A 127,672-nucleotide genomic window follows, 5' to 3' on the forward strand; every position below is an offset into this window, starting at 1 on the left:
GGGTGACTCCCTGCACCCCTCATCCCCACCCTCCCCAGGCTGGTACCCCAGGGGAGACTCTTGAGTCCCAGAGCTGCCACTAAAGGGCAAACCCTTGCAGGAACTGATGCCAGCACCCTAGATCCCACCTCTTCTGACCCAGCAGCAGCCGGTTAAGGACGAGGAGCTCCCAGGAGGACCGGCGTTTTGAGTCTGTAACCGCCATGTCCCTCCTCCCAAGCTGGGGAGCAAATTCAGTCACCAGTCTTTAAATGTTCCAGCCTTTATACTGGAACCTGTCCCACTTCCACCCTGAGAGGGTGGAAGCCTAACCTTTCTCTTAGGGTTCCTGTCCCCCTATAATTAGGGTGGGGTCACCAGAGTTACCAGCTGCCTGCTGGTAACTGCAGCCACTCTGGTTCAAGCTGGGAGAGTTGTTACAAGCACAGGCTCTGAGGCCAGAGAGCCTGGGTTCGAAACCTGGCTTGGCCTCCTTAGCAGCTGCATGTCCTTGAGGAGGTTACTTCTACCTCTCCCTGCCTCGATTTCCTCATCTGTAAAATGGGGATATTAATAGCATCCACTAGGTGGATTCTTTTGTGAGGATTAAATGAGTAAATATATGTAAAATGCTTGGGGCATTGCTTGGAGGAAGCTCAGTCCCGGGGTCACTTGTCACTTCTCCAGCTGGAGGGGCTCCCAGTCTCTCCCCCACCTGGTGATCTCATCACCCCCATCCTTGCTGCCCCACCTTACACCAGACGCCCAAACTGGGGCCCTGCCAGTCCCCGGAGTCCCTCCTCTCAGCGGCAGGGGCCTCTTCTAGCCACCTTCTTGGGGTCACGGAGCCGCACAATCAAAAACACTCAGCCCAGTCACCCCAAAGAACGTGGAAGCAGTTGGTTGCAGGAAGGTTTTTTTCTTTCTTTTTTTTTTAAATTTATTTTTGGGCCGCACTGCACGGCATGTGGGACTTTAGTTCCCTGACCAAAGAGCGAACCCATGCCCCCTGCAGTGGAAGCGTGGAGTCCTAACCACTGGACCACCAAGGAAGCCCCAGGAAGTTTTCAAAAGAGTAACTTTCCTCCCACTGTCCCGAGACCTGCAGGACGCCTGCGTGTCCCCCAAGCCTGCTCTGTGGACTCGCTTGGCCACTGTCCCCTCTACCTGTGCCGTGAACCCCCGTGGCCCAATCTCTGCCTCCAGAGGGGCTCAGGTTCTACGCTGTCCTCTTGGAGACCAGTGGGCCTTCCTGGGGGTTTCCCACCCAAAGAAACCAAAACTGCCCACCAGCCCCCAAAATCTAATGCACAAAAGACCCTCTTCCCCAGGCTTCTGCTGGAGTGTCTCAGGCAGAGGCTCCTTTAAGGGGCAGCCAGGCACCCAGACCAGGAGCATCAGGCCCAGGACATCCCCACAGCCCACCCACTCACTTGCCCATGAACCCGGGAAGTCATTCCGCTCTCCAGGCCTCTGTTTCCCTGTCTGTAAGGTGAGTGTGTAGACTTAGGTGATGCCTGAGGCTCCCTGAGCGCTGACAGGCTCAGATTTCTAAGAGTCCTCCTTTCTGCTCAAAAGCCTGCGGTGACCCCTGTGCCCCGGGGTCAACTCCAAGTCCTTGGCCTGGCAGGCAAGGCCTCCACAGTGGCCACCAGTGCCGCTGCCCACCCGCCGGAGCCTCTGGCACCTGCCTGGGCCCAAGTCACTCTTGCTCCTGAAAATGGCCGCCTGCCCACTCCTTCGGCCCCAGCCCCCTCCCTTCCTCCCTTTCCGAGGACCACCTAGGAGTTCCTCAGCCCTGGGTTTGAATTCCAGCTCTCCCGTTGATAAGCTGTGTGGCCTTGGACAAGCTGCCTTCCCTCTCTGAGTCTGGGTTTCCTCCCTTGAGGGGGTTAAGTGCGAGAAGTCCCCAGTATGGGGCCAGAATGGAGCGGGGCCACCAGGTCTGTGAACTGGGACAGGCCTGTGATAGGAGACCCTTATGAAACAGGCTCAGTTGATGGGGGTGAGGGGGGCACTACTGAGGCCCTGCGGCCTCCCCCATGGAGGTAGAGTGTCCCAGACACAAAGAGGCAGCTCTTGCTGGTGTTTGCACACCCATTTCCTGACGGGTAAAGGTGAGTCAGCACCTCACCTGGGGGCGGGGGAGACAGAAATTAACCTGATCGGCTCTCTGACCTCAAAGGAGGAGGGTTGGAGCCAAGACCACTGGGCAGGCCAGACTCCACAGAGTGGAGCTACAGGAGAAGGGGAAGTGCCCAGGGCACCTGGCCACAGCAGAGGTGCAACGAGCTGAGGGCTGAAGGGCCGTGGCCATGGGGGTGGCGGGAGAGTGGGGGGCTGGAGGAGACCACAGGGACAAAGGCTGGCAGGCGCGGGAGGGCTGGGCTGTCCGGAGAGCTGAGAGCAGCTCTAAGGGTGAACCGGGCAAGGGGATGGGGAATGTTCTGGAGACTGAAGAGTTCATTTCTAGGAGGGCCTGGCGGGCTCCTCAGGCTGCGGACTTTGCAGCAAGAAGCCATGAGAGCTCTGCACTGGGAGTGCCAGGCATTCTGGAATTATCTGACTCCACGTTGTCCAAAGAGTCAGCGGGAGGGGCCGGACAGGCTGAGGGTGCCACAGGAGGCAGGAGGCAGTCACAGTCTTTCGGGAGGGGAGAGATGGGCTGGGATCGGGCAGGTGGCAGGGTGCTCCCGCCAAGGGCTGACAGAGGCTCTGGGAGCTGGAGGAGACCCTTGACCGCGCCCCCCACCCCCACTCCCGGCTTCCCAAGCAGCATGGTGCGCCCAGAGCTCCCAGGTCTGCCTTCAGCCCTACACCTGGGCCCTGCCTGCAGGTGACTGTGGGGGACACAAGAGAATGGACAAGATCAACACTCACTCGGGTGAAACACCCGAGCGTGCATGTCACTCCCAAGCGGCACGTGTGCACAGCACCTGAGTGTGCAGAGACCAAGCGCCCTGCCTGTGGCGGACGACCAGAACTCATCCCACAGACGTCAGGGACTGTCTGTTCCCTACACGGCGGCCCTCCTCCCAGATGGAGATGGTTCCCAGGTTGCCATAGCCATGAGTACCCCTGGGGGGGGGGGGTCAACCCCCTCCTGCAAGAAGTTGTCCAGGGTAGATCTTTGAGGTTTGGGATCTCATCTTCCTCTCTGGACTTGGAACTCCTCTTTGTCTCCCGGCAGCTCTGGGGACCTGCGGCTTTTCCAGGACCCAGCCCAGCCCTCACCTTCCGAGACGCAGCCTGGGAAGGGGCAGAGGGCCCCCTGTGGCCACCCGGTCCCTCAGTGAGCACAGCACAGCTTTCCTCTCACCGTGTTTATTGGTCCCAAGGGCAGCCCGTCTGCCAGGGGAGGCCAAGCGGGTTCATATCTTGCGGCTTCCAAAGACGGGGCGGTTCACGTGCTCCGGGGAGGCCAGGAAGGCCTGCAGCTTGGGCCGGGCGCTGAGGCGGGCCACGTAGGCTGAGAGCAGGGGGAAGGAGTCCAGGCAGCCGGGGACCAGGACCTGGTGACTCAGCAGCAGGTCCAGCAGGTTGTAGTCTGCGAAGGAGATCTGCAGGACAGGGGGCGGGAGGGGGTTTGAATGGGGTCAAGAGAGAGGGGGGCTACTGGGGGTCAGAACTCTGACTACTCCAGTGAACCAGTCAGGTCCCTGCTCTGGTCTCAGTTTGCCCTTCTGAGAAATGGACCTACAACGGGCTGGACCCAGCACTCACCTGGTCGCCCACGATGAAGGCCTGGCCCCCTCGGTTCTGGGACAGCAGGCTCTCAAAAGGCTTCAGGTGCCCCGGCAGCTCCAGAACATACTGGGCCTTGTCCTCCTCCTGTGAAAGGGAGCGCTGCCCGTGGCGGCCCGGGCGGCCCCCCAGCGCCGGCCCTGAGTGCAAGCCCGGCCTGCTCACGTGGCCGCGATGAATGATGCGGCTGCAGTGCCTGCGGAGGTCCTCCACACCGTCATTCACCATGTCCACCAGCGCCGCCTCTCGCTGGTCTTTGCCGTAGAGCCCTGGGTCAGCGGCCAGGCAGAGGGTCAGGTTCTGTCCAGGCTGGGGCCCCGCTGCTCCCCTCTCCCCCAGAAGCCTGCAGGCCTCAGGGCTGGGAAACCAGGTCCCCTGCATTGGAGGGTCATCTTTGCCCAACTCTGCTGCTCCCATCTCCACGAGCCCAAGGAACACACCCAGCAGAAGCCCACGCTTGTCTTTGAGACCACACCCTGGGTCCCTGGGAGTCAGAAATTCCCTGCCCACATCGCCCCAAGCCCTTCCTCCAGGTTGTCCCCCTGCAAGTGTGGGCCAAGCCTCTGATCATGCTTCCCTAGGCCAGAGGAGTGGCCGCTTGCGGGGCCTGGACAGCACTTGGCTCTGCAGACTGGTGTGTCCCTTGGAGTGCAGGAGAGCGTGAGGCGAGAGACGGGGAAGCAGGCCGCGGCTGGAGGCCTCTGTCCTCTCACCCTGGGGCTGCAGAAGTTAGGGTGGGCCTGGGCCTGGCTCATCCCACTGGTCTTCTGTCCTCCTGGGACACCCCCCTCCCCACCAAGATAGCCAATGAAGAGGCAGCCACCTCCCTAAGTCACATTCCCGCCACCCTTGAAACAGGCCACAGGCCTGCTCACTGTGTGCATGGGTTTTCCAGATTCAGGTGAGGCCAGAGCAGGAAGAAACGGGCAGGAGGTCTACTCTGAAGCTCCTGGGCACACCCACAGTGGCTCTAGCCTATAGCAGCACACACGGGGCGGCTGGTGGCTGCCTCTGAGCTGTCATCCGGGAAACAGGCACAGTGAACCCATGTGGTGCTGACTGGCTAGAGGGTAGCCAGACCTGTATGGTCCCTGCCCGGGGGGACCGGCAGCCCCAGCCCTATAACCCAGAGCCCTCCTAACCCAGGCCCTGCCCCTTCCTCTTGGGCCATGTGGCCTGCCCTCCAGCCACAGGACCGGTGGCAGCAACTCGGGCCCCAGGACATCTTGGCGGGACCCTTCAGGTGCTTTTCTGGACTGGGCTGCCTTCGACCTCAGGACTCACCAAAGGAGCGGCCCAGGTGTCGCAGGATGGCATTGGACTGGTACAGAATGAGGTCTCCATCCTGGAACTTGGGGAGCTGCCCGTACAGCTGGGAGGGAGAAGGGCTCGGTGAGGGACGCTGAGCTCAGCTGCCCCGCACCCTTGTGCTGCCCCGTAAAGGCCCAAATGCTGCCTCAGCACAGTCACTCACACAGGAGGCCTTGAGTGGGCCCTGCAACCAGGACTCCTTGGTCACCACCTCCTCCTTCCAGCTCTGGCCCTGGTCGGCCAGCAGCATGCGCAGGGCCTCGCAGCGCCCTGGGGGAGGGGAGGACGGGGTGTGGGGATGGGCAGAGACCCCAGCCTCGCAGCGCCCTGGGGAAGTCAGGAGTATGGGAACTGGACTCAGGGACAGGACAAACTCTAGGCTCCGAGCCTGCTGCGGAGCAGATGGACCGTGGAGAAAGGGTGGAGCCCCCGGGGTGTCTTGCTGGGGGCGGGGGGAGGACAGGGAGGCTGACCCAGCCCACAGCGCCCCAGGAAGGGACCAGAGACGATGGATAGAGCGCCCCGCCCTTGGCCCCAGAGAGGATGAGGCCCGAGCCCGAGATCCCGGCCCCGCCCCCCGGGGGGGTCCCGCCTCCGTCTCAGCGTCCGCCTCCGCCTCCGCCGCGGGCTGTCCAGACTGGAGGTCCTGCTGGGGCCCCTGTCTGTGCCCTTCGCCCTCCTAAAGGAGCAGCGACCGCACCTCGGGTCGGGAAGTAGACGATGGTGTAGGGCGGCACTAGGAGAGACAGACAGACAGGACGATGAAGGAGGACCCCCGCAGGCAGGCAGTCTGGGGGTCGGACTGCTAGGAGAGGGGGTGTCTCAGCCGGCCCCTCCCCCCACCCGGTCCAGCCCGTACTCACTGACGGCGCGGAGTGCAAGTGCGGCAGGAAGTGGGGAGGACCCGCAGGCCTCGTATTTAAGGTCCTGCTCCACCCCGAGCCCCACCCCAGGAATCCGCCAAGTCACCACCGAGCGGATCTCGATCTTGGCGAGGTGTGGGTGTGGTGAAGCAGGGCTGGAGGGGCGCACCAGCCCTCTGCAGGGGTGCACCCTGCCTGACGCGTAGTGGCTTTACGAGAGGCACCCACACTTAGCAGCACAGTCGCTACACCTGCTCACCGCCCCCGAACACACAGCATCCTCAGGGCCCCCAGAGGGCCAGGACTGAGCACCCCAGCACCAGCGCACAGTAGGTGCTTCATAAATGGTTTTTGCTTGAATGGTGTTTATTTCAATAAACACCCATTTCCGCATCCTCTCTCCTTGATAATAATAGCAAACCCTTAGGGACTGAGGGCTGCCTCGAGAACTTTACACATATTACAACCCTAAGACTTGGTCCTGTTCAGATCCCATCTTACAGAGGAGGGAACTGAAGCACAGATCGACTTTCCCAAGGTCACACAGCTAGGAAACAGGTCTGGTTGGCTTCAGGGGCCTCACTTTTAACCCTCATTCTTTCTTCTGCAAGGCCTTGTAGTCTCCAAACCGTTTTTTGACTGAGTCGAAGTGCTCCGTACTCTTCAAATACAGCCTGAGCCTGGGGATACGGCAGCTGGAAAGAGACAGACGAATGAGCAGGACCTCCTGGACCTGGGACGGCTGCGTCCTTCCAGGCAGAGCCCGTTCCTGTCTCCCTGCGGTCCCCTCTGCACCCACAGCCCTCTTCTGGCTGCCCCTTCCTGGTACCAGAGGGGCGGGGGGGGGGGGGCAGGGTGCGGTCCTCCTTGGGAACTGGGACCTGACTGAGCCTGGCCCGTCTCAGCCTGGCTTTCCTGTCAGAGCCACGAGGAAAGAGGAAGGTGTCCAGGCATAGAAGTATCCACCGCAATCATGGGAAAACACCAAACGCAGTTCATCAGGAACACTTCTTAGCCTCATTGGAGCCCACAGCTGCCTGGGGCTGGGAGGGCATGGGGGAGGTGGCCCAGGAGCCAGGATCTATCCCTGACTCACAGCTGGAGTAACATCTACCCAGCACTTAGCAGCTTACAAAGAGCTTTTGTATAAATGGTTTCACGTCATCTCCATCACACCCTGGGAGGGAGGGAGGGAGGGAGGGATTCCTGTTCCCATTATGCAGAAGAGGACACCAAGGTTCAGAAAGTTTCCACCACCTGCTCTGGCCTGGAGCACGCATGCGCTCCTTTTGTGCACCAGCATCCCAGACCTGGGAGCGTGGGAGACACCCTGCCATCCAGCGGGCCGGCCTCCTGCCAGCTCACACACCCTCCAGCTATGATACTCCTCGGGTCCCCTGGAGAAGCTGTCCGCCAGGCTGGCTTGACGCTGTGCTGTGGTGTTTCAGTGACTGCTTTTACCCACAGCCCTCTGGCTCCACCGGCCCAGCCTGTGGTCTAGCTCTGTGGCCACCCTATGGCCTCCTGCTCTGGGGCCCAGAAGCACAGCTTGAGAAGCCAAATGGAGCAGACACCTCGCTGTGTCCATCCCCCACCTCCAGTCCACATATATATCAGCACCTGTCTTTGGTGGGTTTTAAAATATCTATAAGTGCTTTATTGCTACATAAAATTCACCCTTATAAAGGGTACATTCTGTGGGTTTTAGTATATTCAGTGTTGTGCAGTCATCACCACTAATTTCAGAACGTTTTCATCACCCCGAAAAGAAACCCGGTGCCCATTAGCCATCACTCCTCAACCCCACTCCCCCATCCCTTGACAACCACTAACCTGTTTTGTCCCTGTGGATTTGCCCCTTCTGGATTTTTCATGTAAATGGAATCGTACACTCTGTGGCCTTTCGCGTCTGGCTGCTTTCACTTAGCAGAGTGTCTGCAAGCTTCATCTGTGTTATAGCACGTGTCAGTACCTCATTCGTTTTTATGGCCAAATAATATTCCATTGGTTGGATAGACACATTTTTCATACCCATTTATACACTGATGAACATTTGGATTGTTTCGTTGTTTGACTATGAGTAACACTGCTGTATACATTTGCGTACAAATTTTTGTGTGCACTGACGTTTTCAATTCCCTTGGGTATGTACCGAGGACTGAAGTTGCTGAGTCATACCGTAACGCATTCTGAGGAGCTGCCAGACTCTTTCCCAAAGTGGCGGCACCATTTTATAAACCCAACAGCAGCATGTGAAGGTTCCAGCTTCCACATCCTCACCTGTTGTGATTGTCTGTCTGTTTTCACTCTAGCTGTCCTGGTGAGTGTGAAGTGGTGTCTCAATGTGGATCTGTGTATGGTGTTTACCAGGTGCCAAACCTGGGTTTGGCTTGTAGGGAACGGAGTAGAGAAGGAGACGTCGTTTGCCATCAGAGCAATCACAGCTCAGCTCAGAGTAGGAGGAGATAAATAGACACATCTTTTTTTTTTAGAAATTCTTATTGGGTTTTGTTTTTATTTTTATTTATTTATTTTTTTGGCTGTGCTGTGCAGCGTGTGGGATCTTAGTTTCCCGACCAGGGATCGAACCCGAGCCCCCTGCATTGGAAGCGCAGAGTCTTAACCACTGGACCGCCAGGGAAGCCCCCACTTCCTGGGTGGATAGGTGAATAAAGAAAAAGTCTTTATTCACACATTAATTAGTGTGTCTCAGCAATGAGTGGGCTGGACATCATGGGAGACACTGAAATAGATAAGATATGGTCTCCAGCCTAATGGACTCTTTGAATGAAGACTGTAAAGACCTACACCAGCAGTCCATCCACCCAGCCATCTACCCACCTCCACCTATCTATCTGTCCATCCATACACCCATCTACCCAATCGTTCAGCCATCCAACAACCAAACATTAGACCAGCAGTCCATCAAAACAGCCACCTCTCGGGACTTCCCTGGTGGCGCAATGGTTAAGAATCCGCCTGCCAGTGCAGGGTACACAGGTTTGAGCCCTGGTCTGGGAAGATCCCCTTCAGGGCAGACGGGGTCTGTCATGTGGCCCCAGCAGCCGGCCCGGGGCTGGATCCCGGCAGACCTCGGATGTTTGCAAAAGAAATACGTGAATGGATGGCCGTGAGTGGCCGAAAGAGGCCAGAGCCACCAGCTCAGATGGCAGGTGCCTGGTGGGATCTGGTTCCCTTGGACAAAGGTTGATGCGGGGGGCAGGTGAATAAATCATGAGGGGCCTGGAGCGGGGCCGGGGCAGGACGACTGACCTCATTCGGAGAGGTGAGGGGCAGGCAGCTGCGCGGTAAGTGGGCCGGGGCATAACAAGGGGGCACAAGAGGCCACGGCGGGCTGCCTGGCCTACGAGGTTGGCAGAAGCTAAGTGGGAGGTGCAGAGGTACCCCGGGGCTCTGGGTGGGGAGAAGGGGGGAGGTCTGGGGCAGGACTTGGGGGGGATGGTCTTTCCAGAATCCAGGAGCCTTCTTGGGAAGGGAGATGGTGGGGAGAATAGGAAGGGCAAGGATGGACAGACAGAAAGACAGACCAATGTGAGAAATAGTCTCACACAACAGAGGGAGGGAAGTGACAAAGAAATGGGGCATGAGTGGGCAGAGAGACCCACAGAGACACAGCTGGACAGATTGTCAACAGAGGGCAGGGGGTGGAGAGGGGAGGGCAGGTGAGACGGACAAAGAGAGACACCCATGGAGCAGAGAGGACAGAGGGGGGCAGAGAACAACACAGAATCAGAGGTGGAAGAGGATGTGGGGAGACGCAGAGCCCAGGAACCAGAGAGGCCGGTGTGATGCGGAGGGGCCCCGGGGCGCAGCCTGTGGCCAGCATGAGGGCGGCGGCTCAGGGGAAGGCTAGGATTTCAGGGAGGGGCTGTGTGAGGGGCCTGGGGAGCTAGGAAAGACAGGAGCCTTGGAGGACCTGGGGGCCATCAGCCCGCGGAGCGAGGAACAGGGAGAAGAGTAGCAGGGACCCTGTGGGGACCACACCCACAGCTGCCCACTAAGCTGTCCTTCCGCAGCCAGCAGGAGGTGCCAAGCCCTTGTCTCCATGGCCCTTCCCCAGGGCCCGGCAGATGGCAGCCTCCCCACGGGGGACCCCAGCCCCTCCGAGGGCACTCCAGGGCCTAGCCAGGCCCCTGCCAACCCAGCAGCCACCAGACGGCGGGTGCTCCTCCAGGAGCTGGAGACCCAGGTGCAGGCCGCCTACGGGCAGGTAAAGGGGGCCGGGGTGCGGAGCCATCCTCAGCTGGGGGGTCGTGAGGGAACAGTGGGGATGCCACACCCCAACCGTGGCCCACTGGGCCAACCCAGGGCTGAGCCCAGGGAGGGGACCTCGGACGTGCACAGTGACAGAGGGGGCAGCAGTCACTCAGCTGCCCAGGAGGGAGGCTGGCATCCCTCCCCACCTCTGCCCTCACTGAGGCCTGCTTCCAGCCCACAGAGCCCAAAGTCAGCTGCCCTCGGCTCCTTGCCCAAGTACAAGGGGCAGGGGGCAGGTCCAGGCAGGTGTGCCGAGCAGGCTGGCTGGGTGGATGCTCTGGGGTGAGAGCAAGGGTCCGACAGGGAGGGCCAGGGCCTTCCTGGGTCTGCTGTTCTGGGGAGAGATGACCCAGCCTGCTCTAGCACAGAAGCCACCTGGTTTCCTCCTCCCAGGTCCGGGCCCTGCTTCTGAAGACATTAAATCTCTCCTGACTAGAAGAGATTAGGGGTAGTGGTGGGGGGAGAGGGTCCTGGAGAGGGAGTGTCTGGAAGACCCTCAGGAGTGAGCATGGGGAGGTTGTGCCTTCCAGGGGGGCCTTATGCCCCGAGTGGCCCCCCTCACCAGCAGAGATGCTCAGAGATAATCCCAGATTAGGACCCAAGCCCCTGTGCCCAAGGCTCCCCGCCTGCCCACCCATGCCCAATCTCCCCACAAAACCCTAGGAAAATCCCCTGCAGTGCTCCCAGACTCTCACTGGGAGTGGCTGGGGGCTGGGGGGAGCCCACAGCATCCTCTGAGGCCCAGCCCTGGGCCACCTCCGGGACTCCAGGCCTGGCATGGTTCAAGGACCCATGGGAAACTCTGCCAAGCGGCCCCAACACCGGGGGCCTAAGGTAGGAGTGTCAAGGGGGAAAGCCAAGGCCAGGAGGCTGGCTGGACCCTGAAAGGTTCTGGTGGGGGGTGGTGGTGCAGAGCCCTGTGAGAGGCTGAGCTGGGGTTACAGTGCAGCTGGGGGATGGAGGGGTGGGTTCCCACCACCCTAGACAGAGATTTTCCCTGGCAGCCCCCAGACTCTGGCCCATCCTGGTCTTGGCTCCTGTAGGCCACTGGGCTTCCCCTGCCAAAGCTCGTCAGGGCCCCCAGCTGCCCACTCGACTGCCCCATCCCTGCTGCCACCCTTGCCCTCTGCTAGTCAGTCCTGGCCTGGGAGACTCAGCACATGAGCTCAGGGTCTCACTCTGCCATTGGCTTTCTGAGTGACCGTGGCCAAGTCTCTTGCCTTTTCTGGGCCTCGGTTTGCCCAACTGAACAGTGAGGGGGTGGACCCTTCCAGCATAGAGTGTTGCTGATGGTGAGGGTCCACTGTTCTGTGCTGGGTTCTAACGACGGGAGAGGCTGGTGAGGGAGGGGGGAGAGGGGTCACTGTCCCAGCTCATGGCCGGCTCTGCTGCAGGACTGCTGGCAGTGGCCTGGCTCCCCACCAAGGGGGTCCCGCCATGGCCTGGGCCCCAGCCCCAAGGAGCAGAGGAGCCCTGGGCCGGGTGTTCAGGGCTGCTACTCCGTACTCAGTAGCCTGCTGGGGCCTGCCTGCGTCTTCCTGCAGCCCAGCATCGCCGCCACCCAGCTCGTATGTACGGTCACCACCTGCCTGCCGCCCGTGCCTACCTTCTCCTTGAGTGGAGGGAGAGGATTGAGTGGGGATCTCAGAGCAAAGCACACAGACCCAGGGGTGTAAGGGGCAGAGAGGAGTGGAGAAACAGACATGGGATCAAACACGGGGGAGACCCAGGGAAACACGCCAGGAAAGAAAGAAGAGGGGGCCGAGAGCAATCCAGAGAAATGGCAGAGACAGCCACCAAGAGGATGGTCAGGGAGGGGACAGGGCTTCCAGGAGAGGGACAGAGAGAACAAGAGGGACATATGCTGACACTGAGGCCCCCATGGCCAAGCCCAAGGTTCTGCCCAACCCCAGATCCATCTCTGGCTAATGGAGCTCCGGCCCTAGAGGAGGGTGGGCACGGGGAACAGGGAAGAGGGGCCAGGTGCCCAGGTCCATCAACAGGAATGGTGGGAGGAATGGGTCGGAGCAGTGTCGCTGCTGGTCCTGTGCCTGCATGTTGTAGGGGGCCCCAAAGGACAAGAAGGAAGGGATGCAGGTGCCTGGGGGGTCCAGGGAATTCTTAACCCCTCTGTGTCCCCTCAGGATCGGGAGCTGCGGCCAGAGGAGATTGAAGGTAAAGGGTTGGGGAAAGAACTAGAATTTCTGGAGTGCGGGGCATTGGGTGGGGGCCTGAGCAGGCTCCAGGAGGACCAGGAAGGCCGCAGGGGATCCGTGCGAGAATATGGGGACAAGACTGAGCAGGGAGGGGTTGAGAGAACCCCCAGCTGTCAGTTCCCTGGTCCCACTTGCCAGGTGGGTCACGGTCCCCTTTTTTTATTTGTTCATTCAGCGAACACTTCCTGGGTGCCCACTGTGTGCCTGGCCCAGTGCTGAGCACTGGGAAACGTGACAAACTGGACAGATATGGCCTGTGTCCTCTGGAGTCAGACGTCAATAAGTCAACTACAAGTACAAATGGTGCTAAGTGCTCTCAAGGAAGTGAACAAATGGGCCAGAGGGGACTGAACTGAGAGGGAAGACCTCCTTGATTAGGTGACTTAAGGACCAAAGAGGAGGGGAGAGTGTCCAGAATGTGAGCTCCATGAGGTCAAGGATTTGTTTCTCCCTCTCCCTTCCTTCCTTCCTCCCTCCCTCCCTCCCTCCCTCCCTCCCTCCCTCCCTCTCTTTCTTTCTTTCTTTCTTTCTTTCTTTCTTTCTTTCTTTCTTTCTTTCTTTCTTTCTTTCTTTCCTTTTTTTTCTTTCTTCATTGCCATATTCCCAGTACCTAGAGCAGAGCTTGGCACATAGCAGATGTTCCTTAAATATTTGCAGAATGAATTAAAGGAATAGCATGTACAAAGGCCCTGAGGCAGCAAAGAGAAATGGGTGTTTAGAAAGAGGAAATGATTGGACCAAGGGGAGAAGGTCCAATCCAGGATGGGGTCCAGGGTGACGTGGGGGAAGGACTGACTCTGCCCTGCCTGGCAGAGCTGCAGGCCGCCTTCCAGGAGTTTGACCGAGACCGGGACGGCTATATCGGCTACGGAGAGCTGGGAGCCTGCATGCGGACAATGGGCTACATGCCCACGGAGATGGAGCTCATCGAGATTTCACAGCAAATCAGTATGTGCCTGAGACCTGCCCCACCCCCAGTTCTCCAGAGGCCACGCCCATGGCCAGGGCAGCTGGGCAGCCCAGGGAACAGAGGTGTCTACACAGGTTGGCCCCCAGAGCTCGGGACCTTGGTCATTCTCAAGGCAAGCTCTCTGCCTCCAGAGAATCTCACCATCCCCTAGGATGTGGGTGAGTCAAGGACCATCATGCCCACTTTTTAGATGAGGGCAGAACTCTTATTATCCCCATAAGGAGAAGAAAGTCGGTTCTTAGGGAAGCGTGGGTGCTCAGCAAAGGAAGTGATTGGAGCCAAGATCTGAATGCGGGCAGCCTACCCAGAACCCAGCTCTTTCTCTATGCTTCATTCCCAAAAGAGGGAAAACAGGATTAAATAAGAATAGGAAGCCAAGGAAAATCAGTGTGTAGAAATTCTCCACACTGAGTCTCTGAAAGGTTAAGTGACTTGCTTAAGGTCACAAAGTCAGATCATTGGAGCCAGGACTTGAACCCAACTGAACTCTTCAGAAAAATTAAGAAAAGCCCTCAGGAGACACAGATAACCCAGCCTGTGAGACCCAGAGGGAGGGAAAGGCCCATTTAGTGGGGCAGGGGAGAGGGACACAGGCCAGAAGGGAAGGACAAAAGGCAGAGGGCGCCAGGGCTGGGCAGGGGTCTCTGATGGTCCCAGGTCTCTGATGGGCGTGGCCCCCAGGTGGCGGGAAGGTGGACTTTGACGACTTTCTGGAGCTGATGGGCCCCAAGCTGCTGGCGGAGACTGCGGACATGATTGGCGTCAGGGAGCTGCGGGACGCCTTCCGGGAGGTGGGGTCACCGGGGCTGGAGGGGGCGGGGCTGCTTGTCTGTTGTGAGTGAGGGGCTGCCCGAATGAACGGTTGGGTCTGTGACCTGATGCCGCAACCAACGCCGCCACAGTTCGACACCAACAGGGACGGCTGCATCAGCTTGGGTGAACTCCGGGCGGCCCTGAAGGCCCTGCTGGGAGAGCGGCTCAGCCAGCGGGAGGTGGACGAGATCTTCCATGACATTGACCTCAACGGGGACGGCCTGGTCGACTTTGAAGGTACCGTCCACCGCTCACCAAGCTCAGGACCGCTCGCCCTGGGAGGGTTTTAACGGAGGAAGAGCCTTAATCCGTGTGTGCCAGGCGCTGTGCTAAGCACGCCTGTGTCCTCTCCTAGGTAATCATCACGAAAACCCGGGAGGAAGGAACTCTTATCCCCATAAGCAGGAGAAGAAAGTCGGTTCTTAGGGAAGCGTGAGTGCTTAGCAAAAGAAGTGGATGGAGTCAAGATCTGAATGCGGGCAGCCTACCCAGAACCCAGCTCTTTCTCTATGCTTCATTCCCAAAAGAGGGAAAAAAGGATTAAATAAGAATAGGAAGCCAAGGAAAATCAGTGTGTAGAAATTCTCCAAGGTAGGCCCCAGAGTGTTCCTGGCTTCCTAGCAGCCAAAGCAAAGAGGAAAATAGGTTCAGTTACAAGATTTGGTTTTTTTTCCCTGTAAGATGAAGCCCCTCTTCCTGGCCTATTCCCTACCAGATTCAGGGGACTCCCTTGCATGCCCTGTCTTGACCACACTCCCTCCCACCTCAAGGCCAGTATATTAGCCTCACTCCTGGGGAGTCCAGAGAGCAGACCAGAAAACGTTGGCTTTGTCCTGGCAGAGTTTGTGCGAATGATGTCTCGCTGAGCCTATACAGAAGCTGGAGGCAGCAGACAGGACTTGGCACCAGAGCCACTGCCTGCCAGTGTGTTCCCGGAGCCCCTCGCCTCCAGCTGGGACCCTCATCCTCTCCTCCCTGCCCCGGCCTGTGTGCAATGCCCTTGCCTGCCCTCCCCTCCACCCCCACTCGTCCACCAAGCCCCCTCGCCCGTCTCTATTTCTCTGACAATAAAGCATCTTTGAGCAGCTTTCACCACTCACTTGTTCACCCTGCAGGTATTTGGCCCCCAAAAGTGAAGTCCCCTCGACTGTGAACTTTGGGTGGGTAGGGGCCCTCCCCGGATCCTGCACCCAGCCCGGAGCAAGTGTTGGGAAACGTCCCCGGATGAGTAAACCCAAGCTGCTTCTCCCAGAGCTGGATGCGCGGTGCCCCCTCATCCTGTGAAGGGCTCCTACCGGACCCAGGATGACATGAGAGGAGCACGTGCCTGAGGGCTTTTCCCAAGCTCCATCCCATTTCCTCTTAGAAGGGTGCTGCGCGGTGCTCCCTCCAAAAAAAGAACTTGCTGGTCGGCTGGGAGGAGTGAGTGAGCTGACAGGCCTCTTCAGGACATACCTCAGCTTGGGGGCTGATACCTCACTCTTCCCGGGAGCCCCCAGCCACGGACCGAGCACATAGGTGGTCTCCGCTCCGAGCTCCCCTCCAGGTTAGCCGAGGTGTGGTCAGGTCAGCCTCGAATCGGAAGCTGTCTGCCCAATCCTGCTTCACCGTGCGTCCTCGTTTTTGCGTCCCTAACTTCAGCTTAGTGTCTGCCTCCCGGGGAGACCACATGACACATCTCCTCACTCCAGCCCTGCCATGGTCTTTGTAACCCCATGTGCCATATTGAGGAACCCCAGAGGCCGGGTGTCAGTGACTTGCTAGAGGTCACGCAGCTCCACTGCCATCTCTCCCCTCCAGGCCATGCAGCGCGCGCTGCCAGAGTTTTCTTCCTGAAATGCCATTTGCGTGTTGTCACACTCTAGAAACTGGCCACGATCCCTCATCGCCCCCAGGCTGAGCTGGCCCCTTTGCCTGGCACCAGAAGGCTCCGGGGAGGAACTGGCATACAGTCACACAGGTTAGGATGAAGCAGAGCTGGGACTTCACCCAGGCCTGGGGACTCTAAAATCACAGTGCCAACAAGAAAGGGTGCCTCCAGGTCAGAGCAGACCCAGGACAGGCCTCAGCCTCCTCAAGCACTGCCTGACCCGACGCCGTTCCCACCTGCCGGGAGGCGTGATGGGCTTGATGTCCAGGTCAGGAAGGGGGAGGAGCTTGCAGTGCCCGTGGCTGGTCCTCAGCATGGCTACTGCCAACAAGGTGGCCTTAAGACAGAGCAGGCGGGCAGCCACCGGCACTCTGCTCAGCCTGGAGCCTGGACCCCGAGGTGCCAGGGCTGGCTGCCGTAGCCTCAGCACCACTTGCCTGGCAGATCACAATCAATGCTTAATCCTCAATTGGGTGATCTCTCCTGCCAGTCTGGCAGGCTTGGGGCTGAGGAGGAGTTGCCCCAGCCCTGCAGCTTGTCCGGGAGCCATGGCCCACACTCCCTCCCACCACCCTCCACTGGCCGGCACAGATGGCATTGCTGCCTGAAAGGTCTGTCCCCTCTGCAGGGGCTGGGGAGAGTGACGGACAGGTGCCAGGGGAAGACCAGAGCAGGCTCAAGGTCACCTTCCCACGGGCCCCAGCTTGTCAGGCCCTGTGCCTGGAGCAAGGGAGGGGGGATGGTTGGGGGGATGACCTTAATTGGCTGCCGTGTGTCTGCTGGCATCAGAAGTGCCCACAGTTCCCCCAAATCTCACACGTGCCCTCCCACCCTAGAAAGGCTGTTAGCTCAGAAGTTCCAAACAGACACAGCTGGAGCAGGCAGCAGGCCTGGGAGGAACAGGAAGCAAGCAGCGACTGTGCAAGCCAAGAGCCCCTTCCCCGCCTAAAGGGGGCACCTGCCACCCAACTCCACTGACTGTTGCCAGCTGGAGCAGGCTGGAGCTACGGCATCTTCTGGTTTTCCAAGAGAAGCTGTCAGCTGAGATTTTTACCTTAAGTCCACTTTAAATAGTTGGAGTATAATATACATTCAGTAATGTATACGAATGTAAAGCTCAGTGGATTTTTCCATGTGTGTGCACCGGGTAACCATCACCCAGATAAAGATATTACATCCACTTATTGTACTCTAGAGTAGTTCTAGGTTTACAGAATTATTTTGAATATTGGACAGGGAGCTCCTAAATACACCACACCGAGCTTCTCCTATGTGTTAGTCAAGGTTCTCCAGAGAAACAGAACCAATAGGAGGGGTGTGTGTGTGTGTGTGTGTGTGTGTGTGTGTGTGTGTGTGTGTGAAGATATTTATTGTAAGGAATTGGCTTGGGTAATTATGGGCACAGAGCAGTCCCCAGATCTTCATTCAGCAAGCTGGTGACACAGGAGACCTAGTGATACAGTTCCAGCCCAAGCCCGAAGGCCCAAGAACCAGAAAAGTCAATGTTGTAAGTTCCAGTCTGAGAGCAGAAGACTGATGACCCTGCTCAAAGGTCAGGCAGGCAAAATTCCCTCTCGCTCAGCCTTTTTTTTTCCCATTCAGATCTTCAACCCACATTGGGAAGAGCCATCTGCTTTACTTAGTCCACAGATTCAATGGATGTTAATCTCATCCAGATACACCCTCACAGACACACCCAGAATCATGTTTGACCGAAGGTCTGGGCACCCCATGACTCAGTCAGGTTGACACACAAAATTAACCGCGACACTCTATTAACATCTTAGGTCAGAATGGTACCTTTGTCACTGCTGATGAAACAATACTGGCGCATGAACTGAAGTCCACATTTTATGCAGATTTTATCACTTTTTCCCTTGTTCTGCTCCAGAGTGCCATCCAGGACACCATGTTACGTTAGGCATCACGTCTCCTTAGGCTTCTCTTGGTCATGATGGTTTTACAGAATTTCCTTGTTTTTTTAAATTATCTTGACAGTTTTTTAAAAATTTTTATTCATTTGTTTGTCTATTTATTTATGGCTGCATTAGGTCTTCGTTACTGCGCACGGGCTTTTTCTAGTTGCGGCGAGCGGGGGCTACTCTTCGATGCGGTGCGCGGGCTTCTCATTGCCGTGGCTTCTCTTGTTGCAGAGCATGGGCTCTAGGTGCGCGGGCTTCAGTAGTTGTGGTACGCGGTCTCAGTAGTTGTGGCTCGCAGGCTCTAGAGCGCAGGCTCAGTAGTTGTGGCGCACTGGCTTAGTTGCTCTGCGGCACGTGGGATCTTCCCGGACCAGGGCTCAAACTTGTGTCCCCTGCACTGGCAGGCGGATTCTTAACCACTGCGCCACCGGGGATGTCCCTCTTGACAGTTTTGAGGAGGACCAGTCAGGTATTTTATAGAATGTCCCTAAATTGGGATTTTTCTGATGTTTTTCTCACGATTAGAATGGGGTTCTCATCCCAACATATGAAGGGTGCATACTATCAACATGATATCACTGATGCTGTTGACCTTGATCACCTGGCTTAAGGTAGTGTTTGTCAGGTTTCTGTACTGTAAAATTACTCTTTTTCTTTCTCCTGTTACATACTATACTCTGGAAGGAAGTCACTATACACAGCCCGCGCTTAAGGGGGGTGGAGCATTATAATTCACCTCATTAAGGGCTGAGTTTCTACATAAATTACTTGAAATTCTTCTGTCCGGGAAGTTTGTCTCTTCTCCATTTATTTATTTGTGCAATCATTTTTACATCAATATGGACTCATAGATATTTATTTTATACAAGTTATAATCTAGTACTATTATTTTATTTTCTTGCTCAAATTGCTCTACCTTTGGCCATTGGGAGCTCTTTCAGTTGGCTCCTGTGTCCCTCTGACATACCGCCATTATTGTGGGTGTTTGGGTTTGGGGGTTTTTATTTCATTTTAGCATTTTCTTACTTTCTGGCACAACTAGATGCTTCGGAATCATCTTGTCTATTCCTGCCCCAGTCCTAGAATCTGCCATTTCTCCAAGGAACCCTGCTTCATTTTATTGGAGAATGGTATTCGAAACCAAGATCTGGGTGCAAGCTTGCTTCTAGGCCCTCTCAGCTGATAGAGTGATGAGATATATATGTATACTAACCTGTGAACATAGAAATTTTAAAATATTTCTGTATGTAACCAACTGTATTTATATCAAGCTAAACATGAGTTCCTATTGATACCTCCAACTCTAATCGGTTACCACATGGATCATTCTAGCCTCCTCCTCCTCACTTACCTGTAACTTCTCATTCCAACAGTGAGAAATCATCCACTCTACACTGACATAATTTTTGATTCCAGTGTACATGTGTAGTGGTTTCCGAATTGTTAACCCGTACCCCCATGGGAAACCATGTCATCAACTAGGGTCCAGTGCTTATGTGCAGTGCTTTTAGTCTTTTTCTTACAGACACCACTCATTTTCAGACTAGCACCTTATTCCCCCACTCCCTTCACTGAAGCTGTTTCATACATTTGTGATACAGTTTGATTCTTTTGTCATATTCTGCATTCCATCCTGGGATCCCCTGACCTCCTAAATGATTTTTTAAATCATTAAAAAAATGTTCGTGATTGAAGCTCACTCTTTGACAAATGCTTAAGAGGAGAATGAAACAGTAAGCACTTTATGAATATTCACTTAATCCACACAACAACCCTAAGAGATAGTTATTATTAGCGTCCCCATTTTACAGACGGGGAAGCTGAGGCCTATTGAGGTAACTTGCCCAAGGGCAAATCGCTAGCTGAGGTGGTGTGACATTCGAACAGTCAGTCTGACTCCAGATGGTGCTGTAGTCCATGATCCAGGACGGCGCATGGTACAGGGCCCGGCATGCAGTTTAGTATTCAAGGAAGGGCCTTAGGGCGGTGGGGGGTGGGGTGCAGGTTGAGGAGCCTTTGAGGTCGCCCTTGGACCTTACACCAGCCTAGACCCGAGGTCCAGGCAATTGGGAGGAAGAGGCGCATCAACAGCGTTGGTAACGGACCCGTTGCCATGGGAACAGACGGAGGCCTCAGGAGGGCGCATGCGCCGATCGAGGACAGGTTGCTGAACCGGTGAAAGGTGACGTAAAAGCGCACGGGGTGGGGCGCGGGGTTGGGAACGTCAAAGCTCTGCGTCCTCCGGCACTCAGAGCTGAGGAAAGGCGCGCGCGCGCGCGCGCGGCGGCGGCGGCGGCGGCGGCGACGGCGCCGGCGACAGCAGCCCAGCTGGACCGGGACCGGGCAGCGGGAAGCTGACGTACGAAGCAACGTGAGTGAGGCGCGAGGGCGGCACCCAAGCCCGGGAAGCCCGGCTCGGCGCGAACCGCGGCGGACCAGACCCAGGTCCAGGCTTCCGAGGCCCCGCCTCTCGGGTTTTGGGACTAATCGGATTGAGAGCGCGCCGGCCCGGGCCGCGAACTCGCCAATTGCGGAGGGCGTCGGCCACCGCCCAATCCGAAGCAGACAGGTGCGAGGTCCGGAAGGCGGAGACCAATCAGCAGCGGTTGCGGCCTGTTGGGGCCGGTCTCGGCCAATGAGAAGGCCCGAGTGACATCTTCGCGCGCCAATCGGGAGTGAAGGAGCGTTCGTGCCCGCCCGCCCTTCCGGCCTGAGCTCTATTTACCAGGGGCGTGCTGCCGGCTTGCCAATCAGAGCGCGGCTGAGCGGCCAGGCAGCCAACCCGGGAGGAGCGGCCGGCCGGCGTCTGCCGCACCCAGGAGTTGGGGATGTCCTACAAACCCATCGCCCCCGCCCCCAGCAGCACCCCCGGCTCCAGCACCCCTGGGCCCGGCACCCCGGTCCCTACAGGTGAGGATCCAGCTCCACCCCTGCTTGCCTGCCCGGGCGGTCGAGGTCTCGAAGAGAAGACGGCCTGAGTTCTGCAATACTGGGCCTGCCGCCTACCCTCGCTGAGCCTCAGTTCGCTGGCCTGTGAAGTGGGCGTGGTCACGTAAGGGCTTGTTGGTGAAGTGCAGGGGGAGGGGTTTGTCCTGAAGTTTAGCAGCCTGGAATGAAGCCCTTTGGAGGGAATCGGGCGAATCTGGTCCGGGGCTTGGAACGTCGGGGCGAGGCGTCCCTGCCCCACGCTGACCTCTTACTGGCGCATGTTGCAGCCGGAAGTGTCCCATCGCCGTCGGGCTCGGTGCCAGGAGCCGCTGCCCCTTTCAGACCACTGTTTAACGACTTTGGACCGCCCTCCATGGGCTATGTGCAGGTGAGTGGAGCCGAGGGATTGCCTATGGACGGGGACTGGGGGCCCCTTCTTGGCCTGAGCTCACTGCCCTGTTCTCTTTTGACATAGGCAATGAAACCACCTGGCGCCCAGGGCTCCCAGAGCACTTACACCGACCTGCTGTCGGTCATAGAGGAGATGGGCAAAGAGATCCGGCCCACCTATGCTGGCAGCAAGAGCGCCATGGAGCGCCTGAAGAGAGGTAAGTGAGGCCAGGCCCACCGCCCCTGCCCGGGAGACAAACACTGGACAGTGCTTCACTAGGTAGGGAAGGAAAGACATGTGGAGGCCACCTGAGCCAAGCCTGGACTCGGGCCAGGATCACTATCCAGAGTGGCGGGGTTTTTTGGGGTTTTTTGTGTGTTTTTTTGGCCACGCCATAAAGCATGCGAGATCTTAGTTCCCCGACCAGAGATCGAACCCATGCCCCCTGCATTAGGAGCGTGGAGTCTTAACCACAGGACCACCAGGGAAGTCCCCCAGAGAGGCGTTTTAAATTGAATTGACATTGAGTTAATTTCCAGGGAAGGACCTGGAAGTTTGTATTTCAACAGGGCATATTTGAGGATTAACCTCTAAACCTCTAATCTCATCCAGCCCCTCATTAGATTATAGTCCCTTTTACTGAAAGGGAAGGGGATGGAGAGGGAGGGTGTTTTTCACTGGCGGGTGAACTTGGGACTTGAAGGGTCGCTGAGATCCTGTATGTTACTTCCGCATCCACACCCCAGGCATCATCCATGCCCGGGCGCTAGTCAGAGAGTGCCTGGCAGAGACAGAGCGGAATGCCCGCACGTAACAGGACTCGACTCCGCCTCAGCATCTGGACCTTTCCTGGCCACTGCAGAGCACCTGCTTCTCCCTGGCCTTCACCCCGAGTTGCACTTCCCATCCTGGGCTTCCTGTTCTGTGTCCTTTGGTGGGTGCCCTCCAGGAACCAGTGGGCGGCTCTCGCTCCAGTCGGCAGCACTAACTGGAAACCCCCAAAAGAGTTAGCAGCGAGGTCACTGTGAATCCCACCCATGACCTGCCAACAGTGTTGATCCAACTGGAGCTTCCTCCTTTCTGTGGCCCCCACCACTCAGCACTTACCCAGGACTTCTCACCACTTTTCCCAGACCCCTTCTCCCCAGCAGGGCCTCAGAAGGCCTGTCGCCTCCCTGCCCTGTCTCCTGGGCCGTGGCGACTCTTTTCTCAGTGTGTCTTTTGCTAAATATGCCCTTTTTGTATGAATAAAAGATAATTTGGAGTTGTTCTCTCAGCTCGTAGTTTTTGAGTCTGGTGCTTTTGCTAAGCCTGGATGGGCGGAAGGTGGGGTGCAGTGGGTGGGAGAGAGGCCCACGGAGCCTGGCTTTGCCTTGCCTCCACTGTCCATTGACCTTGAGTGGAACCCTGCCCTTCTCTGGCCCTCAGCCTTCCAGCTGTAAGTAGTGGAAAGGGTTGAGCTCCAGTAGCCGAGCGCCCTGCCCTCCTTCACGTGATGCCACCAGGGGGCAGCGCAGGGCCTTGGCTGCCTCCACGGCTGGAGGGCACTGTCTCCAGCCTGAGCCTAGAGGGTTCTTTCCCTGGACTAGCAGTGCCTAGCTGGTGGAAATGCCAGTTCACTTAAGCCACACCCTCACATGCCTTAATGCCCTAACATCCTAAGCCCGGAATCAGCCCTGGAGGCTCTGAATACACCCCATCTCTGAGTCCTCAGAGAGGAAAGAAAGGGAGCATTGCTGCTTCCCTCCCCACAGGACCTGAGAAACAGTCAAGGAGAGAGAACTGGTTTCCAACATGGGTGAGACCTAGCTCGCTGCTGCCACACACTGTCCCAGTGCCTTGTAGCTGACTGGGTGTGGTCCCACGAGCCCAACCCTAGGCTGTCTCAGCCTTTGCGCAGGATCTGGTGGCCATTGACCGGACTGTGGACCCAGAAGATATAGGTGGGGAAAGCCACGGGTCCCCATTCAGGGACTAGCGCAAAGATTTGGAGTGACTGCAGGCCTCTGCCTGTGTGTGTGGCAGAATGACCCTAGAGGTCTGGGGCACTGGAACCGCACCAGCTAGGTAGAGGCAAGTCAGAGACCAGCTTCTGGCTGCACTTTGGACGGGGAGGCATTTCCCCCGCCCTGGGCCTCAGGATCCAAGGGCCTGGGAAGTTGGGAATGGGACTCTGTCATATTTCCATAGCACACAGGAGGGCTGGGCCAGGGTGGAGGTGGGAACCCAGAGTGCTTTGGGGATCCCAAAGAATACAGCGGGACTGAGAAGCGCCAGCCTGTGGAGAAGGGCCTCTTCTTCCCCCGCCGCCTAGGGGAAGGAAGAATGGGGCCGCCCTCCTCCGCCGCAGGCGGGGCTGCCCGGACCCGGCCCGGGTGGGGGGGAGGGCCGCCGGGCCCAGGAAGGAGGCGGGGCGGCCGCAGTGACGCGGCGGGCGACGGGGAGGGACAGCAGGGGCACCGGCGGGCAGACCTGGAGGAAGGTCGGGGCCATGGGCCCGCGCTTCGCCTCCAGGGGGTCCGGCCACCGCTGGAATCCGAGGCCGGGGCTCGGGGCGCTGGGGGCTCTGACCCGCCGCCCGTCCGCCCCCGCCCGTACCGGGTGAGGGGCGCCCGCCCTAAACTAGAGGTGAGCCGGGACGTTGGCGGGCGGGCCAAGAGCACGGCGGGGGACGGGGACGCCGGGGAGTGGAAGGAAGTGGAGACAACGGGGGCCTCTCGCCTGCTCAGTGGGTGCGAGGTGTAGGTAGGGGCTGCAGCGAAACCGGGGCGCAGGTGGACGGAAGGGGTCTCTCAGGGCGGGGGCCCGTGGGATACTTCTGCCTCAGCCCGAAGAGGGGTCAGCCCTCGGGAAGGATGATGGGGCGGCTGCGTAGACAAGTGCCGGGGGTCCAGAAAGGATGCTGGGAAGGGGAGAGTTGGGGACTGGGCTGCCGGCCAGGGTGGGGAAGGCAGGTCTAGCGGGCGGAGGTGTTAGTTATCTGGTCTTTGAAGGTAGGTTCGGGGGCGGGGGGTGGGGAACACTGACAGAGATGCTGAGGAGGGGTGCACGGGGCTGCTCCGCGTAGAGACACCCCAGGGGACAAGGTTCTAAGTGGACGTCCAAGAGTGGGGGACACGGGACCGACTCGGGGAAAGGGATGCAATGGGCGGGCCCCGAGGGGCCGGTTGTGGAAGGCGGGCCCGGAAGGAGGGGCCCGGGGGTTCCTGGGGGCGGGTCCCTGAGGGATGCCGTTCCGAGGGGCTTGGACGCGGACGCGGCCGAAGAGGCAAGGCTGGCCAGCCAGCCCGCCGGCCTGAGCCCGCGGCTCCGGGGGGCCAGCGTCAGCGCGCGGTTGCCGTGGCGATGGGCGGGCGGGGGGCGGGGGCTGCGCGGAAAAGAGGTCAGCGCTCAGCCTCGCCGAGGCTCCCGGCCCCCCGCGGCGCTGGCTGCAGAGCTGGGCTCGCCTCTGCCTCCCCTGCGGCGAGCCCGGGCATGGGGTCGCCGGGCCCGAGCCCCTCGGCCCTCGCGCAGGGCTCGGGGCCGCGCGCCGCCGCCGCCCCGCACTGACGGCCGCGCGGTGTCCTGCGCCAGCGGGAGCGGAGGCCGCGCACCGCCGGCCGAGCGCCTTCAGGATGCTCATCAAGGAGTACCACATTCTGCTGCCCATGAGCCTGGACGAGTACCAGGTGGCCCAGCTCTACATGATCCAGGTGAGGGCGGTGGGAAGTAGGCGACCAAGGCGCGGGGTGGGGGGAGGTATGCTTCATGTTGGGTGTCCGCAGGAGCGTGCAGGCCGCACCTGGGACCAGGGGCCGGACCCAGCTCAATCCCCCTCCAGTCCCGCTCTGGGGCTTGGAAGGGTTCAGGCCAGAGGAGGAGAGAGAGCTTCCCCGGTCGGATGTGGGGGAGGGGTGGTGGTGGTTAAAGTCTGTGGGAAGAGCGGCAGAAGGGCCTAGTGGTGCCTCCCCACCCCAAGTGCCCAGCCCCTCCTGGGCGCTCAGCCCCCACCTGACCTCCTTTAATCCTCCTTAGAATGTGTAATCCTTTGGGAGTAAGCAAAGGAGCGCATGAGGATGCAAAGGAGCGGGAGGCAGAAAGTGAGGAGCAGGTCCCAGGTGGTAGGGAAAGACTGGGAGGGGTTCCCAGAGGGCCTTGGCAGGACCTCGGCAGCCCCAGGCGGTCAGGGAGATGGGCTGAGGAGCAGGCCCCAAATCTGTCATAGAGAGGAGCAGGCAGGGACCCCAGATGCTGAGGTCTGGGCTAAGAGGAAGGGGGTAGAGGTCTGGCCCTGGACGTCGGGAAGAATGAGCCAGAGCAGGCTCTCAGGGAGGGGAGAGGGTTGGTGCCCGTTCCAGACGTGCTCCCCAGAAATGTGGGACCAGAGTCTGAGCAGGCAAGGGGTCCGGGATCTGGCCTCAGAGGGTTAAGTGGGCCAGGTTCAAACTCCAGAGCTATGTAAGGACGGGATCTGAGTGCTCTCCAACTGTGAGGGGTGTGGCAGGAGCTGGTGTTGGGGTCCTAGAAAGGTGGGGGCCCCTTTTACTCTCCTGGATTCTTCCAGCCCACCCACCCTGGCCCCTGGCCAGCAGCACACGCAGCATGTGCCCACCTCAGGAGCTTACACTGGCTTCCCCTCTGCCTCCAATAGTGCCCCCACCTCACACCTGCTCAGCACCCTCCCTTCCCCCAGGTCATCTTCAGATCAAGGTCATGTTATCTTCTCAATGAGGCCTTCCCTGACCATCCCATCAAAATTGCAACCCCCAGCCCTATCCCCCTTACCCTATTCTGTGCTTTCTTTTTACCACAGCACTTAGCACCTTCTAATTTGCTTTTTTTTTGTTTTCTGTGTGTTATCTATCTCCCTCCACTGGAACATACGTTGCACAGGGGCAGGCAGGGGTCTGTGTTCTGTACATCAACAGATCCCAATTAACATAATCCCAAACAATGTCTGGAATAGAGCAGACAACAAATACTTGAATGACTGAATGAGTCCTGGCTTGCAGAACCCCATAGGGGACTGGACAGCGGCTGTAATCCTGACCCCAGGAGCTACAGGGGACCAGGGTCAGGTTTCAGAGAGTTAGAACGGCTGGGACTAGGGCCTCAGAGCTACACAGGGGACCAGGCCTAGCTTGGGATCCCATCCCAGGAGCTGATCTGGGGCTGAGCTGCCCGTTCTACTCTTGCCCTGGGCTGCAGAAAAAGAGCCGAGAAGAGTCAAGTGGCGAGGGCAGTGGCGTGGAGATCCTGGCCAACCGGCCCTACACGGATGGGCCCGGTGGCAGTGGGCAGTACACACACAAGGTGTACCACGTGGGCTCCCACATCCCAGGCTGGTTCCGGGCACTGCTGCCCAAGGCCGCCCTGCAGGTGGAGGAGGAATCCTGGAATGCCTATCCCTACACCCGAACCCGGTGAGTGGGTGGGGCAGGTCTGGGGCCAGGAGGGGAACAGCACTGGTGGGCACAGCCGTGACCCTCACCCCCACCCTCTGCCCAGGTACACCTGCCCCTTTGTGGAGAAATTCTCCATTGAAATAGAGACCTATTACCTGCCTGATGGGGGGCAGCAGCCGAATGTCTTCAACCTGAGTGGGGCTGAGCGGAGACAGCGCATCCTGGGTGAGGCCTGGAGCCAGCGGGGGGACCGTGGAGCCCCTCTCAGGACACCTGCCACCTCAACAGGCGGCCTCTGACAAGTCCCAGCTCTCTCCCGGTCTAGGCTTCCTGTGCATGGAAAGTTGCCCCCCCAATCCCGAGGTGGGGGAGGAGTGGCAGGGGCCGGAGGGGGCTGCTGTTGCTCAGCGCTGCCGGAACCCCCCCAGATACCATCGACATTGTGCGGGATGCAGTGGCCCCAGGCGAGTACAAAGCGGAAGAAGACCCCCGGCTGTACCGCTCGGCCAAGACAGGCCGAGGACCACTGGCTGATGACTGGGCACGCACAGCAGCCCAGACGGGGCCCCTCATGTGCGCCTATAAGCTGTGCAAGGTTGAGTTCCGCTACTGGGGCATGCAGGCCAAGATTGAGCAGTTCATCCACGATGTCGGTGAGTGCCCAGCCTTGCGAGGTTCTATTTACTCGGCATGCACCAGGCCGCGCGTTTGAGCCAGGGATGCTCTCAGTCTACTGGGGACACAGAAACATAAAGCCGTCATTTCCGTTTGATGTGGTGGGCACTGAGGCAGAGGGGAGCCGCACAGCCTAGCTAGGGGTTGGGGGAGCCTAGCCTTGAGGTACAGGTGAGAGTCAGGCGGGCAAGGAGCTGACAACGTGATCTCTGAGGTCCATGCCGGTTCTGACGTTCAGAGATGCTGCTTCTCAGCCATTAAAATTCTAAGACTCCCCAGTGTTCTGTGGGTCAAGCGAGACTTAGAGGCTCTCAGGCGGGTCACCAGCTCTAACCTGCAACACGCTAAGGAGTGCAGGCCAAAGCTGTGACTCTGTCGCTCTCTCCGAGTCCCATCCTTTGGCCCTGTTATCCAGGAGGCCCTGTTTCATGCCCCCCCTAAAACTAACCCCACAGTTCCTGTGGCTCAGCCCTGCCCCACCTCCCAGGTCTGAGGGTAGACTACCTGCAGGTAGAAGGATGGGGGTGTCCAGGGACCTGGGTTCCATTCCACCACGGACCCTCATGGAAACTCTCCTCCAGGGAGCTACTTCCCATCTCTGCGCCTTAATTTTCCCTTCTGTAAATGAGGAAGAGGTTGGGCCAGATAGTAAAAAGCTAATATTGATCACCACATGCCCAATTCTCTGCTAATCACTTCCCATGCAAGATCTCCTTTAACACCCCCAACACCCCTCAAGGTAAGGACAATTATTATTCCCATTTTACAGATGAGGAAATTTAACTCAGAGAGTAATACAGGCACCGTATCTTAAATTTGGAAAAATGCCAAAGAGCACAAATTAGAAAAATGAAACTCACCCGCATATAACCACTATTAAGATTCTGGTGGATTTCCTTCCAGAAGTTTATAACAATAATTCAATCATTATGACTTTATTTCCTAGATATTGAAGTCTCTAAGTTTAGTCCTCTGCTTAGGATGAAAATATCCCAGAATGGGTATCGTGTTTTGCTTCATTAAGTGCCAACACTTCCATTAACTCTTAACACCTTCATTAACCATCAACAATTTCATTAACTATCAACGCCTTAATTGTTAACTCTTGTGAAGAAATCAGCAGGAAGCCAGCTGAAAGAACAAACATTGCTCCCAGCTTCCCAGGGTGTCGGGGTGGGCTCAGCGCTCAGAGTTGGGGTGTCCAGAGGGATAAAAGAGGCAGTGGGCAGGGAGGGAGGTGGGGCAGGAAGACAAATGCCAGTTTCCACTCCCGTCTCCCGGACAGTGCTCACCCTGCCATACTTTGTGGCCCTGGGTGGGTGGTGTGCCCAGGGGAGCCATTACCTGAACTCACGGGCTGGGCATGTGGCTGCAGTGGCAGGGAAACTCGGGGCTGGGGCGTGTGGGTGGGGAGGGCATGGCTTTGATGCCTGGGCGCCTACAGGTCTGCGTCGGGTGATGCTGCGGGCCCACCGCCAGGCCTGGTGCTGGCAGGACGAGTGGACAGAGCTGAGCATGGCTGACATCCGGGCACTGGAGGAAGAGACCGCCCGCATGCTGGCACAGCGCATGGCCAAGTGCAACACAGGCAGTGAGGGGCCCGAGGCCCAGCCCCCCGGGAAGCCAAGCACTGAGGCCCGGGCTGGGACCAGCCGTGCTGGCACCCCCGATGGGCCCGAGGTGCCCCCAGGCCCCGATGCCTCGCCCGATGCCAGCTTCGGCAAGCAGTGGTCCTCGTCCTCCCGTTCCTCCTACTCGTCCCAGCATGGAGGTGAGGCTGAGGCAGAGGGGCGGGAGGGAGCGGCCCTCAGGCTGGACTCCCAGGCTGAGGCCAATGTGGCCCTGCAGGGGGCGTGTCTCCCCAGACTCTGTCCGAGTGGCGCATGCAGAACATCGCCCGAGACTCTGAGAACAGCTCTGAGGAGGAGTTCTTTGATGCCCACGGTCAGCACCCCAGACCTGTTAGGGGAAGGGGGGTCCCTGAGCAGCTCCCGCCAAACCATGACGCAGCCCTTCGTCCCTTCAGAAGGCTTCTCGGACAGTGACGAGGTTTTCCCCAAGGAGATGACCAAGTGGAACTCCAATGACTTCATCGACGCCTTTGCCTGCCCCATGGAGGCAGAAGGGGCGCCAGGTAAAGATCCCACATCCGGTTGCCAGCCACCAGCACTCCGTATGCGGTGGGGACTTGGAGAACAACTCATTCCTAAGTTTAATGGGGTCCTGAGATGAATGTCAGTCCAGAAAGGGTGCTCATTAAATACACAGACGAGTAATGAGCAGATAATGGGTGGATGAATGGATGTGGGGCGTGTATTCAGGGTTCAGACACAGCACAGAGAATGGAGGAATTCATTCGGAGTCCAGGAAGGCTTCACGTGGGAGGTGATGTCTAAGCTGGATTTTGAAGGATTGGACGAGCTCTGTCCAAAAGAACTTTCTGAGATGATGGAAATGTTCTAGCCACTAGCCACATGTGGCTAGCAAGTACTTGAAATGTGGCGAGTGGGACTGAGGAACTGAAATTGGTATTGTTATTTTAATTCATTTCAGTTTAAGTAGGCACATGTGACTAGTGGCTACCATATTGGACAGGGCAGGATTAGAAGGAATTTTCCAGGCAAACAGGGCTTGTGCGGAGACGCATGCCTGTCAGCAGCAGGACTGGCCATGTGCAAAGACGCAGAAACGTGAAATGACCTGGGAGAGTCGGGTGAGAGGAGAAGGTCAGAGGAAGATGGGGGGCGAGGGCGGGTGCTCAGGCAGACAGCAGAGCAGGGGTACCTGAAGTACCAGATGAGGGGATCCCCACAGACCCCTCAGTCCCCTTCACTGGCTTTCCCCATCCTGCAGACCCTGGAACCGAGTCCACCAAAGATATCGGGGACGGGGCCCGAGCACCCAGGGACCCAGAAGTGAGTATGGTCAGCTACCCCGCGTCTCATTCTGCCCACCCACCGGCCAGGCCACTGCTCTGACATCCCTGGCACCCCCCCTGTGCCCCGCAGGGCCCGGATGGAGCGGGGGAACTGGGGGCGGAGACATGCGCAGTCCACGCCCTCTTCCTCATCCTGCACAGCGGCAACATCCTAGACTCAGGCCCTGGAGACACCAGCTCCAAGCAGGCGGATGTGCAGACGCTAAGCCTGGCCTTCGAGGCCATCACCCGCGTCCATTTCCCCGAGGCCCTGGGCCACGTGGCGCTGCGCCTGGTGCCCTGCCCACCCATCTGCGCCGCTGCCTATGCCCTTGTCTCCAAGTACTGGTCAGGGATGGGAGGGTGGGGGACACACAGGGTCCCCAAGGTGTGGACAGCCACTTGGGGGCTCCTGAGACCAGAGAGGCCCCATGGGGGGAGGGGGAGGAGGCCAGGAAGCCAAACACCTGGGCTAGTCACCTACCCAGCTGGATTTCAGTTTCTAGTCAATGGCTCCATCACAAAGGCCTCTGGGATACTGACGGTCCCCACAAAGGCCCTCCAGTGCTAGGACTTGCCAACAGGTCAAGGGGACTTAGAGGGGGCAGTGGAGGGCCTGGAGGCCCCCCACCCATCCATTATACCCCCTCCTCCTACAGCCTGAGCCCCTACAGCCATGACGGTGACAGCCTGTCCCGCTCCCAGGACCACATTCCACTGGCTGCCCTGCCGTTGCTGGCCACCTCATCCTCCCGATACCAGGGCGCTGTGGCCACAGTCATTGCCCGCACTAACCAGGCCTACGCCGCCTTCCTGCGCTCGTCTGAGGGTGTCGGCTTCTGCGGGCAGGTCAGGAGTTAGGGATGTTGCCAGGGAACTTGCTGCGGGAGCCCCCCATCCTCCTGCCTCTGCTGCAGCCCCTCCTGATGGCGCTGCCCTTCCACCCAGGTGGTGCTGATTGGGGATGGCGTCGGTGGAATCCTGGGCTTTGACGCACTCTGCCACAGCGCCAGCGCGGGCACTGGGAGCCGCAGCAGCAGCCGCCGCGGAAGCACGGTCAGTGTGGCTGGACCTGCCTCCCCAGGAGGCCGGTGTCTCCCCGGCTCTAGTTCTCTGCCCCTGGAATATGACCTCTCTCCGGCCTGTCCCCTGCTGCCTCATTCCACCTCCTCTGGGGCTCTACTCTTTGTTTAAGTCCCTGCCCAACCCCCAAGCCTCTTTCCTCACTTCCAAATAAGTAGAAATCGACTGTCTCCAGTCCTAAGGCTGTTTCTGTCCCCTATTCCGTCTAGAACAATGAGCTGCTCTCCCCGGAGGTTGGCCCAGTGCGGGATCCCCTGGCAGATGGGGTGGAGGGACTGGGCCGGGCCAGCCCAGAGCCCTCAGTGCTGCCTGCCCAGCACACCCACAGCGACATGGCCAGTCCTGAGCCCGAGGGCTCTCAAAACAGGTGACATTCCTGCCCCATCAACCCCAAACTGGGCTTGTGCTGGGCTGCGGAAGCAGCAGCACTGAGCACCCTCCCGCCCTCCCCCAGCCTGCAGACGGTCCCCTCAGCCACCTCCTCTGGGGAGCCCAGACGGGCAAGCACAGCCTCCTGTCCGCCCGCTGCCGCCTCTGAGGTTCCTGATGGTCTCACCAGTGCCACCCGCCTTGACTTCAAGGTCTCCGGCTTCTTCCTCTTTGGCTCCCCTCTGGGCCTGGTGCTGGCTCTGCGGAAAACCGTGATGCCCACGTTGGAGGGTGAGCCCTCAGGGTGGGGGTGGGCTTCACCTGCCCCTCCCCCATCTCCGCTTTGTTTCATCTGAAGTGGGGGTGTTTATACCATTCCCCACTGTACAAATAAATGGCTTGGCTAGAGAGGGAAAACCTGAGGCCCAGAAAGAAGGGACTTGCCAAGGCCAAGTGTCCCAAAGTGCACCAGGAGGAACGCATACCCACAGATGCTTTCATGAGAGGGGGTCCAACAGGCATGGGGAACGCTTCATCTTGAACATCAGCAAATCGAAGGCTCTGATCTCTTTTTAGCCGAGAGACCTGTCTCACTTTTAAGCACTCCCAGGGACCTCCCAGGGAGTAGAGTCTGGGAAGTGCTGGTTCAGGGTCACACAGCATGTCAGGGTGCCGCTTCCCACAACCCCTGCCTCCCAGTATGCCCAGATGAATCCCCTCCCCCCTTTATCTTCTGGGTACCAGTGGCCCAGATGCGGCCAGCCTGTGAGCAGATCTACAACCTCTTCCATGCGGCCGACCCCTGCGCCTCCCGCCTTGAGCCCCTGCTGGCCCCCAAGTTCCAGGCCATCGCCCCACTGGCTGTGCCGCGCTACCAGAAGTTCCCCCTGGGAGACGGCTCATCCCTGCTGCTGGGTATGCCGCCAACCAAGATAAAGGGGAGAAAGAGGACGGCACCAACAGTGAGGGATGGGTGTGGGCCCCCCTCTCCCAAGAAGACATGAGGTAGTTCCCACATCATTGGTACTCTCTCATGTCACCACTCCCAGGACCAGGGAGCCCTCCCCTGGCCCCTTGGGCAGTCTGGATCCCCAAGACCCTCTAACATTCTCTGCCCAGAAGTTGGGGGCAGTGGTGACAACTGGGCTGAAGGGAGGAGGTGGTGACACTGAGAGCAGCCGCCCGCCGCCGGCGGGGAGAGGGGCTGCTGTGTCTGTGTAGGGATGCGTTGTGTGTCCGCATGCACTTGTGTTCGTGCATTGGTTTGGGGTGTGTACTCATGTGCATGCGAGTGAGTAGCCCTTTGGCCCCATGAGACAAGTGGGCCTGGGTCCAGGTGGTGGCGGCAGTCATGCTGGCAGGAATGCGGCTGGCTGTTGGGGTGAGCTAACAGGAGAGGCTGCCCCCACCCTTCACCTCCACCCAGATGTGGGGCACTTCAGCCTTAGCCAAGACCCAACCAGGGAGGGCTGGCAGGGGGGATGGGGGAGGGATGGGGGCCAGGCTGTCCTGGAACCTTGGGTGGGAAGACAGGAGGGTGGCCTGGCCCAGCCCGCCACTGAGGTCGCCCGTCCACCCACAGCTGACACTCTGCAGACCCACTCAGGCCTCTTTCTGGAGGAGCTGGAGATGTTGGTGCCCTCAACGCCCACCTCTACCAGCGGAGCCTTCTGGAAGGGCAGTGAGCTAGGCAGTGATCTGCCAGCCCAGCCAGCTGCCCCCAGCACCACCAGTGAGGTGGTTAAGAGTAAGTCAGCCAGCCACCCAGCCTGGGCAGGGAATCCTTATTCCACCTTCAAAGCCCAGCTGAAACACCCTTGCCCCAAGCGTTTGCTCTGTGATGAGTGCGCCCTAGCACCCAACTCCAGACTCAGCAGGGTTGGCAGAAAAGAGGGAGGGAAGAGCATTAGGGGCCAGACGGGTGGGCATGGGGTGGGAGGCCACCCCTGACTCACTGCCCGCCGTGGCCGTACAGTCCTGGAGCGCTGGTGGGGGACCAAGCGGATTGACTACTCGCTGTACTGCCCTGAGGCGCTCACCGCCTTCCCCACCGTCTCGCTGCCCCACCTCTTCCACGCCAGCTACTGGGAGTCGGCGGATGTGGTGGCCTTCATCCTGCGCCAGGTGGGCCCAGGGATGCGGGGTGGGAGGGGGAACCGGACAATGATAGGGAGCCGTGGGCTGGGGGAGGGGCAGCCCCAGGCACCCTTCCCCCCTTCACGTGGCCTTGCTGGTCCGATTCTTCGCAGGTGATGGAGAAGGAGCAGCCGCAGCTGGCCGAGTGCGAGGAGCCGTCCATCTACAGCCCGGCCTTCCCCAGGGAGAAGTGGCAGCGCAAACGCACCCAGGTCAAGATCCGGGTACGTGCCCTGCCCCTCGAGCCCTCAAGAGCGAGGCCCTGCCTACTCTCCCCAGGATCCCCGCCCTCAAGACCTGCCGGGGTCCAATCCCGCCCGCTGACCCTGGGTCCTGGGTCCTGGCCCCACCTCCTCATGCCTCGGCCCCGCCCCTGGGTACCAACTGGTCTCCTCCCTTAACCATCCCGCCACCTCCTCATCCTCTGCACCCCAACCTGTCATGCCTCCGGCCCCTCGGAACCGCCCTCCACACAGAGGCCCTCATGACCTCAGATCGGGGTCAGCAAAAGCGCCCACCCCTCGGGCCTCGCCCCTCTCTCGCAGCGACCCCGCCTCCTCCAGGCCGAGCACCCCAGTCTGAGCGCGGGTCCCCCTCACCAGCACTTCCCGCATCCCTGTCACCTCTTTGCTGCGGGCTCACGCCGTCTCCTCCCACCAGAACGTCACTTCCAACCACCGGGCGAGCGACACGGTGGTGTGCGAGGGCCGCCCCCAGGTGCTGAACGGGCGCTTCATGTACGGGCCCTTGGACGTGGTCACGCTCACCGGAGAGAAGGTCAGGACACAGAGGCCTCAGTCCCGGGTAGACCGGCCGCCCTCGGGCCGAACTCGCCCCAAGCGGGAGGTCCGGGTGCTGCCTCCTGTCCCACGGATAGCTCCCAGTCACACTAGGTTGAGCCCCCAACCCCGTCCTCCCCCAACAACAGGCCCGCCTCGGCCCTCCTCCGCTCAGCGTCGGGGGGACCCTCTCACCCCCTCTGCCTGCTAGGTGGACATCTACATCATGACGCAGCCCCTGTCAGGCAAGTGGATTCACTTCGGCACCGAGGTCACCAACAGCTCGGGCCGCCTCACCTTCCCGGTGCCCGTGGAGCGTGCGCTGGGTATCGGTGTTTACCCGGTGCGCATGGTGGTCAGGTGAGCGCGGGGTGGGCCGAGCCTCTGCGGGGTGGGGCTCCTCTGGGCCCCGCCCCTATGTCGCTCAAGCAGCCCTTGGGCCGTAGGGGCGACCACACATACGCTGAGTGCTGCCTGACGGTCGTGGCCCGCAGCACGGAGGCCGTGGTGTTCAGCATCGACGGCTCCTTCACCGCCAGCGTCTCCATCATGGGCAGCGACCCCAAGGTGCGCGCCGGCGCCGTGGACGTGGTCAGGTAGGAGCGGCCGCCTGGCTCGCCGTGGTGACTGGTCTCCACCCCTGGTGCGTGGAGCTGACCGCCGCCCTACCCTGCAGGCACTGGCAGGACGCGGGCTACCTGATCGTGTACGTAACGGGCCGGCCCGACATGCAGAAGCACCGCGTGGTGGCCTGGCTGTCACAGCACAACTTCCCCCACGGCGTAGTCTCCTTCTGCGATGGCCTCACCCACGACCCGCTGCGCCAGAAGGCGGTGTTTCTGCAGAGCCTGGTGCAGGAGGTGCGGCGGCTGGGGAGGGTCCCGTCCCCGCCGTCGCCCTGGGAGGAGGCCCATCTGGTCTCACCCCCATCGGCCCCCGAACCTAACAGACCGCCAAGGCCCTCGTGGTCCCAGGGGCCCCTTGTCCTTGGGGCCAACTAGAGAGATACGGCCGGTCCCGACCCTACCCGGACCTGGTGAGGTAGACCATATGGCCTCGACCCGAAACATTCTGAACCGGATGCCCACCAGACCCCACCCCCTGCCTCACGACTCCGCCCCCCGGGGCTGCTGATTGGCCTCTCTGGCCACAGGTGGAACTGAACATCGTGGCCGGCTACGGGTCCCCCAAAGATGTGGCCGTATATGCGGCGCTGGGCCTACCCCCGGGCCAGACCTACATCGTGGGCCGCGCTGTGCGGAAGCTCCAGGCGCAGTGCCAGGTGAGGACCAAGTGAAGGTGGGCACTGAGCCAGCTGGGGAGTGGGAGCCTGGGTCTGGGCCGGAAGGACCACCCATGTGTTAAGAAGCACCTAAGGCAGGCGGCTGTGAGAAGGATGGCTGGCATCAGGGAACCTGGGCTCCTCCTAGGATGGGGGTCACAAGCAGCTTGGAGGCGCTGGGCAGGCCAGGATTGATACTATGCTCAAGACCTTGAGTACTGGTTCCACTTTGGCACGGTCCTGGGCATAGGCCTTGACCTTTCTGAGCCTCAATTTCTCATCTGCAAAATGGAAATGATAAGATGGACCAGACCTCAACAGCTATCATGAAGAGCACGTGATTTACTGCAGATCAGCGTGCACGGGGCTGGGCGCAAAGCAAGTGCTTGCTAAACGTTAGTTGCTGTTGTTTTCCTCCAAAATCCCATTCTACAGATGAGGAAACTCAAGATGAGACCCAGAGAGAGGCAGAGCCAGGAATAAAGGTGCCCTGGCTCAGCCTGGGGTTGGTCAGGCTGTGCCAGGCCTATAATGCAGCCAGCACTGCCCAGGACCCTGGGGAGGACAGGTGCGGGCAGTGTGTGGGCCTGAGACCAGCCATCCCCTCATCCCTGCCCACCTCTGCCCGCAGTTCCTGTCAGATGGCTATGTGGCCCACTTGGGCCAACTGGAGGCCAGCTCCCACCCTCATGCCCCCGTGGGACCCTCGAGGGCCGCCCTGGCCAAGAGCAGCTATGGCGGGGCTGCCCCTGTGGACTTCCTCCGAAAACAGAGCCAGCTGCTTCGCTCGAGGGGCCCCAGCCAGGCAGAGCGGGAGGGCCCAGGGACGCCGCCCACCACCCTGGCGCGAGGCAAGGCCCGAAGCATCAGCCTCAAGCTAGACGGCGAAGAGTGAGGCCCAAACGGTGGCTGGACTTGGGTTATTTACTCACACACTTGAGAGGCCCACGTGGCCGCATGTGGAAGGCTGGGCCCCCAGCCCCACATCCTGCATCTCTGTTTGCCCCTCGGTGTTAGTTCCCTTTCATGTTGGGGGACCCAGCCCTGGGGGTGGGAGGAGGGAGCAGCAAGGGCCCAGAGGCTTTTCCAGTGTGTGTAAATCCATGAAAATAAACACCACCTGCATCCCACCTGATTGCCCGCCTGCTTGGCATCACAGGGCAGCCCAGCCCCCAGTTTCCAGTTCAAGAGAGATGCTGAAGGGCAAAGAGGAGTCAGGATGTGCCCAGGGTCACGCAGCAGGTCAGAGGACAGGGCCAGGATTGGGGCCTGGAGAGCCAGCCTACCCCCGCCCTCCGCTCACCACCTGGGCTGGCCTTTTAGTTCCCAGGGGCCACACTTGGCTTCTCACTGGAACCTCTGCCTGCATTAGCTGAGGCCATGGGATCGGAGGGGAGCCCGCCTCACCCGGACACTAGGCCCCCTGGCTTGTACTTGCTTCGTCTCCCCGTTAAGACTGAAAGCTCCCAGGCAGCTTAGCCCTGGCCAGCAAGAAACACTTCCTTTGGGACAGAGACCACCCTCACTTCTCTGTCGGGGACACTGGGGCCCAAAAAGATCTGAGTTGGTGAATGGGGAGCTGGGATTAGAACCCCAATTCTTTGCCTCCCCAAACCACCCAAGGACCAGGAAATGAGGGGTGATGACCCCAGCTCTGCCAATGGATCAGCTCAGCAGGCCCAGAGAGAGAGAGAGAGAGAGAGAGATAAATAAGGCCTTTATATACAGAGAAGCATGATACGGCGGGGGCGGGGGGGCTGCTAGCAGCAGCAGTGAGCTGGGCAGGGTGGCTAGGCCAGCAGGGCCCTGTCAGTGGGAGAAGATGCCCCGGAAGCGGGCCCTGTCTTCCTCATCCTTCTGCCGAATTCTTGCCTCGAGGGCCCGCAGCTCACGGCTCACGATGGGCGCCAGGGCGGGGTCCAGCTCCAACACCTTGGCAAAGTCAGCCTGGGCCTCCTGGGCATTCCACACTGCCGCGTGCGCCTTGCCCCGCTTGAAGTAGGCCTTGACGTTGTCTGCAGGGGGTGCCAGTGGGCAGCAGGCACACAGGGCACGAAGGGGGGACCAGCCAGCTACTTAGCTTGACTTCTGGCACCAGGGGCCCATCATGGGACGGAGCCCATGCAGAGGCCAACCCCACCCCGAACCCCCTTTCATATCTCACTGGCGCAACAGGGCCCATGGTCCTGCCTGGGTGGGCGATATTTGGTCGGGTTCCCACGGGACTTCAGAGTGGGGGTGATTTTAAAGGCTCAGTTTCGTGCCCCGGTGCCCAGGGGTTGCGGAGGAGGCTGCTCTACGGCCCACCCGCTGGCCCACCCTGGCGGCCCAGCGCGCGGTGCTCACCGTCATACTTGTTGAGGATGGAGGAGCAGTGGTCCAGCACCTCGTAATACTCCTGGGCCGCCAGCTTGCACTGACAGTAGTTGAGCAGCAGTGGTGTGATCTGCAGATCCAGCTGGATCCAGTCAGGGGACCCAGGCTGTTCCTGGGGGCGTGGGGGGAGGGAGAGGGCAAAAGTGCTGAAACCTGGGCCCCCTGGCCCCACCTCACCCCCTCCACTCACCCACTGCAGCCTCCAGGCGGCACCTTCATCTGAAGGTTCTTGAGGCAGGCGATGGCGTCGTAGTACTTGGCGGCAGCCTCCTTCACACGGCCCTCGCGGTACAACCGGTTGCCCTCCTGGTGTATGACCGGCACTGCCTTTGCCTTCTCCTCATCCGTCATCGCCCACGGGTCCTGCTGGTACGTGCCAGGGTTCTCCACCTGCCGGGGTGTAGGCCAAGTCAGGGCCGAGGGCCAGCCTCTGGGCTGGCCGGGCCTGGGACATTGGACACCGGAAACAGAATCACTTGTTCATTCTCTGACCATTCAACAACTGTTTATGTAGCACCTCCTACAGGCCCAGCACTGTGCCGGGTTCTAGAAATAGAGCAGCGAACAAGATGGTGAAAATCCCTGCCCTTGCAGTGACCTGAAGGAGGGGGAGGACACTGCCAGGGGGTCCACAAAGGTGTCCTTGTACCTGCCCCACCCCAAGCCCAACCAACAGTCAGTGGGCCCACCAACTCTGGGCAGGCAGGTGGGACCAGCACCCGCTCTGAAGCTGGGCAGTGGGAGTTTGGCGAGGTGCCTGGGGCTTGGTGGCCCCTCACCTTAAGCATCTCGATGTCGAAGATGAGAGGCTGGGGGTTCTGCTGCAGGGCGTCCAGATCGGCGTGGCCCAGGGAATTGTGCTCGTGCATCTGGGCGATGCCGCAGCAGTGCCGCTGGCCCTCCAGGGGGTCTTTGCCAGCTGCAATGTTGCGTAGACTCTTGGCCACCAGCGGATACAGGACCACATGCTGCCGGAGGGTGAGTGGGCACCAATGGGCTGGCTGGTCACCAGCCCAAGAGGCCCAGCCCCCTGCCCCATCACCATCTGAGAAAGGACACTAAGGCCCAGAGAGGGGCAGGAACTGGTTCAGCAGAAACACGGGAGGGCGTTTCCCTCGGGACTCCTCCAGCCTCCCAGCCCTCCAGCCCGGTGCGGGCCTCAGCTCCTGCCACACTTTCTGGCCACCAACCCAAGCCAAGCGCCTACCCCGCCAGCCTCCACACAAACACACACTCCCGCTGTCAACCGGTCTCCCCTGTCCTTACGAGCCCAGTGGAATTCTTACCTCCGCCCCTCGTCCTTCTCCCAGGCTTGCAGCCCACAAGCTGGGGTCCCTCCACATTCTGTTCCCAGCGCCCCTTCTGTGCTGCCCCATCCCCCCCCCTTTCGGGGCCTATCTCCGAGGTGGGTTTAGGGCAGCAACCTCCAAACCCTCAGGGGAGACCCTCAGGCATAGGGGACCTAGCTTTTTTTTTTTTTTTTTGGCCACAAGGCTTGTGGGATTTTAGTTCCCCGACCAGGGATTGAACCCGGGGCCACGGCAGTGAAAGCGCTGAGTCCTAACCTCTGGAGCGCCAGGGAATTCCTGGGGACCTAGCTTTTGACCTTTCACTAGGAACATCTGCTGGGATGGTGGGAGCCAGACCACCCTCACCCCAGTCTAACCAGCTCCTCTCACTGACCCTGCACAGGGCAGACTGCTCGGCTAACATTCATCCAGCCAGCAGATGTGTTCTGAGTCTTGGCTCTGGGCTGGCCCACACTGCGCATTTTGAAGGTAAACAGGCCCAATCCCTGCCCTGAAGTAGCTTAGATGCAGACAGAGGACCAGATCCTGGCCATGCAGAGCATGAGGGGCTGGAGAACCCAGAGATGGGGTTCAAGTCAACCACCAGTAGTCAGGGAAGGCTTCCTGGGGGTGGTGACCCAGGAATTCAGTTTGAAGTGGGAGGGAGGATCTTGGCCAAGAAAGGGATGGAAACACAGGGAGGTGAGTGGGAGGGAGACCCTGCAGGGCCATGTGAGCATCTATGGCTTACACTTTAGCTCGACAGTGACCAGGAGCCAGAGGGGTTTGAAGTAAGGAGTTGTGTGGGTCATTGCATTTGAGAGCCAGTTCCTGGCTGCAGTCCGGCTAAGGGAGAGGAAAAGGTGGAATAGGGGCCAGGACGCCAGTGTCCTGGTGGTGTGGTGCCCTGGAGGGAGTCGGTGGTGGCCTAGCCATTGGGTGCGGGCAGACAGATGCAGGCAGGCACAGGGCATCGGGTACCTTGACGTCGCAGCAGAACTGAGAGATCTCGCCCTCCCGCATGGTGCGCACAATGGTCTCCCACACGGGCAGCTTGAACTTCTTGCCGATGATGAGCTCCATGGGCTTGCCGCACACCCGGCTGTCGTCCAGCACGGTGCCCTCATCGTCACTGCGCAGAGTCCGGTAGTGGAACGTGGCCTGCAGGCCGCAAATGGGATCAGACAAGGGCACAGCCTTCCCCCATCCCCCAAGGACAAGCCCAGCTCGCAGCCTGCAGATGGCACAAGGGACAGGGCTCTCCCGGGGGTCACCGCCCAACCTTACACCTGGCTTTACCGCACCACCCAGGTGAGGATACTGTCACCGAGAGGGAAGGGATCCAAATCACATGGCTAGTGGGTGGACGGGCTGGGACAGGAGCCCAAGTGGTCTGGCACTAATCATTCTTTCAATAAATATTTACTGAGCACCTACTACATGCCTGAGCTCTGTGATAGGCCCAGCAGTGAACAAAACAGACAAAAGTCCCTGCCCCCGTGGAGCTCACATGGAACTTCTAGAGGAAAGAGATGGGCCTCAACATGTGCTGTGTGAGGTTGAGCTAAGGCTATGAATCAGAAAACAAAATGCAGCAGGGTAAGGCAGGGTGAGTTCAGGGGGCAGGAGTCTCTGCGAGGACAACATTTAAGCAGAGATCTGAGGATCTGAGGGACTTCCCTGGCGGTCCAGTAGTTAGGACTCAGTGCTTTCACTGTCGGGACCTGGGTTTGATCCCTGGTCAGGAAACTAAGATCCCACAAGCTGTGCTGTGTGGCCAAAAAAAACCCCAGAGATCTGAAGGGAGAAGCAAGCCAGGCAGATGCTGGGGTAGGAAGGGGTGGGAACTTTCTAGGTCAAGAGAATAGCAGGCGCAAAAGCCTTGCAGAGGGACAGTGTGTGGGGTGCTCACAAAACGGGAAGCCAGTGTAGCAGGAGCAGAGTGAACAAGGGCGAGGAGTTGTGCATCACGGGGTCACCAGGTCAACAAGGATGGACCCCACAGAGCCTGCAGGCAGTGGTGAGGAGTTTGTTTTTTCACTCTGAGTTGAGAGCCAGCGGGTGGCTCCAAGCAGAGGAGGGACCTGATCTGACGTGGGTTCTGCTGCTGCTGGGATGAGAAGAGGCTGGAGCGGAGGGAGGACAGAAGCAGGAAGGTGGTTACTGCAATAACCCAGGAGAGAGATGATGGCGGCCTGGACCAGGGTGGTAGTGGCAGAAGTGGTGAGAAGTGGTCAGACCACCGGTGTATTCTGAGGATCTTCTGTGGGAAGTGAGAGAACAGGAGGAGCCATGGAGACTGGGAGGTTTTGGGCCTGAACAACCAAAAGGCTGGAGGTGCCCTTAACTTAGATGGGAAGGCTTGGGGGGAGCAGGTGAAGTTTCAGGTGCCAACCAGACATCCAGGTGGAGACGGTGAGTAGGGAGCCGGATATCAACTTTAAAGGAGAGGGAAGGCTAGAGAGAGACATCTGGGAGCGGCCCAGGCATGGAGAGTTTTTTAAAAGAGATGAGCCTGGATGAGATCATCTCAGGGAGAGTGAAGAGAGAAGAGGTCTAAACACTGAACCCTCCACAGGATATGGTTAGAGGAACCCACATTCTTTGCCACCACCCCTAGCCACTCCTCTGAGCTCTGTTTCCACATCAGTAAAATGGGGTCAACAATAGTACCTACTCCTCTTGTGAGAAGGAAAGAAAATAAACTTGTGAAGCATTTAGCACGGTGCTCATCTGAGCCCTCAATCAATGCTGATGATTGGTTTTTTAATTTACCCGTACCTGTTCCTTCAGGGTCACTGTTCACAGATCTTCACTATTTTTACAGTGGTCTCTCCAGCTGGTGTCTGTTCCATCCAGGATCTCCCTTGCCAGGACCTTCTTCAAGGCCACCAACCCCCCAGCCCATGGGGGAATCCACCCATATCCACCTCCCTTCTCGCATCTGGGAAAGGATCCCTCTTGGTATCACTGATCACTAGGGCTGTGCAGCTCTGCCTCAAATCACTCACACTGAGAGAGGCTAGGATCTTTACCTGCTGGATCTCAGTGCAGTAGCTCTTACTTTTGGTGGCCCCAGTATGTTTTGTTTTGTTTTGTTTTTGTGGTATGTGGGCCTCTCACTGTTGTGGCCTCTCCCGTTGCGGAGCACAGGCTCCGGACGCGCAGGCTCAGCAGCCATGGCTCACGGGCCCAGCCGCTCCGCGGCATGTGGGATCTTCCCGGACCGGGGCACGAACCCGCGTCCCCTGCTTCGGCAGGTGGACTCTCAACCACTGCGCCACCAGGAAAGCCCGGCCCCAGTATGTTTTAAATGTTAAACTGTTGTAGTCATCAACAAGGTATGTCACTTCAGTTATTTTGGGGGCCAGGATCTTTACTCATTCGCTCAAGATGCGTGTCCTATGTGACTGCTCTGCTGGGCACAGGGGCTGCCCCCAGGAAGCTCCTTACTCTACAGGCAAGTGGCAACAGGGAAAGGCCCTCCAGGAGGAGGGAAATGCATAAGCAGAAGCAGGTAAGCCTGGAGATGTACATTGTTTGGGGGAAGGGGCCGGAGAGGCTGGAGGTGGGGGCCTGGATGTACAAAGGAGGAAGATGGGAGGCTCTTTATTTCCCAGCCCTTATCTGTCCCGAGCAATGCCACGAAGAGCACTCGGAAGGCTGCCAAAAGGATTCTGCTCTGGCAGACCCAACCTCTGGGCCTGTTTGTTCTCTCGGTTGGTGCGTCGTCCCAGGGCCTCGATTTTCCCATCTAAGAAATGGAGCTGGTCTGTGTTTTCAGAAGACCCTTCCGTCTATAGATTTTGAGCCTTGCAAACCAGGGGCCCCTCCCAGAGCCCAGGTATCCGGTTTAGGGTCTTCTCCAGCGCTGGATCTGTGCAAGCAATAGGGTCAACCCTCCCACCTCCCGCAACCTGTTTATAATGACTGACGGCCTCCCCAACCAATGTGGCCACACGGCCAAGCTAGGGGGCGGGGGCAGACGCATCCGAATTCACCCTCTACTTAAATCCAGACCAATCAGCGTCGAGCTCGGCATGTGAGAGGTAGGGTCACCGACCACTGCTATCTGGGCATGCGCAATCTCTCGCCTACAGCCTCCTCCCGCCTCGCATGCGCACCGCGCCACGGACGGTTAAGGGAAGGGGATAAACACGAACCTTAGTTCCATCCTGAAAGTCAGGGAGCTCTCCTCGGCCCTCCTCTATCACACGCTTTTGGATCCCGTCCTCCCGGAGTCTTGCGATGATATCCGCCATCCTCCTTCCCCGCTGCTCTCTTTCGGCAACTTCCGGACTCGCTCGGCAGCTTCCGGACCTGCTTCGTCAACTTCGGCAACTTCCGAGCTGGCGCCATTTTGGCTAAGGGCAGACGCCGTAAAGGGCCTGAACGTGGAAACGGACAGTGATTGGTTCTCTGCGCTGCGGCTGAGCGCGCGGATCTGGCCAGGGGCGGGGCCTGAGACTGTCTAGGGGAGGTGAGAGAGGCGGGGCCAGAGTCGGCCGGGCGGGGCGGGGGCGTCCCTAGCAATTGTGTCATTGAACTGATATAGAATGGGCCCTCCCAAGTGGCCGTGTGCCACTCTATTTTAAGTTGTAGGAATAGTATAACAGCGTTACAGAACTAGGATGGAGCGGGGGCTGGGGGCCCGTCGGTAACGCCACCCCCTAAAACTACTATTTTTGTGTATTCCTTTCTGGGTTTTTTCTTTTAGCATACCTAGCACAATAGTCGTGACTTTTGCATCCTGGATTTTTCTCTTTAAATATAAATAAATAAATAAGTAAAACTAGGAGTAAGAAAGAGAGGAAGGAGGGTTTCTGTGTTCCTGTGGGAACCGTAAACTCCCCAAGAGACTGACAGTCCCTTGTGGGGTCCTGGCTGGATGTGTCGTCACCATGGAATCCTCCGCGGTGTCTGGCACATAGTAGTTGCCCAGTGAGTATTAGGAAATATAGGAATGATAGAAGTGAGGCACTTCGGGGGTAGTACAACATTTCTCTCCGCCTCTGGAAACTAGCTGTGAAGAATAGCTGTAAGAGTTTTCTGCTCCCACTTTCGAGGTTTAGGCAACCGAATAAAGGAATGTCTTGGGACCTGTGCACTGTCTTCATTCCATCCTCATAACTGCGAAGAATTATTGTCCGTCCCCTTTGCCCCACGTGCTAAGGGCTTCAGATATTTATGCTGGTTCATTTCCCCCCCCCCAAAGTCCCCTGAGAGAGGTGGAACCTCGGGGGTGAAAGGGAAACATGCTTTGTTTGTTTTTAGCTTTTTTTTTTTTTACCCACACAGGAAGTTTTTCAGGCGACTTCTGCCAAATTCTGAAGCAACAAGTAGTCTGTATCCTATACAGATTGCTCCAGAAAATGGAAAAAGAGGGAAAGCCAACCAACATATTTTATGAGGCTATTTTAATCTTGATTCTGAACCAGATAACTATACCATAAGGCAAGAAAAATATACACCCATTTTACTAATAAATATAAATATGAAAAATCCTAAATGAATGTTCAGCTAATTAAATCCACTAGTATATATCAAAATACCTCAGGGCTTCCCTGGTGGCGCAGTGGTTGAGAGTCCGCATGCCGATGCAGGGGACACGGGTTCGTGCCCCGGTCCGGGAAGATCCCACATGCCGTGGAGCGGCTGGGCCCGTGAGCCGTGGCCGCTAAGCCTGCGCGTCCGGAGCCTGTGCTCCGCAACGGGAGAGGCCACAACAGTGAGAGGCCCGCGTACAGCAAAAAAAAAAAAAAAAAAAAATGTAAATAGAATGAGTTTTATACATGATTCCATGTTTTTAAATTGCAAACACATCCACATACGAGCCAATGCCATGTGGAGTAGGGGGCCAGACAGAATTCAAGGCAGCCGACTGAGCACACTGATGTGGGATCTGATGAAAGGGAGGAGGAAAACGGTGGAGAGAAGGAGGGAAAATAAATTAACGTAACTCAAGAGGGGCCTTGCTCATAGTGATGATGTGTCATAAACTGAGAAGCAGGATTGACTCAGCTCTGTACACGAGGTCATTAAAATGAAGTGGGTCGGGTGAGTGCAGGAGGATGAGCACCCCTAGAGCTAGGTGGACCTGAGTTCAAATCCCAGTTCGCACTTGAAAGCATTTGGGATTTGGGCGAAGCGCTCATTCATGTGGTCCACAAATATTTATTGAGGACCTACTTAGTGCCAAACACTGTTCTGGGCACAGTGGACACAGTGGTGAATAAGACAGTGTAAAATAAGGTAATTTCGGGTAAGCACTGTGTGATGTGAAACTGACTTTAGATTGCATAGTCAGGGACGGCTTCTCTGAGAGATGACACTGGAGCAGGGACACCGATGATGAAAAGATCCCCCTGTGAAAGAGCAAGGTTAAGTGCTTTCCAGGCATAGAAAAAAGCACGCACGTGCAAAGACCCTGAGATGGGAACGAGCTTGGCCTGTGTGGCTGAGTGAGATGAAAGAGGGGCAGAGAAGGACTTGATGCGATTGGGAGAGGTAGGCAGGGACCAGAGCTTTGTGGGCCTTAGTCAAGAGTTCACATATTATTCTAACCACAGTGGAAAACCAAGGGATGGTTTTATGCAGAGTGACTTGGCAGCATACTTTAATTAAAAAAAAAAAAAGTTTTATTTAAGACTAACACACAGAAGAAAAGGATCAGATGTTTTAAAAGACCACTTTGCCGTCTGCGTGGAGACAGAATTGGAGGAGAATGCAAGCCACATAAGCTCTCTGAGCCTTTTTCCACATTTGCACGGTGGCGACAATCCCCCTCCCGTGCAGGGCCGTGGTGAGTAAGGGTGGGGAAACGGTCCCCAGGAGTCTCCTCAGCACTCGAGGAGCGGGCTGGGATGCAGACGGCTCCAACTCGGGCCTGAAAGGTTGGCGAGTGGCAGCCCCTGCAAGGCCCTTGTACAGACCCAGGGATTGCTTCCGAGAGGCACCCGCTGTCGCTCGCCGAGGCGGCCGCTGGGCGGCGCGGCGAGCCCAGCTCGGTCCGGACGAGAGAAGGCGCGGTCACTAGTCTGCTCGGCGCTCGGCAGCTCTGGCCTGCTGAAGGCGGGCAGGGGCGGGGCCGTTATGTAAGGGCGGGGCCTCGACCAGGGCGCCGGACTGTCGAGCAACCTAGACGACGGCACGGGGCGGGGTCTGCGCGCGGGGGTGGGGCCGGCGGGAGCGGATGGCGACGGTGCTGGGCGTCTGAGCGGGCCGGGGCCATGAGTGCCGCCCGGCCCCAGTTCAGCATCGATGACGCCTTCGAGCTGTCCCTGGAGGACGCGGGCCCTGGGCCTGAGTCCAGCGGGGTCGCCCGCTTCGGGCCGCTGCACTTCGAGCGCCGGGCCCGGTTCGAGGTGGCCGACGAGGACAAGCAGTCCCGGCTGCGCTACCAGGTGAACCGCCCGGCCCACCTCACCCCCAGCCTGGGTCTGGGCAGACCCCAGGCCGGACCCTGGAGAACCCCAACTCGGGAGAATCTGACTAGAGGCCTCAGCCGGAGCGGGAGACCGCCCCCCGGAGCCAAATCACTGCCCAGACCCTCTCAGTTCTGATTTCGGTCCCCAGCCACTACTGGAGAGCCTAGAGCCCAGACCTGGCAGCTCGTCCCTCACCCCCAGCTGGAGATCCCAACCTGGAGTCCCCACCGATCCTGGGTACTGACCCTCCCTCCCCTTAGCACGCAGGGCTGGGGAACTCTTCTGTACCTGAACCAGACTTTGTCCATATTCAGAAGGACTCCCCTGAGCCCCAGGCCAGATAATCCAACGGGAACCAGCACCCCCTCTTCTGTTCTAAGTCCCCACCCCATCCTTCCCTCCAGAGCTGGAGGTCCCCACTCACATGATGAGTCCTTGCCCATGCCTTGGCTCCCACTAAACTGGAAATCCCCCTTTCCCAGAAGACCTCCACCAACTCTAGAATCCTTTTCTTGGCAACCTGAACTAGATTCCTATGCCCCAAACCTGGAAACCATTGGCCTGCCCTTCCCTGGCACCGCAAATCCAAGGCCTCCACACTGGGCCCCTGAAATACCATCCTGACAACTCCACCCTGATTCCCAAGCTTGGGAGATCTCCTGGCCCTGGGAACCCTCAACCAGCCCCTGCCGGCTCCTCCCTGCCAAAGCCCCCAGCACCCACCTCCTACCTGGGTTTCAGTTTCTGTGAATCATCAAACCCGTTCTTCGGGGAAGGCGGAGGGAGCAGCTGTCAAGCGGCCAAACAGCTGTGTGTCCAGGCAAACAGCTGTGTGCGCTCGCTTTCTTCCTCTCCACCAGAGGGGAGGGAGGAAGGGCCTGAGCCCAGTAACCCTTCTGAGCCCTGTGTTCTGGAATAGAACCTGGAGAACGATGAGGATGGAACCCAGACCTCTCCGGAGCTGGATGGGGGAGCCGGCACCAGGTCAGGGCCAGGTGGGGACCCACCCCATACTCTTAGCCCCATGCTTCTGTCTCCTGTCCCCAGGCCCCTGCTCAGTCCTCCAGCTCACCTCACTCAGCCCTCTCACGTCCTGTCCTACGAGAGACTCCTACACGGGGTCCCCTGTCCTGCACCCTACCCTAGTGCCAGCCTCACCCACCCACCCCACCAGGCTCTTTATCTTGCAGAAACCCCCAGCCTGGTCTGGCCCCTGTCTTGTCACAGGTCACTTGTCCTACAGGAATCCCCAGCTTTCCTCAACCCCCCGTCCTGCAGAAACCCCCAGCCCTTGAATTCCTCTTCATCCCGTCCCTTCTCAGTGCCCCCTATTCTGCAGGAACACTTAGTTCTAGTCTCTGCACCATCCCCTAGGATGCCATCACGACTCCTATCCCAAAGGGTCCCCTTGCTCACCTCCCCTTGCCCCCTCGCCGGGCCCATTTGTCCTGCAGGGATTCTGGCCGAATATCCATCCGCAGCTCCCAGTGGTCCTTTAGCACCATCAGCAGTAGCACTCAGCGCTCCTACAATGCCTGCTGCAGGTGAGACCCTGCCCCAGTACAGGCAGCCCTGACTACTTCCCCTTGGCTCTCTGGGTGGGGGATGGTGATGGGAGGGGGTGGGCCTCCTGTCGCCTCTTTCACACCCCTCCTGCTCTGCTGCCATCCAGCTGGACTCAACACCCTTTGATCCAGAAGAACCACAGGGTAGTGCTGGCCTCCTTCCTGCTCCTCCTGCTGGGGCTGGGTGAGTGCCCCCGAGGGCCCCCTGCATACCCTGCCTACCCCTTGGTAGGGTCCACCCTCCTTTCATTCGGGCTCTGCATCGCATCCCCCTTGGCACACTGAGCCTCCCAGCATCCTGAGGACGCAGCTGGCTGCCGTGACCCCACCCCCATTTTACAGGTTAGGAAGCTGAGGCCTTGGGAGGGGCAGGTCCAGCCTCCTGGTCACAGAGTCAAGAAATCACACATAGTTGAAAATGGAACGTGGTTCCATGCTCCAAACTTTTCCTTTTTTTTTTTTTTTTTATCCTGTTTAATCCATCAGGGAACAGAGAGTAACAGCTACTATTTATTCTCTGTCTACTTCGAGCCAGGTGCAGGGCAGGCTTATTTTCCTTCTGTACAGAGGTCACACAGCAAGCGAGAGGTAGGGCCACAACCCAGAACCTATATGTAGGGGCAGTGCTCAGGGATATGCCCAGCCCAGTGGCCAGAACTGCAGAGTGCCCTGCCAGCCCAATCCACAGGGCACCTGTCACTTCCCCTCCTCAGGAGTCTGAGAGCTGATAAGGACCTCTCTCCCACCCCCAAGATACTCAAGATAGGGAAACTGAGGCCCAGAGCAGGCAGAAACCATAGCCAGCTGTTTTCTAACTCCCACACTCCTCATTCTGTGAGGCTGAGGAGTCAGATTCCCCAAAAGGGATCTAGGGTTGGGATCAAGGGGAGCCCTTAGGGAGGGCCCAACTGTGGCACCTGCTCTCCCTCCTCCAGGAAGGTGAGAGTCCCCTAGCTGGAAAGCTGAGCAGCATCCTTGCCTCAGCTCTGGGTGTCTGTGTGCAGGGGAGGGAGCTGCGGCTTCCCCAACACCTGCGAGTTGCACTGGCCACCTGCCTTATCTCATTTCATCCTCAACACCTGACAGGGCAAGCATTATTACTATCCCAGTTCAAAAGTAAGGACACAGACGCTGCAGAAGAGCCACAGCTGGGAAGTAGATAAGCTGGGATTTAAACCCACATCAGTGATGTTGCCAGGCCTGTGGGCCACCATAGCCCATAAAGGCCTTTTGCAGGAATTAGAAAAAGATGCCTCCTCTGAGTGGGCAGAGCCCACAGCCCTAAGCCAGGGTACAGGGAGTGAGTTTCAGCCCCCATTGTACCCTTTTTGAGGTGCTCTGTGCAGGGCACAAACCACACAACAGTCCATGGTGGCCCTTCAAGCCTCTGTGCTGTACGGTCCCCCATCTCCCCCCCGCCATCCCATCCTCTAACTGGGGACCCAGGACTCTCTCTGCATCTGAAAAAGTGATCCAGCTATGACCACCCCAGCTTCCCCAGTGCCCACTGTCCTTAGCCAAAGTCCACATCCCTCCCCAGGGCCTACAGATCCTGCCAAACTCCTCAAGCCTGGACTCTTGCCTCTCCTGTCTCGCCAAAAACTGGAAGTTCCTAGAAAGCCCTGAGTTCCCTCCAGTCGCTGGGCCTTTGCCAGGCTGTTCCCTCCATCTGGAATACTCCTCTCCCTTTCTGCCTGTGCCATGCCCATAGCAAAGCCTCTGGAGTCAGATCACCTCCACCTTCTAAATGCAGTCCTGGGCAAGTTACTTCCCCTCTCTGTGTCTCAGTTTCCTCTGCTGTGAAATGGGGATGGTAATACCTGTCTCAGTCAAGGTGGCAATTAAATAAGGCCCTGCATGTAACACACTTAGCCCAGTGCCTGGCAGCAGCTGGTAGGTGGTCACTAAAAGGTAACTGCTACTGCTGCTGCTGTCCCTGCTCAGCTTAGATGCTACTGCCTCCAAGAAGCTCTTCCTGATACCCCAGGCTCCCGAGCTGTCTGATCACCAGGGTTGCAGCTTGGAGGTTCTTGTTGCTTGCTCCACTAGGGAAGGGCCATGGGGGCAGGGACAGACATTTCCCAGGGCCTGCCAGGTGCCCTGCTCTGAAAACACAGAGCTTGGTGAACTTCCCCTGGCGGTTCTCTGCCCAGGGGACCTTCAGCTTAGGTGGGGGACACCATTCCTCAGGCCTAAGCCATGTTGGGGGTTGCGGGTGGAGGTCCCCACCCTGCCACCAGCTGCTGCCCCCTGCTCCTGCCCTCACCCTCGTGTTTCCATCTGTGTGCAGTGTTGATCCTGACCGGCGTGGGACTGGAGGTGGCCCCCTCGCCAGGTGAGCGACCCCCTCCTACCTCCGCGGGCAGCGGTCACGCCCCTCGTGTGCCCAGAGGCCCTCGGCAAGCCCTTCCACCTCCCGCAGCGCTCAGCGCCCTCCCGGCAGAAAACGGCCCCTTTTACCTCGGAGAGTGAGACTTGCCCAGGCAGTGACCCCGCAGTCCCGCCCAGAAGCCTCCCTGCCCTGACCCGGCCCCTTCTCCCCTCTCGTAGGTGTCTCCAGCGCCATCTTCTTCGTGCCCGGCTTCCTGTTGCTGGTCCCGGGAGGTGCGAGTGGGCGCGGGCGGGGGTGGGGCGGGGGCGGGCCCTGGGCGGGCCCCCGGCGCTGACAGACCCCGCCCTGCAGTCTACCACGTGACCTTCATCTACTGCGCGGTCAAGGGCCACCGGGGCTTCCAGTTCTTCTACCTGCCCTACTTCGAGAAGTGAGCAGGCGGCGGCAGACGGCGGGATCCATCGTCGGCGCCGAGAGGCCCCGCGCGGCCTCCTCGCGTCCCTAGGGGGCGCCCCTGGGGCCCGCGCCCGCTTCGGTACCCTCATCTCAAGGGAAAAGACCCTGCGGGACCCTCGAGGCTCCAGTCCCCTCAGGAGTTTGCTCCGGAAGTTTGGGGCAGTGGGCCTCAGGCCACGACCTGGGCCTGGGAAAGTCGCCCCTTCCGTGCTCCGTGCCTTAACTTATTCTTGGGGGGCTGCTGGGTTGGTGGTGTTTTGTGCTAATAAAAGGGTAATGCTTAATTCCAGCCCACAATTGCTTTTTACTTCCCACTTGCCCTGACCAGCCCATCAGCCTGGCCACAGCCCCCTTTCAGAAAGGCTGAGAAAAGGACTGACCCTGGGGCTGAAGGGCTCTAGGACTGTCCATCTCCCCATGGTACACATGACAGTCCTGATGCTCCATGACTTGCCCAAGGTCACACAGCACGTCAGGGGCAGAGCTGGGCCTGGGGCTCTTCTACCCTGCAAGCCTGGAGAAGACTCTCCCTCCCAGTCCTTAGCAGAGTCAGTCCTGCCCCTGTCTCCACTCAGAGAGGCAGCATTGGTGCCTCCCCTGGCGGCCCTGGCCAAGGGCACTCAGATGACACAGGCCTGGGGCCTGGAGGCTGGTATCCTGGTTCCAGCCTGGCTCTGGGGCCCTGGGCTGCCACAGCCGGCTCTGAATGTGGGCCACCAGGACGCAGCAGCCCAGCCTCCTCCACCCACTGCCCTACTTCCCAGGCCCAGAGGTTGGGAGAAGTAGGGGTCAAAGGACATAGGAAGCAGGCCTGTATAACAGAAAACCTCAGTGATCAAAGACTCTTAGAACCACAGAACATTGGAAACAGACCACTGCAGAATTTTGGAAGGTCCAAGCATCTCAGGATGTCAACAACCAGGAAACAGAATCTTTGAGAACCCTGAAAGCTGAGGTCATAATAGCTACCATTTATCAGATTCTTAGAAGGCGCTTGACACAGGTTCTTTCTGGTCACCCTCCATAGAAACTGAGGCCCAGAGAGACTGGCTTGGCTGAGGGCAGAGTGAGGAACACAACCCAGGGCTTCTGTGACTCAGAGGGGGGTGGGGGTCAGCAAGCTGGTCTGGTCCCCAGCTGACCAACTGAGGGGCTGGCCGAATGAGTGTGGGCCTTGGAGACCCTGTTCATATACTTCATGTTTACAGTCTGCCACCCCCAGTGAAACGTGAGTGCCATTAAGGTGTTCGGCCTCCACTGTATCTGCAGCGGCCAGGACAGTGCCTTTAGATTTCTGTGATTTTGTTGAAAGAATGAGCACCCAGACCCCCGCTCTCGCTCCTGATCTCCTGGCCCAGCCAGACTTCCCACCCTCAGCCACCAATCAAGGCACTTTTGGGGGGTACCAGTTAGATGCAGGAACTCCTAAATGAGTGATTCTCAAATTAGCTGGGGACCAGTTTTCATTTCTAATGCAACATGGACCAATAATTTTGTAAGGTAAAATGAAAACTAAGAAAGTGAAATAAAAAAACAAAGATACAGAATATAAGCCCACAGTTTGTATTATCAGATTAATCAGACATAAAATTACATTTCAATAGATAAAATCAGAACAAACATGGAAAGAAGAAAAATTATGAACACCATTCATTGAAAGTGGGCAAATTAGCAATTAACATAGAGTTGCTACTACGCTCGTAACTTTCTGTCACTTCACAATCTTAGCTAAACAGCAAGTGATCCCAAAAGTGGTGATTCTCCATATTATAAGACTATCTCAGGGGTCAGCAAGCTGTACCCCACAGGCCCAATATAGCCACCAAACTAAGAATGGTTTTCACATTTTAGTAATGGTTGGGATAAAAGTCAAAGGATAATAAGCTTTTGTGACACAAAGTTTATAAAATTCAAATTTTGATGTCAATAAGTCAAGTTTAATTAAATTATTATTTATCGAATTTCCAACACAGCCACACTCTGTATTGACTTTGGCTGCTCAGCCATACAAACTACTACAGCAGAGCAACAGAAACCATATGGTCCCCAAAGCCTAAAATCTTTACTGTCTGGCCCTTCACAGAAAAAGTTTGCCAACCCTTGGTCCATATGAACATGTTGACAGAACACTGAATCGCAACGTTTAAAGTTTTAATGTGACCAATGTGCTTGATTTTTGCTGGTTAATTTATGTAATCCAAGTTGGATTGACAGCAACACCATCCTCAGGAAATGATGAATACCCAAATTCTAAATATGATTTATTTTTAGTTGGAAAAGGCATTAATAGTTGCACACAGATTAAGAACATTAGATTTCCTTAGTGAATTGTGACTCAATTTATCCCTGATGCTCTTTGCCCCATAGCCCATTTTGTCTGATATGTCTGTAGTTATACTAGCTTTCTTTTGGTTAATTCTCCCCTAGTAAGTCTTTTTCCAAGCCATCACTTTCAGCCCTTCAGCTGTCATTATGCTTTGAATGTGTCCTTTTTTTTTTTTAATTTATATTTTATTTTTAGCTGCGTTTTGCTGCACGCCGGCTTTCTCTAGTTGCGGTGAGTGGTGGCTACTCTTTGTTGCGGTGCGCAGGCTTCTCACTGCGGTGGCTTCTCTTGTTGCAGAGCACGGGCTCCAGGCGCGCAGGCTCAGTAGTTGTGGCCCACAGGCTCTAGAGCGCAGGCTCAGTAGTTGTGGCACACAGGCTTAGCTGCTCCGTGGCATGCGGGATCTTCCCGGACCAGGGCTCGAACCCGTGTCCCCTGCATTGGCAGGCGGATTCTTAACCACTGCGCCACCAGGGAAATCCTGAATGTGTCTCTTATATGTGCACTTAGCTGTGGGAAGAGCCTGGTATCTGCCTTTATATATATATATATATATATATATATATATATAGTTTTTTTTTCTGTTTTTTTTTTGTGTGTGTGTGGTACGCGGGCCTCTCACTGTTGTGCCCTCTCCCGCTGCGGAGCACAGGCTCTGGAAGCGCAGGCTCAGCGGCCATGGCTCACGGGCCCAGCCACTCCGCGGCATGTGGGATCCTCCCAGACCGGGGCATGAACCCGTGTCCCCTGCATCGGCAGGTGGACTCTCAACCACTGCGCCACCAGGGAAGCCCCTATTTATTTATTTATTTATTTGTTTGTTTGTTTGTTTATTTATTGGCTGCGTTGGGTCTTCGTTGCTGTGCGCAGGCTTTTCTCTAGTTGCGGCGAGCGGGGGCTACTCTTCATTGCAGTGCGCAGGCTTCTCATTGCAGTGACTTCCCTTGTTGCGGAGCACAGGCTCTACACGCGCAGGCTTCAGTAGTTGTGGCACGTGGGCTCAGTAGTTGTGGCTCACGGGCTCTAGAGTGCAGGCTCAGTAGTTGTGGCGCGCGGGCTTAGTTGCTCCGCGGCATGTGGGATCTTCCCGGACCAGGGCTCAAACCCATGTCCCCCGCGTTGGCAGGCGGATTCTTAACCACTGAGCCACCAGGGAAGCCCTCTTTTGTTTTGTTTTAAGGATTATTTCTACCTTGTGTTTTAATGTTTTCTGTAGACTTTGTTTTTCTTTGCTTTTTTCCTCTTTCCCAGCCTTCTGCTAGCTTAATGAGGAATTCTTCACTTTCTCCCTTTTCCTCCTCTGTTGATTTGACTATAGAGAATGGAACATTCTATCTCTATTTCTGTTATATTAATGGTTACCCTTACACGATTAACAAAATCTAAAGTTAATCAATGAATCTGTCCTCCTCTAGGAAAAACAAGCATGTCTAGAGTATCCCTTCCCATCTTCCATTTTATTTTTGTCTATTATTTTTTTTAGTCCCTTCTGGTTTTTAAAATCCCCCAAATTATTTTTTATAGTTCATGCTTCTTTAGCTCTACCAATATGTTTACTGATTTCTCTCCTATTATTTAGTACATACTCTGCTTTCAATTTCCTTCCCACTGAAGCCATCCCTTCAACAAGAGTTTGTGGGTGGGAAATCTTTCAGCCTTTGTTTGCTGAAAAAAGTTTATATTTCATCTTCATTCTTGAGTCAGATGAGCTAAGTACAGGCTTCTCAGTTGGCATTTTTTTTCCCTCTGCACGTTGAACAATTTATTCCATTTTCCTCTTGCATGTGTTGTTGTCAATGAAAAAAGTCTTTGGAGAGTCTAATTGCTAATCCTTGGTAAGTAATCTGACTTCTTTCTCGAGCTGTTTACAAGATTTTCCTTTTGTATTCTGCAGTTTCACTGGCATGCATCTAGATATACATTTACTTTTTTTAAAAACTTATTTATTTATTTTTGGCTGCATTGGACTTTGTTGCTGTGCATGGCTTTCTCTAGCTGCGGTGAGCGGGGTCTACTCTGCTTCGTTGCGGTGTGCGGGCTTCTCATTGCAGTGACTTCTTTTGTTGCGAAGCACGGGCTCTAGCCACGCGGGCTTCAGTAGTTGTGGCGCACGGGCTTAGTTGCTCCGTGGCATGTGGGATCTTCCCGGACCAGGGATCGAACCCATGTCCCCTGCATTGGCAGGCAGATTCTTAACCACTGCGCCACCAGGGAAGTCCCTATACATTTACTTTTATATATCCTTCTCTGGCTCCAACGTGCTCCTTCAATCTGGACTCTTGCCTTTGTGGAATTCTTTTTTTTAATTTATTTATTTAGGGCTGTGTTGGGTCTTTGTTGCTGCACGCAGGCTTCCTCTAGTTGCGGAGAGCAGGAGCTACTCTTTGTTGTGGTTTGCGGGCTTCTCATCGTGGTGGCTTCTCTTGTTGCGGGCACGGGCTCTAGGCGCGGGGGCTTCAGTAGTTGCAGCACGCAGGCTCAGTAGTTGCGGCATGCAGGCTCTAGAGCGCAGGCTCAGTAGTTGTGGCGCACGGGCTTAGTTGCTCCACAGCATGTGAGATCTTCCTGGACCAGGGATCGAACCCGTGTCCCCTGCATTGGCAGGCAGATTCTTAACCACTGTGCCACTAGGGAAGTCCCTGTTTGTGGAAGTCTTTATGGAAGTTTTTCAATCATCATCTCTTTAAATATTGCCTCCTGCCTGTTCTCTACATTTTCTTCTTCTGAGATTCCTAATGACTTTTAACTACTCTTTAATATTTTCTGTCTTTCATTCCTCAATGCTACCTTATGGGTGATTTCTCATATATAGCTTCCAGTTCATTAATCTTTTCTTAAATTGTGTCCAATATGCTGTTTACTTTACCCCTTGATGTTTTTTCATTCCAATGGCTATATCATCTATTTTTAGAAGTTCCTTTGGGTTATTTTTTTAAATCTTTCTGTTCTGTTTTCGTACCATCCTGTTACTGATAACGGTCTCCTTTCTTTTACCTCAGTTTTTTCTGTTTGTTTTTGCGTTTCCTTAATGGCCTCTTTTACATTGTTTTATGATTTACACTTTGGGTGCTGACTCTTCTGTTTACCGCATCTGCCTAGTCTCCCTCATGGTGATTTGTTTCCTTATGTGATTTGTAACTTTTTGTCATGAGTGCATCTTCAGAAGTGACAGGGTTGTTTGGGTTTTTTTTAAGTCCTATGTGCCCTGGGTTGAAAGAGTGCCTTTCTCAGCAGTTTTTTCCTATTTCTTCTGCTTTGCACACCACAGAGATAGACCGCACTCCTGCTTGACATGCACACCTGAGTTGCAGGTTCACTGGGGTAACTTTTTCCACTCAAGGTCCTGAACACCTGTACCTCGTCACTTTCTCAGGCTGGTGGGTGGAGGTATATTTGGGTCTCCTTTTCAAGAACAGGGTAGCCCGCTGAGACGCTGGAGTGTACTGACGTCATGCCCTGCTCCCCAGCCTCTTACAGGTCTTTTGTCCCGCCTGGGTGTCAGAGCCCAGGCTCCCAAACCTCTCCACCTCTGAAGCCCCCATGGCATCTGCTCCTTCCCACCACCCAGCTTTGGGTTCTCTCTTTGTCTTTGGTACCTGGGGTCATCCCTCTCTTTCACGTTCAGCTTTAAATAAAAACAAAACCCAAAACATTTCCACATATAAAGAGTGGGAGGTGTCCAGCCACCTTCTCAATTCACCGTGTTACCAGAACCAAGCCCAACACTGACCCGTCTTTGAATGCTGCCAGTGCCAGGGAGCTCCCTACCTCCCAAGTGTCTGGAGAGATTCAAACCTTGCTCACACCGGGGAATGATGGGTGGTTGAGGGCACATTTCCTCCAGGCAGCTCGGGTGGAAGGGAGGTGAGGGTGAGGGTGGGCAGGTGACATCACAAGCCAGCTCTCCAGCCAGAGGGTATCAGGAGCAAAAGAAGCCTGGGGCTGCTGGGTTTCTTTCATCCTGGGGCCTTGTAGGGAGGGTGTGCAGCACGAACGCTGCTGGCGTCTGAGGCCAGAGGGGCAACAGTCTCCCTCCTGGAGCCTCAGCGGGTGGAAAGCATCATCACAAACTCTGCGGGGGAGAAGGGGCAGGGCTTGGGCCAGTCCAGGTCAGCCGTGCCGGGAGACACTGAGCTCAGCCTGGGAGCCGGAGGGATGCGCGTTTGTCTAGGTAGGAGACTCACCATCAAAGTCTACGGTGCCGTCCCCATTGAGGTCCACTTCTCGAAGCATCTCGTCCAGCTCAGGGCCCACCAGTGGCTCCCCAAGCAGAGCCGGTGCTGCCTGTCGCAGCTCTGCCACCGTGATTCGCCCATCCCTGTCCCTGTCAAACTGGGATTCCAGCAGGGCTCAGCCCTTCCTACCCAAAGCTGCCTCTGCCTGCACCCGCCTCCACCTTGCCACATCCTGTGCCTGGACGCCCACACCTTCGTCCGTCCACACACTCCTTCTTCTACCAGGCTGAGGCCGTGGGCTCCCTGCCCCAGGAGGGCTCCCTGGCTGGACCCCCAGCTGGGAGTGAGCCAAACCCTCTCCGACCCCTCCCCAGCCCTAGTCCCACCAGCTGCAGGGCCCGGGGCCTCCAGAGGTTGAGGCTCCCAGTCTCCCCTGGCCTCCTGGGGGGGAAGCCAGTAAGGATGCCACCCAGCCACCCACCCACCGCCCATCTGGACGCTCCACACCTCGCGGAAGGCGATGCGCAGCTCCCGCACCCCCAGCATGTGCGCCGTCTCCTCCCTCAGCTTCGGGCCCATCATCTCCACAAACTCCTCGAAGTCCACGCGGCCACCCACTGCGGACCCAGGCAGAGGGTCACAGTGGTGAGGGCTGGGGCCCGAGGAGGGGCATCACAAGGGCCAGCCCCTCCCCGGCTCTGCATCCAGGAAGGACACCGGTGTCCACGTCCCTGGGCAGGGGCGGGGCGGGGGGGTAGGAGGCTACAGCCCGGGGCTCCGATGGGGGCAAAGTGCTCAGGTGTTCTCAGTGAAGCCCCAGGTGTGGGGGAAAGAGACCAGGCTGTGGAACCAGACAGGCCCCAAGTTCAAAGCCCCCTGGCTCTGCCACTGATGGTGTGGCCTTGGGTGACTTACTGAGCCTCCCTCCTCATCTGGGGACAGGGTGCTGATGGGGCTGGGGTTCATGGCTGTAAAGTGCCGGAGCCCCACGGGTGGCAGCAAAGACCCCAGGAAGCATCCCCAGGTTGTCCCTGGATTCTAAGGTGCCGTCAATCATAAAAAGCACCAATGGTCAACTAGCAGCTTTGGGGAGAAGAAAGAAGCATGACACGAAAATATTCACGTCAATTGTACATCACATCCCATTTTGGAAACTGTAAAGAAAAAGCAAATGCGGGAGTCCTGGGATGAAAGGAATCTGATATTTGACAAATTGGCTAATGATAATCACACAAGGGCAGCCCATCAGACATTTAATCGCAAGGCATGGCCAGGGTCTGTCACGCTCGGCCTCACAGAACCTCAGGAGGCTCTCTCAGGAGCCTCAGGAGGGTCAGAGAGAGAGACAGAGACAGCCCTGGTGGCTGGTACCAGCATGGACCACTTTACCTCAGTCAGAGACGGGGGTCCTCGACCTGAGCCCCAAGGGGCTCTCTTGGGTCACCCGGTGCCTTCCTTGTCACCCTCGACCCCTGTGCCCCCGGGGGCCAATGTCAAACTGTCCTGGAATCAGTCACCCCCTCACGCCACCGTCACCGGGGCCTCACCCCACAGCCGCCTCCCACCACCTCTCATTCCCCTGAACCACGAGGCCGAGAGAGGACCCGCCCAGGTGGCTCGCCGTCCTGCCCCGCCCCGCCCCCAGGCAGGTGTGGTCAAGCACTGACTTCGCATCTTGACATGCTGGGAGACCTCGATGAGCTCCATCTCCGTGGGCATGTAGCCCAGTGTCCGCATGCACTCGCCCAGGTCCCGGTAGCCGATGTAACCATCACGGTCCGTGTCAAACTCCTCGAAGGCAGCCTGAAGCTCTGCAGGGGAGGGAGGTCAGGCGCAGGCAGCCAGGCTCTGGGGCGCCTCCCACCCACCTTCGCCAGCATGGGCCACTCACCATCCAGCTCCTCGGGGCCCAGCTCGCGGTCCTGCAGGGGCACAGTCCAGCATGTCCCTGGGGCCGGCCAGGGCTCTGGCCGCCCTTCCTCCTCCAGCCCCAGCCCACGCTGGCCTGGCAGGGCCCATCCCACAAGGGCAGGAGAAGGCAACTGAAGTCCCGCAGGCCCCAGGAGAAGAGATGACCCCCTTCCTGCTTCTGGGGCCCCACGCTGCCTCAGATCCCTGGGTTTGGGGTCTAGCTCCGCCCACTGCCCAGGCCACCCCCAAACTGCAGAAACTCTACCCCCTCAGCCCAGGCTCCTGAGTCTGGAGCAGAAACTGGAGGAGGCCTGAGTATAAGGGGCAGGGTGGGCTGAGCCTGAGCCCATGAGTCCCCAACCTCACCCCCAGGCCCCCCAGCCCTGCCCCAGCCCCACCTGACCTTCCCAAAGATGCGGTTGAGCAGGGGCCCGTATGTCCTCTGAGCAGGATCGTGCCGGGGGGCAGGACGATGCCGGTGGGACTGGCGACGAGAGGCTGGCCCCTCCTGCCCGTCTCCAGTCCTGGAGGGGTCCTCGCTGCCCCCCAGGGCCTTGGGGCCCTGCGTGAGGGTCTGCTCCCCAGAGCTGCCAGTGCCCTTCCGGGACCCTCGGAGCCCCTTCGTCCTCTTGCTGCTTTTCCTCCTGGTCAAGGGGAGCCCCTCAGCACCACCACTGGAAGCCATGACCCCCACAGGGGGCTGCTGGGGTCCGGGGGGTGGGTCTGGGCCATGCTGCGCCCTCACCTGCTCTGTGGCCATGCGGAGCACCCCTGCCTCTCCGGACCCATAAAGCTGCTTATGTACCCGCAGCCTGAGAGCTGATGGCCAGGGATCGGGCCCTGAGGGGGATTAGGGTAAGTGAGGCAGGCAGCCCAGGCGCTAATCCCAGCCCTCTGCCTGGGGGTGGCCAAGGCAGAGCCAGATGGGTCAGGGGGACCATCCTCAGCAGCACAGCGTGCCAGGACATGTTGGCTGCAGTGAGCTCTGGACGCCAGCTCTGCGGCTTATGAGCTGGGAGACCCAGCAAACTCACTTCTCTAAGCCTCAGTTGCCTCATCTATAAAACGGAGGCAATATCGCTGAAGCGTCAAAGACGGCCCAGTTGTATGAGACAGGCAGGATTTAGCTAAGAGGACACGGAGAAGCATCTCAAGCAGGAGGAAGAGTGTGGGCAAAGGCTGGGAGGTGGGAAAGGAGAGGATGAGGTGCCCACCGCAGCCCCCACGTGGGCGACATCCTGGCCGGAGCAGAGGCTTTGTGAAATTCAGGAAGAGAGGCCAGACCAGAGAGGCCTTGAATCACAGATGATTGAGGGTGACCTCGGAGGAGGTGGACCCTGTGGGAAGCCAGAGCCTGCCCTGAGCTGGAGGGGCCCAGGGCGAGGGGTTTCAGCCATCTGGCCCTGCCAGGAATAGGGGCGCCTGGCTGGTCACTTGGCCTTACTGGGCCGGGGTTAGGGTTTCCCGGCGAGCAGCCCCATGAATGATTGATCTCCTCCCAGCTTGGGTTTCACACCGGCCGCCTTAGTGCCGCCGGGAGCCATGCATCAGGCCCCGGCGTGGGGCCGTGCGGACGGCCGGACCTCTGGGCAGGCAGGCACGCCCTGCTCCTTCCAGCCAGCAGCCTGCACCTTACAGGTAAGCCAGGCCTCACCAACCGGGCCCAAGGGGAGCCCAGGGCTCTGATCCAGTAGGGGCTGGAGCTTGCAGAGTGGGGTCTGCCTGAGTAAGGGCCCTGGGGGTGGGGAGACAAGCAGGCTAAAAGGTCAAGTGGCTGGAGCCATGGGCCACGTGGCAGGATCCAGTCTTTCCTGGACATCTAGTTTCTCCACCCTCAGAGGGAACCACCCTCCCCCATCTAGGGAAGGTGGGGTGAGGGCGGCGAGCCTCTTGGGACCCAGCCACCCTCATCCTCATCACACGGCTGAGTCCCCTGCCCCCTTTTCTATTTAGTCACCCCAGGGGACAAATGGGGGCCACTCTCTGCCCCAGACTCCCTGTCCACCCTTGGATTCCTATGGGCCCAGGGGACCTGAGCCCTTCCTTCTTGGAATCTTTTTTCTTTTTTCTGGCCACACCACAAGGCACACGGGATCTTAGTTCCCTGACCAGGGATGGAACCCGTGCCCCCTGCAGTGGATTCTTAACCACCGGACCGCCAGGGGAGTCCAAATCTTTGAACCCAGGATACCGACTAAAAGGAGCCTGTGATGCTCTGACCAAGTGGGTTTTTTTGTTTTGTTTTGTTTTGTTTTTTGGGCCATGCCACGCGGCTGGAGGGATCTTAATTCCCCAACCAGGGATGAAAACGGGGCCCATGGCAGTGAAAGTGCGGAGTCCTAACCACTGGACTGCCAGAGAATTCCCAAGTGGTTTTTAGACTGTGTTCCCTGGAGCCCTAAGAGTGCTCTCCCTCCGTTATCCTGAGCACACAGTTTGAGTTCACATAGGAGTTCTGCTATAATATTTTAATTGAAATATATTTGAAAGCCTCTGGTTTGGTCTGCTTGGACGCCATGAGAATTCCGTGTAGCAGAATGGTTAGAGTCCTGGTGCCCACATTCCTACCTCTGCCCTTGGGCAAGCCACTGATCCTCTGAACCTTCCTCTCCTCACATGTAGAATGAATTGTATGAGGACTAGGTGAGGTCATCTGTTTAAAGTCCCTGGCAAAGGTCAACTACCCCAAAGGTGATGATGATGGCCCAGAGAGGGACAGCGACTTGCAGGGAGATGCACAGCATCCTCTCTCTTCTTTTCAGTCATTCGTGCCTTCATTGATTCACCAGGCACCCACTCCACGTCTAGTGGGACACTGGGGACCTCAGATGGACACTGCTATGGAAATCAACCTGGGTGCCGCTGGCCACGGGCCCCGCACAGAGCTCGACGATGAGGACTACCCCCAGGGTGGCTGGGACACGGTCTTCTTGGTGGCCCTGCTGCTCCTGGGGCTGCCAGCCAATGGGCTCATGGCATGGCTGGCCGGCTCGCAGGCCCGGCAGGGAGCGGGCACGCGGCTCGCCCTGCTTCTGCTCAGCCTGGCCCTCTCTGACTTTTTGTTCCTGGCGGCAGCAGCCTTCCAGATCCTGGAGATCCAGCATGGAGGGCACTGGCCACTGGGGACGGCCGCCTGCCGCTTCTACTACTTCCTGTGGGGTGTGTCCTACTCCTCCGGCCTCTTCCTGCTGACAGCCCTCAGCCTGGACCGCTGCCTGCTTGTGCTGTGCCCTCGCTGGTACCCTGGGCACCGCCCAGCCCGCCTGCCCCTCTGGGTCTGTGCCGGGGTCTGGGTGCTGGCCACCCTTTTCAGTGTGCCCTGGCTGGTCTTCCCCGAGGCCGCCGTCTGGTGGTACGACCTGGTCATCTGCCTGGATTTCTGGGACAGTGAGGAGCTGCCACTGCGGATGCTCGAGATTCTGGGGGGCTTCCTGCCTTTCCTCCTGCTGCTCGTCTGCCACGTGCTCACCCAGGCTGCCACCTGCAGAACCTGCCGCCGCCAGCCCGGCTCCACGGCCTGCCGAGGCTTTGCCCGCGTGGCCAAGACCATTTTGTCAGCCTATGTGGTCCTGAGGCTGCCCTACCAGCTGGCGCAGCTGCTGTACCTGGCCTTCCTGTGGGACATCTACCCCGGCTACCTGCTCTGGGAGGCCCTGGTCTACTCTGACTACCTGATCCTGCTCGACAGCTGCCTCAGTCCCTTCCTCTGCCTCCTGGCCAGTGCCGACCTCCGGGCCCTGCTGCACACCGTGCTCTCCTCCTTTGCCGCAGCTCTCTGTGAGGAGCGGCCGGGCAGCTTCACTCCGGCTGAGCCACAGACCCAAGCGGCCTCTGGGGATCAGACTCTACCAGGGCCAGTGGCTGAGGCCCAGCCACAGGTGAACCCCACAGCCCAGCCACTGTTGGAGTCCGCGTCCCAGCCACAGTCAGACTCTCTGGTCCAGCCTCAGCTGAACCCCAGGGCCCAGCCCCAGGAGAACCACGAGGCCCAGCCCCAGCTGGATGCTGGGGCCCAGCCACAGGCAAGCCCTGAGGCCCAGGCCCCTGGAGCCCCGGCCAGCTCAGCCCCCAGCCCCTGTGACGAAGCCTCCTCTGCCCCCTCCACGGATTCCACCCCAGAGGTCCCTGTGAACCCGGCCGAACCTGCTGCCTCTGAGGAAGAAAGCCCCAGCAGCGCCCCCCAGGAGGAGGCCCCGGGTGCAGGCCCCACGTGAGAGTCTGGGAAAGCCAGGGCCGCCAGGGCAGCAGAAGAGCTGGGGAGACAGAGGAACCAGCCGGTCAGAGGACGACGGCTGCCGTGGAGGAAGTGCTCATGGAAAACCCCAGCGAGCCCCTTGGCCTGGCAGACGGACTTGGGCGACGTGAACACGAAGCAGCCAAAAGTCCCGGACAGTCTTGTTGTGAGCGTCATGTCCCTGCCGGATCCCAGCAAGCTCCTCTGTGCTTGGCCCACACACGGTGGTCCAACGGTCCCCTGAGCTACCACAGCTGATGGTGCCCTGCCGGGCTCTGCCCTCCGATGCCCCCCAGACCCCACAGACAGTCTCCCCTTAGCCTCGGTCCTGCAGGAGAAAGACTGGCAGGGTGACTTCTCCGGGCTTGATCTGACCTCCCCTGATCCTTCCCTCCCTGCCCCACTTCCTGTCCCAACCTCTAACCTGGATACGAGGAGCCGAAGAGGAAGTCCCTGCAGAGAAGGGAGCCGTTCATCAGGAGCCCAGGGTCTTAGGAGCCCACAAGCTGGCCTGGCACGGCCAAGCCCTCTCTGCCAGCCCCCTGCACCCAACAGGCAGTGGGGCTGGGGCAGGACTTCCCTCAGCAAGGTGGTGGGCGCAGAGGCGAGAGCTAGCAAGCCTGGATTCAAATCCGGCGCTGGGTGACTCTGGACAAGCTGATTCACCCTCCGAGCTCCTGTTTCATCTGGCATTGTGAGGATTAAATGAGAAAGTGTGTGAGGTGCCTGGCAGGAATTGGCACACAGTAGGGGCTCGGTGAACAGGGGCTCTTCCTTCACGGACATCCAGGGATGTCCCTGCAGGGGCTGGGCATGGATTGGAGGAGGTGCCACCTGGCCTGAGCATCTGGGATCCTGTGAACTTCGGGGCAGACCATGGTGCCCATGACCAGCTCTGGGCTGCAGACACCCAGGTGGCCTGAGAGAGCATGTGCCCGCCTCCGTGCCTCGGGCAGCTCCAGGGGACTTCAAGGTCTGCTACGTTTAAGGGTTCGAGTGCTCACCTGCCCATCCCCCACCAAGGAGGAGGTACAGAGTGCCCTTGTCCTGCCTCAGCCTGAGCCCCTTCTATACACTCAGCCCAGATGCAGAGATGGGAAGATGTCCCAGCAGAGAACTCTGGGGACCAGGGGCTCCAGAGATAGCACAGGCTCCTTGGAGGTCACACGGTGTCTCTAGGGCAGAGCCAACCTCCTCCCTCTTAAGCTGCAGACACTGCTAGAAAAACTAGGAAGTGCTGAAGGTCTATTTTCAGACCCCCCACACCACTTCCTTTTCATACACATCACTCTCTACTGGCACTCACCCTACCCAATCCCCAGGGTTCCAAAATCATGAACCCTTTCCCCTTCCACCCCCCTGCCCCCCCCCACCCTTTCCCATTAGCTCAGCGTTGTGACCTTTAGAAGCTGAGAGATGTCCTTACCAGTAGGTGTAAATGACAATGACATTTTACGTGCTACCCTTCCCAGGGGTGCTTGCTGTATAGGCAGACTGAAGTGGTGCAGTCAGATTTGGATTCTGGTTCCCAGGTCGCTCTTTGCCTCAGTTTTCTCCTCTGTAAAATGGGGTGATAACATTCCCTTTGCAAGTGTGGCTGTTGTGATCATTAACCAAACCCGGGGATGGAAGCATGCTGGGTGGTGGTGTTGCTGATACCAGCAGCATAATCATAGCATTTCCTGCAATTGTGGGCACCGAGGCTGGTGGGAGAGATTTCTGGACAGGCACAAATTTGTTGAATTCATTCATCCAGCAAATATTTATTGAGCACTTGTTAGGTGCTTTTTCAGCCAGGCTTCCATTTTGGGTGGGGTTAGCACATGGCCTCTAGTGCCCCTCAGAGGTTGTTTGAATCCTGGTTCTCCACAGCTCACCAGCTGTGTGATCTTCAGCAAGGCTCTTGGCCTCTTTGAGACTCAGTTTCCTCATCTGTAAAATGGGGATCGTAATCATGGTTCCATTTTCTAAGTGTTAATCCCTGTGAAGTGCTCAGATCCTTGCCTGGCACACAGTGCTTAATAATTGTTAGCCACTCATTCAATTATGCCAGTGGACACCCCCAGGTCTCACTCAGGCCTGGGACAGCACTGACCCCCCAGAGCCCACATGGCAGCATCCTGCCCACCAGGCATTGCCCCCCCCCACCCCGCCCCACCACACAGCCTCCTCCTCCACTTTCCAAATGCTTTCACACTCCCCACCCCATTGGACTGCACACTTCCTTAGGGCAGGGTCTGGACTGATGTCCCCCTTGCAGAGTGCCCCTCTTCCTTCTCCCAGGTAGGGACCCCGAAGCTTTTTCACATGGCAGGCAGATCAGGGACTAAATCCTCAGTGCCAGCCACCTGCCTTCAACTCTGGTCCATACTCCTAACCCCACCTCTTGGGGGACCTCCCTGGCGGTCCAGTGGTTAAGACTCTGTGCTTCCACTGCAGGGGGTGTGGGTTCCATCCCTGGTTGGGGGACTAAGATCCCACATGCCACGCAGTGTGCGGCCAAAAGAAAAAAAAGATGCTACTAACCCTACCTCTTGGAGAGTGGGCCAGCCCCACCTCCAAGGTCCCAGATGGGAACCCCACTCATAATGGGTACTTGCCATCCAGGAGAAAGAGCAGTGCCATGAAGGGTTTTGTGAGATAAAGAGGAGTTCTCCTCCCGGCCCACAGAGGAGGGTTTTGTATCGGAGGAAACATGCACACCCAAGGCCAGAGAGGATGAAGGGAGGGCTTACCCCCAACATTCCACAGCCCCTCCCCTCACCCCTAACACACTCCATGGGGCTGGGTTCCTGTTACCCTCTGGAAGATTCATCCCTTCCACAGGTGAGAGACACACTTCCCTCTCCTTCATAGGCACCAGACATTGAGAGCTATGAATATGAACATTTTTCAATTCCACATTCAGGGCTGCTGTTCATTTATTCATTCAGTATACATTAATTGAACACATACTGTATGCTAGGTCTTGTTCTAGGAACTGGGGATACGGTGGGAAACAAGGCAAAGTGCAATCCTCAATTTGCGGACATCCTAGCGGGACAAGGCAGACAAAAAGCAAATACACAAATAATTAGGGAATTCCCTGGTGGTCCAGTGGTTAGGACTCTGAGCTGTCACTCCTGAGGGCACAGGTTCGATCCCTGGTTGGGGAACTAAGATCCCACAAGCTGTGCAGTGCGGCCAAAAATAAAAAATAAAGCAAATACACAAAATAATTATACAATATAACATCAGGTAGTGATTAAGAACGTACAGGGGGAACAAGTAAGGGCCAGAGAGTGATGGGTAAGGGGGATGGTCAGGGAGGGCCCCCAGAGGAGGTGACATTTGAGCAGAGACCTGGAGGAAGTGAGGGATGGAGCCTTTTCAAGATGTGGGGGAAGCGCTTCCAGATGGAGGGAACAGGATGTGCCAAAGCCCTGGGGTGGGAAGGGAGGTGGTGTATTTCAGGGATAAGGAGGGTCAGTGTCACTGGGCCACATGAAGAGAGGAGGATGGAGGAAGGTAACAGGTGGGGGAGGGGGCAATGACGGTGGGTCATTGATGTGATGAAGGGCAAAGGGAGAGGGTTCAGGGTAGAGGATCTGGTGTGGGCTTTAGACAGACCCCTGGCTGTTGCCTGGGGGACACAACAGAGAGGGAAGCTTTGTGGCTGCGTTTCCTTTTCCAAACCACCCACATTCTGGTCCTGGGCTGGAAGGATTGGCCTGTCCTAGGGGTTATGGAGCAGTGGGAAAAGCAAGGACTTTGGAGTCAAACAGAATGCCAGATTGGAGGGGGCAGATTCTGCCTGTGGGAACTACAGGGACACCTAAGCCTGCCAGGGTGGGATGGGGATGGGGTAGATCCAGTGGGCCAGCCTGTCTCAGGAGCTGGCCAGGAGGAGGGAGACATCTGTGGACAGACCTCCAGGCCTCGGTGGGAGATGGTTGAGGAAAGCAAGGAAGGTTTGAGGGGTCTGGAGGTCATGGCCCTATTTCTCTTTTTAATAAGGAGGCCAGGCAGGACCCAAAGGTGTCCATCGGGGAGAATGAGAGGGCTGGGCCTTCCACTCGCCCCCTAAAACACCAGTGTTTTATTTACATTGTACCAAGAGCACGTACCTTTGTAACTTGAGGCACGTGAATATATCGCCTGTCCGAATAGATACTATATTTCGAGTTGAGGTGGACTCGACCGGGAAGTATGCATTGAGGTGGGGGATTGGGAGGGCGGGCTCCACCCAACCCTGGAGACTCCTGGGGACACGGACAGGAGGAGCAAGATGGGGAAGGGGTCCGGGTATGCCGCCAGGCTGCCGCACCACGGCCCCATTCCCATCCCGGCCCCTGCCGCTGCCCCTGACCCTTTGCCCCAGAGGGACCTGGAGGGCTGCGGGGCGGAGCTCTCTCAGGCCCCGCCCAGGCCCCGCCCCTGAGCCCCGTGAGGCTCCGGCCCCGCACTCCTGGCTCCGGCCTGCCAGGCCACAGCTCACAGCCTCCCGCCCCGCCCCTCCGCGCGTGACCTCGGCCCCGCCCCCTTGAGCCCCCGCCCCGCCCCCCGCCCCCCGCCCCTCTCTCCTCTGTCACTTCCTGATTCCCGCTTCCTGCTTCCCAGAGACTGGGATACGGAGCCACCCGAGGACAGTGCAGCAGCCTCCAGGCGTCCCTGGTGAGCGCGACGGGCCGGGGCTGGGGGCGCAGGCGGGGGGTTGGGCGGGACTTCGGGGGCAGAGCCGCAGGGGGCTGGGGTGGGGGTCGCGAGTCCGAAGAGCCCTTCCCCTCCGCGGCGCCCCACCCTCAGTCCCAACTCCCCCTGGCCGCTCAGCGTCTCCCCTGCCAGACCGGGATCCTTGAAGTTGGGCTCCTGCTTCACCTTGGACCCCCGCTCTGAGGGCGCTCTGGGATGCTCTGTGGCTGGGAGCGGCGTCCCGACCCCCGCCCAGTCCTGCCAGGGCCCCTGGACCGGCTTGGGGCTCCCTGCACATTCCTGCAGGCACTGCACATTCCGTGGGACCCAGAACTGTGGCCTAGCGCGGACCCACAACGGAGATCATTCTGGCCTCCTCTGTCTGTCCTCCCCATCACCCTGCTTCCAAATCCTGGGCAGGAAGGAGCCTGCTGGGAACTGACTAGGACCCACCAAGGAGCTAAGCTTGCACTGGCTCGGGCACCTCCCCCCTCCTCCACACGCATACCAGAGGCCGGGGAGACGCCCTGGGTAGCGTCCAGCAGAGCCCCTCAGGACTCAGCAGTGGTTCTGCAGGAGGTCAATGCATTTCTGCCTTCAGATCCCCCCTTGGGGAGAGGCGGCCAGGTCAGCCCTGTGACCCTATCCTGTAACTTGGGAAACCGAGAGCCAGGCAGGTTATCAGGCCCAGGTGCCCTGTTGCATCCTCCCCACTCCCTTCGTGCAGCCCTGGGAGGCTTGGGGGTTGTTGGGATGGGCAGCGGCTGACCTACGCTTCTCCACTCTGCAGTCATGTTCCGCAAAGTGGTTCGGCAGAGCAAATTCCGACATGTGTTCGGGCAGCCTGTCAAGAATAACCAGTGCTATGAGGACATTCGAGTGTCCCGTGTCACCTGGGACAGCACCTTCTGCGCCGTCAACCCCAAGTTCCTGGCAGTGATTGTGGAGGCCAGCGGTGGAGGCGCCTTCCTGGTGCTCCCCCTAAGCAAGGTGGGCCCCATCGGGGCTGGGAGGGGACTGGAGCCAGCTTGGTCGCATCTGCCAGGTCTCTCTGCTCCCTTCACAACCCATAATTTGCCCATCCCCACACTGCCCGGCAGCTGTCGTAATCCACGTTTACCGCCTGGGAGGTGTTAGCACAGATAGGGAAAGCCTGTTTTTTATTGCCACAGAGTCAGGGTCAGAGGCAACAAACATATCCTGCTCATCTGGTGACACCTGTGAGGAAGAGGTGGGTCAGGAGGAGGCAGGGTGAGAGTCACATCTGGGCCACCTGTGGGCCAGGTCAACCACATCATTCCTTGTACACCGAGGGGAGGGCTGAAGTTCTGGGAGGGATGGATCCTGGGCATCTTGGGTCCCCCTTGACTGCCCCCCTCATGCCTGCAGACCGGCCGCATTGACAAGGCCTACCCGACAGTGTGCGGACACACAGGACCTGTCCTGGACATTGACTGGTGTCCCCACAATGACGAAGTCATCGCCAGCGGCTCGGAGGACTGCACGGTCATGGTGAGGCATGGGGCTGTGATGGGGCGGGGGTCGCAGATGTGGCTCAAGGCTCCTGGCAGCGGGGCCAAGCAGGGGCCTCATCTGCCCTCCCCACCCCTCCCCAGGTGTGGCAGATCCCGGAGAACGGGCTGGTCTCCCCTCTGACGGAGCCGGTGGTGGTGCTAGAGGGGCACAGCAAGCGAGTGGGCATCATCACCTGGCACCCGACGGCCCGCAACGTGCTGCTGAGCGCAGGTCTGCACCGCTGCCCCTGCCCTGCCCCTCGATGCGCACAGCTCCGCAGCATCCCACACCCTCTCCCAGGCCCGTCTGACACCCAGGAAGGTTGAGGCCCACAGAGGTCGAGTGCCGGGTCGGGTCCCAGGAGGGTGGTCATTGCTGATGGCCCCCCGCTCGGCAGGCTGCGACAACGTGGTGCTCATCTGGAACGTGAGCACGGTGGAGGAGCTGTACCGCCTGGACAGCCTGCACCCCGACCTCATCTACAACGTCAGCTGGAACCGCAACGGCAGTCTCTTCTGCACCGCGTGCAAGGACAAGAGCGTGCGCATCGTTGACCCCCGCCGCGGGACTCTGGTGGCGGTACGTGGGCCTGGAGGGTGAGGATGGCTGCAGACTGGCCGAGGGGCTCTCTTGGGGCTCCACACTGACCGCTCCGTCTCCCCGGCAGGAGCGGGAGAAGGCTCACGAAGGGGCCCGGCCCATGCGGGCCATCTTCCTGGCAGACGGCAAGGTGTTCACCACGGGCTTCAGCCGCATGAGCGAGCGGCAGCTGGCGCTCTGGGACCCGGTGAGTGGCCCGGCCGGCCCAAGCGGGTGGCCTCAAGACGGGCTCCACCCTGGGCGAGGAGGGCAGGGTCACCTGGAGAGGCCTGTCGTTCCCAGGTTCTCAGCCTGGCACCTGAGGCACCCAGGACCTGCAGCCCTGCCAGCCTCTCCTCTCCCTGCCCCCTGCTCTCTGGCCTCCCCCACCGCCTCCACCTGCCTCCGTGTCTGCCCACAGTGTTCTTGCCCCTGAAAGGCCCTTCCCTCCTTTGCTTGTCTGTTAACACTCGGCTGTCCTTCGAGGCCCAGTGCAGAGGTCCCCTTCTCCAGGAAGGCTTCCAGCCTTTCCTGTGATGTGCTCTGTCCCACAGGCTTAACCTTCTGTCTGGCGACCTCCGGGGGCCCCTCTGAGACAGCAGCTAGCGCTGCCCGGCACCCCTGGCTCCCGCGTGGTGGGGGCTTTCTCAGTACTTGCTTGGTGGCCTGGCGGTAGTCTGAAGGCCTGGAGTAGGCGGGGAAAATGGGACCGTGGGAGTGGAGGGAGGGGAGCCAGGAGGGCCTGGCGGGGCTACACCGTGTGGGCAAAGGGTGGCAGTGGTAGGGGCAGTGCCAGCCAGCTTGTGAGGCTAGCTGGGGCCAGTCCCAGTGAGGGGTTAGGACAGTGAGGGGAGAGGGCAGGTTCTGGCCTGGCCTGACTGCCCTTCAACCCATGTGCCAGGAAAACTTCGGGGAGCCCATGGCCCTGCAGGAGTTGGACTCTAGCAACGGGGCTCTGTTGCCCTTCTACGACCCTGACACCAACGTGGTCTACGTCTGCGGCAAGGTAGAGCTGGGCAGGGCTGCTGGGGACAAGGAAGAGATAGGCAGGCTCAGGTGCTGACCCCTGGCCCCTCCCGCCCTGCAGGGTGACTCCAGCATCCGGTACTTTGAGATCACAGACGAGTCCCCCTACATCCACTTCCTGAACACGTTCACCAGCAAAGAGCCCCAGAGGGGCATGGGCAGCATGCCCAAGAGGGGCTTGGAGGTCAGCAAGTGCGAGATTGCCCGGTAAGAAGGTGGAGGTAGGGAGCTGCTCGGGGGCAGGAACCGGCCCAGAGGGGCCCCGGGGTCAGGGGTCAGCCTGTGGGAGGGGCCAGGGTAAGGACTGGAAGGGGAGGGCAGAGGGAGCTGGGAGAGCTGGTAGGGGGCAGGTTCCACCCATGGGTCCTCCCTCCCCGCCCTTTCCCAGGTTCTACAAACTGCACGAGCGCAAGTGTGAGCCCATTGTCATGACAGTGCCACGAAAGGTGAGGCCACCTGGTTCCCTGCCCCCCCACTCCCTTTCTAGCAGACAGACCCCACAGGGGTGCCCAAGGTGAGGCTCGTGAATGGGACATGGCCGAGTGGGTGTAGCCAGTGGGCTGGACAGATGCCAGCGTGCCCAGCGAGGGCCAGGCAGGGATGAGACACAGGGTGAACGGAGGCCTCGCTCTGCGTGAGCCACAGGAGGCAGATACTGGGCAGCCTTGGAGTCTCCCTGTAGGAGGCAAGGCAGGAGCAACAGCATGGCTGGGGCCGGGCCTCCAATGAGGGGTGTGTAGTAAGCCAGGCGAAAGCACAGAGGTGGGAATGGAAAGGAGCGGGGAGTCTGGCTGCAGTGGAGGCTCCTGTGAGGTGGGGATTCGGCCACATGTGGCTCGGCCTCAGAGCCCCAGCTGAGAGCCTTGAACGTGCTTCGTTTCTCTCCAGCCAGCGTTTACTGAGGGCACAGGGTAGCGTGCCAGGCACGTCCAGGGAGCAGAGCTGAGGGCGAGTTCAGCGGGGCCAGCCCCAGGAACTCACTGTCCACAGGGCACAGACGTGGCTCCCAGAGTCCCACAGAGCCACGTAGGTGGCCCCTGCTTGGGAAGGTGGGGGGAATCTTCAGAGGGAGCTGTCGGTGGTGTCCAGAAGAAAGTGAAAGAACAGATTTGAGCTTTAGAAATGTCACTAGGGGTCAGGCCATGGGAAGATGGGTTGACAGGGTGCAAGCCTGGAGGCCAGGAGAGTGTTGAGGAGGTGGCCACTCAGGGTCCAGACGAGAGGACCCTGCAGGTGGGCCCCAGCTGACCCAGACCTCCCCCCGGCCCAGTCGGACCTCTTCCAGGATGATCTGTACCCCGACACAGCTGGGCCTGAGGCGGCCCTGGAGGCAGAGGAGTGGGTGAGCGGGCGGGATGCCAACCCCATCCTCATCTCCCTGCGGGAAGCCTACGTGCCCAGCAAACAGCGGGACCTGAAGGTCAACCGGCGCAACGTGTTATCAGACAGCCGGCCCGCCGCGGCCCCTGGCTCCCCCCGCCCGGGGGCCTCCACGCCTGCTGCCTTCACCAGTATTGCCGCCCCTGGCGGCAGCCTTGCCGGAGCCGGGGTAGGTGCCCCTCAGCTCAGGGTGGTGTTGGGAAGCCCGGGTGTTGCCCAGGTCTGCTGTGCCTGCCTGAACCACTCACTGCCCCTCTCTGGGCCTCAGGCCCCCTCTGCCTGATAGTAGATTTGGGGAGGGCTGCAGCTCCGAAACCCCTGCCCCTGCTCATGTCCCTGCAGGAGGCTGGGAAGCTGGAGGAGGTGATGCAGGAGCTGCGAGCACTGAGAGCGCTGGTCAAGGAGCAGGGGGATCGCATCTGCCGCCTGGAGGAGCAGCTCGGCCGCGTGGAAAATGGAGACGCCTAGAACTGGGCCCAGTGGATGACACTCCCCATTCACCTCCTCCGCCCACCCCTTTCTCACTCAGCCTCTGCTGGCGGGTCACACTGACTCCGGCTGGCTGCCCCTGCCCCCGCTGAGGGTTTCTGGGGCAGGTTCAGGGACCAGTCCACACCCTGAGCCATCCTGTGGGCCTAGGCTGGAGCCACCGCCTGGCTTTGGGCATTGTTACTGGGGAGGGTTTTTGTACCCAGGAGAGCTTCTACTCTGAGGCACCGTCTCCCCCACCCCCACCCAGCCCCCCTGCTCCCTCCCCTGAGGAAGCAGGAGGGATGGGCTCTATATTTTCATTCCAAATAAAATTCTCTTTCTAAAAGCCAGGTTTGCCCTTCTGCTGCAAGGGTGGGACTGGGAAAGGAAGTCTGGACCCCTGGGGGAGGACATAGGGCGCCCCCATGGATCATAAATGTGAGAAAGGTCTGGGGGACCGTGAACATCCCCCGCACTGCCCCCCATAGCCCCAGCCTGGCCCGGGGAGAGGCCGGTGAGGATCTGGTGTGGATCAGGGTGGTTCTGAGAGGCCCCGGGGTCGGGGGTGGGGTGGGGGGGCGACGAGGGTCCTGTTGCAGGGAGGGCTGAGCGGGATGTTGTGGGCAGGAAGCGGAAGCGCCGAGTTAACCCCAGGTGCATCGAGAGCGCAAGCTCATTTCTCGCTCCACACGGCCAGGGCTGGAGGTGGGCGCCCGGCGCTGAGAGGCCAGCAGACCGATGGTAAGCCTGGAGCCTGCTGGGTCCTTGGGGTGGGGGCCACAGGAGGTCAGGGCTGGAATGTCTAGGCCCCAGGAGCTAAGGAAGGACCCCCCGCGGGCCCGGGGGCAGGAGCAGCCAGGCAGGGGACAGAGGCGAGACACCCGGGATGAGCCCAGGGCATAAGCTGGGCCTTCCTCTCACCTCACATCAGACCTGGGCCTCCCTCAGATTCAGGGGGTGGCCACCCAGTGCCCCACTCCATGCCCGACCCCCCTTCAAGACCCCCAGGTGGACTCTCACCTGCTCTGCTCGGGAGCTGGGACTCTGCACGGCCTCTACTCGCATCCCTGGAGCCTGGGCAGACAGTGGGGTGGGAGAAGGCTTGCTCACATCTCGGCACCCCTCCCCCCACACACCCCCCACCTGCCTTGTTCCAACCGCAAGCTTCCTCTGGCAGCTGCACCCGCCTGCCCCAGCCCCTGGCCCTGCGAGGCCCGAGGCCCCAGGGACGGAGAGTTGAACGGAAATGCTGCAGCTAGGGCAGTCCCCATGGGGCAGTCCCCGTGGCTGGGAGGGAGGAAGAGGGGTCTCAGTGACCCCCATCCTGGGACCTGGCCAAATGGAGGCTACACAGTTGCCTCGGGCTCGGTCCCCCCATCCTGGGCCTCAGGAAGAGCCAGCTCCAACACCAGCCTTGCAGGTGCCTTCCTTCCCTTCCGTCCCCTCCTCCTGGGGGCAGAGTCTTTACAGATATATATATTTTTTAATTAATTTATTTATTTTTGGCTGCTACTCTTCGTTGCGGTGCGCGGGCTTCTCATTGCGGTGGCTTCTGTTGTTGCGGAGCACGGGCTCTAGGCGCGTAGTTGTGGCACGCAGGCTCAGTAGTTGTGGCGCACGGGCTTAGTTGCTCCGCGGCATGTGGGATCTTCCCGGACCAGGGCTCAAACCCATGTCCCCGGCATTGGCAGGCGGATTCTTAACCACTGCGCCACCAGGGAAGTCCCTACAGATATTTCTTGAGCGCCTACTCTGCGCTAGGAATTGTTTAGGTGCTTAAGCCAAAAAGAACCCCATCTTCCTGGGGGGAAGAGAAAAAAATAAGCATACTAAACGGGCAGTTATCTCCTGTGTCGGGGAGGGGGTAGGAGGGTAAAGCAGGGCTGGGCTGTGGGGATGAATGTCAGGGTACTAATCCAGGCCAGCTTAGGCTGCACTGAGGTGCCTTGAGCCAGGGTGAGCAGGGAGCCATGTGGCTCTCGGGGGGGATGGAGCATTCCAGACAGAGGGGACAGCCGGTGCACAGGCCCCAGGCAGGAGCCGGCTTACGTGGTGCAGTGGGAGAGAGGGAGGCGAGAGGCAGGAGGACGCATTGCTGGCGGACATCACAGAGCCAGGAGAGGCCTTACTGACAAGGGCTTTTCTGCTTGACTGTCCCCATCTTACCCAAGAGGCCACCAACCGCAGGCAATGAGCCCCTTCCTGTCTCCCCCCAGGACCTGCGCTGCGTCCTAGGGCTCTGGACGCTGCTGGCCCTGCCAGGGGCCCTGGGCTCGGGCCGCAGCGCCGAGGACAGCCCGGGCTCCAGCTCCTCGGTCACCGTGGTCCTGCTGCTGCTGCTGCTTCTGCTGCTGGCCACTGGCCTGGCGCTGGCCTGGTGCCGCCTGAGCCGGGACTCGGGGGGCTACTACCACCCGGCCCGCCTGGGCGCCGCGCTGTGGGGCCGCACTCGCCGCCTGCTCTGGGCCAGCCCGCCAGGCCGCTGGCTCCGGGCTGAGCTGGGGTCGCCAGAAGAGGACCCGGAGCGGCAGGAGGATGAGCGGGACGTGGAAGATGACTGCGACCTGGGTGGTGGCCAAGAAGAGCGTGAATCCCAGGAAGAGGGGCAGCGTGGAGAGGGGCCCAGCCCACAGCAGGCCCCGGAGCCGGCCGAGGAAGCCTATGACGATGACACCGAAGGGGGCCTGGGCCTCGGCTCCCAGGGGCCGGTGGGCTCCGGGGGCAGCGCCGAGGCCCTGCTGAGTGAGCTGCACGCCTTTGCTGGCAGCGCGGCCTGGGACGACAGCACTAGGGCAGCTGGGAGCCGGGGCCTCCATGTCACCGCACTGTAGGAGCCAGCCCTGGCGCCACATCCTGGTCACTGTGCCTCTGCTTCCCGAGCTGCCACGGCTGGACACAGCCTGCCCTGGGTGCATGTGACCCACACCCCCGCTTGGAGAGCCTCAGACAGTCACTCCCCGCAACGAGTTCTAGTCCCCAAGTCTGTGTATCCCTGGCCCCTCCAGGAAGGCCATCCGTCCCCAGGGGGCACTGGGCAGCCATCTGAAATAAAACCCCTCCGGCCCACCGCTGTTCTGTGGTCCTGTCACGGCCCCTCCCATCCCTTAGCAGGGACTCCTCCCGGCACGACCCCACCCGCCCCTGCCCCAGAAGTCCAAAGGAGAAACCAGGTCAGTGCCATGATTGAACACTTTAATAATCCAAGGGCACAGCTCAACTGCGGGAGGCCGGGGGGCAGCCCCCCTCAACTGGCAGCCGTTGTCTGCAGTCCTTCGTGTTCATGATTCAGGGGCACGGCCACCCCCAGCAGAGACACTCACGCACACTCGCTCCTGTACCCCTCGGCACAGCCCCAGGTCTCTGGAACTGGCCCGGGGTCCCACTGCCCTCATCTCTACCCACTCTCTTAGCGCCCGGGGCGCCCACGGCCTTTCTTGGACTTCTTGGTCCCTGAAGGGGGTCGGATGGGGAGGGGGGCAGTGCTCGAGGGCGGCGGTAGTGGCGGCGGCGGCAGCAAGAGAGGGGGTAGAGTGGGCTCCAGGGGCTCCGGTGGGCCGGGGCTGGGCCGGAATCCCTCAAAGGGCAAGAACTTCAGGGGGCTGCAGGGGAAACCGAGGCAGAGTCAGCATTTCCTGGCACGGGGCCAGGATGCAGTCAAGTGCCCACCCAGGCGGCCCCTGCCATAGAAGTTCCCATGGTAGACGGAGAAACAGAGGCTGAGGCTGGTTCAGAGACGGCCAAGGCAGCCCTGGGGTTGACGGCAGAGCCAAAGCGAGAACGGCCCCCGCCCCGCGGTACCTGATGGGGGTCCAGGGGCTGCCGTTGAGGCGCCTGGGGGAGCGCAGCTTGGGCTGGAGGGAGAAGCCCTCCTTGATGCTGTCCAGGACGGAGGGCGCCACGTATGTGAAGCCCTAGGGGGCAGAGGCGGGGCCAGGCGAAGCTCAGGGTCCACCGCTCCTTGGCCACACCCCTGCCCGTGTCCCTGTAACCCTCAGGCCCCCAGACCTCACCAGGAAGGCCTGGTTGGCGCTCTCACTGAGGGCCGTGTCGTCTGGACTGTCCACCGGCGTCTGCCTCGTGAAGTGGGAGTCAAACTGGCTCACGTCCTCCTCCGACTGCTGTGGGCACCCCGGGGGGAGAGTCAGGGGTGTCCAGGACAGGGGCCTCCATCCGCCCCCAGGCCAGTGGAACCTCCACTCACCAGGGACGGCCGGAAAGGGGGGTCCACTCGGCGGGCCAGGAGGTCATCCCAATTAACGTGCCGGAAGAAGGGGTGCCTCTGTGGGCAGAGTGCCCCCAAACGTGCCAACATTTCACCCTCCATGGCTCCCTCAGAAACCCCCTCTGCTCTAGGGCCCTGTCCCCTGCACCCAGACACCCTTGGGGGCTCAGCCCTGCCCCCTCGTAATGGTCCCAGACCCACCTGCACATCAGCGGCGTCCCCAGGGCCGCCCCCGATACGTTGGCTGGGATTCCGCTTCAGAAACTGCAGGACAAGGGCAGGGGGTGAGGGTCTCGGGCGGAGGTACCAGTTGTTTCCGAGTGGCCCCAGGGGGTGGGGAAAGGTGAGAAAGGGGTCGTGGCTTGCGGTGGGGGCCCTGGAGTGTGGTCTCCACCTACTGACACCCTCAGGATTTCCAAGGTTTGGTCCCATGGCCCCTTCTCCACAAAGCCTTTGCTGGCATCACCCCAGGGCACATTCGTGGGGATCCAACTCACAATCTGGATGGGGTGCCTAGCCTCCCACTTTGATCCCCAGTGACCGACTTTTTGAGGAGAGCGGCTAGTGCATGGTGCAGGCCTCGCTGATTAGGACTCAGACTAGGGACCTGGCCAAGGTCGGCAGCTGGTCTGCGCCAGAGCTGACGTCTCACACCTCACAGCCAATGCTCCTCGTCCCAAAGGGACATCGTACAGGTGGGGGAAGGGGAGTGGGGAGCTCCAGCAACCCTGGCCCAGGGAGACTCAGGAGCCTATGCAGGGCCTGGGAGAAGAGACGGGGGCCGTACCAAGGGCAGGAGGGAGCCCACCTTTTTGACGAGGTCCCGGGCATCTGGGGTGAGGTAGGCGGGCAGCTCCAGCTTCCCTCTGATGATCTTATCCATGGTTTTCTTCCGGTTCTCTGCAGTGAAGGGTGGCTGGAGAAGGCAGAGGGTGAGAGGAGCCTTGCGGGCCTCCCACCGGGCCCGCCCCTGCCCCGGGAGGGGGCCCTCCTCCCGCCCCCATGCCCACCCTCCCGAGGAGGCTGGACTTGCCGATCCAGTGAGCATGTCGTACATCAGGGCCCCCAAGCTCCACCAGTCCACCGCCCGGTTGTGGCCACTGCGCACCAGAATCTCAGGGGCCCTGGGGGCCAGGTGGAACCATCAGTCAGGCCGAGCCCTGCCTGGCTGTCCTCCCGACCCCTGGGCCCAGCCGGCTGCCGCTTACATGTATTCGATGGTGCCGCAGAAGGTGTGGGTGACGGCACCCTCGTGAATCGACTCCTTGCAGAGGCCGAAGTCCGTCAGTTTGATGTGACCTGAGGAAGAATGTTAGGGCGGGTCGGTCAGGACCCCAGGCCACCCCGCGGGGCTCAGCCCTCCCCACACATGCGCACCCTGGCTGTTGAGCATGATGTTCTCAGGTTTGAGATCCCGGTAGATGATGCCTTGGGAGTGGAGATGGCCCAGGGCCAGTGTGATCTCTGACAGGTAGAAACTGCAGAGACAGGACAGGGTGAAGGCAACGTGGGGGTGGGGGGGGGTGGAGCCAGGCCCTGGCGGGGAGGGGTCCCTGGACCCCCTCAGGAGAGAGGCTGGAGGTAACACCCACCAGGCCGTGTCTTCCAGGAAGATGCCCTCTCGCTCCAGATGTGTGAAGAGCTCGCCGCCTGCGACACAAACATGTCAGCAGCTGTGTGCTGGGACCAAGCTCCTCTGCTCGCTGAGCCTTGGTTTCTTCTCGGGGAGAGTGGGGCTCGTAATTCCCGCCCTACCTGCCTCCCAGAGCTGCCGTGGGGACTCAATTCAATTCAGCAAACGTCTACTGACGCCTACTCGGTGCCTGGCCCTGTGCTGGGTGAAGCTGGGGACAGAGATGAGGAGCCCCAGCCACTGCCCGCAGGACGCTCAGTCTACTGGGGAGACAGACACGCACACAGCTGCTCCAATGTGCCAGACTGAGGCAACGGCCCTGAGAGCCTACCAAAACCTTCACAGAGGAGACAGGAGGACACAGTTAACCCCAGCGTGAGGGGACAGAGAAAGTCCCTGGCAGCGGTGAGACTTAAAGGGGATGCAGAGATGGAGCGCAGGAAATGAAGCTCCCAGGGCTCATCGGGACAGATGGGGTCAGTAGGAAAAGCAGGCCCGGATCGCTTCATGGCGAGCAGGGGACACCAGGCCAAGGAGGCCAGGCTTGATCCGGGCAGTTGCAGGGAGCCATGGAATTCTGAGTAGGAGTGTTGGGGGCAATCCCGTGCTCTGAGACGATGACCCTGGAAGTTGGTGGAGGAGACACTAGGAAGAGGGTGAGCTGGAGGCTTTGAGGCCAGTTAAGAAACAACTGTGACGCCTCCCCTCCGCCCAAGAGAGTAGAGAGGATAGAGGACACTGCAGAGAATGAACCATCTGGATTGGGATCTGACTGGATGCAGGGCACACAGAAGGGGGGACCAGCACATGAAGGGCTACTGGAAATGGACAAAACAACCCTCTGGACATCTATACAAACTCCCACCATTCCCATCCACCCCCAACACCGGTGAGGATACAAGAGGCACTGGACAGACGTTTGCTGAATGAATGAATGAATGAATGAACGAACGGACAGAGGGATGGATGAGGTGGGGCCCCCCTGGCCATTCTACATACCATGTCTCTCCCAGCTCCCCCCAGAGCTCCCTGTGCTGGTTCCCTGGCCTTGCCCACACCCCAGATGGGCCCGCACTCATACCACTGAGGCACTCCAGGATGAGGTAGAGTTTGCCACCAGTCTGGAAGGCATAGGCCAGTTCCACAATGAAGGGGTGCTTCACTGACTCTAGAATGTTCCGCTCAGCCCGCGTGTGTGCCGTGTCCTTGGCGTTGCGCACAATTTTGGCCTGCAGAGGCAGGGATCAGTTAGAAGGTGGGCCCCCAGGACTCCCTCAGTCCCTCCAGCCATTACCCTTCAGCCATTCTCTATCACCGCATTGTATTTCTCCATAATTCTGCAGCTATCAGCAACCATCCTTTCCAGGGACTGGTTTATTCCAGCAGCACCGTGTTTCTCAACTTCCGCACTCGTGACATTTGGGGCAGATAATTCTTTGCTGTGGGGGCCTGTCTTTTGCATTGTAAGACCTTTAGCAGAATCCCTGGGCTCGACCCACTGGATGCCTGTGGCAGTCCCTCTCTAGTCGTGACTCAGAAATGTACACCGACATCGCCAGCATTGCCAGACGTTGCCTGGGAGGCAGTACTGCCCATGGTTGAGAATGTACTGCAGAACAATATAATTGCTACTGACAATACACAAGCAAGTGCTCAAGATAGCGACCATCCCCTCCACTACGTTCACTGCTGTCTCCCAAAGGCCGGTGTAGTACATTGGGAATGGCAGCCACTGGGTGAGGATCTGCCGGCTGAACGAATGACTCACCTTCCTCAGGACTTTCATGGCATATATTCTGCCCACATTGGTGCCCTGCACCTTTCGCACCTGGAACACCTGCAGGGCAGGGGAGACAGGATCAACCTCCCTCTCCATATTCTATCTTCAAAAAGCCCTACCCTGAAGCTCTGGTACTGGGACCAAGAGGCCCACCCAGGAGTGGGGCGGTAAAGATTTCAAGTCCTCCGATTCTAAGAGGATTTACAAGTCGAACTATTTTTCTTTTAACTTTTTGGCTGCAGGGCATGTGAGATCTTAGCTCTCCGACCAGGGATCGAATCCCCGCCCCCTGCATTGGAAGCACTGGACCGCCACAGAAGTCTCTATAAGTCTAATTTGTTTTGAGACCCTTTGGTGCAGCAAGACTAAGGCTGTGAGGCCAGTGAGGAAGGAGGAGGGCCGGTACCTTGCCATAGTTCCCCTTGCCCAGCACGCGCAGCAGCTCGAAGCAGTGGGGCCCGATGCGCTCAGGGCCCGGGTTCACACTGCTCTCAGTCAGCTCCACCTCTTCATAGTGCCCCACAGGCCTGTGGACACAAGAAGTTAACGGGCGCAAGCTCCAGTGCTCCTCAGGTCCCCTTCCCTAGCCCATTCCCTCCTCCCCCAACACAACCCTCACTCACTCCAGGCCAGCCGCCCTCAACTCGGCAAGGGGACACACGTCCTGTGAGAAACCGAGGGGTAAGAGCCAAGGGAGGTGCCAGGCTCCCTCCCCCCAAGCTGGACTGCTTGGCCCAGGCGTGGAAAGGGTGACGAATGGGAGCTGGCAGGCGATGGGCCAGGACTGCGGAGGAGAGGCGAGGGCAGGAAAGGGAGACGCAGGGGAAGGGCTGGGGGCCTGCAAGACAGGTGGGGGTGAAGGTAGGATCAGAGCCTAATAGTGGCCGGGATCTTAGACAGACCGGGGTCTGCAGGAGAGGAGCCCACTCTGGGGGCGGGGGGCGGGGCGGGGCGGGGGGCGCACGAGCGATCCCACCGCCTGGATGATGGGATCGAGCCGGGATCGAGCTGCGCCCGGACGGACCACTCACCGCGGGGCTGAACTCTGGCTCGCCCTCGCCCTCGCTGCCTTCCTCCGTCTCCAGGTCCAGGTCAAACACCGCCGCCATGCCCGCACCGGCCCCGCGGGCTCCCAGGTGCTTACCTAGCAGCGCTCTGACTGACTGACCGGCCCGGGCCTTACGTCATCATTCCGCGACTGCGGTCTCGCGCGCCGATGACGCAAGAGACTGCCCCTCCCGCGAGCTGGCGGCGAGAAAAGTTGGCGTCCGTCACAAGGCATCTCGGGCATGGTAGTTCCTGAGTGCCGGGGTGCTAAAGCCCGCCGAACCTTCTTCCGCGGGCCCCTCAGTCTTCCCAGCACAGCTTCCTCCGGGGTGGCACAGGACAAGGGCCTCCTGGAAGCCGACCATTTTGGTTCTGGGGCGACTTTGACTTTGGACGGGGCAGAGTCGAAGTGCATGCAGGTGTGAGTGTAAATGCAATTCCCAGCCCTGTTGGAGCCCTACGCTGCCAGGTTGTCTGGGTGGTGGCGAGAGGCGGGTCGAGTATATCTCTCTGTTCGCCTCTGAAAGGGAGCCGGCTGCTGCATCACGGTCTCTAACGTGCCTCCCGCTCGAGGACCCTCAAGTCAGCATTTACTGCTCCGTGCTCAGCTCACTGCTGGGCTTTGTTGCCAGATTCCTGCCGGAAAGGGTTTGGGTCTCACTGATCCACCCGTAATTATGGGCTTGTGCTGTGCGTCAGACACACGAACTCGTGTTTGGTGACACGACAATAATGAACACACCAAACCTAGTCCGTGAGTTTAGATTTGGGGATGGATTCTTGTTGGATGGGACTCTGAGAGTGTGAACTGGGCCAGACCAGGCCTTGGATGAGTTCTAATTTTGGGAAGCTGTCTGGGTGTGCATTCCAGTTGGACAGGGGAGGCTAGATATGAGTTCACATGGACAGAATTCAGGTTCTCCAGGCTGGAGGAGGGTTATCTGGTTGGGTGTGGCCCTCGTTGTAATTCCACCCTCGGGTCTGTGTCCTGGTGTAGGTGCCCCTGGCAGGTCCCTCGCCAAAGGTCAACCCAGAGGCCTGGTCAGTGTGGCAGTTTATCCTTAGCTCTAGACGCTACATGTATCCCCTAACTACCTCTCCCTCCCCCTTCCCCATCCCCTGTCTACCTGAGCTTGAGAAGTGTTGGCCAAGTCGCAAGAACCTATCCCAGACTCTGGACGTTTCACTAGTCCATAAGCCTTTATTTGGAGAGGGACGCTTATGGAGCTGTCCACAGCTCCCGTGCAGCACAGAGGCAGAGTTCTTAAAGCAGCCTCCCCTGAATGAGGAAGGGAGTGTAGAGTCTCCTCTGCCAGTGCTAGTTAGGTGTGCCTGAGGCCAAAGCACCAAAGCTTGGTGGATAAGGTGCACAGTGCACGGGAGGGGTGTTCACATGTCTCAGGGCCACGTATAGGAGGTGAGTGGGGCCTGGAAGCTGAGTGGGCAGGTACAACTTAGTAAAAGCAGAAACCTGGACCTTGCATCTTGTCCCTCGACTCTTCATCCGCTGTGGTATGACATTGAGGCAGTGGCTTTTCCTCTCTGAGCCTGTTTCCTTTTCTGTAGAATGGGGCAATAGTGTCTGCCTGGAGGGGAGATGGTTACTACTGACCCCAAGTCATCTGCTTCTACTGCTCAGGCCAAATGAGGCACGTGGGGCACTGCCAAACATTGTCAGCAGGCTCCAGAACTATCTAGAATTTGTTAAATGAGGGAGTGAGAGTAGGAGGACGAGGGGTTTAGTCTCAGATTTTCTTGGGATTTGTCCAAAGCCAGAGGCCAGGTTCTCTCCTGTAGGCAGCAGGAAGAGACAGACCTGGAGGGGTGGGAAGGATGGGCTGGGTTTGGGCCCACTCGAACTAACCTGGGGGCAGGGGGTGGGTGTGTGTGTGTGTGTGTGTGTGTGTGTGTGTGTGTGTGTGTGTGTGTGTGTGTGTGTGTGCAGCTGTTGTTGCTTCTCCATGACTAGAGTCCTGGGAAGCTACGGGCTGGACTGGGGCCTTCGGGAGGACAAGCAGCCCACCAGCTACTTCTTTTATGGCTCCTCAAGTCCAGGAGGCCGTGGTGTCAGAATAGCCCTGCCGCTCTGGAACAGACCTGGGGCCTTGGAGGGGACCAGACCTCTCCAACGGTTGGGGCAGGGCCATGGGAAGAGAAGCAGGGAGAGCACCGGGGAGCAGAGGGCACCACCGCATCCCCTCCAGCACTTTGCCCCTGCCCTGTGGCCCCAGCACTATTTGAAGTGGGACAAGAAGTAGGCAACGGGATAGTGGGGCCCGTCGATGCCCAGGCCCTGGCAGAGGCCCAACAGGCGGAGACGGGCCTCGGCCAGGCTGGGCCCAGCACAGGCCACACTGCAGTAGGGCTCCTCGTATTCTCCAGGCACAAGGGTCTCCTCCAGCAGATTGAGACGCAGCAGGCCCTGGTCATGAAGAGCCTGTAGGGTCTCGCGGCTGGCGGTGGAACTCAGCGCCTGCAGGTGCTGGGACACCAGGCACATGACACCCACCAGGTGGCCACGGGCGCGTGGGTGGGCAGGCAAGGCAGGCCGCAGGCCGCAGGCCACCATAGCAGCAGCGAGCAGCAGGTCCACACCATAAAGCTCCAGGATCCAGTCTCGCAGGTAGAAGCCACCCATGCGGGGGTTGATCTCGATGAGCCGCGGCCCAGCCCTAGTCAGCTTGAGCTCCACGTTGAAGACCCCATCCAGCAGCCCGCAGCCCAGGCAACAGCGGAAGGCTGCCTGCACCAGCTGCGCCTCCTGCTCCGGTGCCAGCCCAGTGGGCATGCAGGCCGCTGTCTCAGTGAAGCCAGGCAGCCGTGTGGGGCCATTGTCGGAGACGAAGGCAGCCAGCAGTCTCCCCCCAAACAACACCAGATCCACGTCGTGCTCGGTGCCCTCGATGAACTCCATCAGCAGCATGGCATTGCCCCAGCCCAGCCCGATGCCGGGGTAGTCGGCCTCGACCTGCAGGTCTCGGGCGATCCGGGAAAAGTGCTCGTGGCACTGTGACGCGTCCTCCACCAGCCGTACACCCACTGCACCCGCCCCAAACTCCAGCTTCATGACACCTGGCAGGGGCACCTGGCGGACAGCCCTGTCCACGTCGGCCTCGCTCTCCAATGGGCAGCAGGGCACAGCATAGAGGGAGGGTGCAGGCCAGGGTGGGCCATGGTGGCACAACAAGTGCAGCTGGGTGCGGCTCTTCTGCTTAGCCACGTGCATGGCGGCTGGCGGATTGCAGGGCAGACCCAGCTCCTGGCAGAGCAAGGCCGTGAGCACCAGGCAGTCATCCCAGTAGGAAAAGCAGCCGTCTAGCTGCAGGCCGCGTGCCCGCACCAGCTCCGCCAGCACCCGTGCGTTCTCCTCATCCCTCTGGTGCTCTGTTATATTGAAGTGGATGAAGGTCTGCACTAGCTGGGACGCAAAGTGGTTGGGGTCTGAGTCCACCAGGTGCAGCTGCAGAAACCACAGGGCGGCAACACACCGAGATCAGCTTGTGCTGGGCGCTGGGCAATAGGATGGGGCCTAGAACATGGTCCTGGCCCTCAGGGGAGACAGCTTCACCAGTGCTACGCGCTCAAAACATATTTGTTGATGATTGAATAGAAGGTACAGAGGTGGGACACCTAATCCAGCCAAGAGAGTAGGGAAGGCAACCTAGAGGAGGCAGTGCTTAACCTGGGAGCTCAGTAAGGTTTAGCCAGAGGAAAGATGGCTGCAGGAGGGGGGGCGGGTGTCATCTAGATGGGAGGGGTGGCAGAGAGGGCTGGTGGAATCTTTCCCACTGGCAGGCTCAGTCTGGCCAGGGTTTGTAGGGAAACCACCAGGGTTCGTAGGGAAACCACCAGGGTTAGGGCTTGGGACTGCTGGTCTGGTGTCCCGAGTGGCCTTTTACTCCTAGCAGGGACAAAATTCAGCTAGGGGCGGGAAAAAGTTGAGACCCCTAACCTGGACGCGGCGACAGGCCCCGCCCCTACGCTTGGGCTCCAGGCCCCCGGCTAGATCGCCCCGCGCAGGCCCCGCCCCAAGGCCAACACCGCCCCTGGCCCCGCCCCGGGCCCTGCCTCCACCACTCAGGCCGGAACTTTGAGCCCCGCCCCGCCCCACCCCGCCCACCTTGAGCCCGTAGTCGCGCGCCGCCTCCCACACGAACTTCTTGCTGACACCGCCCGCGCCGAGCAGCAGCAGCTGTTTTCCCTCCATGAGGCAGCGCGCCGAGCGCCGCAGCATCGTCTCCACCAGCGGCGCGGCCGCCGCCTCCTCGGCTGCCAGCCCCGGGCGCGGCGCGGCCCACAGCCCTTCGAGCGCGCCACACGCCTCCAGACACAGGCCTCCGTTCAGCTCCAGGGCCACGGGGGTCAGCGCGCGGCCGGCCACCGTCAGGGCGAAGTCCACCCCTGGGCCGGGCAGGGGGCGCGGGCTCAGTGCGGGCCGCCTTCGGGCCTCGGGCCCCCCTCCTCCCGTCCCCGTCCCGGGCGGCCTGCACTCACCGAGGAAGTCAGTGCGGACCTGGCGCCCGCCGCGCTGCTCAGCGCTCAGGCTGGCCTCCAGGGTCAGCACGGCGGCTAGCGCGGCCTCGGCCGCCGCCTTGACGCGCTGCCGCACGACTGCCACCTGCGAAGCCTCACCCAGGCCGCACTGGGCCAGCGCCGCCTCCAGCGTCCGTGGCAAGGAGCTCTGGTGCCGCAGAGGCCGGTCCCCACGGCCCACGCTGCACACCACCTGGGCAAGGTGCGGCTCAGGGGGCTGGTCCAGGAGGAGTCCTTCCGGGACTATCCCTGGCCCCAGCACACCTTCCCCTATGCCACGATCCAGGCCACAGCCCTCACTGGACATTCAAGTCCTGTCCTCCAATGTGACTTACACTGCCCGTCTGGTCCCCCTGGGAGGACTCTACCCAGGCTTCCAGGCCCAGCTGGGGCCTCTGCTCCCTAAGGGCTCTAAGCATGCTTGTTCCTAGTGCCTACAGCCCTGGGGGCCTGTCCCACCCTGATGGGCTTAGCCCTAGAGCTCCCTGAGGGCGATGTTGAGTCTCTCCCTCTCAGCTTGGCCCAGAGCTGTGTACCTAGGAGGGTCCCTAAGCCTCTCTCCTAAAGGGCTCCAGGCCCTGGAGGTTTGTCAGGGACCCTGGGTCAGCCTCTTCTGTGGGGAAGAGCTCTCTGGGAAGAGGTTTCAGCCCTGGGCCCTGGTACCCAGCATGGGATACCAGGTAGGGCTCCGGATGTGGGAGGAGCACAGGAAGGGTTGGAGAGAAGGGAGAGTGTCAGACGAAGTCCTCCCAGAGACAACCAAAATCCTCCCCCCCTCCCCCGCCCCAAGATTTTGTCCTCTCTCTGCCCAGGGGCCCTCATCAGCTCAGTGGAACTGGGCTGGGGTGTGGCAGCAGGGGCATGACCTGGACCTGAGCCATGCTCACCTTGCTCAGCAGGGGCTTGTCACCCTGTGTCCGACAGACCACAGCACAGATACGCAGAGCCAGCTCAGGGCCAGGCAGGGGGCTGCCTGGGGGAAGACGGTGAGGCCTGAGCACAGAGCAGCCAGGAGGCCGAGCCATGCTCTCCCTCTGGCTGGCACAGGTGGCTCTCACCTGGGAAGGGCAGCCGGGCAGGTGGGCATACAGCCTCCACCAGGACACTCTCCTCCTCCTCTAGTTTCTCCAGCAATGCCAGCACTGTGTCCACCACTGGGCCCAGCTCACCTCGGGGATACAGACGCATTGCCTGCCGCCCCCTCCAGCGCCAGCCACTGAGCTTCATGGCTACCTGCAACAGGCAGGGGAAGGGGGCCTCCTCACCACCCCACGTACATGCAGGGTGGGACGCTCATACCACAGGAGCTAATGAGTAAACTGAGGTAAGAAGGCAGGGGATTACCACAGAGATGGGGCAGTAGTAGGGCTCAAAGTTGGGAACCGCTTCCCAGCAGGACCCGGTAACCCTCCACGGGTCCCCTCCTGCTGGCCTCTGCACAACCTCGGGGGCAGAGCCTGTTACCTGCAGGGCATCACCCAGGGCCTCAGAGTGCAGAAAAGCCCCTACTTCCTCCTTCACCAGTGTCTCTTGGCCCTCTTTGCCATTCAGCTCCACCAGCCGTAGTCCCGGGCTGGCATCCCCTCCCCTCAGCAGTGCCGGCGGCTTGTAGGTGAAAGCCAGGGTAGCTGGTACAGCCACGTCACCCTGCCGAGCTAGCAATCGCCTCGTCAGCAGCCGGTCCTCCAGCAGCCGGGCCAGCTCGGCTGAGGCTCCTGTGGGGCAGGTCAGGTCGCGAGCGAGCTCAGCTGCCTCTCGACCCCGGCTAGGCCCCAGGCCCAGGCCTGCCAGGAAGTAGGTGGCGCGGCGAGGGGGGACAAAATCGTCCAGGAATGTCAGGCCCCCCGGGTGGAAGCTCACAGCCTTGGAGACCAGCAGGGCTGCCTCGCCTGGCTGCCCTGGTGCTGGCACCTTTGTCAGCCAGGCAGGGGACAGGCAAAGGAGCATGTTTCCTGTGGGCAGAGGGAGGAGGGTTGCTGGCCAGGGAAGGCTTAATGCCCCCATGCCCTCCACCTCCAGCCTGGGCCCCTGGGTAGTCAGGGGCAGCTGCTCCCAGAACCCACCCCCACTCGGAGTAGGGCAGCTGGCCCGGTGGAATGCAGGCAGTTGCCAGGGTTGGCGGGTATTTTGGGATGTGGCCGGGCCAGGGCAGGGCTGCCCTTTCTGTAGGAGGGGGTGGGGGAACTTGGGCACACACTCACCCGGGCTCTGGACCCCACCCTCCAGCAGCAGAGACAGAAAGGTGCTGGGCGATCCCAGAATGCACAAGGTCACCTCCGCCCCAGGACAGCCTTGAGGAAGAGGACGTTGCCAAGCTCACCAGGGGCTCCCCTTGCTCTCTTTCCGCCCACCTTTCCCCACCCCCATAGCCCTGCCCTCACCCTTGGACCCCCAGGTCCTCCCCGGGTATCGGACGAGAAAAGTAAAGGGGACAGAGGAAGCTGGAGAGCAAAGGGGAAGCTGCCTGTCTACCTTGCCCTCTGAGGCTAGCTCCCTCCCCGCTGCAGCTGGCCCAGAAGGCACTGGAGGCTGGGTGACTGGAGACATGGGTTCTAGCCTCAGCTCTGCCACTGACTTTCTGTGTGACCCTTGGTCCCTGTGCGGTGGGGGGAGGAGTCTCTGCACCTCAGTTTCCCAGTTTGTGCAATGGGGCCCAGTCTGTGATGTTCACACACTCTAGCTGTAAGCCCTCTGTCCACACAAAATCTTTTGTGGCTGCCTGATACATAAAACAGATAAAGCAGAGGAGGAGTCCTGGGTCCCAGCTGCAGCTGCCTCCACAGCGGCTGCCAGGACACTTCTGTAGAAGCTCTGGCTCCACAGAACATGGACTGCAAATCCCAGGGCTGGATTTTCCGGGGGTGGGAGGGAAGCCGTGGTCTCTGACTGTACTGGTGCCAGATGCCCTTTGAAAAGCTTGCCTTCCAGAGGTTGACTGGCCTTGTCTCCCTGGCTTCAGACCAAGCCAGCGCCTAGGCGAAGGGGCCGACCTTGACAGAGATGGGAAGCAGGCTGGGCTGCAGGTGTCTCCCTCCTCCTAGGGGTGCTCCCTCCCCCCAGGGGTGCCCCCCTCCATGGAACCCTCGGGCACCTGTGCGGGGCACCTGGCTGCGGTCTTGGGTCTCCGGAAGGCCAGCTTGCTGCAGACAGCTCTGCAGGAGACTGTAGTAGTAGACAGTCCAGGCCCGGGCCTCCGCCCCCTCGGGGGAGCCCTTGCAGTCCAGGGCCACGTCATGGCGCCAGGAACCATGGAAGCAGCCTGGGGGTGGCAGGCCAGAGCCCCCACCCCATGGGCCCTCCTCTTCTTCCAGGTCCTTGGAGTCCAGGGGGGAGTCACACTCGGGACCCAGCGGATCCAGGGACAGCTGAGGGAGGCAGAAGTGGTGGGTCTTGGGCAGGGTGGGCAAGGGGCATATTAAGTCACCCAAGGGTATAAGTCCCCCACTCTCCTAACCTTGGGCAGACACTGTCCTAGGAACAAAAGAGGATGGGTTGGGTTGGGTTGGGGGATGAGGCCTGTCACCAGGAACATGTAAGTGGGAGTGCTTTGTAAACTGTATGTGCAGTGCCCCAGCGGGTGGGAGCAGAAAGCAATGCACTGCTGGCTGGATCACTGCCCCCTCATCCCACGCCCAGGTCTGCCCCAGCTTGGTTCAGAGGGGCAGAGGTTTTTTGCCGGTTTTGCTTATCGAGGCAGCCCTGGGACCTAAAACAGCCCTGGCACACTGTAGCTGCTCAATGTTTGATGACTGAAGAATAAGTGAACGAATGAACCAAGCAATCACTCTTGGGCTGCTCTCTTTTCTCTGGCCTCAGTGACCCATGTACCACCGTGGAGTTCTGCTGAGACCTAAATATGTGGGTGAAGCTGGTCCACGGTCATCTCCAAGTAGCTGGAGAATCTACCATACGCCCAGTCCTGGGCCAGGCATTAGTAAGGAAGAAGCTGGTGCCCTTCTTTTCAGATGTTCTGAGTCATGGAAATGCTCACTTTAGATGAAATCTTACACCCTGCCCCTCTCTGAGGCTGGCTGACTCCCAAATGAGGCTGCTCAGAAGCTCACTGTGAACACACGTGCAGACACAGGTGGGCCTGTCCTCCGGGGGACAGGCTGGGCCTCCTTGGACAAGTCGTGAGGTTTCTTTGGGACTTGTGGGTGCCTGGTGCCTGCCCTGTCCCCCCCCGGGGTGCTGATGAGGCTTGGACCTAGAGAATCACCGTGGTCATTGCGAGACAGCATACTGCAGGCAGCCGGGAGGGCAGAGGTCTGGGCCTCAGACCTGGCCTGGAATCCCGGTTCGCCGGTGCCAAATTCTGAGGCTTGGTGCCCTTTCTTAGGAGCTGAGTCCCCTAAGAGCCCAGAATGGGTTCACTGCTATGTTCCCAAACTTAGAATGGGGCAGGGCGCATGGTAATAATAAGTTGCAGGTTGAATGAATGCCAAAGGGGACCAAGAGTGCCCGCCTCCCAGAGCTGATGGGGGAGAGAGGCAGTGCCTGGCACACAGCAGCTGCTCGTCCCATGGCACACAGAGTGGGCGGTCAAGGGGTGTGTGCGCAGCTGGTCACGGGTCTGTCCGCACAGACAGCCCCAGGGTTAGGCTTCTACGCGCCCCGCCCGATGCCGCCCTCTGGGCCCTCCCTCTGATTAGGGTCTTGGGCTTTGGTGGGGAGGGACCAGAGGAGACTCACCATCTCACAGGTGGAGAGGCTGACAGACTGATGGAAGAGACTGACAGAGAGAGACAGAGGAGGGAGTCAGGGCGGCCGGATCTCTACTGCAGAGCCCAGCCCCTAAGACTCTGGGTCAGAGAGGTGCCCGCGACCGCGTGCGGCTCTCCTGTCCCAGCCAGGAGGTGTCCAAGGCTGCCCCACCCCCACCCCAAGGAAGCAGAGGGATTGCTGACGCCCGGACCCCATGGGGCCCGCACCCCAAGCTCACACATCCCAAGCTGCGCGGGGCAGGGCCGGGGGTCCTGGCGCTCAGCCCTTCCAGCGGGGGGCGCGCCGGGTCCCCGCGCGTGTGTGCGCGCGTCTGGGAGGGGTATGCAGGCGGTGTCACGGGTCCCGCTGGGGGGCGCGGGCGCTCAAGGTCCCGTCCCCGCGGCCCCTGCCCCGCAGCCCCCTCCCTGGCTCTCCCCGGGGCGCGGGCAGCAGCCGGGGTACCTGGCGGACGGCAGCGGCTCGGCGGGGCTCTGCCGGGCTCGGCGGGCGGCGCGGACCCGGCGGGACTCGGCGGCGGCGGCGGCGGCACAGCGCCCGGCCGAGGCGGCGCCGCTTTATATAGAAGCGCCCGGGGCATGCCCAGTGCCAGGCGCGGGGCGGCGCGGGGCGAAGTGGCCCGGCCCCACCGTCCTCCAGCCGGGGGACCCGGCAAAACCTCCGCCACCCATCCTGAACCTGGGGTCTTGGGGGTGGGCGGGCCCGACCCTGCCAGAGGCAAGGCGCGGGGGGGGGGGGGGGGCGGGCAGGGAGAGACAAACAGAGGGACAGGCAGAGGGACAGACAGGAGACCTTCGGAGACACAGTAAGTCGAACAGTGGGCCAGGTTCTAGCGGATAGCGATCGTCAGAGAGGGTCACAGACTAAGGGGCCGCGGTAAAGAAAAGACAGAGGACAGAGGGGGATAAATAGAGAGAGACCCATAATGGAAGAGAGATGGAAAGAGAATAGAGGGGGAGGGGAAAGCTGGAGCCGGCAGAGGCTGGTACCAGGGCTTGCCCTCAGGGCTGGGGTAGCCAGGAGAGCGGCTGGAGCACACAGTCCGGAGCCCTAACCTTGGATGGAGTCCTGAGCTCCCCAGCACCCGGGGCCGCAGCTCTCTGCCAAGGAGCACTGTGCCGTACGGCAGCAAGCACTCCCAGAAAGACCTTCTTGAACAGGGGTCCCTGTACATCTGAGGGGTCCCCTCCTCATCTCTCCCAGCCCCTCCAGAGTAGTGGCCACTAGGTAAGACGCCCCCCACAAGGGCAGTCCCAGTTCCCTGGGGTACCCTCTGCCCTGCTGGGGGCCAAGAGGGAAGAGCGTGGCCAGGCTGGGAGTTCCAGTGGGTCTGAGCACAGCAAAGGAAGAGGCTTGTCTACACGATCTGCCCTGCCCATCAACACCCAGGTCAGCTGGACATCCACAGTTATACCCACAATCTCCCCAAAACGCACATCCTTACCCCCAGGTGCACCCATCCAAACACCCACAAAAGCACACCTCAAGAGACCTGGATCACAGCCACATATTCACCCCAAGAAACACACCCAGAGATTCATACCCTCGCAAGTGTTGTCACACTAGGTGGAATCGGATCCTAGATCCAGCTGTGGGGCCTGGGCACCTCCCCTTCCTGTCTGACTGAACCTCCCTCTCCTCCTGACTTAAATGGGTCTAGTTACCATCTCATAGGACTGCGGTGAAGATTATCACAGCAGCCTGAGTCCAGCACACGTAGGTTGTTGTTGCAATTCTCCCACCTCAGCCCCGCAAACTCAGACCCTCTCTCCAGGGACACCCCCCGATTGTTCCCTAGAGCCTCCTGGGCTGGGGGAGGGTACCGACGGCCCTGCAGCACTTGTGGAGGCAAAGGTGGCTGCTTTGGCCCCTTTCTACAACCGTACACAGAGCAGCCTGTGAGGAACCACCCTGTCTACCAGTGGAGGGACTCAGAAAGGAGAAGTGACTTACCTGGGGCTCCCCAGCCCAGCCCACATTCCCCACACAGCTTTCCAGGGCTGCTCTGGGCTCCCCAGCACCAGATCCACACTCCACTCCTCCCTGTGGCCAGCCCAGCCTCCTGGAATGAGGTGCGGCCACCCAAGAAGATCCATCCTCTTGCTGAGGGGGTAACCTGAGCTCCAGGGAGATCCACGGGAGGGAGCAGGGTTGGGGCATGGATGTCACCAAAGAGCATGAGATCTGACACTTAACAAATATTAAGAACCAAAATCCAACAGAGTAAATTTTAAAGATCTTATTGGCTTTATCCAGCGGTTCATGAATCGGGCAGCATCCCGTCCAGCAGACAGAAAGGAGCTACAAAGAAGTTGTGTAAAATGCAAGACTTTTATAGGCAGAAGGGAGCAGACACAAAGAAGTTATACTTAGGCAAAAAAGTGGGTTGGTTATTGCAAGATCACTTTCTTTTAGGTAATAGCAGGGGTCTATCAGGCAGATGAACCTGCTAGTGCTGGTCAGGCAATTCCTGATTGACTGGTTTAAGATACAATTTCCAGGAGAGCTGAAACTGTAATCAAGTTATCTCGGTTTGGTGACATGGGGCTTAGCATAAGTGACTCCACCTTGGGCCTCCTGTCTTGTTTTTTGCTTTTTTTTTTTTTAACTCTTTTTAAATTTTTTAATTTATTTATGTTGGCTGCACTGCCTTAGTTGTGGCATGTGGGATGTTCAGTTGTGGCATGTGGGATCTTTAGTTGCGGCATGTGGACTCTTAGTTGTGGCATGCATTCGGAATCTATTTCCCGAACCAGGGATTGAACCCAGTCCCTGCATTGGGAGTGTAGAGTCTTACCCACTGGACCTCCAGGGAAGTCCCTGCTGTCTTGTTTTTAACCCAAGCAGTGTAGCATCTGTGGACTCAGTTTTCTCATCCTCAAATGGGGATTATAGTGCATACTTTAGCCCAGGCTTGGCTGGACAGGGGGCACCTGGCAGAAGGTAGCAGTGCCAGCAAACGGTTTTGTTTTTCTGGGTTTTTTTGTTTTGTTTTGTTTTGTTTGCGGTACGTGGGCCTCTCACTGCTGTGGCCTCTCCCGTTGTGGAGCACAGGCTCCAGACGCACACGCGCAGCGGCCATGGCTCACGGGCCCAGCCACTCCGCGGCACGTGGGATCTTCCCGGACCGGGGCACGAACCCGTGTCCCCTGCGTCGGCAAGCGGATTCTCAACCACTGCGCCACCAGGGAAGCCCCAGCGAACGTTTTTTGACTTGTCCCAGGCACTGTACAGAGGACTTTATGTGCCATATTTCACTTAACCCTGTTGGGTAGCAGTTATGAGTCTCTGCCTTTTGCAGATGAGGCAATGGAGGCTCAGAGAGGTGATGTGATTTGCCCAAGGTCACACGGCTGGTGAGAGGCAGGGCCGGGGTCTTCCCTCTGCCAGAGTGTGTGTATACATGCACACAGGGCAGTGTGGTTCTGTGCCCGCTCCCAGACTGCCCTGGCTGGGCACCGGCTGTGATGGCGTTTGCCTTGTGGACGCAGGGAGGAAAATCAGGGTTGGGCAACTGCAGCTCAGCCCAGGGCCCTGGGAGTTGGGGCAAGCAGGCTGGCAGGGCAGTCTTGCTCTGTTTGTGCCAGGAGAGCCTGGAGGTCACCTGAGGCTGAGCTGGGCCAGGTAGGCGTGGGGTGAAGAGACGCAATCCCTGGGTGACTGCCCAGCTTGACTAAACAATAACCATCATAGAAATGAGACAGGTAGAGTGCTCTTGGGACTAGGGCGGGAGCTGTTATTATCCTATTATCTGTAGGAGGAGACTGAGGTTCAGAGAGAGCGAGAAGGCCATTCCCATGCAGGGACTTTGCAGGGAGTCCAAGCCTGGCCTCCGGACAGTGTGGGATGGGGGACTTATGGGGTGGGTGGCAGTCGAGATGGAGACCATGGCCCCCCACACGGGGGTCCATTTGCCCTTCCACTTCTTTGCTTGACCCCCACTCCTGTCCCCTGGGCTGACCCCGGCCGATGGACATCGCTGGGTGCCACCCCAGCTTTGGTCCCCACAGGCTGAGTACTCTCAGATGCGTGCCTTGCCTTCTCCGAGCCCCTTTCCAGGCGGGTCTGTAGGGAGCTGGGGCTGCTAGGTTCACTGGGTGTGGTTGTTCAGGTTGCTCACTGCACAAAGGTACCCTGCTGAGTGGTCACTTCCCTTCTGTCCTGCAAGGGATGCATGTACCTGGGGGAGGGGCATCTTTTCCCAACTAGTGCACAGGAGCCATAGGGGGCTAGCGCAGCCCTGTGGGAACAGCGTGTGTAAAAAAGCGTTCCGACAAGGAGGGAGCTGGTCCTCTTTTGGTCTGACCCCTTGGCTCAGGCTTCCCAGATGGATGGTTGATAACGGGATCTGCAGAAGGACTGCCCAGAAAATGCTTCCCTCAGTAGACAAGGCAGTGACTCAGCCCCAGCTAGAGAGGCCCCTGCTGGAGACCACCTGCCCCAGGGTCTATATCCAGGGGGAACGACTACCATATGGCCTCTCCTTCAGACTCAGCAGCCCTGGTGCCAAGGCTGCTGCTTTCCTGCTCCTCTACCTTCCCAGCAGAAGAGCTGAGCGCACGGAGGGCAGGGAGTGCAGGGCAAATCCCATAGACTCCCTGCAGGTTCCCCCACCTACCGTCGTCTAGCTGGCTCTGCCCCCCACTGTGATCCTGGGCTGGGCACTCAACCTGGCCATCTCCCCCTTCTCTAAAGAGGCTCTCAGTGCCACCTGCAGAGAGAGGGTGTGGGGGTCTGAGAAAGGGTCCGTGAACTGCAGGGGACTGTGCTATTATTAAGCTCCAAGTACGCTAGTGGGGTGGGGAGTGGGGAGGGAGGGCTCAGGAAGCTCTCTTTAACTCACAGGAGCCCAGCCCCTGGCCCACACTCAGAACCCAGGCTGGGGCGAGACTGGGGCAGTGGGAGACACAGCAGCCCCAGGATGGCAGAGGGAGGTGGGTGTCAGGTTCATGGCTGTTGATGCGGGGCTAGCGGTGAACCTTGGGTCTGCCCTGGGCAGCAAAGCTTTGGCCCAGTTGCCTCCCCTCCTGAGCCTTAGTTTCCCCCCAGGTAAACTTCAGCTCTGGGTCTGGACCTCCGTGAGTCCCTCCTTCAGGGAGTGGGATGGTCTGCCCAGGACCCAGGGCCTGGCCAGTCACACAGTCAGCGCACAAGAGTATACGTGGAGGGGGCGTGTTCCTGCAGCCGTGGCCCTGTCACCAGATCTGAGGGTGCCAACACTCCAGGTCAGCCACTGAGAAGGATGGATCAAACACTCCACCATTGCGACTTCCCTGGCGGTCCAGTGGTTCAGACTCCGCACTTCCACTGCAGGAGGTTCGGGTTGGATCCCTGGTCAGGGAACTAAGAACCCACTCCACCATTTAAGTGGGACTGCAGACACTTTCTCCGGGTACTCCCCCTCCCCCTCCCCCCTTCAGGGGAGGGCACCCAAGGAAGCAGGGAGGCAGGGCACTGGGAACGGGCCCTGCAGGAACATAAGCCTACATCAGAACCAGCCCCGTTGTCCTGGCGATGGCTCCCGTCCCAGGCACCTCAGGCACCCACGGGGGCAATTAGCGAGTGTGGGAGGGGTTTCCACAGTGGCAGTCCCCAGGGGGTGCGGCTGGGGCTTAGGCAGGGGGCAAGGGCTGGCGGGCCCTTCCTCCTTTGTCCGGGCACACTAGGCCTTTGTTCTCAGCTGGCTCTCTCTGAGGACGGGACCAGGACCATGGGTGGGGGGCGAACTTGCCTTAGAGTGCCCACAGCCCTGTGGGGAATCCTGAACCAGCAGGGAGAGGGAGCAGAAGAGGGGACAGAGTCCCACTTCTGGGCCCAGCATCCACTTGGGGAGCCCTCCTCCCCCAGGTGCAGAAGCCTTCCCTGACCCCAAGAGGCTGGGCACTGCAGCTTACCATTGGCTCCTGGTGCTGGTGAAGACCTTCCAGCAGCCAATGGGCAGCCTCAGTGAGCCCTGAGGAGCCAGGGCTGGGCTCGGAGGGGCGGGGCTGTGAGGGAAGTGGGGGCCGGAGGGGAAGGAGCCGCTGGTCCGGGGTTGAGGCTGGAAGGCGTTCCATCTGACTGCATACGGGCTTCTGCTCAGACTTTATTCCAGGTCTCCCCAGGAGCCTTGGGGTCCCCTAAGCCCAGCCTCTGCCCCTAACCTCACCCTCCTTCAGCGCCAGCTTGATGCTTGCAAGGGCCCAGGCACCAGGACAGCTCCGTGGGCGGATGATGGGCCTGGGTCCTCAAAACCTCACTCTCTCACCTTCCTTCATCCTTGAGCCGGACACAGTCCACGGGAAAGAAGCTGAGGCATCCACCCCGGCTGTAAAGTGCGGTGCCTACTTGGAGGCTGGCATCCACCGTTCAGGCAATTGCGGTTGGGGGACCCTGAGTCTCTGGTACCCTCAGAAGTGGGACCTTCAGAATCGGGTGTCCAGGGAGGAGGTGGAGCCTCGATGGGACCTGGCGGGGCTCTCGATACGGGGGGCCCTGGACCGAGTCAGCAGCCCATGGAAAGTCTTGCCTCGGGTCTGGGGCTTGCGCCGCGGCGGCCTGGGCTCCTCCGGGGGCTGAACCACGATGCGGGGCACCTCAGGCCTGGTGGCTCCCCGGGTTCCTGCCAGCTGCTGGGCCTCAAAGATGGCTTGGGCCCCAGGCAGGCGGGCCTGCGGCCTCGGGGGTGGCCCAGATGCCGACGCGGGCAGCTGGGCCAGCTGGGCCTTGATCTCCCGCTGCAAGTCCTGTTCGGACAGGGCCACGCTGTGCACCTGTGGGGAGCAGTTGATACTGAATCTGCCTGGCCTGGGGGAGGGCAGGAAGCGATGAGATCCCTGTGGGGCGGGCAGGACACAGCCGCAGGAAGTGGCTGAGGGCTGAGGGGCTGACAGACAAAGAGACTACAGGAGCCACCGAAAGCCACTTGAGGCCTGGGGTTTCCACATTCTCTGCTGCTCAGAGGACAAGAACTGAGCCCCGGTTCTTACTCTGACTTCCCCCTCTGGGACTCAGTTTCCGCAACTGTGCAGGGGGACTGGGCCATTGCAGAGGGCGGGCAAGGGGCACCCACCTGGGGCATGAAGACCTCCTCCTGCAGCTGGGTGGGCGGGATGGCTCGAAGGGCGCCGAGCGTCTCCAGGAGCCCCGGGCAGGCCAGGCGCTGTTCAGTGGTGCCCAGTGCCAGGCGTACCAGTGTCAGACCCACGCGGAACAGCACCTTCACACCTGCAGGCCGGGGGCTCACTCAGTTGGGGGGCCAGCCCTGGGCTTCCTCAGTCTGCACCTGAACCTGCCCTCAGCCAGACTCCTTCCACCCTCCTGCAGCTCTGCTGCCATGACCCAATGACTGAGAGCACGGTGGCAATCTGAGAGCTCTGGCCAGCATGTCTCAGGGGCCACAGACACTTGTGGGCAGAGCAGCCTGCCAGGAGCCAGGGGCTACTGAACGCCTCACGCCAAGCCTTCTCATTCTGGGCCTCAGCTCCTCGTCCCTCCAAGGAGGGGCTGGGTGGTGACGTGAAGGCCTTTCCAGCTCAGACTTGTGACCTTCTGATTCTAGAAAGATTCTAGCCAGAACTCCTCACCTCTAAGCCAGAGCATAGGACACACATGCACACAAACACGCACACACGCACACACACACATGGGTGTGACCTTGGGCCTGTTCCTGGAGCCTCAGAATTCCTTCCTGGTAGCCTCGGGTCTGCTGAGAACAGCAGTCAGGGGACCAGCGAGGTCTGGTGACAACTGTGACTTGTAAAGGGACAGCAGCGACTACTAATGGTGTCACTGTTATGAAACGGAGCCTGAGGCAGAGGGCAAGGGTAGCTCAGCCACCCTGACGGGGGGGGGGGGGGGGGGGGGCCCTGCCCTGCCCCGCCCTCGAGGTCTGAGTCTGCAGGGGAGGCCATGTAGATGGCAACTTGGACACCCGTGGCCAGAGCTCTAAGCCAGCCTGAAGCCAACTGGGCATACAGCAGGTGCTCAATAGATGCACTGATTGATTTCTACCATTTTTTGGTCCAACCACCCTTCTCTTGGCCTGGCACTTCTCCCATGTCCGCACCCCCACGTCAGTCGTCTGTAGCCTGGCCTCTCCGCCTCCACACTGGCCCTGCAAGTTTGCCTCTTCCATAGAGCAGCTGCGAGCACCTTTAAACTCTCCTCCTGCCGCCCCCCTACACTCTGGCACATCCTTTGTTTTATTTTCTTCACAGAACTTCTGACAACCTATAAATATCTTGTTAATTTAGTACCGTCGCCTCCCATCCCCACTTCCACCAGAATGTAGGTCTCACTCACTCAAGTGGCCCTGGCTTCCGGAGCAGCGCTGGCCTCCGAGAGCGCTCACCAGGGCCCGTGGGGCTCCATCGGCCATGCCCCCACTGTGCCCGCTCCCTGAGCTGGCTCACTGCTGTGATCTCTGCAGCGCCCCCCGACTCCAGCCCTCCCCCAAGCAGATGGTGCCCTCCCTGTGGTGGTCTCACTGCTGGGGGTGGGGGCTATCATTCATTACATTGGTGATCCGTGGCCAAGGGCTGGGCCGTTTCCCCAGAGCCACAGGGCGCTGTCACCCTCAGCACACCCCAGCACCCAGACCCCAGGCCAGGACTGGCAGTGGCGGTGGGGCAGAGCAGAGCTGGCACCCTCATCCCCTCTGCACACCAGGCACCCGAGGCTTCCGGCCCCAGTTCCCACGCCTGCCCCCGCCCACCTGGCCAGCCACACACTCACCCTCACTAAGGAAAGCGTCCCAGACACGCAGCACCGTGGGGAAGGGCAAGGAGCGGGCGAAGAGGCACAGGAACCACTCGGGCAGGTAGAGCAGGGGCCCGACGCCCACCTGCTGCAGGTGCTTGTGCACACGCGGGAGCAGCCGCCGCAGCAGGGCCGTGAACACCTCGGCGTCCAACCGTACACCCTCCTGTGGCCACGTCCGTCAGCATCTCCACTCCCGGTCCCCAGGTCCCCACCCAGTCCCCAGGCCCCTCCCCACCCCCCACCCAGCCCCTCCCCCTGTGCCCTCTGGCCCCATCCCAGCCTCTCACCATATGGGGCCCGTAGTAGCCAGGGAGGTAAACCTCGCAGATCTGTACCAGGCACCAGAAGGCCTCCTGGGGGCGGGCACAGGCCTTGAGTGCCCACCGCAGAGGGGACCACGGAGGGGACCACAGGGCGGGGGAAAGGGGTGCAGGGGAGGGTCTGGACACCATCTGGGGTGACTCTGGAGCCAGGAGCCTGGACTCAGTGCTGGGGCTGGTAAGGAGGGGCAGGTCTTACCAAAAAGCTTCCTGTTGCCCAGATAGAGGCCTACCAAGGGGTGCAGGGAGTTGGAAGTCACAGGGCTCAGGGGGTTGAATTTGAGGGTCACAGGGTAGGGGCTCACTGGTCAAGGCTAGGGAGGGTCCCAAAGTTCAGGTCTTGGGTTCTTGGGGTCACTGGGGTCAGGGATCATGGTCACAGGGTTCAGAATCAGAAGTCATGAGGTCAAGGTAATAACAACCAGACTCCTAGATCATTGGGGCAAATGTCAGGGCTCAGGGTTCCATGTTCCTGCAGTCAAGGTCATTGGGTTTGAAGGTCGCTGAGGTTGGTGGTCATGAGGCCCTGAGTCACTCACTAGGACAGGTTTGGGTAGGAGTCAAGGATCCCAGGTCCCTGAGGCCAGAGTTCCTGGGGATGGAGGGGTCATGGGTCCAGGGCACAGGATTACTAGGTCCCTAGGTCACCAGCGTTGGGGGTCATGGATCACTGGGGTTAGGGGGTCAGGGTCTTGGGTCCCCGTAGCAGGGTTGAGGGTACTCACCTCTGGGGGCAGATACATGAGCAGCACGGCAGCCACAGGGCCCTGGGCCTGGCAGTAGCCCTGTTCCGGCCGATATAGGGTGTAGGCCTTGAGTACCTGGAGGAGCCCCTGCTGCCTGTGCCAGAAGACCCCGTTAGGGGCCAGTCCTCCGGGCATCCCTTCCCCACCCTCTGGCGGCCCTTTCCCAGGCCTCAGCCCCCTGAGGGCCTTGCTGGGTCCTCTGAGATGCAAAGATATAAAGCTGGAGCGGGGGGGTACTAGGCCAAAGCACCTGAGGGTTGTGGGGCTGGGGGTCCCTGGGCATCACTGGCCTCGTACCCGTGACCCTGGGGTGACACAAACATCTCATGCAGAGGGAACTGGCGGTGCAGGTCCCTGCCGATGGTCTCCATCCACTGTGGGTCCCCAGGGGCCTCAGCCAGTTCCTGTGGGTGGACAAAAAGGTGAATGTGAAGGCCCAGAGTGGTGAAGGGCCAGAGAAGGGAGGTGGGACCCCTGCCAGTTCCCTCACCTGATAAGTGTCACGGCTGTTCTGCTGACACACATGGGCCCCGCACAACAGGGGCCAGCACCGGGCCCGCAGGGCCGAGGGGATGCCTTTCCGGCACTGCATCTTTACCTGTGGGTGAGGCCAAGGGACCCCGTTAGGCCAGCCACACCAGCTTCCCCTGCTCCTGTCGGCAGTCCCCAAGCACAACCTGTCATCAGGCAAGAGCCACTTTGGGTAGCAGGGAGAAAAGGCAGGAGGTACTGGGACATGGGAGGGGTGAATTTTGCCTGGGTATGGGCCGAGGCAAAGGGGGCTGAGCCACGGAGGCCTGGGTGGGACCACTCTCCCCCTCACCTTCTTGTACCGCCGAGACATGGTTTTCTCCCAGTGTGAGGTCATCTCTACCCACTTCATCTCCCGCTGGCGGATAAGGTCTGCAGGAGGGTGACCTGGCCTGGGGACATATGGCACAGGTGTCCAGGCGCTGGGCAGCTGTTACCCAGAGCCCACATTTGCCACCCTTCATGCTACCTGGGTGAGCCTAACTCCTGGCCCTGGAGATCTCTGGGAATCTCTGGGGCGGGGTGGGGACCTGTCACCCAGGAGTTGCCAGTGGTTGTCATGGGGACAGGAAAGGATGTGGCTCCGATGTGGGTGGAAGCAGGAGAGACTGAAGGGGGTGTGTAGGTGTGTGTTGAGGGAGGGGCTTGTTGATTGTCCCCCAGGATAGGGACACAGACAAGTCATCAGGGCAGTTGGGTAGACAGAGTCCTAGACTAGAAGCCAGGAGTTGTGAGTTTGGGTCTGATTCTGTCTCTGATCTGCTGTGTGATCTTCCTAACTGTTTCTGGACTTGTCTTCCTGTCTGTACATGAGGAATGCAGAGGATTGGTGGGGGAAGAAGTGTGGGTTCTGTGATCTGGATCTGGGATTCCCGGGCCAGATTAAAAGGAGAAGAATGTTTGGCCCCAGAGGTGGGTGGAAACCCTCAGAAACTGGGAGTAAAAGAGACATACAGGAGCCACCCCCACAGCCCTGCTAACCTTAGGATTCCATCTGGAACCCGAGAAGGGATGATAGTGGCTGAGTCCCCAGACCCGCCCAGGACCCTCGAGGTTGGACCTCACTCTAGAATTCAGCCCTCAGCTCCCACCCTTATTCCCAGCACCCCACCGCCCCACTCCATCCCTTCCCTACTTACCCTGGCTCTGCTGAGCTGCCCCCAATGAAGCCATAGCGGTCAGCCTGGCGATATGGGCCGGGCCCACTCAGCTCTGAGTCAGACCCCAAAGAGCTGGAGTCATCCTGCAGCTCACCAGGCTGCACCAGGTCCTCCCCCAGGGCCTGGGCCATGGTGCTGCAGACGCCTGATGCCATAGGCTGCAACATGTGGGGAAAGCCAACATGAGAGGCGGCTCCTAGCCAGCCTGGGGCCTGGGCTCCTAGCCAGCCAGGCCCCAGCCCCAGGACCTGACTGCGTGGTCAGAGGGAGCAGATTTCAGGGTATCTCTCCAAGCCCCTTCTGTCCCCTCTTCTCTTGTGGGGTGGGGGTGGAGCATGGGCCCAGAAGTGGCAGAAAGGCCAGGCCCCTGTCCCCTGCAGCCCAGCTTACCTCCTTGCTGCACCTCACCTCCTCCTCTCACTTCCTCCTCAGCCACAGCTTCGTCAACCAGCCGGGGGGCCCCTCCTAAGTGCGTGTGGGGGGGTAGTTACCCCTTCCTGTCCCGGGCTCTTCCGGCCTGCCCCACTGGCCCTGGGCCATGGGCTCCTCCCACCATCCCGGTGGGCTGGGTGGGTGCAGGCTTGGGTTCCTGTGCTGGGTGTGATGCGGCCAGGGCCTGCCAGAGGTAGAGAGGGCAGGCTGCCTCCAGATTTGAGGTCACTGGCATGTAAAACACTCGATTCAGGGTCCAACGAGTATCATGGTGTATTTAGTGTTTGCTCTTTACAAAGTAATACTTTCAACATGCACACAATGTAGCATTACTATGCTGCTCAAAAGGCAAGGATGAGACATTACAAAAAGTAATAATTTAGCATGCACCACAGGCAGTGTGGACCAAAATGAGCTCGGAGTTCAGCAACAGGTGTCTGGATCTACCTAGCCAGTCGCCCGAGGGCCCCAGACTCAGGAGGTAGAGGTCCTCCGTGAATTCGAGGCTAACTCTTACTATCTCTGAGCCTCAGTTTCCTTTCCTGCACTTCAAGGGCTTAATCTGCACTGTTTGGGGAGACCCAATGAGTTACCAATGAGGTCACACAACCTTCCCGACCAGGACAGAAGTGGGAAGGACTGCTTAGCTCTTGAAAGAGAAAAACAACTTCCACAGTACTTCCGACCGCACCTCCTCCGAACAGCCGAGGGTAACTCAAGGGCGGAGCTAGGCTTGACCTCGCCCCATGAAGCCCCGCCCACAGGGCAGGCTCCGCCCCAGACACACGAGTCAGTCCAAGTCCGGTCCCCTGACCGAGGCCCCGCCTCCCGGGCCGCCGCGACCCCTGCGCCCTGCGTCCGGCGGAGGCGCTAGAGCGCAGGGGCAGCGGGCGGGGCGGGGCGGGGAGGGGCGGGGCAGGAGGCCTAGGAGGCGGGGCGGCGAGCCGGGGCGGGCGGAAGGAGCGCCAGGCCGGAAGGAGGCAGCGGGAGGGCGGGAGGCAGGAGCGGGCCCGGAGCTGCTGGGGCCAGAGCGGCGGCGCCGCCATGTCCGACAGCGAGAAGCTCAACCTGGACTCTATCATCGGGCGCCTGCTGGAAGGTTGGCCGGGGCAGGGGAGGTGGGCGCCGGCCGCGCCCTGGTCCCCTGCCCGGCCCGGAAGTGGCGCGCGGGTGGACTTGCCCCTCCCAGGACCAGCTTAGACTGGGCGGGGACGGGCCGCGAGGTCCCGTGGCCGCAGGTGCCCCCCTTCCCAATTGCGGCGCCCCTGGGAGGTCTGGGGTTGCTCCCCTTGCCAGAGCAGGGCGGGGGCGCACGGGTTAGCCAGGGCTCTTGGGGTTAGAAAGAAATCCGAGAAGCCTAGCCCCCCCAAGCAAGGGGTCCTGTGTTCTGAGGTTTTGGCAGGCCTCCGCGCACAGCAGTCCCCTTTCGAGTGTCTTGAGGGTAGTTGGGGGTCTCGTCCCTTGAGGCTTGAGGCGGGGGTCCCAGGAGGCTGAGCAGCAACAGCTGCCCCTGGGCGAGGCGGGGCCCGGGAGGCCCAGGCGCCCCCCAGAAGTGCCTACGGGGCCACCCATGTCACCCACCCTCTTCTCGCCTGAGGGTCCTGACGCCTCATTCCACTCCCAGTGCAGGGCTCGCGGCCTGGAAAGAATGTACAGCTGACAGAGAACGAGATCCGTGGTCTGTGCCTCAAATCCCGGGAGATTTTCCTGAGCCAGCCCATTCTTCTGGAGCTGGAGGCACCCCTCAAGATCTGTGGTGAGCCCCCTGCCCAGGCCCCTTTGCTTCCTGAAAGTGGGTACCCACCACCACCAGCCAAAGTCCCTGGATCTCTCCACCCTTGAGTCCAACCCTGGCCCTGGGTTCAAGTTCAGACTGCATCTAGTGCTGACCTGGTTCTCTGGGTCACAGGCGACATTCATGGCCAGTACTACGACCTTCTGCGGCTGTTCGAGTACGGCGGCTTCCCTCCAGAGAGCAACTACCTGTTTCTGGGGGACTACGTGGACAGGGGCAAGCAGTCTTTGGAGACCATCTGCTTGCTGCTGGCCTATAAGATCAAGTACCCTGAGAACTTCTTTCTGCTCCGTGGGAACCACGAGTGCGCCAGCATCAACCGCATCTACGGCTTCTACGATGAGTGTGAGTGGGCGGAGCCTCTGGGGCTGAAGGTCGCCATTCAGTGCGACCCTCGTGTTGACCTGGTGGCTGGGGTAGCAGTGTTTGACAAACACCTGCTAGACTGAGCTCTGTGAAGGCAGGGCCAGTTCACGTCTCTCCGCCCTGCCCTCCTGGCATGGGTCCTGGCGCTCAGGAGGGACGTGGTGAATGGTTGCCGACTGAAGGGCTGCCAGCATTCTAATGCAGGGCCTTGCCTGCCGACACCCCCGTCCACTGCATCCGTTACTTAAGCACTTAGGATGCCTGTCTGGACTGGACTCTCTTGGCCAGAAGCTGAGAGAGACCAGACCTGGTCTTGGCCTGGCTCTGCTCATGTGCAGGGGGGTGAGTGCCAACCCTGAGGTTGTTCCAGAACTGGAACTTGGGGGTTCCTGTGGACTCAGCTGCCTTAGAATTCGTCCTGGGAGGCAGTGGGGTGGGGATTGGCCCGGGGGGGGGGTTCCCTTCTTGCCTTCCATTCTCTTCTCCCAGCTGTGTCTGAACAACACACAATGTGCCCTGGAAGGCCCAGAGACCCACACTGAGGGTGGGGCAGACAGGCCTTCTCGTGAGCCCTCTCCTTCCTCTGGGCAGGCAAGAGACGCTACAACATCAAACTATGGAAAACCTTCACCGATTGCTTCAACTGCCTGCCTATTGCTGCCATTGTGGATGAAAAGATCTTCTGCTGTCACGGGGGTGAGGGCGGCTCTGGGCCGCATGGCGAGGGAATGCTTGGGCAGGACGAGCCTGGCCACATCCCTGGGGGATTTGGGACAGAAGTGTTAGCTGAAGGACACATTCTCAGCCACCTGGAACAGCTCTCCCTGGAGCCCTGGTTTGGATATCACTTTTTCCACAAAGTCCCCCCGCACCCCAGCATTAGGCTGCACTCACTGTCATGTCGTGGCCTCGGTTTCTTGCGTGGAGTTTGCTTGTCTTTTTCCAGGGAGCATTGTGCTCCTGGAAGGGACAGGGACTTGAAGAGGCAGAAGGCGATGAGCTCTGCCTGTCTAGGCTCCCAGGAATCCAGGAGAGGGCGGCGGGTTGAGGGAACAGAGGCTGATTGGCAAAGGCTTCCTGGAGAAGGGAGGGCCCTTGTTTTGAGGCTTGAGGAAGTGACCTGCCGCCGGTGCCCCCCAGGCCTGTCCCCGGACCTACAGTCCATGGAGCAGATCCGGCGTATCATGCGGCCTACAGACGTGCCAGACCAGGGCCTGCTGTGTGACCTGCTGTGGTCTGACCCTGACAAGGACGTGCAGGGCTGGGGCGAGAATGACCGTGGCGTCTCCTTTACCTTTGGAGCTGAGGTCGTGGCCAAGTTCCTGCACAAGCACGACCTGGATCTCATCTGCCGGGCACACCAGGTGGGCTGGCAGCTCTGGTCTGGGTGGCAGCGGGGGCCGGGCAGCAGCACCTGCTGAACTGTCCCCACCCTCGTCCAGGTGGTAGAAGATGGCTATGAGTTCTTTGCCAAGCGGCAGCTGGTGACACTCTTCTCAGCTCCTAACTACTGTGGCGAGTTTGACAACGCAGGCGCCATGATGAGCGTGGACGAGACGCTCATGTGCTCCTTCCAGGTGGGGGTGGAGATGGGGATGGAAGGGGCGGGAGGGGCCCATGGCTCAGCCCCATGAGCCTGACCAGCTTGCCTCTTTTAGATCCTCAAGCCCGCCGACAAGAACAAGGGGAAATATGGGCAGTTCAGCGGCCTGAACCCTGGAGGCCGGCCCATCACCCCGCCCCGCAACTCCGCCAAAGCCAAGAAATAGCCCCCGTGTGCCCGCCCTCTGCCCCAGACGGTGGATTGTACAGAAATCACGTGGCTGTGAGGGTTCGTGCTGGCCCCCTAGGGCCGCCCATCACAGGGAACACGGAGCCTTGGTGTATTTTTCTTTTTTTTATGAATCAATAGCAGCGTCCAACCCCCAGGGCTCCTTCCACCTGCACCTGCAGTGGCTGCAGGCAGGATCCTGGGGCTGAGGCTGCAGCTCAGGGCAGAGCAGGGCCAGATTGTGGGTCCCCAGCCTTGCTTGGCCTCAGGGCTGGCAGCCGGATCCTGGGGCGACCCATCTGGTCTCTCGAATAAAGGTCAAAGCTGGATTCTCGCCATGGCGTCTGTCTCCCTTGTCCGAAATGCCGCGCCTGGCGACCTCTTCTGCCTAGGGCCACTTGGGAGGCTTGCTGGGCATGGGGCCCGAGCGAGGGAAACACCAGCCACACGCTCAGGTCACAGGGGCCTTTGGAATTTCCAAGTCAGGGCCAGAGAGTTTTGGAAAAGCAAGCAAAACAGTGTGTGCCGGGCACAGGGGATCCCCGAGGTGTACCCAGGATCTGAGGGAGGGACAGGTCCTGGTTGGCAGAGAAGGTGGATCAGCAGGGGCCAGCAGCCCCACCGAGGTTTTTTTCTTAGGGAGGTGGGCTTAGAGAACGCAGGCCCCCAACCCTGCCGCATGGTTGGATAAAGAGGTGAGGGGCCTCCCAGCAGGTGGCAGCTCGGCACCAAGACTGGGAACAGACATGATCGACTGGGGGCCGAAGGGAGACGACAGGACCCAGGCCAGTCACAGATAGCCGAGCAGGGCCTGGGGGAGGCGGCAGGACCAGCCAGCTGAGCTCCAGCACAGCCCACCTCTACCACCCACCCTGGAGGAGAGCTGGCCCCGCCCCTGGTTGGCGCTGGGAGATGGGGAGGCTGGGGCTTCCTCTGGTCCAGTCCTCCAAGGACCTCTCGGCTCAGCCTTCCCCCTCACTGTCTTCAGCCAGCACGGGGCTGGGCCCCTGGGGAGAGTGTGCAGGGGCCAGGATGGAGCCAAAGAACAGCGAGCGGAACTGGCGAGAAAACAGAGGAAGCCAAGTGAGCTCTGGAGGCTGCTCCCTCCGCCTCCCATCCCTGCCTCCGTCTCCAGCCAGCCCCTACCTTCTTGGGTGGGGGAGTCCCAGGCACTGTGCTGGGCTCGGTGTCATCTTCCTCCTCTGAGTGGGAGCCAGGGCTACAGTGGGGCTGGAAGCCAGGTGAAAGGGAGGTGGAGGGCAGTGTCCGTGAGCCCTCACTGCCCACGGTGGTTTCCATGGCGATCATGTACGAGTCAATGTCATCAAGGGCAAAGTCGTCCAGGTGGGGCGTGCTGTAAGCAGAGACGGCTTAGCAAGGGCAGGGAGAGAAGAGGGGGAACAGAGGCAGGGCCCCACCTTGGAGGGCTCAGCGGGTGGCTGCAAAAGCCCTGTGACCGTTGGTGACCTCTTGGTTTTATTACTTCCTGGTTTGGTGGGAGGGGAGAGGATGCCTGGGGTTAAGTGGCTGCTTCCTGGAGGGGGTGGACCTGGAATCCTTTCATCAGAGTTGAGGTAGAGGCCTGAGGGAGACATCTTGGGGGCCGGTTTAGCTCAGCTGGGGGAGGGGAGCAGCAAGTTCTGTAAGCTGGGCCACCTGGGGCCCAAGCCCGTACCTTCCCAGGGGACAGGAACCGGAGCGCACTGGGGCCCAGGGACATGCTGGGCAGAGGGCCAGGCCAAACTTCCTCTGCTTAAACTACACTGGGCCCATCCTCCCCAACCCACCTGCCCTTTCAGCCACCGGCTTCCCCAGTCCCAGGCAGCCCCCCGCTTCCCGTTAGCCCTTTCCCTCCTTGGCCTGGGAGGAGGCTCGGAGGGGAGGCCTCAGCCAGAGAAGGAAGCCAGCCCGACCCTGGGGACACTTCCCTGGGTGGGGGGAGTCTCTGAGTACAGCTGCCCAGTAAGGTTGAGCTTGCAGGGCTGGGGCCCAACAGGAAGTGGGGGGAGGGGAGGCGCTGACGCTGGAAGCAGCAGGCTCCCCAGGGTGCACAGAGGTGGGGAGGAGGAGTGGGTGGGCAGCGCTCTCACCTGTGAGCCTGAAGCTGAGGCGCTGGCTGCTGGAGCTCCGGGGCACGCAGGTCCTGGGGGTGCGGGTCCGGCTCTGAGAGCGTGGCCAGGACAAAGTGGCCGTCTAGCAGAGAGTCCTTGATGGCAAAGATGGCTGGCCTGGCAGGTGACGGGTCCAGGCAAGGTCAAGGCCCTTTGGCTCCTGGCATCCCAGATCCCTCCCCACCCTGTCCTGAGGCTCGGAGTTACCTGCCAGGGCCATCGAAGTAAATGCTGAGAGACAAGTTCGCTGACTCGGCAAAGCTCAGGAGCCCCTGGGAAGGGAGAGGCAGAGCAGTGAGGCCCCGCACCGGGCAGGGAGGAGCGGTGGACCGGGCAGTGAGCGCGTGGCGGGCAACCTCACCCGGAATTCCTTGAGGCAGAAAGTGATGGCCACCCCTTCCTGGGCCTGCAGCTGCTGGAAATCCTCCCCCCCGATGCTCATCTCGGTCACCATGGCTTTGATGGTGCTGTCTGTGGAGACAGCAACAGGAGGAAACCTGGGCCCTGCCCCATCCCAGCCCATCTCTGCCCCCTGCCCCAGGCCATGTCTGGCTCCCTCACCTGCCTCCTCCTGGTAGCTACGCAGGATGATCCTGTGGCCACGGCCAATCCCCAGCGTCACTTCGGCCAGCGCAGGGGGGAAGGGCAGAACAGCCTCCCCCAGGACCCTGTGAGGAGGGCACAGCATCACCCCAAGACTCAGCCCCACCCAGTGGCTTCGCTCTCAGGATCTGAGGCGGGATGGTGACACACACCAATGTCCAAAGGGAACCAGGCCAGGCCTAGCATGCCCCCAGGGAGGACAGGAGCGGGACATGGTCCCTGCCCCGTCCAAGGCTCCCAGGCTGTCGTGGGAGAAGTCCACTTGCAAGAGACGGGGCGGACAAGAGCAGAGCCCACAGAAGACAGCAGGAAGCACGGGCTGTTTGCGCTGAACCAAACCGGGCAGGCGGCACCTGGCCACCCAGGGGCGGGAGACCATCCCCACACAGTCTGCATAAATGCGGCCCTCAGGGAGAGCCCTCAGATCCTTGTCTAGAAAAGACACATGCCGATAAACAGTTACAGGTGAAATAACATCTGGAATTTGCCTCAAAACACTTGGGACAGGAACTGGCGTCTACTTTTATATGAATTTAAAATTGCCCATAAGAAAAAGAGAAACAGGGGCTTCCCTAGTGGCGCAGTGGTTAAGAATCCGCCTGCCAACGCAGGGGACATGGGTTCGAGCCCTGGTCTGGGAAGATCCCACATGCCGCAGAGCAACTAAACCCGTGCACCACAACTACTGAGCCTGAGCTCTAGAGCCCGCGACCCAAAACTACTGAAGCCCGTGCACCTACAGCCCGTGCTCTGCAACAAGAGAAGCCACCACAATGAGAAGCCCGCGCACTGCAACGAAGAGCAGCCCCCGCTCACTGCAACTAGAGAAAGCCCGCGCACAGCAGCGAAGACCCAACGCAGCCAAAAATAAATTAATTAAATTTAAAAACAAGAAACAACTGCTTTTTTAAAGTTTTTTTTTGTATTATGTCTAACAGAGACAAAATTATTTAAGTCAATAAATTTTTAAGGAATTTCACATGTTCTGATTCTTTCCACTGTCTATCACCTTAGTTCCTCCAAACTCATAATCTTCAAGATAAAATAGCCTTTTCAGAAATAAGCTGTCATGTGAGTCAGCCCCCAATTCTCTTAGCTGGGCTTCTTTGATCTCCAATGGAATATGGACACACTTCAGAATTCCCCACCTGTAATCTCTGGGATCCAATTTCCTCAAGCAATTTACTTTAGGACCACGTTTAGGGTCAGGAGGTGGATCTGCCTGGTTCTGAATTTGACACCCTCTAAAAATGTATTAGGTTCAAATCACATTCACTCCTAAGCCATCACACCCTAGAACAGTACAGATTGTTGGGATAGGCCAATACCTAAGATAAAAAAAGTCTGACTGTTTTTCCAACGATGTAGGTTTACGGAAAATGCCCCATCAGGATAGATCTCAACACAACTGCTCTTTTTAAAGAAGAAAGAGGGGCTTCCCTGGTGGCACAGTGGTTGGGGGTCTGCCTGCCGATGCGGGGGACGCAGGTTCGTGCCACGGTCCAGGAGGATCCTACGTGCCGCAGAGCAGCTGGGCCCATGAGCCGTGGCCGCTCAGCCTGCACATCTGGAGCCTGTGCTCCGTGACGAGAGAGGCCGCAGCAGTGAGAGGCCCGTGTACCGAAAATAAATAAATAATAAATAAATAAAGAAGAAAGAGAAAGAAAAATCCTCAAAATACAGACCACAGATTGATTCCCTCTTTCTCTACCCAAAGGGATCCTGGGCAGTGCTGTTTCAACAGAACTCAGAAAAACAGAAAGTCAGGACCCAAATGGACCTTGAGGTTACCATGGCCTTCGGCTACCAAAAGAAAAGAAACACAAAACCTTGGGTTACTTGGATGCAAGTGGCACCCAGCGTGTGGGTGAGTGGGAGGAGAGCCAATCCCCTCTGCTCTTGTCTTCACCAGGGACCTTTGCATCTGCTGGAGTCTCCTGGGCCCTGCACAGCCCCTCTGATTCCCCAGAACAGCTCCATCTCTACAGCTGCTTATTCAGGCAGCCCTCCTGGACCAGGACTTCCCCTCCTAGCCTCCTTCCTTGGCCTCCTGCTGGGACCCCTCGAGGCTAGAGCCCAGCCAGGTAGGAAGAGAGGCTGCCCTTGAATGGGGATCATTCCAGAAGGATGACAAGGCCAGAGAAGGGTCATGAGTCCCTGAGCCACAAAAATTAAGGGACCTTCAAAGGTGTTCAGGCCAGAGAAGACTTGAGGGCAGGCCAGAGACCCGTTCTCTGACAGAGGAGTCAGGATGGGTCTGAGTGGTCAGAAAACCAAATCAGACCTTTGAGGTGGAGAATACAGACTCCAGAAGACAATGAGGAACATGGAACAAGGGAGCACCCAGCCCCTCCTCACTCCAGCCTCTGCCCTTAGAGGAGCCAGGCAAGGACCTGAAAGCAAACCGGGTTGGATAAACTCCTTGAGGTCTACAGAAACCCTGTAGGGAAAATGAAGGAAGTGCCTTCTTAAACTGACGGTTGAGGCCCAAAGAAGGAAGAGAGAAACCTAGGCCTCAGCTTGAAACCAGGGAGCGTGCTCACCTTGCTGGGGCACAGAGCACATGGGGGCACACGGCTGGGTCGAAGACAGCCTGCAGGGACTCGCAGTCCTGGAAGGACAGGTTGTGAGTCTTCCTCACCCCTGGATGGGCAGACAGGGTCTCAGTGGGCCTCGCCAACCTCCACCCCACGCCGCAAGGACGACCTGGCCAGCCAGCTGCTCACTCACCGTATTTGCAGTACAGCTGAACTACCAGGCGGCTGCTCCTGACATTCAGGGAGATGCAGCATTTCTCCACGGTCTTCTCCAGGATCGCCAGCGAGCGGAAGACTGACAGGAACGACTAGGCGATGGAAACACATCAGCCCAGTGCCGCGCCTCCACCAGCCAGCTCTCACATCCCCTTAGGCTCTGGCCCATCACGGGCTCAGCACTGTCACACCAGGAAAGGACTTCCCACACACACAGAAATTTACACCCTTCCAGGCCTTCGTTCATACTGTTCCCCTTGTCTGGAATGCCTTGAAAGACCTGCTTACCTTTCAAGGACCAGCTTGAATGTCACCACTCTCTGCAGGTCCCTGGCAGAATCAATTAGCCTCTCCGTATCTCCCATTACCGTACCCTGTGGATGTCCGTACTACGCCCCTGCGCTGCATTTTGCATTGGATTGCTCCTGCATATGTTTCTCTCTCCAGCTGGCACCTACTGTGTGCCTCAGAGCAAACGCACTGGTAGAGGTTCCTGGGGGGGTTCCTGGGGGAGTGCACTGCCACCGCTGAGGGAGGGGCCTCACCTTCATCAGGATCTTACAGCGCAGCGGGTCCTGACCAGGGGTGGCCGCCTGGTACTGCTGGAAGAAGAGCGGGGCAAAGAGGAAGCAGGCATAGGCCGAGCGGGAGGAGTTCACGGTCCGGAGGGAGAGCTGGGCCAGGAAAAGCAGGGAGAGGGATGCAGTCACCTGCAATGTCAGGCCCAGCCCTCTGGCCGGCTTTTGCTCACACACTTGCCCTAATGTCCTCCACTTCCACCATCGTCTGCTGAATCCCTCCCTCTCCTTCCAATCAGCGGGTATCTTCTCCATGAAGCCTTCCCGGAGTGCCCCTCAGCACCGCTCCCGCAGCAAGGGCCCTACACAGCTTTCAGCGCCGACCCCACCCGCCCCCGGGCACTTCAGGGAGGGCAAATGCTCTCAATTCACACACTGGTCTGGGAAGATGACAGGGCTCAAGGTGACGTCCCAGCAACAGGGGAGGAAACTGTAACTCAGCAGACAAATCTGCCCACCGGCATCCTATCTGATGGGGGCGAGACTCGAGCCCAGGTTAGGGCTCCCTGTGGGAATCTCAACCCCCCCAATACCGTGGCTCCTCACCCCGTCTTCCAGGGGCTCCAAGTAGAGTTCGTCCCCGATACGGGACAGGGAGTGGACGGCCTTGCCGAGCACTGCGGGGAGGAGAGGAGAAAAACACCGCTTTGCTGGCGCTTTGGGCCCTCCCATGTGCCCCCAGCCCCGGGCTGGCCCCAACTCACCCTTCACGTTGCTGCCCGTAACCAGACACTTCATGCTGCTCCCTGCGGCCGGGTTGTGAAAGGCGGCGGGCCCCGGACTGGACCCCAGCTCGCTGCTCCCCTCCGGGTCTCCCCTGCCGCCGCGGGTGCCCCGGGTTCTCTTCCCGCGCACCGCCCCCGGAAGCCCCGCCCCCGCCTCCTCATTGGGCCACACGCCTGCACCTCCGTCACGTGAGAAAAACGCTCGCCGGCTGCGCCGTCACGTGACAGAGTCCCGCTGGTGGCGGTCACGTGATCCGGGAGCGCCGGGCGCCTTCCTGGCTTGTCTCTTCGCGGGGTCCAGGGCCTCCCTCGGCCCTTCAGCGCCCCGGGTGAGCCGGGCCTGTCAGCGGGGCCCAGCGCGGCTGCGCACCCGAACGCAAGGCGCTCAAAGGGTGTGGGGAAGCGAATCCGGAGATGTGCGGGCGAGCCCGCCTGGGTCACTAATTTAGAACGGATTTTCTGGGCGTCTGTCGTGGGTACGGGGTCGAAGGCAGACCGTCGCACCCAATCCGAGCCGGGGACACGCACAGAAGCAGCAACCACTGGCACTAAAAAGAAATTAAAGCACGTTGCGGCAGGATCCCGGGGTGGGAAGTGGCTGTTCGCTCTGGCTTCGAGGATCCTGCGTTGATCCCGAGGAAGAGAAGATTCTCCGGACAGAAAGGGGTAGAAGGGTGTGGCTGGCAGGGGAAGGTGAGAGTAAAGGCTCAGCGGTGCATGGGGCTTTGACCCCGTTGGGAGGGAAGTGGGTCTGTGAGAGGAGGGGTGAGCGCTGCCAAATGAGGAGGGTCACTAACGGGAAGGGCTGGAAACGTTTTCTGAGGTTAGACGCATGCGTATGTGGCCCTTTGAAAAACGACCAAGGGACTGTGCCGAAGGAGGGGCTTCATCGGCGGGCAGGTCTTCCCCTAGCCCTGGGCCTCGGTCCTCCGCTGCGTGAACTGGAAGGGAAGTCCTGGAGGGGCTCCCTGACCTCTAGTTCCCTGCAGCACCCAGTGTGCTTTGAAGGGCCCTGGGCACCACTGCGTTCCTTTAGGGCCCATCTGGACTTGCCCCTCTGGTACTGTCCCCAGTGAGGAGGCCATGTTTGTCTGTGGGCCCCTTGCCCTCCTGCTCCTGGCCTGCAGTCCTGGACCCCACTTTGTTTCTTCCTCTCCTTGCCTTCAGCTCCACTCCTTCACCAAGTTTCCCTGGAGCACTGGGAGAGGTTATTCTTGCCTTTTAGCAGGGTCTGTGTAAATGGTACTCCCTCTACCCAGGCTTTAGGTCAGTAAACCTGGAGTCATCCTTGACCCCATGCTCTCCCACACCCTACATACTGCAAGCCTCCAGCGAGCCCTGACTGCTCTGCCTCTCAAACAGATGGCAACTTCGTCCTTTTCTCCCATGTCCACTGCCATCGTCCTGGCTCAGGCCACCATCATCTCTCACCCGAATGACTGTGGGAGCTCCCTGGGTGGTTCCCTGTCTCCTCCAGTCCACTCTCCAAGCAGCATCAATGTGACCTTCCTAAAATGTAAACTGTGTCACGCCTCTCCCTGGTGTAGACCCTGCAGTGGTTCCCAACTACTATACTTGCCGTCAAATCTAAACCCCTTGGGGATTCCGTGGCAGTCAGTGGTTAGGGCACCGCACTTTCACTGCTGAGGGCATGGGTTCAATCCCTGGTGGGGGAACTAAGATCCAGCAAGCCGTGAGTCCTGGCCGCCCCCCCCCCAAAAATTCTAAACCCCTTACCCCAAACCTGCAGGAAGGAGCGGGCCCCACCCATCTCTCCACCTGTCTGTGGCCTTCCTGTGCATCAGAACTGGCCCCATCAGTTCCCTGAACGAACCACATCCTTTTCCACCTTGGAATCTCTGTAAAGCTGTCCCCACTACTTGGAACGCTCTTTCCCCTTCTCATAGGCTGGCGCCTTCTCTTCCTAGGGCTCAGCTTCAGTTGCCCATCCTCAGATAGGCCTTCTCCTCTTCCCCCTCCACCCGCCACCCCCCACCCTGCATTGTCTAGCTAAGCCCTTGCTCTGGGTTATCCACAGCACTTCTCCCAACTCAACATTATTTCATAGTGTCTACTTCTTTAATGCCCCTAGTTATGTCAGCTCCATGAGGGCAGGGACCTAGTCTGTTTTGTTTGTTACTGTATCCCTCTACCTCCCGCAGGGCCTGGCCCTCAGCAGGTGATCAGTAAGTATGCGTTCAGTGAATAGGTGTGTGACCCAAGTGTAGCCGAGTTGCCTCTGGTTCCCTCGTAGCACGTAGCATGGTGCTGTGATGAAAGGAACAAAACTTCCAGCCTCTGCCCACAGTCCAACCCTTCCATGAACAATAGCTGTCCCCCCACATTCTGTGCAAACCCCTGCCCCCCAAGGAACCTAGCATTCGTTATTCTCTTCCTTACTTTCCTCCTTCTCTCTGGATCTCGTCCTCTCTCTTTTCATTCCAGTGAAAATCAGCAGAGCCTTCATGGCTTCTCCATCTCTTCCCCACAGCCATTGCCGGAGCAGCCCAGCTGGAACAGAAGATAGATGCCAAAGCTCCCTGGAAGGCAGGGAGGGGAAGGTGTGACTAATCGCACACCCGTGTCTCTGCCCCTGACACCTATGGGACCAGTAGGGTCCTGTGGCATCGAGGTCGTTGGAGCAAGGCCCCGGGGGAAGGGAGAGGGAGATGTAAACGCTTTAGGACTTTCTCTTTTTTTTTTTAATATTTATTTATTTGGTTGCACCAGGTCTTAGTTGCTGCGGGCGGGCTCCTTAGTTGAGGCATGTGAACTCTTAGTTGCGGCGTGCATGTGGGATCTAGTTCCCTGACCAGGGATCGAACCCGGGCCCCCTGCGTTGGGAGCACGGAGTCTAATCCACTGCACCACCAGGGAATTCCCAACGCTTCAGGACTTTTGATGAGTCTTTCTTCCACTGCACGCACACACCTGCCAAAAGTTGGGAAGCACCTGACCCTTCTGAAGGGTTCAGACACAAGAAAAGAGCCTAGAGCCAGGACTCGGGAGTCCTGGGTCTCTGGTCTGTGCTTCAACGCTGACTTGCTGTGTAACTTTGGGCGAGTCCCTCCTGTCTCTGCGGCTGTACAGTGTGGTTGGTGGCACGAGATACTCACTGAGGTCCCTTCCCACCTTGACGTGCTGTGATCCCGAGGGGGCCCTTCGGCTTCCCTGAGCCCCTCACCTAGCCGCAGCTCTGGAGAGGAGCTGGAATTGGCAGGCCTGCTTCCCCCAGGCTGTGGGGCTGGAAGGGAGCTTTCCCATCGGAGGCCAAGCAGCCTCTCCAGGCTTGCAGTTGGCGTAGCCGAAAAGGCCCTTCAGGTCCAGAAGGGAGAACACACAACGGCGGACGAGGACCTTGCGACTCTAGCCCTGCTACAGACAGCCTCAAGCAAGTCGAGGCCCTTCTCTGAGCCTGTTTCCTCCTTGATAAAATGAGGGGGTTGGATGAGATGCTCTCTCAAGATCCTTTCAAACCCCACATTCTTACAGTCTTCGCCATACCCCACAGTAGAGGTGGTCTCATTCAAGTACACAAGTATGTGATTGTGTGTGTGTGTGTGTGTTTGTGTGTGAATATCAGGGGTGGATATGGAACGGATGAAGGTGGTTACCATTTCAAACTTTTAAACTAATTTTCTGTCTGGAAATATCTTCCGTTCAACCACCGCTTCTCACTCAACTAGTTACGTTTGAAATCGCAGAATCCTCAGAGCTCAGTAATTCGTTCATTTAACACGTGTTAGACACGCTTTCCTGAGTGTAGGAAAGAAAGCACACGACGAAACTCCCTGCCCTCGTGGGCTTCCACTCGACTGGAGAGAGACAAACCAGAGGGCCTGACTGTTCCAAAGCCTCTGGCAGAGCCTGCTGGGCTGCGCACACGGGAGACGGGATTTGCCTGGTGACTCTGGGGTTGCCGAGCGGGTAAGGGAGCTCTGAGCCGCTGGGGGCACTGAGCTGCTGGGGGCACTGAGCTGGCGGGGGCACTGAGCTGGTGGGGCTCTACTTGCCCACCTATCATGCGTTTGTGGCACACCAGGTGCCTCGAGCCCCCAGAGGCAAGCCCTGCCCGGGCCTTTCTTGTTCACTGGCATTTCTCCCAGCAACCAGAACAAGCCTGGCACATAGCAGTGGTTTAATAAACAGGTCAGATGCCCCAAGAGTATAGGGTTCAGAGAGGTTACAAGACTTGAAGCCAGGGACTTCCCTGATGGTGAAGTGGTTAAGAATCCACCTGCCAGTGCAGGGGACACGGGTTCGAGCCCTGGTCTGGGAAGATCCCACGTGCCGCGGAGCAACTAGGCCCGTGCGCCACAGCTACTGAGGCTGCACTCTAGAGCCCGCACGCCTAGAGCCCGTGCTCCGCAACCAGAGAAGCCACCCCAAGGAGAAGCCCGCACATCGCAACCAGGAGTAGCCCCTGCTCGCCGCAACTAGAGAAAGCCTACGTGCAGCAACGAAGACCCAACACAGCCAAAAAAAAAAAAAAATTATTAAAAAAAATAAAGCCCTTAGTTCACACGGTCAGTGTTGCTGTTACTGGGATTGCTGTGTCCTAGCACCCCCATCTCTGGAGTGACCCCCTCATGGTATTCTGGGGTCAGGACCAGGGACAAAATACATCACCAGCACGGACGAAGCCAGGGTGAATCCATTCTAGGAAGTGAGAGGGAAATCCCCCCACAGAAACATTACAGAGGAAAGTTCTGGAGGCCAGGAACTGGAAAATACTCAGAGAATTAGGGTTGGGGTAAAAGTCAGCCCCAAGAAGAGGCGTGGGTGTAGGCAGGGCTGCGTGCCGCCCCTTGATTCTGGGCCCCCGGTGTGCCCTCTGCCGCACCAGCTAACTGGAGGCTGGCATGAGGTAATGGCTGTGCCCGCACTGCTAGGCTCCAGGCACAGGTCAGAGACCAGGTCCCTTCAGACTGCAGGGCTGAAGGTGGAGGGAGATGGGATGGAATTTTTAAACCTGCAGACGGGAAGGGGAAGCTCAGGCTTGTTCACCAAAACCTGGCATGCTGGAGTTACAGGGCCCCCTTGGAGCACAAGTGAGGTAAGTTTAGGACAAACGAAAGGCAGCGTGCTTCACCCAGCAGGGGAGGACTCCGATGGAACTCATTACCCCGAGATGCGGTCTTGGCTGGAAGTATAAATAGCTTCACAAAAGGTTTAGATAAATCTGTGGTTGACAGCTCCATTCATGGGTTAGAAGGGAAGGAAGCTGTTTGTGGCCTGCGGGCCCGCAGGGAAAGCATCAGGGAGGCGACCTGGCCTCCCTGAGACCACCCCTCGGGGCCTCTGTTGGAGGCCGGCTTTGGACCGAGGGAACCTGGGCGGCAGTGTTGGTGTTCCTACAGCCTGGAGCCCAGCCTGAGTCCCCAGACCCTTTCCTCAGTGCCCCCATCCCTCGCCATCCGCTGTTTCGGGAGCCATGGGACCACCCGCTCTGGGGAAAGTGCTCTGTCCTGGCTGTCCCCTAAGGGACCAGCAGAGGGAGACAGACACCGTGTCCAGTCCCAGCTTCCAGCACAGAGACCAGGCTGGTCTGCCCTGGGGAGGGCAAGCAGGCACCCGAGGGTCCCAGCTCTGTGTCCAACACGGGGCTAGGCGCCCAGAAGGCATCCTCTCTGGCCAAGGTGGGCTTCCTACAGTGCCGGGGTGGGGGGTGGGGGGAAAGGAGAGACTTCAGAGAACTGGGGGCAGGGCGGGGATGAGGCCCCTAACTAAGAGCAGGGTGGCTCTGGAACCATCTTCCCTCTGTCCCCGCAGACCCCCAGCCCCTGGCGGGCAGGGTGTGGTCTCCGTAGGACCATGCTGTTCCGCGGGCACATACAGGAGATGCTTCAGAAAGCCTTGAGGGGGGGTGACTGAGTCCTACAGGCCCGAGTGCCAGTTCCTCCCGGCCCAGGAACCGGTTCCAGGCCAGGTGTGGTTCCCCAACTCTGGCTGCTCGGTTTCTCCCCAGCCACCCTCAAAGTCTCCCTTGACATCCCCCTGACCTCTGACCTCTCCCTTCTCGGCACTACAGCCGTTCTCACACCTGTCCGAGCTCTTGAGTCCCTGTTTCATTTAACAATGAAATTTTCATTTTGCAGCCGTCAGCGGCTGAAACCGACACATGCTCAGGGCGCTCTGCCGAGGATCACGAGGTAGACCTCGGAAAGGAGGCTTTGGGGCCCGGCGAGCTCCTCACAGACAGATGGGGGCCGGCGCCCGGCACAGCCAGGGTGGGCTGTCTCCCCAGGTCGCTTCAGAGCTCACTGTGCCCTGTGTCCATCCTCCCCGCTCCGGCCGGCCCTCCTCCAAGACACTGACCCCCTATGAGGAATCTGTCTGGGATGCCGAGGCAGACGCTCAGGATCGTTTATCGTTGGAGGAAAGCTGAGCGGCGGCCCAACTCCAGAACTCTCTAGAGTTCTGTGTCTGTGCCCAGTGCGGGGAGTCAGCATGGGGGTGCTGGGGACAGGCCTCAGGAAGAAGGCAGAGTGGAAAGAACAGAGTAGGTACAGACAGACAGACTTGTAGACATGGAGGCTTGCAGGGGTCGGGGCACATCCTTAGCAGAGAAGGGAGGATAGGGCCTGGAGGGCAGATAATGATAATATTTAACCTTGTCGCGTGTTAAGTGCCAGAGATTTGACTTGTGTTAACTGAGGAAGGCATCATTATCATCTCCCCTGTCTTATGCAAGAGAAAACTGAGGTGTAGAGGGGTCAAGTGGCTCTCCCAAGGCCACACAGCTGGTGAAGGCGGAGCGGCACCCTCATGTGCTGCCAAGCTCCCAGCGGTGCTGGGACAGCCCCCCAGAGGGGCCAAGTGCAGTCTGTCCTCTGACACCCGCCCCCCGCCCCCGGGGCCCCTGTGGAACCCAGACAGTCTGGAGAAAGCCTGAGAAGGCTGAAGGAGGAACGCTGGCGGGAAGGAGGGGGCAGAGCGGAGGAGCGGCAGTGACTCAGCAGGGCAGGATAAGGATCCTCCTGCAGGGTAAGAGAGAGGTAACCCCGCTCCTCTGCCGGGGTGCTGGAGTCCCAGAGCCCGAGGCATGGGGTGTCCAGGGCAATGGAACATCCCGGAGAATGGCGGGGGAGCTGCTGGCGGACTGGGGTGGTGGTGGAGCCCCTGAGGGTACCCCTCCTGCCCCTGTCTTCCTCACACAGCCATCACCCTGACATCCTTGCAGACGGGGAGCCAGCCCAGGTAGGGCAGGGGAGAGGCAGGCGGCAGGACCTGGTTCCTCTCCTCGGCTGGGAGGCACGGGCTGTGGGCGCCGTTTTTCTCGGGAGGCCTGAGCTGGGCCAGGTGTAGGTGGGGGATGCAGGACTATTGCTAAGGTAGGAGGAGGCCTTTGGCCCTGGGGTTTCCGCTGACATCACAGCCAGCTCAGGGTGAGGCAAGGCCCTCTGGGCTCCTGACCCTGGAAGAAAGGGGAAAGTGCACTCCCTGCCGCCTTTCCTCCCCCTGCTGCCCTCGGTGGCCCCTGTGCCTGCACAGTCACGCTGGAGCACGCGTGCATAGTGGCAGAGGGGCGCCCCTCCCGGGGTGCACGTCCGCGGCGGCTCGCTTTGCAGGCCACACGGTCGGTCGGGCCCTCAGGAGGTACAGCCTTGTCCTGACTCTGTGTGCAGGCAGCCGTCTGCCTTCCAGCTCAGTGCTCATTCCATGATTCAGACTCACTGCTCTGCTCGCGGAATCCACAATTCCAGCTGAGGGGACTGAAGGCTCCCAGGCTGGCACCTCTCACCGACCCAGGAGGGCCACGTGGCATGGTTGGCCCAGTTAGTCGCGTGTGGCGGGTCGCGGGCAGGAGAGCCCAGGTCTCCTGCTCCAGGCACATGGGGACTCTCTGTCCCAGAGAACGTGCTCGTGTCCTGAGGAGAGAGACCAGGCGTGCCCCAGGTTAGATGCCTCATAGCCAGGGGGTGCTCTGCACGCGCTGCCGTCTCCGCATCCAGCCTCTTCTCCTTTCAAGAGTCCCTGCGCCTGCGCCGTGGGGGCAGTTAAGGGGGCGAGGTGCTCAAGGCAAACGGTCCTCAGTTCCAGCCCTGGTTCTACCTCCTGGTGTGACCTTAGACAAGCGACTTCACGTTACCAAGCCTCAGTGCCCTCGTGTGTAACATGGGGAAACTGCAGGTCTTATTTTCTAGGGTTATTGTAAGAATGGAATGAAATCATTCACAGAAAGCCTTAGCCCAGAACCTGACTCGTGGTGAGAGCTCAGTACGTTTCAACGCCTGTCATGAGTTAAGCCTGAGAGGCGCAAAGGAGCAGTGTGTCGCCAAGGAATGCCAGGCGTTGCAGCAGGCTGGCGGAGTCTCTGGGGCCGGCCGCTGCCTCTCCTGCCTGCGGCACAGGCCAGCCTCTGCCTCTTGACCCCAGGGCCTCTTAGGCCTCCTCTCTGTGTCCCTGGCACCTGGCACAGAGTAGGAACTCAAGGAATGTTTGGTGAACAAATGAATGAATGAGTGAATGTCCTTACTCATCTCTGTGGGCTTCTCCAATACCACACTGCTGCTCACCCACCAGGAGGGGACTGGACCAGAGGCTTCCCCGGACACCCCAGGGGTCAGGGCCCCTTCAATGCCAGTTCTGCATCTGCATGGGACATGGGGCCTTTTGGGCATATAGAGAGCCTTCCCTGGGGATGCCAGTTATGGGGGGAGGAGGGGAGGCAGGAGGGAGGGGTGGAATCCTAGCCTGTCCCTGAGCCAACACTGACTCACCCCCAGCCCCTTGGAGGGCAGCTCAGTCGTCTCTGGGTGCCAGCCCTGCCCCCTACCCAGACACACCCTTTGAGGCCTGACCTGCCACCCCCTGCGGATGGTAAGGATTGAAGTCTGGAAGGCCAGAGAGGGCATCAAAACAGCATCCTCCTTATCAGCTCACTGATACTCCCACCATCCCATGGGAGGGGAGGCAGAGGTGGTCACAGCGCATTCCGCCAAGAGGTGGTGGGCTTGTCCCAAGGCCTGCCGCCCAATTGGAAGCCTGGCATCCTGACTCCCAGTCCTGCCCTCTGCCCTCTGCCCACGGCAGGCAGCCCCGTGAGCTACGCCCTTCGGCCTGTGGTTGGCTGCCGCTGCCCCTCCTGCCATCCAGCCACATTTCCATCCAGAAGCTCCACCTCCGCCCAGAGCTCTCCTTCCCTCATCATCCTCTGATCTCAGTTTAGTAGTGTCCCTTGTCACAAGACTGTGAAATTCTTGAAGGCAGGGGTGGGTTTTCCTTGTCTCTCTGTCCTTTACGGGACCTGGCACCCAGCAGGGGCTCAGGAAATACCTGTGCAACGCTTCGTGGGACAGATGGATCTGGAGCTCAGGGGGCCAGTGTCTCCTCTAACCTCTGCCCTGCCCCCAGCAGCAATCCCAGATCGTGAGAGCTGGCAGGGCCCCAAACAAACATCCCTTTCTGAGAGCCACAGGGGTGCAGGAACTTCCCCAAGTTCCCCAGCTGGAAATCAGAGGGCAGCCACCTGTGCCCACCACCCCACAGAAAGCCTGGAGGGGCTCTCGCTGCTCTGCTTCTCCCTTCTGCCCGCAACTCCCTCAGCCCAGCCCGCTTTGGGATTTTGGCAGAATAAAGGCACAGTCTTTATTCTAGCCCCTACCCCAAACCAACTGGCAGCTCCTAGCCTGCTGCCTTTGCCCAGACAGAGGGGCAGAGGGGCACTGGCAGCTTGGAGACGGAGTTGATTTTCCCTTTGGCAGTGGGGAAGATGGGGGAGGGGAGAGGCTTGCCCCCCACCCCCCACCCCGTCCCCGCCAGGTGAGGGGAGAGGGCAGGGATGCAAGTCCAGACAAGAGGCAGAGGGAGAACACGACTTCCCCAGCTTGTAGGGTCACGGCATCAAGCCCGGGGCGGTGTGGAAAGCCAGTTGTCCCTGCACCCAGCTGGCCTGGGTCCCCACTTCAGAGCTGCAGCCCTCGGTTCCTGCAGACCGAGGCTCTCTCTCTCGATTCCCGAGGTGAACATTTGCTGGCAGGGGTGAGGGCATGGGAAGCTTTCCTCCCCTTCCACTGCAGTCTGCTCCTCTTTGTGTCTCCTGCCCCGTCCCTTCTTTTCTCCCTCCTCTTCCCTCAGCCCCCCCTTCCTTCGGCTCCCCTCTCCCTCTTTCCCCTTTCTCCCCTGGCCCCTCCTCCTCTCCCGTGTTGGGGCCGCTTTCTCCCTGACTCAGCAAGGTGCTTTATAAGGTGCTGAGGGGCTCAGCCAAATCCAAACCACATTGTCTGTGCAGACACTCTCCACAAGGAGCAGGCTGCACACCAGGGGAGAAGGACTTGAGAGGCTCCCTTCTCCCCCTCCCGCTCCCCTTCCTTCTGTGGCTCCCTCCCTCTGGAAGGGTGGCTGCTAGGGGACCTCCTGGCCAGCCTCAGTGCCAGTCACCCCCTGGGCATCTGCCTCCTTGACCTTGGCCTGGGCATCAGAAGATCTTCGGGCTCACTGGCCAAGAATGTCATTGAAACTCCACAGCATTCTGGCTGGGGGAGGGGTGGGCGGGAGGCCCCCCCCCCAGCACTTTTGCAAAGGGCCCTTCCAAGGCAGGTTTCATCAGAGCTGCTCCTGACGCCCCAGAAAATCCCCTGCCCCCAACCCCCCCGCCAGCTCCCCTTTCTCAGCTCATTTTCTCCTCGTTTAGGAAATGAAAGAAAGCGGGAAAAAAACCCCAAAACAAACCCAACAAGAGTCTGTCCCACTCCAGTGAGGTAATTGAAAACAAACTTCTTCCCCACCCCCCCACCCCCCCATCCCAGTTCTCGAAGTGCAGAAAAGGGAAGAGCTGCCCTGGGAACCCAGCGCTGGTCATGCCCACGCTGCCTGCTCTGACCCACAGGCTGCAGGGGCTATGGCAGGGCGGGCAGGGTGTCCTTCCTTCTCCGGTCGGGGGGGAGGGGGGACCCAGGGCAGGAGTGGTGAGCGCAGGCTCCGATGCTATTCCAGAGAGGAGTCACCTCTCAGGTCTGGCCCACCACCTCTCCCTCCTTGAAACAGCAAATAAACAACAACAAAAGCAACGTATTACCAAGTGATTTAATTGGCGGTCCGGTTCTAGAGCACTCAAGCCTTGGAGACCAAGTGACCGTCCCCCAAGAAAAGTCACAGAGTGGGGATGTCTGCAGGCCTCCAGATGAGAGCTGTTTCCTTTGCACGCTCCTTGGCAGCCCTCTGTACAGGGAGGAAGGGAGACCCTCCAGGGAGGGTCTGGGCTACGGGTCCCCTAGGAATCCCGCCCCGGCAAGTCCCAACCCAGGCCTGAGGGAAGGACGCAGGGAGAGCACTCCACACTCAAGACCACCCCCACCCCAGCACCGGAAAAAACCTACAATCCAAACCCCAAAGGCAGGAGATGGCCAAATGGCTTCTTGGGGAAGCATTTCACAAGTGGGGACTCTTGGTCTGTCCATCGCCTTGAATTCGAGCGGTCCCGCTGAGTCACCCCTGAAGCCTCTGGTGTTGAAACTGGTCCGGTGCCTCGTGCTGATTAATGAATTACAAATCCCCCACCCATGAGCACTCTCCTGGCGGCTGGGAAGAAGAATGAAGAACCCTGTGAACTTGAGGGAAAAACCCTCAGCCAAGTGCCCTCTTCTCTCCTCCACGCTGGGCAGTGGGCCTGTGTTGCCCTCTTCTTGCCCCCCACGGGGCATTGTGAGCCGGTTAGTCACCTGCCCCAGCCCCGGAGCCTCGCTTAGCCTCAGCTTTTGGAAATGGGACAGGCGGCGGGACAATAGGCAAGGGGGGCGGTCAGCCCAGACAAAGGGCAGCAGGAAAAACACCATCACTTGCTTCGAAGCCAGCTCGCTGGCATTTGGGAGGATGTGTCATTGCATTTACTCAGGGGGAGGGGGAGGGGGAGGGGAGGGAAGGTTAGAGACTTGGAGGCAGAGGTAGGGTGAGAGCTGGGACCCCGCCGGGCAGGGGGCAGGCGCCCCGGGCCGACACCGAGGGAGAAGAAAAGGAGAGGCCGGCTCACTCCCCTGGCTCTTGGGAGTTTGCAGAAGCACTGATGCCCTCCCGCCCCCTCCCCCAGGGAGGCCCAGGGTGGTACCGCCGCAGCCTCGCCTCACCTCACCCCCCCTCGGTGTTGTGGGAAGGAGAGGAGCCCCAGAAGCCCTCCCTTCCCTCCTCCCCCCTCCTCCCCCCACCCCGGGGAGGGCCGCTACAATTTGTGGTTACAGCTTTACACGTCAGAAAAAAAAAGTTTGCAGAATGTCCCACACCGAAAAAAAAAAAAAAATCCGAAACCGAGCGAAAAAAACCTGCGAGTGGGCCTGGCGGATGGGATTATTAAAGCTTCGCCGGAGCCGCGGCTCGCCCTCCCACTCCGCCAGCCTCCGGGAGAGGAGCCGCGCCCGGCCCGCCCGGCCCCCAGCCCCATGGACCTCCGAGCAGGTAGGAGCCAGGCGTCCGAGGCCCCGGCCCCCGCCCCCGCCCGGGAGCCGCGAGATCCGGTTCCAGTCCTTCCCCCTGGGAGTCCCGAGCCGGGGCCCGGCCGGGGAGCCGGGCGCTGCCCCCGTCCGCGGGGCTCGGGCCAGGGGAGGCACGGCCGGGCGCCTTCGAGAGTGGCCGGGCGGGGACGCGGCATTCCCTGAGTCCGCTCGGCGGGGAGCCCCGGCGGCCCGCAGACCTGGGAGGCGGCCACCTGGAGCCCGGCGAGGCGGGGTCGCGGGATCCCGGAGGAGAGAGCCCCGCGCAAAAGTCGGGGAGAGCGCGTCCGAGGCGGGAGCGGGGCTGCGGGAGGGAGACGCGGCGCGCGGGGAGAAGGGGGCCGGGAGAGGAAGAGGGAGGGAGGGAGGGAGGGAGGCACGGGGAGCCTGAGGCCGGGCCGGCGGGAGGCGAGGAGAGGCCGACACCTCGGGCCGCGCCGCTCTCCCTCCCCGGCCCGCCGGGAGGGGAGGGCGGGAAGGAGGGCGGGCGAGAGTAGAGAGGAGGGCGGAGGGCAGAGCGGAGCCTGGCTGGTCCGGGCCGGGCCGCGGGAGTCGCGGCTTCCTCGCTGCGCGCCGCGCGGCCGGAGCCCACCATGCTGCCCGCAGCGGGGGAGCCGGCGGCAGGTAGGGGCCGGGCGGCGGGGCGGGAGGCGGCAGCGAGCCCCCCGGGCCGGCCCGCCGTGGCCTGGGAGTGATTAGTGCGGGGGGCGGGCGCAGCCCGGCCGGACCGGGCAGGAAAGTCTGTCACCGGCTGGGGAGCTGAGGCAGCGGCCGCTCGGCCCCGGCAGCCCGCGGGAGGGCGGGCGGACAGGGCAGGGAATTGACGCGCGGGAAAGGGCAGCGGCCCGGCCGAGCCCGGAGCCCGGCGCCCCGGACCCCGCCCCCGCCCCCGCCGCCGGGAAGGGAGAGACCGGGCGGGAGCGGGCCGGGGGCGGGGCCGGGGGCGCGGGGGCCACACAGGGGGAAGGCGCCGCCGCTTCGGGGAGGGGGCCGGGAGCGAGAGGTCACCGCCGAGGGTGAGGGCCGGCCAAGTT

General features: G+C 59.5%; 16 protein-coding genes across 31 annotated transcripts in view; 9 read left to right on the forward strand and 7 right to left on the reverse strand.

Moving 5' to 3' along the window:
- Positions 1-3,083: 3,083 nt before the first annotated feature.
- LOC307190880 (glutathione S-transferase P-like) lies at positions 3,084-5,823 on the reverse strand. Its single transcript, XM_079930373.1, has 5 exons — positions 5,735-5,823; positions 5,198-5,304; positions 5,008-5,095; positions 3,703-3,992; positions 3,084-3,539 (listed from the first exon to the last, which is right to left on the reverse strand). The coding sequence occupies exons 2-5, from the start codon at positions 5,282-5,284 to the stop codon at positions 3,351-3,353; spliced, it is 654 nt and encodes a 217-aa protein (XP_079786499.1). The 5' UTR covers positions 5,285-5,304; positions 5,735-5,823; the 3' UTR covers positions 3,084-3,350.
- Positions 5,824-9,963: 4,140 nt separating this feature from the next.
- Positions 9,964-15,040, forward strand: CABP2 (calcium binding protein 2; the record flags this gene model as incomplete). Of its 3 annotated transcripts, XM_079929329.1 has the most annotated exons (7): positions 10,822-11,009; positions 11,570-11,743; positions 12,320-12,350; positions 13,205-13,339; positions 14,043-14,152; positions 14,264-14,411; positions 15,015-15,040. In XM_079929329.1, the coding sequence occupies 7 exons, from the start codon at positions 10,953-10,955 to the stop codon at positions 15,038-15,040; spliced, it is 681 nt and encodes a 226-aa protein (XP_079785455.1). The 3 variants fall into 3 exon arrangements, with proteins under 3 accessions (XP_079785456.1, XP_079785455.1, XP_079785457.1); XM_079929330.1 differs by lacking the exons at positions 10,822-11,009; positions 11,570-11,743 and adding an exon at positions 9,964-10,128; XM_079929331.1 differs by lacking the exon at positions 11,570-11,743.
- A 5,149-nt stretch (positions 15,041-20,189) lies between these two features.
- On the forward strand, positions 20,190-22,561 carry CDK2AP2 (cyclin dependent kinase 2 associated protein 2). Its single transcript, XM_079929857.1, has 4 exons — positions 20,190-20,876; positions 21,182-21,282; positions 21,370-21,502; positions 22,032-22,561. Exons 1-4 carry the CDS (start codon positions 20,795-20,797, stop codon positions 22,097-22,099), a joined length of 384 nt encoding a protein of 127 aa, XP_079785983.1. The 5' UTR covers positions 20,190-20,794; the 3' UTR covers positions 22,100-22,561.
- Positions 22,562-23,763: 1,202 nt separating this feature from the next.
- PITPNM1 (phosphatidylinositol transfer protein membrane associated 1) lies at positions 23,764-37,499 on the forward strand. Of its 4 annotated transcripts, XM_079928840.1 has the most exons (24): positions 23,764-23,913; positions 24,859-24,977; positions 26,473-26,687; positions 26,773-26,894; positions 27,098-27,322; positions 28,789-29,115; positions 29,193-29,288; positions 29,371-29,478; positions 30,198-30,259; positions 30,353-30,609; positions 30,921-31,110; positions 31,210-31,317; positions 31,554-31,711; positions 31,799-32,004; positions 32,458-32,628; positions 33,296-33,460; positions 33,689-33,837; positions 33,963-34,073; positions 34,510-34,626; positions 34,840-34,988; positions 35,075-35,224; positions 35,305-35,488; positions 35,782-35,910; positions 36,542-37,499. In XM_079928840.1, the coding sequence occupies exons 2-24, from the start codon at positions 24,900-24,902 to the stop codon at positions 36,803-36,805; spliced, it is 3,741 nt and encodes a 1,246-aa protein (XP_079784966.1). In that variant the 5' UTR covers positions 23,764-23,913; positions 24,859-24,899; the 3' UTR covers positions 36,806-37,499. The 4 variants fall into 4 exon arrangements, with proteins under 4 accessions (XP_079784966.1, XP_079784968.1, XP_079784969.1 ...); XM_079928842.1 differs by lacking the exon at positions 23,764-23,913 and having other exon boundaries at positions 24,639-24,977; XM_079928843.1 differs by lacking the exon at positions 23,764-23,913 and having other exon boundaries at positions 24,639-24,977; positions 30,353-30,603.
- A 111-nt stretch (positions 37,500-37,610) lies between these two features.
- On the reverse strand, positions 37,611-43,900 carry AIP (AHR interacting HSP90 co-chaperone). Of its 2 annotated transcripts, none has more exons than XM_079928844.1 (6): positions 43,739-43,900; positions 40,557-40,736; positions 39,066-39,254; positions 38,500-38,676; positions 38,265-38,398; positions 37,611-37,925 (listed from the first exon to the last, which is right to left on the reverse strand). In XM_079928844.1, the coding sequence occupies exons 1-6, from the start codon at positions 43,835-43,837 to the stop codon at positions 37,853-37,855; spliced, it is 852 nt and encodes a 283-aa protein (XP_079784970.1). In that variant the 5' UTR covers positions 43,838-43,900; the 3' UTR covers positions 37,611-37,852. The 2 variants fall into 2 exon arrangements, with proteins under 2 accessions (XP_079784970.1, XP_079784971.1); XM_079928845.1 differs by having other exon boundaries at positions 38,257-38,398; positions 43,739-43,870.
- A 2,848-nt stretch (positions 43,901-46,748) lies between these two features.
- TMEM134 (transmembrane protein 134) lies at positions 46,749-51,664 on the forward strand. Of its 5 annotated transcripts, none has more exons than XM_079929332.1 (7): positions 46,749-46,978; positions 47,151-47,239; positions 47,922-47,986; positions 48,457-48,546; positions 50,858-50,902; positions 51,118-51,171; positions 51,251-51,664. In XM_079929332.1, exons 1-7 carry the CDS (start codon positions 46,805-46,807, stop codon positions 51,331-51,333), a joined length of 600 nt encoding a protein of 199 aa, XP_079785458.1. In that variant the 5' UTR covers positions 46,749-46,804; the 3' UTR covers positions 51,334-51,664. The 5 variants fall into 5 exon arrangements, with proteins under 5 accessions (XP_079785458.1, XP_079785459.1, XP_079785461.1 ...); XM_079929333.1 differs by lacking the exon at positions 47,151-47,239 and adding an exon at positions 48,675-48,751 and having other exon boundaries at positions 51,251-51,663; XM_079929335.1 differs by lacking the exon at positions 47,151-47,239 and having other exon boundaries at positions 47,922-47,997.
- Positions 51,665-57,613: 5,949 nt separating this feature from the next.
- LOC307190649 (calcium-binding protein 4-like) lies at positions 57,614-60,959 on the reverse strand. The gene is made up of 6 exons (XM_079929940.1): positions 60,171-60,959; positions 59,748-59,778; positions 59,524-59,667; positions 58,364-58,473; positions 57,866-58,013; positions 57,614-57,753 (listed from the first exon to the last, which is right to left on the reverse strand). The coding sequence occupies exons 1-6, from the start codon at positions 60,525-60,527 to the stop codon at positions 57,725-57,727; spliced, it is 819 nt and encodes a 272-aa protein (XP_079786066.1). The 5' UTR covers positions 60,528-60,959; the 3' UTR covers positions 57,614-57,724.
- A 1,621-nt stretch (positions 60,960-62,580) lies between these two features.
- Positions 62,581-64,192, forward strand: GPR152 (G protein-coupled receptor 152). Its single transcript, XM_079930201.1, has one exon. The coding sequence runs from the start codon at positions 62,596-62,598 to the stop codon at positions 63,979-63,981; it is 1,386 nt and encodes a 461-aa protein (XP_079786327.1). The 5' UTR covers positions 62,581-62,595; the 3' UTR covers positions 63,982-64,192.
- Positions 64,193-68,582: 4,390 nt separating this feature from the next.
- Positions 68,583-73,986, forward strand: CORO1B (coronin 1B). Of its 2 annotated transcripts, none has more exons than XM_079929234.1 (11): positions 68,583-68,654; positions 69,463-69,662; positions 70,062-70,184; positions 70,289-70,418; positions 70,585-70,766; positions 70,855-70,974; positions 71,668-71,772; positions 71,854-71,999; positions 72,181-72,238; positions 73,063-73,341; positions 73,515-73,986. In XM_079929234.1, the coding sequence occupies exons 2-11, from the start codon at positions 69,465-69,467 to the stop codon at positions 73,638-73,640; spliced, it is 1,467 nt and encodes a 488-aa protein (XP_079785360.1). In that variant the 5' UTR covers positions 68,583-68,654; positions 69,463-69,464; the 3' UTR covers positions 73,641-73,986. The 2 variants fall into 2 exon arrangements, with proteins under 2 accessions (XP_079785360.1, XP_079785361.1); XM_079929235.1 differs by having other exon boundaries at positions 73,063-73,134.
- Positions 73,987-74,331: 345 nt separating this feature from the next.
- PTPRCAP (protein tyrosine phosphatase receptor type C associated protein) lies at positions 74,332-76,694 on the forward strand. The gene is made up of 2 exons (XM_079929510.1): positions 74,332-74,384; positions 75,860-76,694. The coding sequence occupies exons 1-2, from the start codon at positions 74,382-74,384 to the stop codon at positions 76,472-76,474; spliced, it is 618 nt and encodes a 205-aa protein (XP_079785636.1). The 5' UTR covers positions 74,332-74,381; the 3' UTR covers positions 76,475-76,694.
- A 132-nt stretch (positions 76,695-76,826) lies between these two features.
- RPS6KB2 (ribosomal protein S6 kinase B2) lies at positions 76,827-83,114 on the reverse strand. 4 transcript variants are annotated; one of them, XM_079929668.1, is made up of 15 exons: positions 82,310-82,428; positions 81,902-81,942; positions 81,685-81,805; positions 81,267-81,335; positions 80,580-80,727; positions 79,458-79,515; positions 79,243-79,343; positions 79,074-79,164; positions 78,899-78,989; positions 78,674-78,781; positions 78,067-78,129; positions 77,845-77,922; positions 77,654-77,761; positions 77,403-77,554; positions 76,827-77,232 (listed from the first exon to the last, which is right to left on the reverse strand). In XM_079929668.1, the coding sequence occupies exons 1-15, from the start codon at positions 82,385-82,387 to the stop codon at positions 76,929-76,931; spliced, it is 1,611 nt and encodes a 536-aa protein (XP_079785794.1). In that variant the 5' UTR covers positions 82,388-82,428; the 3' UTR covers positions 76,827-76,928. The 4 variants fall into 4 exon arrangements, with proteins under 4 accessions (XP_079785794.1, XP_079785793.1, XP_079785792.1 ...); XM_079929667.1 differs by having other exon boundaries at positions 76,904-77,242; positions 77,442-77,554; positions 82,310-83,114; XM_079929666.1 differs by having other exon boundaries at positions 76,904-77,242; positions 77,442-77,554; positions 77,654-77,758; positions 81,902-82,116; positions 82,310-82,412.
- A 1,094-nt stretch (positions 83,115-84,208) lies between these two features.
- CARNS1 (carnosine synthase 1) lies at positions 84,209-89,993 on the reverse strand. The gene is made up of 8 exons (XM_079930127.1): positions 89,950-89,993; positions 89,060-89,149; positions 88,323-88,810; positions 87,917-88,091; positions 87,746-87,831; positions 86,820-87,051; positions 86,446-86,726; positions 84,209-85,785 (listed from the first exon to the last, which is right to left on the reverse strand). Exons 3-8 carry the CDS (start codon positions 88,803-88,805, stop codon positions 84,559-84,561), a joined length of 2,484 nt encoding a protein of 827 aa, XP_079786253.1. The 5' UTR covers positions 88,806-88,810; positions 89,060-89,149; positions 89,950-89,993; the 3' UTR covers positions 84,209-84,558.
- Positions 89,994-97,605: 7,612 nt separating this feature from the next.
- Positions 97,606-103,366, reverse strand: TBC1D10C (TBC1 domain family member 10C). Its single transcript, XM_079930259.1, has 9 exons — positions 103,059-103,366; positions 102,212-102,311; positions 101,879-101,986; positions 101,686-101,792; positions 101,368-101,482; positions 100,610-100,675; positions 100,296-100,485; positions 98,632-98,786; positions 97,606-98,332 (listed from the first exon to the last, which is right to left on the reverse strand). The coding sequence occupies exons 1-9, from the start codon at positions 103,244-103,246 to the stop codon at positions 97,985-97,987; spliced, it is 1,377 nt and encodes a 458-aa protein (XP_079786385.1). The 5' UTR covers positions 103,247-103,366; the 3' UTR covers positions 97,606-97,984.
- A 1,084-nt stretch (positions 103,367-104,450) lies between these two features.
- PPP1CA (protein phosphatase 1 catalytic subunit alpha) lies at positions 104,451-107,772 on the forward strand. The gene is made up of 7 exons (XM_079930260.1): positions 104,451-104,610; positions 105,136-105,267; positions 105,421-105,651; positions 106,264-106,368; positions 106,813-107,036; positions 107,115-107,249; positions 107,331-107,772. The coding sequence occupies exons 1-7, from the start codon at positions 104,556-104,558 to the stop codon at positions 107,439-107,441; spliced, it is 993 nt and encodes a 330-aa protein (XP_079786386.1). The 5' UTR covers positions 104,451-104,555; the 3' UTR covers positions 107,442-107,772.
- Positions 107,773-107,909: 137 nt separating this feature from the next.
- On the reverse strand, positions 107,910-114,324 carry RAD9A (RAD9 checkpoint clamp component A). Its single transcript, XM_079930261.1, has 10 exons — positions 114,193-114,324; positions 114,035-114,105; positions 113,456-113,584; positions 112,888-113,002; positions 112,701-112,800; positions 109,916-110,222; positions 109,762-109,826; positions 109,534-109,671; positions 108,590-108,797; positions 107,910-108,501 (listed from the first exon to the last, which is right to left on the reverse strand). The coding sequence occupies exons 1-10, from the start codon at positions 114,224-114,226 to the stop codon at positions 108,406-108,408; spliced, it is 1,263 nt and encodes a 420-aa protein (XP_079786387.1). The 5' UTR covers positions 114,227-114,324; the 3' UTR covers positions 107,910-108,405.
- A 12,061-nt stretch (positions 114,325-126,385) lies between these two features.
- Positions 126,386-127,672, forward strand: part of CLCF1 (cardiotrophin like cytokine factor 1) — a 9,906-nt gene continuing 8,619 nt past the window's right edge. The window contains exon 1 of one of the 2 annotated variants that reach the window (XM_079929338.1): positions 126,386-126,603. In XM_079929338.1, coding sequence (XP_079785464.1) covers positions 126,588-126,603 — 16 coding nt within the window. In that variant the 5' untranslated portion in view covers positions 126,386-126,587. Of the gene's footprint in view, positions 126,604-127,078; positions 127,263-127,672 lie in introns of those variants that run through there. The other variant, XM_079929337.1, reaches the window with a different exon arrangement.

This window comes from Stenella coeruleoalba (assembly GCF_951394435.1).
Source record: "Stenella coeruleoalba genome assembly, chromosome: 8".
NCBI classification, from domain to species: Eukaryota; Metazoa; Chordata; class Mammalia; order Artiodactyla; family Delphinidae; genus Stenella; species Stenella coeruleoalba.

What these genes read in the sequence shown, in the direction of transcription:
- CORO1B (XM_079929234.1), top strand. Translation starts at nt 69,465, where the DNA reads ATGTTCCGCAAAGTGGTTCGGCAGAGCAAATTCCGACATGTGTTCGGG. An exon ending in TGGTCTACGTCTGCGGCAAG is followed by an intron (nt 71,773 to 71,853) that starts GTAGAGCTGGGC and finishes CCCGCCCTGCAG; the next exon opens with GGTGACTCCAGCATCCGGTA. An exon ending in GCAGCCTTGCCGGAGCCGGG is followed by an intron (nt 73,342 to 73,514) that starts GTAGGTGCCCCT and finishes ATGTCCCTGCAG; the next exon opens with GAGGCTGGGAAGCTGGAGGA.
- CDK2AP2 (XM_079929857.1), top strand. Translation starts at nt 20,795, where the DNA reads ATGTCCTACAAACCCATCGCCCCCGCCCCCAGCAGCACCCCCGGCTCC. An exon ending in CGGCACCCCGGTCCCTACAG is followed by an intron (nt 20,877 to 21,181) that starts GTGAGGATCCAG and finishes CGCATGTTGCAG; the next exon opens with CCGGAAGTGTCCCATCGCCG. An exon ending in CATGGAGCGCCTGAAGAGAG is followed by an intron (nt 21,503 to 22,031) that starts GTAAGTGAGGCC and finishes TCCACACCCCAG; the next exon opens with GCATCATCCATGCCCGGGCG.
- AIP (XM_079928845.1), bottom strand. Translation starts at nt 43,837, where the DNA reads ATGGCGGATATCATCGCAAGACTCCGGGAGGACGGGATCCAAAAGCGT. An exon ending in AGTTCTGCTGCGACGTCAAG is followed by an intron (nt 39,255 to 40,556) that starts GTACCCGATGCC and finishes ACCCTCCGGCAG; the next exon opens with CATGTGGTCCTGTATCCGCT. An exon ending in CATCCTCAACAAGTATGACG is followed by an intron (nt 37,926 to 38,256) that starts GTGAGCACCGCG and finishes CACCCCCTGCAG; the next exon opens with ACAACGTCAAGGCCTACTTC.
- TMEM134 (XM_079929332.1), top strand. Translation starts at nt 46,805, where the DNA reads ATGAGTGCCGCCCGGCCCCAGTTCAGCATCGATGACGCCTTCGAGCTG. An exon ending in GGAGTCCCCACCGATCCTGG is followed by an intron (nt 47,240 to 47,921) that starts GTACTGACCCTC and finishes GTTCTGGAATAG; the next exon opens with AACCTGGAGAACGATGAGGA. An exon ending in TCCTACAATGCCTGCTGCAG is followed by an intron (nt 48,547 to 50,857) that starts GTGAGACCCTGC and finishes ATCTGTGTGCAG; the next exon opens with TGTTGATCCTGACCGGCGTG.
- GPR152 (XM_079930201.1), top strand. Translation starts at nt 62,596, where the DNA reads ATGGACACTGCTATGGAAATCAACCTGGGTGCCGCTGGCCACGGGCCC.
- CARNS1 (XM_079930127.1), bottom strand. Translation starts at nt 88,805, where the DNA reads ATGCTCCTTTGCCTGTCCCCTGCCTGGCTGACAAAGGTGCCAGCACCA. An exon ending in ACAAGCCCCTGCTGAGCAAG is followed by an intron (nt 87,052 to 87,745) that starts GTGAGCATGGCT and finishes CACCTTGCCCAG; the next exon opens with GTGGTGTGCAGCGTGGGCCG. An exon ending in CGCGCGACTACGGGCTCAAG is followed by an intron (nt 85,786 to 86,445) that starts GTGGGCGGGGTG and finishes TGGTTTCTGCAG; the next exon opens with CTGCACCTGGTGGACTCAGA.
- LOC307190649 (XM_079929940.1), bottom strand. Translation starts at nt 60,527, where the DNA reads ATGGCCACAGAGCAGGTGAGGGCGCAGCATGGCCCAGACCCACCCCCC. An exon ending in GGGCCCCGAGGAGCTGGATG is followed by an intron (nt 59,668 to 59,747) that starts GTGAGTGGCCCA and finishes CCTCCCCTGCAG; the next exon opens with AGCTTCAGGCTGCCTTCGAG. An exon ending in CGGCACCGTAGACTTTGATG is followed by an intron (nt 57,754 to 57,865) that starts GTGAGTCTCCTA and finishes TCTCCCCCGCAG; the next exon opens with AGTTTGTGATGATGCTTTCC.
- RAD9A (XM_079930261.1), bottom strand. Translation starts at nt 114,226, where the DNA reads ATGAAGTGTCTGGTTACGGGCAGCAACGTGAAGG. An exon ending in GCTGTAAGATCCTGATGAAG is followed by an intron (nt 113,003 to 113,455) that starts GTGAGGCCCCTC and finishes TCCATCGCCTAG; the next exon opens with TCGTTCCTGTCAGTCTTCCG. An exon ending in GGACTCCCCCACCCAAGAAG is followed by an intron (nt 108,502 to 108,589) that starts GTAGGGGCTGGC and finishes TTTTCTCGCCAG; the next exon opens with TTCCGCTCGCTGTTCTTTGG.
- RPS6KB2 (XM_079929665.1), bottom strand. Translation starts at nt 82,387, where the DNA reads ATGGCGGCGGTGTTTGACCTGGACCTGGAGACGGAGGAAGGCAGCGAG. An exon ending in TTGAGGGCGGCTGGCCTGGA is followed by an intron (nt 81,806 to 81,901) that starts GTGAGTGAGGGT and finishes TTGTGTCCACAG; the next exon opens with GCCTGTGGGGCACTATGAAG. An exon ending in TGCGGCACCATCGAATACAT is followed by an intron (nt 78,990 to 79,073) that starts GTAAGCGGCAGC and finishes CCTGGCCCCCAG; the next exon opens with GGCCCCTGAGATTCTGGTGC.
- PITPNM1 (XM_079928840.1), top strand. Translation starts at nt 24,900, where the DNA reads ATGCTCATCAAGGAGTACCACATTCTGCTGCCCATGAGCCTGGACGAG. An exon ending in CCCAGCTCTACATGATCCAG is followed by an intron (nt 24,978 to 26,472) that starts GTGAGGGCGGTG and finishes CCTGGGCTGCAG; the next exon opens with AAAAAGAGCCGAGAAGAGTC. An exon ending in TGCAGAGCCTGGTGCAGGAG is followed by an intron (nt 35,489 to 35,781) that starts GTGCGGCGGCTG and finishes CTCTGGCCACAG; the next exon opens with GTGGAACTGAACATCGTGGC.
- LOC307190880 (XM_079930373.1), bottom strand. Translation starts at nt 5,284, where the DNA reads ATGCTGCTGGCCGACCAGGGCCAGAGCTGGAAGGAGGAGGTGGTGACC. An exon ending in GCCCACTCAAGGCCTCCTGT is followed by an intron (nt 5,096 to 5,197) that starts GTGAGTGACTGT and finishes TCTCCCTCCCAG; the next exon opens with CTGTACGGGCAGCTCCCCAA. An exon ending in CCTTCATCGTGGGCGACCAG is followed by an intron (nt 3,540 to 3,702) that starts GTGAGTGCTGGG and finishes CCTGTCCTGCAG; the next exon opens with ATCTCCTTCGCAGACTACAA.
- PPP1CA (XM_079930260.1), top strand. Translation starts at nt 104,556, where the DNA reads ATGTCCGACAGCGAGAAGCTCAACCTGGACTCTATCATCGGGCGCCTG. An exon ending in CATCGGGCGCCTGCTGGAAG is followed by an intron (nt 104,611 to 105,135) that starts GTTGGCCGGGGC and finishes TTCCACTCCCAG; the next exon opens with TGCAGGGCTCGCGGCCTGGA. An exon ending in GGCACCCCTCAAGATCTGTG is followed by an intron (nt 105,268 to 105,420) that starts GTGAGCCCCCTG and finishes TCTGGGTCACAG; the next exon opens with GCGACATTCATGGCCAGTAC.
- TBC1D10C (XM_079930259.1), bottom strand. Translation starts at nt 103,246, where the DNA reads ATGTTGCAGCCTATGGCATCAGGCGTCTGCAGCACCATGGCCCAGGCC. An exon ending in GGCAGCTCAGCAGAGCCAGG is followed by an intron (nt 102,312 to 103,058) that starts GTAAGTAGGGAA and finishes ATATGTCCCCAG; the next exon opens with GCCAGGTCACCCTCCTGCAG. An exon ending in TCATGTATCTGCCCCCAGAG is followed by an intron (nt 100,676 to 101,367) that starts GTGAGTACCCTC and finishes GCCCGCCCCCAG; the next exon opens with GAGGCCTTCTGGTGCCTGGT.